The sequence below is a fragment of the Oncorhynchus mykiss genome, chromosome 27 (assembly GCF_057628025.1).
Source record: "Oncorhynchus mykiss isolate SJ-2025 chromosome 27, ASM5762802v1, whole genome shotgun sequence".
NCBI lineage: Eukaryota > Metazoa > Chordata > Actinopteri > Salmoniformes > Salmonidae > Oncorhynchus > Oncorhynchus mykiss.
This window is the reverse complement of record NC_143048.1, coordinates 48,106,372-48,228,267: the sequence shown is the minus strand read 5'-3', so window position 1 is coordinate 48,228,267 and position 121,896 is coordinate 48,106,372. Positions and strand designations below refer to the sequence as shown.

At 44.4% G+C, this 121,896-nt stretch overlaps 6 protein-coding genes across 13 annotated transcripts in view; 1 reads left to right on the top strand and 5 right to left on the bottom strand.

Moving 5' to 3' along the window:
- Positions 1-1,117: 1,117 nt before the first annotated feature.
- Positions 1,118-21,046, bottom strand: rab30 (RAB30, member RAS oncogene family). 2 transcript variants are annotated; one of them, XM_036965304.2, is made up of 5 exons: positions 20,891-21,046; positions 17,422-17,520; positions 10,377-10,460; positions 6,889-7,072; positions 1,118-4,266 (listed from the first exon to the last, which is right to left on the bottom strand). In XM_036965304.2, the coding sequence occupies exons 2-5, from the start codon at positions 17,512-17,514 to the stop codon at positions 4,013-4,015; spliced, it is 615 nt and encodes a 204-aa protein (XP_036821199.1). In that variant the 5' UTR covers positions 17,515-17,520; positions 20,891-21,046; the 3' UTR covers positions 1,118-4,012. The 2 variants fall into 2 exon arrangements, with proteins under 2 accessions (XP_036821199.1, XP_036821200.1); XM_036965305.2 differs by lacking the exon at positions 20,891-21,046 and adding an exon at positions 20,634-20,801.
- Positions 21,047-23,813: 2,767 nt separating this feature from the next.
- Positions 23,814-26,361, top strand: ndufc2 (NADH:ubiquinone oxidoreductase subunit C2). The gene is given in 3 exon segments (NM_001165238.1): positions 23,814-24,060; positions 25,559-25,702; positions 26,174-26,361. Coding segments are annotated over 3 exon segments (330 nt in total). The 5' UTR covers positions 23,814-23,924; the 3' UTR covers positions 26,224-26,361.
- A 546-nt stretch (positions 26,362-26,907) lies between these two features.
- Positions 26,908-29,209, bottom strand: thrsp (thyroid hormone responsive). Its single transcript, XM_021588558.3, has one exon. It carries the CDS (start codon positions 27,510-27,512, stop codon positions 27,060-27,062), a length of 453 nt encoding a protein of 150 aa, XP_021444233.1. The 5' UTR covers positions 27,513-29,209; the 3' UTR covers positions 26,908-27,059.
- A 10,858-nt stretch (positions 29,210-40,067) lies between these two features.
- guca1c (guanylate cyclase activator 1C) lies at positions 40,068-62,390 on the bottom strand. Of its 2 annotated transcripts, none has more exons than XM_036965306.2 (4): positions 62,051-62,390; positions 48,112-48,261; positions 45,389-45,476; positions 40,068-43,592 (listed from the first exon to the last, which is right to left on the bottom strand). In XM_036965306.2, exons 1-4 carry the CDS (start codon positions 62,243-62,245, stop codon positions 43,450-43,452), a joined length of 576 nt encoding a protein of 191 aa, XP_036821201.1. In that variant the 5' UTR covers positions 62,246-62,390; the 3' UTR covers positions 40,068-43,449. The 2 variants fall into 2 exon arrangements, with proteins under 2 accessions (XP_036821201.1, XP_090080167.1); XM_090224041.1 differs by lacking the exon at positions 62,051-62,390 and adding an exon at positions 53,910-54,000.
- A 24,660-nt stretch (positions 62,391-87,050) lies between these two features.
- On the bottom strand, positions 87,051-115,609 carry c15h3orf52 (chromosome 15 C3orf52 homolog). 2 transcript variants are annotated; one of them, XM_036965302.2, is made up of 9 exons: positions 115,045-115,609; positions 108,915-108,992; positions 107,423-107,524; positions 104,169-104,262; positions 101,168-101,328; positions 93,207-93,277; positions 90,383-90,564; positions 89,941-90,008; positions 87,051-87,727 (listed from the first exon to the last, which is right to left on the bottom strand). In XM_036965302.2, the coding sequence occupies exons 1-8, from the start codon at positions 115,120-115,122 to the stop codon at positions 89,962-89,964; spliced, it is 813 nt and encodes a 270-aa protein (XP_036821197.1). In that variant the 5' UTR covers positions 115,123-115,609; the 3' UTR covers positions 87,051-87,727; positions 89,941-89,961. The 2 variants fall into 2 exon arrangements, with proteins under 2 accessions (XP_036821197.1, XP_036821198.2); XM_036965303.2 differs by lacking the exons at positions 108,915-108,992; positions 115,045-115,609 and adding an exon at positions 107,757-107,866.
- Positions 115,610-121,113: 5,504 nt separating this feature from the next.
- Positions 121,114-121,896, bottom strand: part of zgc:153184 (capZ-interacting protein) — an 83,138-nt gene continuing 82,355 nt past the window's right edge. For all 5 annotated transcript variants that reach the window (XM_036965300.2, XM_036965301.2, XM_090224037.1 and 2 more), the window contains one exon: positions 121,114-121,896. This exon is cut by the window's right edge and continues 1,283 nt beyond it. The gene's annotated coding sequence lies outside the window, so the exon portion shown is untranslated.

Below are 121,896 nucleotides of genomic sequence, written 5' to 3'. Positions count from 1 at the left end.
ATTATCTGAAATGAACATCATTCATGAACACTGGTCCATTATCCGAAATGAACATCCATCATTCATGAACACTGGTACATTATCTGAAATGAACATCATTCATGAACACTGGTACATTATCTGAAATGAACATCATTCATGAACACTGGTACATTATCTGAAATGAACATCCATCATTCATGAACACTGGTACATTATCTGAAATGAACATCATTCATGAACACTGGTACATTATCTGAAATGAACATCATTCATGAACACTGGTACATTATCTGAAATGAACATCCATCATTCATGAACACTGGTACATTATCTGAAATGAACATCATTCATGAACACTGGTACATTATCTGAAATGAACATCCACCATCATTCATGAACACTGGTCCATTATCTGAAATGAACATCCATCATTCATGAACACTGGTACATTATCTGAAATGAACATCCATCATTCATGAACACTGGTCCATTATCTGAAATGAACATAATTCATGAACACTGGTACATTATCTGAAATGAACATCATTCATGAACACTGGTCCATTATCTGAAATGAACATCCATCATTCATGAACACTGGTCCATTATCTGAAATGAACATCATTCATGAACACTGGTACATTATCTGAAATGAACATCCATCATTCATGAACACTGGTACATTATCTGAAATGAACATCCACCATCATTCATGAACACTGGTCCATTATCTGAAATGAACATAATTCATGAACACTGGTACATTATCTGAAATGAACACCATTCATGAACACTGGTACATTATCTGAAATGAACATCCATCATTCATGAACACTGGTACATTATCTGAAATGAACATCCATCCATCATTCATAAGACTAAAGCAGACAAAAAACAATACTTCAGCATCGTCCCTATTCTCTATAATAGCACACTACCTTTTGACCAGAGCCCATAGGGGCTCATAGGGCTGTGGTCAAAAGTAGAGAGCACGGACTACATGGAGGATAGCGTGGGATACACACACACACACACACACAACTGCTTTCTTTATCACACCGCTCTGCATTGTATTCAGGCGTGTCAAACTACATACACCATTTGCCACTTGAGTGAATTGAGCCGAGAGACAAAATGACTTGTGCAAATCAATTTTATAATAATGCTAAGGTTTGAAATGAGTAAAAGTCACACTGGGTGTTTGCTACTTGAAGGAATTTTAACTTTAACTTATGAGCTCTCGGACATAAAGTGTACTGATGAGGAATAAACACAAAACCCTTATTGATCACTTCTGGTAAATTGATCTTTTCCATTTCTTTCAATACTTGTAAAAAAAAATAAAAAATGGCCCCAATCAATTACTCAATAACCAATAGGTCAACTGAGGAAGCCTAAATCGGAAGGGTATATAATATCTATATATTACAGTGCCTTGCGAAAGTATTCGGCCCCCTTGAACTTTGCGACCTTTCGCCACATTTCAGGCTTCAAACATAAAGATATAAAACTGTATTTTTTTTGTGAAGAATCAACAACAAGTTGGACACAATCATGAAGTGGAACGACATTTATTGAATAGTTCAAACTTTTTTAACAAATCAAAAACTGAAAAATTGGGCGTGCAAAATTATTCAGCCCCTTTACTTTCAGTGCAGCAAACTCTCTCCAGAAGTTCAGTGAGGATCTCTGAATGATCCAATGTTGACCTAAATGACTAATGATGATAAATACAATCCACCTGTGTGTAATCAAGTCTCCGTATAAATGCACCTGCACTGTGATAGTCTCAGAGGTCCGTTAAAAGCGCAGAGAGCATCATGAAGAACAAGGAACACACCAGGCAGGTCCGAGATACTGTTGTGAAGAAGTTTAAAGCCGGATTTGGATACAAAAAGATTTCCCAAGTTTTAAACATCCCAAGGAGCACTGTGCAAGCGATAATATTGAAATGGAAGGAGTATCAGACCAGTGCAAATCTAACAAGACCTGGCCGTCCCTCTAAACTTTCAGCTCATACAAGGAGAAGACTGATCAGAGATGCAGCCAAGAGGCCCATGATCACTCTGGATGAACTGCAGAGATCTACAGCTGAGGTGGGAGACTCTGTCCATAGGACAACAATCAGTCGTATATTGCACAAATCTGGCCTTTATGGAAGAGTGGCAAGAAGAAAGCCATTTCTTAAAGATATCCATAAAAAGTGTTGTTTAAAGTTTGCCACAAGCCACCTGGGAGACACACCAAACATGTGGAAGAAGGTGCTCTGGTCAGATGAAACCAAAATTGAACTTTTTGGCAACAATGCAAAACGTTATGTTTGGCGTAAAAGCAACACAGCTGAACACATAATCCCCACTGTCAAACATGGTGGTGGCAGCATCATGGTTTGGGCCTGCTTTTCTTCAGCAGGGACAGGGAAGATGGTTAAAATTGATGGGAAGATGGATGGAGCCAAATACAGGACTATTCTGGAAGAAAACCTGATGGAGTCTGCAAAGGACCTGAGACTGGGACGGAGATTTGTCTTCCAACAAGACAATGATCCAAAACATAAAGCAAAATCTACAATGGAATGGTTCAAAAATAAACATATCCAGGTGTTAGAATGGCCAAGTCGAAGTCCAGACCTGAATCCAATCGAGAATCTGTGGAAAGAACTGAAAACTGCTGTTCACAAATGCTCTCCATCCAACCTCACTGAGCTCGAGCTGTTTTGCAAGGAGGAATGGGAAAAAATGTCAGTCTCTCGATGTGCAAAACTGATAGAGACATACCCCAAGCGACTTACAGCTGTAATCGCAGCAAAAGGTGGCGCTACAAAGTATTAACTTAAGGGGGCTGAATAATTTTGCACGCCCAATTTTTCAGTTTTTGATTTGTTAAAAAAGTTTGAAATATCCAATAAATGTCGTTCCACTTCATGATTGTGTCCCACTTGTTGTTGATTCTTCACAAAAAAAGACAGTTTTATATCTTTACGTTTGAAGCCTGAAATGTGGCAAAAGGTCGTAAAGTTCAAGGGGGCCGAATACTTTCGCAAGGCACTGTAAATGTTGTGCATTGTAGAGGTAGGCTACAATAGCTAACTAACAAACCATTTCGTGTAGCATGCGTCAAAATTTAAATGCATAAGTGTTTGAATTGTATTTTTATATATATATATATATATATATATATATATATAAAAAAGTGGTTGGGTGGATTCTCATTCACACACATTAATCTATTCAATCCTATTCAGATCATTTGTTGTTGACAAATTAAAGAACTCGAATTGGGCTGTACATGTGCTGTTTGTGAGGAAATAATTGTGGTGCTTTTGAAAATCAGGTGCTGGTAATAGCTACTCCTGGATTTTCGTGTTTTTAATCTACCCACCAACTCACAGGACAGGAGGCACAACCCCCCTCTCTCCGTTGAATGAATGAATGGTGTATGAATACATTTAACCTCTTAAAACCTTCCTCAGATTTCCTTTGGGGGAAAAAATAAATAAAAATAAATCCCAATATATTACATCAGTTTGCAACAAGGCCTATAGTACAGTCTGTTCAATCCCTTTGCACCAGGGATATAAGGTTATGTACTCCCATCTAGTGGCAGCAACTTGTATTGCATCCTCTCAACATTTCTATTCCCACAGAGGATAAAACAACAAGAGGGTGATTGGACAGATCATACTGTTGAAGGTAAAAAATAAAAAAGGCCATGGGAGGGACTCTCAAAAGAGTGACTGACAAGTGGCACCATGAAGTCTGGGACAAAACAGACAAGAAAGAGGCATCCTGTCATCTCCGATCCTCTGCGTTAGGTCTACGTCGTAGTGCACTCAGCACAGCTGCATGGCCAGAATACAGTACAGGGTGGTGTTCAAAAGGCATTCAACTTGAGAAGAAAAACGTCCCGAAAACAGAGGGTTAGCGGAAGGTACTGAGCTAAATCTGTCCGATAAGAACCCCCCCTGTTGGTGTTGGTGTTGTGCCCTTATGAACAGGAATGAACACGACCCAGCACTCTAGAATCTGACCTAGTTAGTGCTGCAGCAACCTAGGTAGCTGATGGTTTTCCCCTCTCCTGGCATAGCGTTAGCCGTGTCATTGTTGTCCAGCGTGTTCTGTTTGGCATCGCGGATCAGCTCGCAGGCCAGATCCAGAAAGAGCTTCTCCACGTTATCAGACTCCTTCGCGGAGGTCTCCAGATAAAGCATGCTCTGGGAGTTCGCAAACTCTTCAGCTCTCTGCCTCATGACTTCCCTCTTCTCCGCTAGGTCGATCTTATTGCCTGGGGAGTGGGTGAAAGGGAAAAGAGAAGGTCGATCTTATTGCCTGGGAGGGGGGGTGAAAGGAAAAAGAGAAGGTCGATCTTATTGCCTGGGGGGGAGGGGGTGAAAGGAAAAAGAGAAGGTCGATCTTATTGCCTGGGGGGGGGGGGGTGAAAGGAAAAAGAAGGTCGATCTTATTGCCTGGGAGGGGGGGTGAAAGGAAAAAGAGAAGGTCGATCTTATTGCCTGGGGGGGGGGGGGGGGGGGGGTGAAAGGAAAAAGAGAAGGTCGATCTTATTGCCTGGGAGGGGGGGGTGAAAGGAAAAAGAAGGTCGATCTTATTGCCTGGGAGGGGGGGGTGAAAGGAAAAAGAGAAGGTCGATCTTATTGCCTGGGAGGGGGGGGTGAAAGGAAAAAGAAGGTCGATCTTATTGCCTGGGAGGGGGGGTGAAAGGAAAAAGAGAAGGTCGATCTTATTGCCTGGGGGGGGGGTGAAAGGAAAAAGAGAAGGTCGATCTTATTGCCTGGGAGGGGGGGTGAAAGGAAAAAGAGAAGGTCGATCTTATTGCCTGGGGGGGGGGGGGGGGGGGGGGTGAAAGGAAAAAGAGAAGGGAAATATGCGTCTGTGTGACTGTAAACTTCAATGACATTGAATGAAATACACTGGAAGAGAATGGACATGTTCCTCTTTTCATATTGACTGTCAGCCATAGTGTCTAGCGTACAGGTTGATTCTTACGGTGTGACTTTAACCTCTCATCGCTGACATTAAGCATCAACGACACTGTTGGATCTTGTTCACAAGTTCTGTTCTTTGCCCCCAAAAAATAATAACAACGTTCCAAGAAGGGAGTTATCCATTTTCAATATTTTCAATAGCAGATAGGATGGAAAGCGTCCAATTTTAATATATATTTTTATTTAACCTTTATTTAACCTTTATTTAACCTTTATTTAACCTTTATTTAACTAGGCAAGTCAGTTAAGAACAAATGTTTTATTTTACAATGACGGCCAAACCCTCCCCTACCCCTCCCCAAACCCTCCCCTAACCCAACCCTCCCCAAACCCTCCCCTAACCCTCCCCAAACCCTCCCCAAACCCTCCCCTACCCCTCCCCAAACCCTCCTCAAACCCTCCCCTACCCCTCCCCTACCCCTCCCCTAACCCTCCCCAAACCCTCCCCAAACCCTCCTCAAACCCTCCCCAAACCCTCCTCAAACCCTCCCCAAACCCTCCTCAAACCCTCCCCAAACCCTCCCCAAACCCTCCTCAAACCCTCCCCTACCCCTCCCCAAACCCTCCCCTACCCCTCCCCAAACCCTCCCCTAACCCTCCCCAAACCCTCCCCTACCCCTCCCCAAACCCTCCCCTACTCCTGATCACGGCCGGTTGGATACAGCCTGGGGGCCCTATGGGACTCCTGATCACGGCCGGTTGGATACAGCCTGGGGGCCCTATGGGACTCCTGATCACGGCCGGTTGGATACAGCCTGGGGGCCCTATGGGACTCCTGATCACGGCCGGTTGGATACAGCCTGGCGGCCCTATGGGACTCCTGATCACGGCCGGTTGGATACAGCCTGGGGGCCCTATGGGACTCCTGATCACGGCCGGTTGGATACAGCCTGGGGGCCCTATGGGACTCCTGATCACGGCCGGTTGGATACAGCCTGGGGGCCCTATGGGACTCCTGATCACGGCCGGTTGGATACAGCCCGGGGGCCCTATGGGACTCCTGATCACGGCCGGTTGGATACAGCCCGGGGGCCCTATGGGACTCCTGATCACGGCCGGTTGGATACAGCCCGGGGGCCCTATGGGACTCCTGATCACGGCCGGTTGGATACAGCCCGGGGGCCCTATGGGACTCCTGATCACGGCCGGTTGGATACAGCCCGGGGGCCCTATGGGACTCCTGATCACGGCCGGTTGGATACAGCCTGGGGCCCTATGGGACTCCTGATCATGGCCGGTTGGATACAGCCTGGGGCCCTATGGGACTCCTGATCACGGCCGGTTGGATACAGCCCGGGGGCCCTATGGGACTCCTGATCACGGCCGGTTGGATACAGCCCGGGGGCCCTAATGGGACTCCTGATCACGGCCGGTTGGATACAGCCTGGGGCCCTATGGGACTCCTGATCACGGCCGGTTGGATACAGCCCGGGGGCCCAATAACAACATACATTTTCTACATTTTCTATGAAGCTTTTCACTCTGATAAAATCCCTTCCCAAATTCTAGAGTGGAGGCATGGTAACCTAACCCTGTGGAACAATTGCATCTAATATTAGCTTGTTATCCCATTGTCTGATAAAACTACAGAAATGAGTTACCGGTAAGTACGTCTTTAGGACATCTGACCCTACCCTGATAAGCCAATAGCACATTTAAAGATGCCATCTACTTTTAATACCAAATAACTTTTTGATTTCCTACGTTGAGCTAGTCCTTGGACTGATGACCATGGCTTTTGTATGGGCTTGACCTTTAACCAGAGGGACATTGACATCAATGCGATGTGATGCGACACACTGCTTTTGGTCCACAATGAGCTCTGGTCAAACATAGTGCACTTTCTAGGCAATAGGATGTCATTTAGTACACACTTTACTACAGTATGTGGAATGCTATCTCACCGACTAAAATAGTGACCACGGTGGTGTTGGCATACTGCTCAATCTCCCTCAGCCATTCTGGAAGGCACCGGAAGGAGTCCTCACACGTGATGTCATAGGTGAGGATGAGTGCGTTGGCACTCCGGTAGTAACTCTGGGTGATGGAACGGAAACGCTCCTGGCCTGCTGTGTCCCAGATCTGCAGCTGGATGAAAATATTTAAAAAAGTGTTCAAATCACATTATCACAGCTCTTTATCCAGAGCTCCTTAGTCCTTCGTCTAACGTTTGATTCGGACAACCACACGTCACAGACAACGTTTTTTTTTTTTGTTGAATTTTTACCCCTTTTTCTCCCCAATTTCGTGGTATCCAATTGTTGTAGTAGCTACTATCTTGTCTCATCGCTACAACTCCCGTACGGGCTCGGGAGTGACGAAGGTTGAAAGTCATGCGTCCTCCGATACACAACCCAACCAAGCCACACTGCTTCTTAACACAGCGCGCATCCAACCCGGAAGCCAGCCGCACCAATGTGTCGGAGGCTACACCGTGCACCTGGCAACCTTGGCTAGCGTGCACTGCGCCCGGCCCGCCACAGGAGTCACTGGTGCGCGATGAGACAAGGAGATCCCTACCGACCAATCCCTCCCTAACCCGGACGACGCTAGGCCAATTGTGCGTCGCCCCACGGACCTCCCGGTCGTGGCCGGTTACGACAGAGCCTGGGCGCGAACCCAGGGACTCTGATGGCACAGCTGGCGCTGCAGCACAGCGCCCTTAAACCACTGCGCCACCCGGGAGGCCGTCACAGACAACGTTGAGCTAAGGTTTGTTCTTCGATTCTCATGATGAGAGACAAAATCTGGCGTTGGAAAAATAATACGGTCGCACATTAAAACTAACGATAAAGCAGTTACAACGGATTTATAGAGCATTTATTAAGCCTTTATAGACACGACAGAGATGCGTGATAAACCTTTTACAGCCGGGATCGTCAACTAGATTCCTTTACAGCAGGGATCATCAACGAGATTCCTTTACAGCAGGGATCGTCAACTAGATTCCTTTACAGCAGGGATCGTCAACTAGATTCCTTTACAGCAGGGATCGTCAACTAGATTCCTTTACAGCAGGGATCGTCAACTAGATTCCTTCACAGCAGGGATCGTCAACTAGATTCCTTTACAGCAGGGATAGTCAACTAGATTCCTTTACAGCAGGGATAGTCAACTAGATTCCTTTACAGCAGGGATCGTCAACTAGATTCCTTTACAGCAGGGATCGTCAACTAGATTCCTTTTAGAGCAGGGATCGTCAACTAGATTCCTTTACAGCAGGGATCGTCAACTAGATTCCTTTACAGCAGGGATCGTCAACTAGATTCCTTTTAGAGCAGGGATCGTCAACTAGATTCCTTTACATCAGGGATCGTCAACTAGATTCCTTTACAGCAGGGATCGTCAACTAGATTCCTTTACATCAGGGATCGTCAACTAGATTCCTTTTAGAGCAGGGATCGTCAACTAGATTCCTTTACATCAGGGATCGTCAACTAGATTCCTTTTAGAGCAGGGATCGTCAACTAGATTCCTTTTAGAGCAGGGATCGTCAACTAGATTCCTTTACAGCAGGGATCATCAACGAGATTCCTTTACAGCAGGGATCCTCAACTAGATTCAGCCGCAGGCCGATTTCTTCTTGAGTGGATGGTCAGGGGGTCATAACATAATTACAAATAATGTGTAGACTGCAAATTGACTGCAAGAAGCCCGAAACAGATATAATATTTCACTAAAACATGATAATACATGTATATACCATCACACATACAGTGGGGCAAAAAAGTATTTAGTCAGCCACCAATTGTGCAAGTTCTCCCACTTAAAAATATGAGAGGCCTGTAATTTTCAACATAGGTACACTTTAACTATGACAGACAAAATGAGGGAAAAAAATCCAGAAAATCCCATGTAGGATTTTTAATGAATTTATTTGCAAATAATGGTGGAAAATAAGTATTTGGTCAATAACAAAAGTTTCTCAATACTTTGTTATATACCCTTTGTTGGCAATGACAGAGGTCAAACGTTTTCTGTAAGTCTTCACAAGGTTTTCACACACTGTTGCTGGTATTTTGGCCCATTCCTCCATGCAGATCTCCTCTAGAGCAGTGATGTTTTTGGGCTGTTGCTGGGCAACACGGACTTCAACTCCCTCCAAAGATTTTCTATGGGGTTGAGATCTGGAGACTGGCTAGGCCACTCCAGGACCTTGAAATGCTGAAAGACCCAGCCACGTTTCATCTTCAATGCTTTGCTGATGGAAGGAGGTTTTCACTCAAAATCTCACGATACATGGCCCCATTCATTCTTTCCTTTACACGGATCAGTCGTCCGGGTCCCTTTGCAGAAAAACAGCCCCAAAGCATGATGTTTCCACCCCCATGCTTCACAGTAGGTATGGTGTTCTTTGGATGCAACTCAGCATTCTTTGTCCTCCAAACACGACGAGTTGAGTTTTTACCAAAAAGTTCTATTTTGGTTTCATCTGACCATATGACATTCTCCCAATCTTCTTCTGGATCATCCAAATGCTCTCTAGCAAACTTCAGACGGGCCTGGACATGTACTGGCTTAAGCAGGGGGACACGTCTGGCACTGCAGGATTTGAGTCCCTGGCGGTGTGTTACTGATGGTAGGCTTTGTTACTTTGGTCCCAACTCTCTGCAGGTCATTCACTAGGTCCCCCCGTGTGGTTCTGGGATTTTCGTTCTTGTGATCATTTTGACCCCACGGGGTGAGATCTTGCGTGGAGCCCCAGATCGAGGGAGATTATCAGTGGTCTTGTATGTCTTCCATTTCCTAATAATTGCTCCCACAAGCTGCTTACCTATTGCAGATTCAGTCTTCCCAGCCTGGTGCAGGTCTACAATTTTGTTTCTGGTGTCCTTTGACAGCTCTTTGGTCTTGGCCATAGTGGAGTTTGGAGTGTGACTGTTCGAGGTTGTGGACTTGTGGTCTTTTATACTGATAACAAGTTCAAACAGGTGCCATTAATACAGGTAACGAGTGGAGGACAGAGGAGCCTCTTAAAGAAGAAGTTACAGGTCTGTGAGAGCCAGAAATCTTGCTTGTTTGTAGGTGACCAAATACTTATTTTCCACCATAATTTGCAAATAAATTCATAAAAAATTCTACAATGTGATTTTCTGGATTTTTTTCCCCTAATTTTGTCTGTCATAGTGGAAGTGTACCTATGATGAAAATTACAGGCCTCTCTCATCTTTTTAAGTGGGAGAACTTGCACAATTGGTGGCTGACTAAATACTTTTATGCCCCACTGTATCTCTCTATTCTGCATGAGAATATTTTGAAACAGTTTTGCTGAGTTGATGTTGGGGCCAAGTAAAATCACCCGCGGGTCAAATTCGGCCCATGGGACGCCAGTTGGGCAACCCTGCTTTATAGAACTCTAAAGTAATTGTACATGAAGTGTGATTTGACAGACCTTTACTTTTTCCCCTTTGATCTCCACAGTCTTGATCATGAAGTCAACTCCTATGGTAGCCCCTTGTCCAGGGGGGAAAAGGCCCTGGGAAACGGAACGGAAAAATTTACAGAATTTAATATAATTGTTTTTTTCGCAACTCACTGATGAGATTGATGTATGATCACGATACTAACCTGAGTGAACCATCTGACCAGGCAGGTTTGATGTATGATCACGATACTAACCTGAGTGAACCATCTGACCAGGCAGGTTTGGTGTATGATCACGATACTAACCTGAGTGAACCATCTGACCAGGCAGGTTTGATGTATGATCACGATACTAACCTGAGTGAACCATCTGACCAGGCAGGTTTGGTGTATGATCACGATACTAACCTGAGTGAACCATCTGACCAGGCAGGTTTGGTGTATGATTACGATACTAACCTGAGTGAACCATCTGACCAGGCAGGTTTGGTGTATGATTACAATACTAACCTGAGTGAACCATCTGACCAGGCAGGTTTGGTGTATGATCACGATACTAACCTGAGTGAACCATCTGACTAGGCAGGTTTGGTGTATGATCACGATACTAACCTGAGTGAACCATCGGACCAGGCAGGTTTGGTGTATGATTACGATACTAACCTGAGTGAACCATCTGACCAGGCAGGTTTGGTGTATGATCACGATACTAACCTGAGTGAACCATCTGACTAGGCAGGTTTGGTGTATGATTACGATACTAACCTGAGTGAGCCATCTGACCAGGCAGGTTTGGTGTATGATTACGATACTAACCTGAGTGAGCCATCTGACCAGGCAGGTTTGGTGTATGATCACGATACTAACCTGAGTGAACCATCGGACCAGGCAGGTTTGGTGTATGATCACGATACTAACCTGAGTGAACCATCTGACTAGGCAGGTTTGGTGTATGATTACGATACTAACCTGAGTGAACCATATGACCAGGCAGGTTTGGTGTATGATCACGATACTAACCTGAGTGAACCATCTGACTAGGCAGGTTTGGTGTATGATCACGATACTAACCTGAGTGAACCATCGGACCAGGCAGGTTTGGTGTATGATTACGATACTAACCTGAGTGAACCGTCTGAACAGGCAGGTTTGGTGTATGATTACGATACTAACCTGAGTGAACCATCTGACTAGGCAGGTTTGGTGTATGATCACGATACTAACCTGAGTGAACCATCTGACCAGGCAGGTTTGGTGTATGATTACGATACTAACCTGAGTGAACCATCGGACCAGGCAGGTTTGGTGTATGATCACGATACTAACCTGAGTGAACCATCTGACCAGGCAGGTTTGGTGTATGATCACGATACTAACCTGAGTGAACCGTCTGACCAGGCAGGTTTGGTGTATGATCACGATACTAACCTGAGTGAAGTGTCAGACTAGGCAGGTTTGGTGTATGATCACGATACTAACCTGAGTGAACCATCTGACTAGGCAGGTTTGGTGTATGATCACGATACTAACCTGAGTGAACCATCTGACTAGGCAGGTTTGATGTATGATCACGATACTAACCTGAGTGAAGCGTCGGACTAGGCAGGTTTGGTGTATGATTACGATACTAACCTGAGTGAACCATCTGACCAGGCAGGTTTGGTGTATGATCACGATACTAACCTGAGTGAACCATCGGACCAGGCAGGTTTGGTGTATGATTACGATACTAACCTGAGTGAACCATCTGACTAGGCAGGTTTGGTGTATGATCACGATACTAACCTGAGTGAACCATCTGACTTTGGTGTATGATCACGATACTAACCTGAGTGAGCCATCTGACCAGGCAGGTTTGGTGTATGATTACGATACTAACCTGAGTGAGCCATCTGACCAGGCAGGTTTGGTGTATGATCACGATACTAACCTGAGTGAACCATCGGACCAGGCAGGTTTGGTGTATGATCACGATACTAACCTGAGTGAACCATCTGACTAGGCAGGTTTGGTGTATGATTACGATACTAACCTGAGTGAACCATCTGACCAGGCAGGTTTGGTGTATGATCACGATACTAACCTGAGTGAACCATCTGACTAGGCAGGTTTGGTGTATGATCACGATACTAACCTGAGTGAACCATCGGACCAGGCAGGTTTGGTGTATGATTACGATACTAACCTGAGTGAACCGTCTGACCAGGCAGGTTTGGTGTATGATTACGATACTAACCTGAGTGAACCATCTGACTAGGCAGGTTTGGTGTATGATCACGATACTAACCTGAGTGAACCATCTGACCAGGCAGGTTTGGTGTATGATTACGATACTAACCTGAGTGAACCATCGGACCAGGCAGGTTTGGTGTATGATCACGATACTAACCTGAGTGAACCATCTGACCAGGCAGGTTTGGTGTATGATCACGATACTAACCTGAGTGAACCGTCTGACCAGGCAGGTTTGGTGTATGATCACGATACTAACCTGAGTGAAGTGTCAGACTAGGCAGGTTTGGTGTATGATCACGATACTAACCTGAGTGAACCATCTGACTAGGCAGGTTTGGTGTATGATCACGATACTAACCTGAGTGAACCATCTGACTAGGCAGGTTTGATGTATGATCACGATACTAACCTGAGTGAAGCGTCGGACTAGGCAGGTTTGGTGTATGATTACGATACTAACCTGAGTGAACCATCTGACCAGGCAGGTTTGGTATATGATCACGATACTAACCTGAGTGAACCATCGGACCAGGCAGGTTTGGTGTATGATTACGACACTAACCTGAGTGAAACGTCTGACCAGGCAGGTTTGGTGTATGATTACGATACTAACCTGAGTGAACCATCTGACTAGGCAGGTTTGGTGTATGATCACGATACTAACCTGAGTGAACCATCTGACTTTGGTGTATGATCACGATACTAACCTGAGTGAACCATCTGACTAGGCAGGTTTGATGTATGATCACGATACTAACCTGAGTGAAGCGTCGGACTAGGCAGGTTTGGTGTATGATTACGATACTAACCTGAGTGAACCATCTGACCAGGCAGGTTTGGTGTATGATTACGATACTAACCTGAGTGAACCATCTGACCAGGCAGGTTTGGTGTATGATTACGATACTAACCTGAGTGAACCATCTGACCAGGCAGGTTTGGTGTATGATCACGATACTAACCTGAGTGAACCATCTGACTAGGCAGGTTTGGTGTATGATTACGATACTAACCTGAGTGAACCATCTGACCAGGCAGGTTTGATGTATGATCACGATAATAACCTGAGTGAACCATCTGACTACGCAGGTTTGATGTATGATCACGATACTAACCTGAGTGAACCATCTGACCAGGCAGGTTTGGTGTATGATCACGATACTAACCTGAGTGAACCATCTGACCAGGCAGGTTTGGTGTATGATCACGATACTAACCTGAGTGAACCATCTGACCAGGCAGGTTTGGTGTATGATCACGATACTAACCTGAGTGAACCATCTGACTAGGCAGGTTTGGTGTATGATTACGATACTAACCTGAGTGAACCATCGGACCAGGCAGGTTTGGTGTATGATCACGATACTAACCTGAGTGAACCATCTGACTAGGCAGGTTTGGTGTATGATTACGATACTAACCTGAGTGAACCATCTGACCAGGCAGGTTTGGTGTATGATCACGATACTAACCTGAGTGAACCATCTGACTAGGCAGGTTTGGTGTATGATCACGATACTAACCTGAGTGAACCATCTGACTAGGCAGGTTTGGTGTATGATTACGATACTAACCTGAGTGAACCATCGGACCAGGCAGGTTTGGTGTATGATCACGATACTAACCTGAGTGAACCATCTGACCAGGCAGGTTTGGTGTATGATTACGATACTAACCTGAGTGAACCATCTGACCAGGCAGGTTTGGTGTATGATTACGATACTAACCTGAGTGAGCCATCTGACCAGGCAGGTTTGGTGTATGATCACGATACTAACCTGAGTGAACCATCTGACCAGGCAGGTTTGGTGTATGATCACGATACTAACCTGAGTGAACCATCTGACCAGGCAGGTTTGGTGTATGATTACGATACTAACCTGAGTGAACCATCTGACTAGGCAGGTTTGGTGTATGATTACGATACTAACCTGAGTGAACCATCTGACTAGGCAGGTTTGGTGTATGATTACGATACTAACCTGAGTGAACCATCTGACCAGGCAGGTTTGGTGTATGATCACTATACTAACCTGAGTGAACCATCTGACTAGGCAGGTTTGGTGTATGATCACGATACTAACCTGAGTGAACCATCGGACCAGGCAGGTTTGGTGTATGATTACGATACTAACCTGAGTGAACCATCGGACCAGGCAGGTTTGGTGTATGATTACGATACTAACCTGAGTGAACCATCTGACTAGGCAGGTTTGGTGTATGATTACGATACTAACCTGAGTGAACCATCGGACCAGGCAGGTTTGGTGTATGATCACGATACTAACCTGAGTGAACCATCGGACCAGGCAGGTTTGGTGTATGATCACGATACTAACCTGAGTGAACCATCTGACTAGGCAGGTTTGGTGTATGATTACGATACTAACCTGAGTGAACCATCTGACCAGGCAGGTTTGGTGTATGATCACGATACTAACCTGAGTGAACCATCTGACTAGGCAGGTTTGGTGTATGATCACGATACTAACCTGAGTGAGCCATCTGACCAGGCAGGTTTGGTGTATGATCACGATACTAACCTGAGTGAACCATCTGACCAGGCAGGTTTGGTGTATGATCACGATACTAACCTGAGTGAACCATCTGACCAGGCAGGTTTGGTGTATGATTACGATACTAACCTGAGTGAACCATCTGACTAGGCAGGTTTGGTGTATGATTACGATACTAACCTGAGTGAACCATCTGACTAGGCAGGTTTGGTGTATGATTACGATACTAACCTGAGTGAACCATCTGACCAGGCAGGTTTGGTGTATGATCACTATACTAACCTGAGTGAACCATCTGACTAGGCCGGTTTGGTGTATGATCACGATACTAACCTGAGTGAACCATCGGACCAGGCAGGTTTGGTGTATGATTACGATACTAACCTGAGTGAACCATCGGACCAGGCAGGTTTGGTGTATGATTACGATACTAACCTGAGTGAACCATCTGACTAGGCAGGTTTGGTGTATGATTACGATACTAACCTGAGTGAACCATCGGACCAGGCAGGTTTGGTGTATGATTACGATACTAACCTGAGTGAACCATCTGACCAGGCAGGTTTGGTGTATGATTACGATACTAACCTGAGTGAACCATCTGACCAGGCAGGTTTGGTGTATGATTACGATACTAACCTGAGTGAGCCATCTGACCAGGCAGGTTTGGTGTATGATCACGATACTAACCTGAGTGAACCATCTGACCAGGCAGGTTTGGTGTATGATCACGATACTAACCTGAGTGAACCATCTGACTAGGCAGGTTTGGTGTATGATTACGATACTAACCTGAGTGAACCATCTGACTAGGCAGGTTTGGTGTATGATCACGATACTAACCTGAGTGAACCATCTGACCAGGCAGGTTTGGTGTATGATTACGATACTAACCTGAGTGAAGTGTCAGACTAGGCAGGTTTGGTGTATGATCACGATACTAACCTGAGTGAACCATCTGACCAGGCAGGTTTGGTGTATGATCACGATACTAACCTGAGTGAACCATCTGACTAGGCAGGTTTGGTGTATGATCACGATACTAACCTGAGTGAACCATCTGACCAGGCAGGTTTGGTGTATGATCACGATACTAACCTGAGTGAACCATCTGACCAGGCAGGTTTGGTGTATGATTACGATACTAACCTGAGTGAACCATCTGACTAGGCAGGTTTGGTGTATGATTACGATACTAACCTGAGTGAACCATCTGACTAGGCAGGTTTGGTGTATGATTACGATACTAACCTGAGTGAACCATCTGACCAGGCAGGTTTGGTGTATGATCACTATACTAACCTGAGTGAACCATCTGACTAGGCAGGTTTGGTGTATGATCACGATACTAACCTGAGTGAACCATCGGACCAGGCAGGTTTGGTGTATGATTACGATACTAACCTGAGTGAACCATCGGACCAGGCAGGTTTGGTGTATGATTACGATACTAACCTGAGTGAACCATCTGACTAGGCAGGTTTGGTGTATGATTACGATACTAACCTGAGTGAACCATCGGACCAGGCAGGTTTGGTGTATGATTACGATACTAACCTGAGTGAACCATCTGACCAGGCAGGTTTGGTGTATGATTACGATACTAACCTGAGTGAACCATCTGACCAGGCAGGTTTGGTGTATGATTACGATACTAACCTGAGTGAGCCATCTGACCAGGCAGGTTTGGTGTATGATCACGATACTAACCTGAGTGAACCATCTGACCAGGCAGGTTTGGTGTATGATCACGATACTAACCTGAGTGAACCATCTGACCAGGCAGGTTTGGTGTATGATTACGATACTAACCTGAGTGAACCATCTGACTAGGCAGGTTTGGTGTATGATTACGATACTAACCTGAGTGAACCATCTGACTAGGCAGGTTTGGTGTATGATTACGATACTAACCTGAGTGAACCATCTGACCAGGCAGGTTTGGTGTATGATTACGATACTAACCTGAGTGAACCATCTGACCAGGCAGGTTTGGTGTATGATTACGATACTAACCTGAGTGAACCATCTGACTAGGCAGGTTTGGTGTATGATTACGATACTAACCTGAGTGAACCATCTGACTAGGCAGGTTTGGTGTATGATCACGATACTAACCTGAGTGAACCATCTGACCAGGCAGGTTTGGTGTATGATTACGATACTAACCTGAGTGAAGTGTCAGACTAGGCAGGTTTGGTGTATGATCACGATACTAACCTGAGTGAACCATCTGACCAGGCAGGTTTGGTGTATGATCACGATACTAACCTGAGTGAACCATCTGACTAGGCAGGTTTGGTGTATGATTACGATACTAACCTGAGTGAAGCGTCGGACTAGGCAGGTTTTCCCAACACCAGCATTTCCTATTAGTACAATTTTGAACAGGTAGTCATAATCTTCCATGCTCATCCTAAACTGTTGATGAAAAGAGAGAGAAAGAAAGGGTGGGGGGAGAGAGAGAGAGAGGGTGGGTGGGGGGAGAGAGTGAGAAAGGGAGAGAGAGAGAAAGGGTGGGGGGAGAGAGTGAGAGGGTGGGGGGAGAGAGTGAGAAAGGGAGAGAGAGAGAGAGAAAGGGTGGGGGGAGAGGGTGGGGGGAGAGAGTGAGAAAGGGAGAGAGAGAGAGAAAGGATGGGGGGAGAGAGTGAGAAAGGGAGAGAGAGAGAGAGAAAGGGTGGGGGGAGAGAGTGAGAGGGTGGGGGGAGAGAGTGAGAAAGGGAGAGAGAGAGAGAGAAAGGGTGGGGGGAGAGAGTGAGAAAGGGAGAGAGAAAGGGTGGGGGGAGAGAGTGAGAGGGTGGGGGGAGAGAGTGAGAAAGGGAGAGAGAAAGGGTGGGGGGAGAGAGTGAGAGGGTGGGGGAGAGAGTGAGAAAGGGAGAGAGAGAGAGAGAAAGGGTGGGGGGAGAGAGTGAGAAAGAGAGAGAGAGAAAGGGTGGGGGGAGAGAGTGAGAGGAGAGAGTGAGAGAAAGGGTGGGGGGAGAGAGTGAGAGGGTGGGGGGAGAGAGTGAGAAAGGGAGAGAGAGAGAGAAAGTGTGGGGGGAGAGAGTGAGAAAGGGAGAGAGAGAGAGAAAGTGTGGGGGGAGAGAGTGAGAAAGGGAGAGAGAGAGAGAAAGGGTGGGGGGAGAGAGTGAGAGGGTGGGGGGAGAGAGTGAGAAAGGGAGAGAGAGAGAGAGAAAGGGTGGGGGGAGAGAGTGAGAAAGAGTGAGAAAGAGAGAGAAAGGGTGGGGGGAGAGAGTGAGAAAGAGAGAGAGAAAGGGTGGGGGGAGAGAGTGAGAAAGAGAGAGAGAAAGGGTGGGGGGAGAGAGTGAGAAAGAGAGAGAAAGGGTGGGGGGAGAGAGTGAGAAAGAGAGAGAGAAAGGGTGGGGGAGAGAGTGAGAAAGAGAGAGAGAAAGGGTGGGGGAGAGAGTGAGAAAGAGAGAGAGAAAGGGTGGGGGAGAGAGAGAGAGAGAGAGGGGGAGAGAGAGAGAGAGAGAGAGAAAGGGTGGGGAGAGAGAGAGAGAGAGAAAGGGTGGGGGGAGAGAGTGAGAAAGAGAGAGAAAGGGTGGGGGGAGAGAGTGAGAAAGAGAGAGAAAGGGTGGGGGGAGGAGTGAGAAAGAGAGAGAGAAAGGGTGGGGGAGAGAGTGAGAAAGAGAGAGAGAGAAAGGGTGGGGGAGAGAGTGAGAAAGAGAGAGAGAGAAAGGGTGGGGGGAGAGAGTGAGAAAGAGAGAGAGAAAGGGTGGGGGGAGAGAGAGAGAGAGAAAGGGTGGGGGGAGAGAGAGAAAGGGTGGGGGGAGAGAGCGAGAGAGAGAGAGAGAGAGAGAAAGGGTGGGGGGAGAGAGAGAGAGAGAAAGGGTGGGGGAGAGAGAGAGAGAGAGAGAGAGGGTGGGGGAGAGAGAGAGAGGGGGGAGAGAGAGAGAGTGGGGAGAGAGAGAGAGAGGGAGTGGGGGGAGAGAGAGAGAGAGGGTGGGGGGAGAGAGTGAAAGAGAAAGAGAGGGTGGGGGGAGAGAGTGAAAGAGAAAGAGAGAAAGGGTGGGGGGAGAGAGTGAGAGAGAGAGAAAAAGAGAGAGAGAGAGAAAGAGAGAGAGAAAGAGAGAGAGAGAGAGAAAGAGAGAGAGAGAATGAGAGAAAGAGAGAGAGAGAGAAATCAATGGATTGAATAACAGAATATTCTAGGTCATTCTGCAGAGGTAAACAACAACGTGTGGACGCCCTAATACAAATACTGACCTTGCATAAAAATGATTCTTTATAAACCTCCTGTTTGGCTACACTGCCTCTTCCTACCGGTTCCTTGAGCATAGTTTAGATAACGTCACCGATATTTAGCATGGCAACAAGTGCACAATACAGAATTTAAGTAAAGGCCTATTCCCAAAAGGAGGTGTTGAGTAGTTCTGCATTTCATCAACAGCGGCAATAGCTGCTCTTGAAGCTTTTGAGGTTCTACAAGTGAAAGAAAACAACTGTTGACATTTAACCAGCATCTGACAGTAAGTGTTTAGTTCCAAATGCTGCCTTTTATGCATCACATCAAAAGAACCATTGTGTTTCCCTGAAGCACATTCAGTGTTTTTTCCTCTTGAAGGATCCAAGATGTTGCTATGGCAGGGCCTAGTGTGCATGTGTCTTTATGGACTGGTTGCCAGGGGCTAATGGTGTGATGTTGGGAAGACTGCAAGGAGAAGTCCACACACACAGAGAGAGAGAGAGAGAGAGAGAGACAGAGAGAGAGAGAGAGAGAGAAGAGAGAGAGAAGAGAGAGAGAAGAGAGAGAGAGAGACAGAGAGAGAGAGAGAGAGAGAGAGAGACAGAGAGAGAGAGAACGAGAGAGAGAACGAGAGAGAGAGAGAGAAAGAGACAGAGAGACAGAGAGAGAAAGAGAGAACGAGAGAGAGAACAATCAAAGCCAACAACCTCTTTAGCTAGCCACTAGTTACTATCAAATTACAGCCTCGTAACATATGCATTGGAGATAGTACGCTATATTTTATCCTAATACTGTTTTAAATATCATACAGGGGTTTCTGCTTTGAAGTAGGCCTATCATGTGGCAAACCTGGAAAGGAAAAGAGAAATTACATGATGCAGCTAGATTTAAGTGATGGCCTAGTTACTTTCACGGGTTTCAAATGCAATCTCTCGCTAACGTTATTAGCAAGTTACTGATACCAAACCAAATGTATTGACCGTCCATAACCGAAAGAGCCCTGGCTAAGGCCCCCCAGCCACCCCCACCCAATTCACAATTACATGAACAAAACATGTCCTATTACCATTGTTCTAGTCTACCTGTCTATAACATTTATATATTATTAACATTTCATTACAACAACAACAAAATAACAATCCAATCGGTATCGGAGGGCAAAAACAAAGGCTAGCGGCATATTATTTCTCTTAGAATAACAAGACTATCATATTTTTTCCAGGGAGGGTATGCATCCGTGGCTAAAGCTGCAGCATATGTTAACTGGCTGGGTGCATTGATTTAGCTACCTAGCTGGCTAGCTGGTCAGCAACCTCTCTTGTTAATAACTTATTAACATATCGCTCACCTAAACTGGGGGGAAAATGCATCTTTTGTAGTTGTTATCTAGTAGCTACAAACTAAGATCTGATCTATATAATTAAAAAAAAGCAAACAAGCTAATTACATAGCATGCGATGGTTTCCCCTCCCAGAAAACAGCTAACGTACGTCAGCTAGCCTTTTAGCTAGGTACCTAGCTAGTTCAGTCGCTAGCAAAGATGCTTCATGTGCCAATTGGTTAGCTAAATAATCGTGACATTTTAAAAATACTAACTACACTTACCACAAACGTGGGGATATTCCCCCGACTTTTCAAAGTATTTCGATATGCATTCAGTCTGCTTAGCAAAATCTGCAACAGGGCTTTTTCACCAACAGTGTTTGTTCCCTCAGCCTCAGCAACAGCAGTAGGGGTTTTCAGTAGTTACCACAGCCACAAATTAAAAATGGGTAATATCCTAAAACATGTGCTTCATTTAAGGTTAGGGTTAAGCACAAGGTTATCATGGTGGTTAAGGTTAGATTTATAATCACATTTTATGAAGACATTTTGTATTTATTTTGTATATTGCGTATTTGTTTCCTGACCAGCCATTGAAGTAATACACAAAGTACAGGAGGGATATGATGATGATGATGATGATGTAGTAGGGAGTCATCAACCAGGGTAACTACATTATTACAGAATGACCACTGCTGTTCATTGATTATTTATTGCCATTCGTATCTATCGATTTATCCTGCTACTGGTCACTCACTATATTACTCCCCCACACTCTCCACACATACCCTCCTACTGTTTATTATCTATCCTGTTGCCTAGTGAATTTACCCCTGCCTCTATGTACATATCTACTTCAATGACATTTACATTTTTAGTCATTTAGAAAACACTGTTATCCAGAGCGACTTACAGTTGGTGCATTCATCTTAAGACAGCTACAGTAGGTGAGACAACCACATATCACAGGCAAAGTAATTACATTTTTACTTAATAAAGTAGCTATCAGCAAGGTCTGAGCTATTAAAGTCAAGTGTAAATGTTAGTTCACGAGGTGGGTGGAGGGGGGGGGGGGTACTGTGGGATTATTTAAGATACTCCTTGAAGAGGTAGGGGTTTCAGATGTTTTCGAAAGATGGGCAAGGACTCTGCCGTCCTACCTTCAGGGGGAGGCTGGTTCCACCATGGAGGTGCCAGGACAGAGAAGAGCTTGGACTGGGCTGAGCGAGAGCAGGGACCAGGGACCAGGGAATCTTGTTTCTCATGGTCTGAGAGTCCTTTAGGTGCCTTTTGGAAAATTCCAAGCGGGCTGTCAGGTGCCTTTTACTGAGGAGTGGCTTCCGTCTGGCCACTCTACCTTGATGCACTGTCAACTGTGGGACCTTATATAGACAGGTGACAGCCTTTCCAAATGTTTATTTATTTATTTTATTTTATTTCACCTTTATTTAACCAGGTAGGCAAGTTGAGAACAAGTTCTCATTTACAATTGCGACCTGGCCAAGATAAAGCAAAGCAGTTTGACACATACAATGACACAGAGTTACACATGGAGTAAAACAAACATACAGTCAATAATACAGTATAAACAAGTCTATATACGATGTGAGCAAATGAGGTGATATAAGGGAGGTAAAGGCAAAAAAAGGCCATGGTGGCAAAGTAAATACAATATAGCAAGTAAAACACTGGAATGGTAGATTTGCAGTGGAAGAATGTGCAAAGTAGAAATAAAAATAATGGGGTGCAAAGGAGCAAAATAAATAAATAAATAAAATAAATACAGTAGGGAAAGAGGTAGTTGTTTGGGCTAAATTATAGGTGGGCTATGTACAGATGCTGTAATATGTGAGCTGCTCTGACAGTTGGTGCTTAAAGCTAGTGAGGGAGATAAGTGTTTCCAGTTTCAGAGATTTTTGTAGTTCGTTCCAGTCATTGGCAGCAGAGAACTAGAAGGAGAGGCGGCCAAAGAAAGAATTGGTTTTGGGGGTGACCAGAGAGATATACCTGCTGGAGCGCGTGCTACAGGTGGGTGATGCTATGGTGACCAGCGAGCTGAGATTAGGGGGGACTTTACCTAGCAGGGTCTTGTAGATGACATGGAGCCAGTGGGTTTGGCGACGAGTATGAAGTGAGGGCCAGCCAACGAGAGCGTACAGGTCGCAATGGTGGGTAGTATATGGGGCTTTGGTGACAAAACGGATTGCACTGTGATAGACTACATCCAATTTGTTGAGTAGGGTATTGGAGGCTGTTTTGTAAATGACATCGCCGAAGTCGAAGATTGGTAGGATGGTCAGTTTTACAAGGGTATGTTTGGCAGCATGAGTGAAGGATGCTTTGTTACGAAATAGGAAGCCAATTCTAGATTTAACTTTGGATTGGAGATGTTTGATGTGGGTCTGGAAGGAGAGTTTACAGTCTAACCACCAGTCTAACACCTAGGTATTTGTAGTTGTCCACGTATTCTAAGTCAGAGCCGTCCAGAGTAGTGATGTTGGACAGGCGGGCAGGTGCAGGCAGCGATCGGTTGAAGAGCATGCATTTAGTTTTACTTGTATTTAAGAGCAATTGGAGGCAATGGAAGGAGATTTTTTTGGCATTGAAGCTTGCCTGGAGGGTTGTCCAATCAATTGAATTTAACACAAGTGGACTCCAATCAAGTTGTAGATACATCTCAAGGATGATCAATGGGAATAGGATGCACCTGAGCTCAATTTCGAGTCTCATAGCAAAGGGTCTGAATACTTATGTAAATAAGGTAATTCAGTTTTAGAATACGGCTGTAACGTAACAAAATGTGGAAATAGGGAAGGGGTCTGAATACTTTCTGAATGCACTGTATCTATCCAAAAACATGCTTTTTTATTGCAAAATATCCCCAACCATCAACTAGATCAAGTTTTATTCGTCACATGCACAAGTACAAATGTTTAACTTGCAAGAGCTACCCAACAGTGCAGTCCTATAAGAAATAGGACAGGAAGCTGAATACAGTGTCAGGGCCAATTGAAATGTAGTCAACTTTAGAGAGTTGGGACAAAATTATTGAATTAATAAAAATTGTTTTAATTTGATGAAAATAAACCATGCAAATGTGGTTGACTATAATACAAGGAATTTTGTGAACTGAAAAAGAGAATAATCAGATTTTTGGGGCGGAACCAGGTATTTTGGTTCCTTGACGGAGTGGTTTCACGGTTACACTGAACAGCTAAATAATATGCCCTTGGTTTCCTCTGTGAGGTGAAGCGCCAGCAGGCTAGTCAATAAAGTACATTTATAATAATTGTTTGGATCAGTGTATTTTCCCGACATGGGGCTCCCAGATGAGGCGAAGGCCCTTCCACCTCCAGGAATAATCAACCGAAACTCGGTCTGGCTCGGTGTTATCGGCTGGTGCTCTGCGATGCTACAGAATGCCCTCAACCGCAGGCCGCCCATGAAATCAGGTAGAGTCGGCTAGCACACTTTAGCACTAGCCGCTCAACAAGATCACCGTAACTAGCTGTTAGCTCGCTAGTTGGATCTCAACCCAGAGCCAAGTCAAACCATTTTAATGTCATAGGCTAGTTGTTGTTTTAATTATCAAACAAATGTAACGATTTAACGTTAAGTTAGTTAGCTGGCTACAAACACCCTACTGTAACCGGTAGTTAGCTTGACAACTGGCTACAAACACCAGAACACTGCTTGCCAACTTCTATTCTTAACAACAAAAAAAATCACTGTCTTCTGTAAATTAATGTTCAAGAAGGTAACGTTACATTATAATACACTGCAGTATGGAACATATATTTTATAGTCTGCAATAATAACTGGGATCGATTGATCTATGAAATGTGGCCATTTTCAGTTGACTGACAGCATATCAGTCATGGGGTTTGGTATAATTTGTTAAAGGTTCCATCATGAATCTGTATTTCAAAAACTTCACGTAAATAATAAGGTTACCAACAAACAACACATACAAAGTTGTATAGTGTTAGAATAAGATACCGTGTAGGGAGTGGTCTATTTTACAAATGTTTCACTCCCCATGTTTATTCCCGAAAAATTTCCTCATTCTGGTAGTCTATCGACAAAAACATTTTAAGGGAAAGCTACATGGTGAGTTGCTACACTGTTCTGCAGCTAGTTAGCTTGGTGAATTGATCATGTTATTTTGTATGTGTTTGTTTCCAAGTTTTTGGAACAGATTCCTGTTGGAACGTTCCACAAATTATACCCACCCTCAGTCATGTCAGGATGTCTTATAGCGTCGATGCAACCATCTACAAATTTAAAATAGGCTTTATAGGTATTTTAATAATATAGAAATGACACTTTACCAGGCTGATCTAGGCTAACACTAGCTACAGATTGTAACACCAGAATGGGATTTAACCCCCCTAAATTGATATCTATTATATCTATTATATATTTGGGGCGGCAGGTTGGCCTAGTGGTTAGAGCTTTGGACTAGTAACCGGAAGGTTGCGAGTTCAAAACCCCCGAGCTGACAAGGTACAAATCTGTCGTTCTGCCCCCGAACAGGCAGTTAGTTAACCCACTGTTCCTAGGCCGTCATTGAAAATAAGAATTTGTTCTTAACTGACTTGCCTCGTTAAATAAAGGTAAAATAAATTTTAAAAAAATAAAAAATATTGGAAGTTACAGGTCTGCCAAAAATTTTTTTTTAAAAACATCAGGGATTTTTTTTTCAACTAACTGCAGTCTCATAAAATGACTGTGTACAGTTGCAGGAGGTCCAGTTTGAATTTAGAACAATCTCTGTTATTAAAATGTTTTTTTTTGCTCCATGAATTAATCCAACAATGTGTACGCTGCCTTCTTGTCTATTTCAAATATTCTCTCATTGATCTAGACCGGTGAGTGTCATCATGATATGCGACGACAGGTGGACCCACCTGTATCGATCAATGGCCTGTATTTGTCATTGTCTTTCAGGTGTTCACCGGCAAGCCTTGCTGGCATCCATTGGTTGGTTCATTGGTTACCATGTCACCAAACACGAGAACTACACATACGCTAGATTGGACCGAGACATGAACGAATACGTACGACTCCACCCAGAGAACTTTTCAGACAAAGGTAAATGGATTGGACTGATGTCCACATAGAAAGACACAAATGCCTCTGTGTTCAAGACAAGTCAATCACTAGGCTAGATTCTAGCAACAACACCCCCCATAGCTTCATAATGTTCTCATGGACCATCAGAAAAATGACACAGGCCTGTTTCTTCTAGTCACAGGCCTGTTTCTTCTAGTCACAGGCCTGTTTCTTCTAGTCACAGGCCTGTTTCTTTCTAGTCACAAACCAGGCTCTAGCTCTGGCTGTGTCCCCAAAGAAATACCATCCTGCACCAAATGTTACGTCATTGGCACATTTTGATGTTATTGATTTCTTACATTTTATATGGCATTGACATACACAGAGCAATCAACCCAGCTTGTTTCACAAAACTCGGGCAACTAACTGATATGTACATATGTCAGTCATTTTTATTCAATATTTAATCAAGTGTTGTTGTTTTTTTGTGGTGTGTGTTAATCTCCACAGAGAAGAAGACATTTGCTGAGATTGTGGAGCCTTTTCACCCAATTCGCTGAGTGTAGGAGGCTGGCTGAAGGAGAAGAGAACACTTTACCATCTGTCTCTGTCGTCCCTAGTTGGTGTTATTGCAATCACCCCATTATATTATGTAAAACCCTAAAGAGTCTTGTATATAATAAAACAAAATCCTACTCAAATAATGTGTTCTTGTTTACACATAATATCATTCCTCTCCAATAAAGTGTTGTCATTATGTTTCAGATAACAGGGCGTATTATCGCCTGTTGTTCATGGATAGAGAATAGCATTATGTACTCATTCAATGTGACAGTTACCTTGGACGCCCAGGCTTTGATCACCAAGTCGAGCTGAAAGCTTGTGACAGGCTGCAGGCCTGGGCAATTCCAGTCCTCTGGGGAGGGGGGGGGGGGGTCTGATGGGTATAACACTTCTTCTCCCCCCCCCCCTCCCCATCCCTAGTAAACATGTAGCTGATTTAAACTACTTGCACCTTTAACTGAAGATCACGAGGACACAATTCTGAGCTGTTTACAATTCACACATAATTAAATATCAGAATCATTATCTGCTATGTTAGTCTTGATGAATGCATAATGGGGAAGTAGATCATCTAACAAACATATCCTGTAGCTGCTCTATGTTATTTTATTTTACTCCAATCACTAAAGTGTCTTGGACATTTAAAAAAAACAACAAAAAAAACAACAGACATGCAGAAGTCAGTTTCGACAAAAGCACCTTTTATTCAATTTTACACACGACTTGGTGTTGACAGTATATGTAAACAGCTTGACAGTTGTACATCTTATGTTCAAGCCCCAAAATGTATTGCTTGTTTTGTCGATTGGGGGTTAACCTGAGTCTTCTTATTCTAGTTCATTATTCTGATGATGTCCATGTACTTGGTTGTGACACCCTGGGACTTCTTGGTGAGGTTTCCCATGACAGAGAAAAGCCCCCTGAGGTGGAAGTGGAACAAGGCCTCTGGGTCAGCCTCCAGCATGGGCTCCAGGGTCTTATTCTGGGCCAGGTAGGTCTGGTTCTTGGCCTTGCGGTCGTCCAGCGTGACCAGACCACTCTCCACTGTGTTCCTGACAGCCTTCAGCATCAGGTAGTAGTCATACAGGTCTTTACGGGAGCTTTCGGCTGCAGAGTGACAGTCCTGGAAACAGTCGTCGTCAGTGTCGGAGTCTGACTCCACATCTCGGAGGAGGCTAGGGAGGAGGACAGTCTGTTCCATGTTGTGAACTGCGGCGCTGTAGCGCCTCAGAGCCAGGAGCAGGCAACCCCGGTTCAGCTTGGTGTTGGTCTCGGCAGACTGCATGGCAGAGGTTCCAGGTGGATGGATGGTTCTGGTAAAGATGGCTTTTTCCTGGGCTGTTGGTGATCAGGTGGTGGGGATGGGGCTGGAAGCCTGAATGCAGTGCAAGGAGCTGAGGGGGAGTATTGGGGCTTTATAGGCTACGATAAGCCTACCTGAGGTGGGCCGGGCTGGTCGACTGTAGTTATGCAATAGGATGGGGTGATCCTTTGAGGGACATTGTGGCTGTAATGTTGAACCAAGGACAATAGGTCAACTGTAGTTATGCAATAGGATGGGTTAATCCTTTGAGGGACATTGTAACTGTAATGTTGAACCATGGCCAATAAGTCATTGTTTACTTTTCACAAGCTTTATTTTAGGGCTGACCCCATTTAGTTGTCTGGTCGATGGGCTGTTCGTCGACAGACCTTTTAAATGAGCATTGGCAAAAATATATTTTTAAATGTTATGGTACACAAGACACATGTCTGAGTGGACTAATCCATTGTAGAGGCCTGTCTCCGTGGACTAATCCATTGTAGAGGCCTGTCTGAGTGGACTAATCCATTGTAGAGGCCCGTCTGAGTGGACTAATCCATTGTAGAGGCCTGTCTGAGTGGACTAATCCATTGTAGAGGCCTGTCTGAGTGGACTAATCCATTGTAGAGGCCTGTCTGAGTGGACTAATCCATTGTAGAGGCCTGTCTCAGTGGACTATTCCGGAGGCCCGTCTCAGTGGACTAATCCATTGCGGAGGTCTGTCTGAGTGGACTAAACTATTGTGGAGGCCTGTCACAGTGGACTAATCCATTGTAGAGGCCTGTCTCAGTGGACTAATCCATTGTAGAGGCCTGTCTGAGTGGACTAATCTATTGTAGAGGCCTGTCTCCGTGGACTAATCCATTATAGAGGCCTGTCTGAGTGGACTAATCCATTGTGGAGGCCTGTCTGAGTGGACTAATCCATTGTTGAGGCCTGTCTGAGTGGACTAATCCATTGTAGAGGTCTGTCTGAGTGGACTAATCCATTATAGAGTTCTGTCAGAGTGGACTAATCCATTATAGAGTTCTGTCAGAGTGGACTAATCCATTATAGAGTTCTGTCAGAGTGGACTAATCCATTGTAGAGGCCTGTCAGAGTGGACTAATCCATAGGCGACATAATGTCAGAATCTGCTAAGTCAGCAGCAGGGTGAGATGGCTGGCCCAGAACAGGTTTTTGTTTCTTCTTCTGGTTAGGCTATATTGATCTCTGGCTCCCTCTAGTAATTGGTGAGCCTTCATTTTTAATGGCAGTACTTACAGCATCAGACAAGCTCAGTAGCCTACTTATAGTTGATTGTATTCAAACATAGTGGTGTCTATGCATGGAAAAGTATACGTTTTAAAAATGTAGACCACTTTTGGCCAGGAAAAGATGACTCTTGGTCGACCAATATATTATTTATTTTTTTTGTCGGAGACAGCCCTACTTTCTTTTCCTTGGCAGTGGTCCATGGACAGTGCAACACGTTGACCGCGTGTGATGAAGAAATCTTTTTGCCCATTGCGGCATCGGTTATCTCAAGCATAACATCACCTTTTGTAATTCCTTCGTTGAGGCTGTGGTTAAAACCGTGCGATGTCTCAAATCAGCTCATATGCTCTGGTCGTTATTTTTGACTTTAATTTGTCATCCAACAGATATAGATTACTTTCTTTTTTTGTTTACATAGTTTATGAAAACTAATTTAAAGGATTAAAGTGGTGAAAATGTTTCATGTAAACATATAGTCAAGTGTATCGTACAAAACCTCCAAAAATGTACAGTTTGATCAGAATGTGATACCAGTGTTGCTTTATTCAACACATTTCATAGCGAGACCACCTTTTGTTTGGATTGGCAGGGTGCTACCATACAGATGTACTCAGTCCTTATCAGGTTAGCTGTCTCAGCACAAAATCCTAAAATTAGAAAAGTGAAGAGTGATAGAGTAGTACACTACATGACCAAGGAACAAGAAGTACACGACATGGTGCCTAGACACCATACCTCTATACTTACACTACAAAAGTATGTGGACACCTGCTTGTACAACATCTCATTCCAAAATCATGGGCATTAATATGGAGTTGGTCCCCCCCCCCCCCCCCCCTTTGCTGCCGTAACAGCCTCCACTCTTCTGGGAAGGCTTTCCACTAGAGGAGGACTAGAAAGAGCTGTGGTGACAGAACATTCCTGCGGGAACTTGCTTCCATTTGCTGCAAGAGCCTTAGTGAGGTCAGACACTGGTGTTTGGTCGATTAGGCCTGGCTCGCAGTCAGCATTCCAATTCAATCCAAAGGTATTCATGCTGAAACATGCTGAAACAGGAAAGGGCCTGCCCCAAATGGTTTCTACAAAATAGGAAGCATAGAATTGTCTAGAATGTATGCTGTAGCATTAAGATTTCCCTTCACTGGAACTGAGGCCTAGCGCGAACCATGAAAAACAGCTCCAGACCATTATTCCTCCTCCACCAAACTTTACAGTTGGCACTATCTATGCATTTGAGCAGGTAGCATTCTCCTGGCGTCCGCCAAACCATATTCGTCCATCAGACTGCCAAAGACGGCAAGCTTTACACCAATCCAGCCGACATTTAGCAGATCTTAGGCTTGTGTGTGTCTGTTCGGCCAAGGAAACCCATTTCATGAAGCTCCCGACGAACAGTTCTTGTGCTGATGTTGCTTCCAGAGGCAGTTTGGAACTCGGCAGTGCTGCAATCGAGGACTGAGGATTTTTACACTCTACGCGCTTCATCACTCGGCGGTCCCGTTCTGTGAGATTGTGTGGTCTACCACTTCGTGGCTGAGCCGTTGTTGCTCCTAGACGTTTCCACTTCACAATAACAGCTCTTACAGTTGACCGGGGCAGCTCTAGCAGGGCAGACATTTGACAAACTGACTTGTTGGAAAGGTGGCATCCTATGACGGTGCCACGTTGAAAGTCACTGAGCTCTTCAGTACGGGGCCATTCTACTGCCAATGTTTGTCTATGGAGATTGCATGACTGTGTGTTCAATCTTATACACCTGTCAGCAACGGGTGTGGCTGAAATAGCAGAATCGACTAATTTGAAGGGGAATCCACTAATACTTTTGGCCACGTAGTTTATGTATTCTAATATAAATATGTACTTTAGGAGGAAAATGTCCATCATACGTTGAGCAAGGACAACAACTGCTCCCAGACACCGATGACGTGGATGTCGATTAAGGCAGCAACCTACACCTCTCTGATTCAGAAGGGTTGGGTTAAATGCGGAAGACACATTTCAGTTGAATGCATTCAGTTAGGGAACCCCCTTCCTAGGGCTGTTGAAGTGACCATATTACCGCCACACCGGCAGTCACAATTCATGAAGGCTGGTCAAATTCCACTTTACCGTTTAGTCACCATAATTAGACTTCTCTAAGCTCTGATGCTACTGATGGTCATTCGTAGCTTAGCAAACTTGCTAACTGCCTGGTACTCTGCACTCTATTGTCCCTCTAATCACTCTGACATCAATGCAAATGTTATCGATAATCCAATCAAACACTTCATGAGAGCCCATGTTGTGTTTTGTTGTGCAACATTTCTATAGGCTATGTAATTGCGTGAGAAAACAGAGTGATGGCCTCTAATAAAAAGAGGAGAATCCCATTCGCTTTCTATAGGCTAGGCCTACTATATGTATTTCTCAACTTTCCTAATACTAAGCACATTTCTTATCTTTACAACAGGAGTATAGCCTACCTGGCCTACATGAAAATGAACCATGTTAAAGCGTCATCCATTTGGGGTGGCAGGTAGCCTAGTGGTTAGAGCTTTGGACTAGTTGCAAGTTCAAATCCCCAAGCTGACAAGGTACAAATCTGTCGTTCTGCCCCTGAACAAGGCAGCTTTGAGTAAAGCCAGAGTGTCTATGTATGCGGATGACTCAACACTATACATGTCAGCTACTACAGTGACTGAAATGACTGCTACACTCAACAAAGAGCTTTAGTTAGTTTCAGAATGGGTGGCAAGGAATAAGTTAGTCCTAAATATGTCCAAAACTGAAAGCATTGTATTTGGGACAAAACATTCACCCTAAACCTCAACTAAATCTTGCAATGAATAATGTGGAAATTGAGGTGACTAAACTGATTGTAAACTGTCATATTATAAAGCACTGCTCTGCCTTCTTAACAACACTATCAACAAGGCAGGTCCTACAGGCCCTAGTTTCTACCTTCTTAACAACACTATCAACAAGGCAGGTCCTACAGGCTCTAGTTTCTACCTTCTTAACAACACTATCAACAAGGCAGGTCCTACAGGCCCTAGTTTCTACCTTCTTAACAGAACTATAAACAAGGCAGGTCCTACAGGCCCTAGTTTCTACCTTCTTAACAACACTATCAACAAGGCAGGTCCTACAGGCTCTAGTTTCTACCTTCTTAACAACACTATCAACAAGGCAGGTCCAACAGGCTCTAGTTTCTACCTTCTTAACAACACTATCAACAAGGCAGGTCCTACAGGCCCTAGTTTCTACCTTCTTAACAACACTATCAACAAGGCAGGTCCTACAGGTCCTAGTTTCTACCTTCTTAACAACACTATCAACAAGGCAGGTCCTACAGGCCCTAGTTTCTACCTTCTTAACAACACTATCAACAAGGCAGGTCCTACAGGCTCTAGTTTCTACCTTCTTAACAACACTATCAACAAGGCAGGGCCTACAGGCCCTAGTTTTGTCACACCTTGACCTGGTGTCAGGTGCCACAAAGAGGGACTTTGCAATTGGCACAGCTGGCCCTTAAATATATACAGAGAGCTAATATTAATAATATGCATGTCAATCTCTCCTGGTTCAAAGTGGAGGAGAGACTGACTTCCTCACTACTTTTTTAAAAATTATATATTTTTTTATTGAATATTTGAAACATACAATATACTTGCAGTTCAATAACTACATCGTACCAGTCATCCAACAGACTCCCATTCAGAGAGACACACAGAAGCATCCAGGGTCAATGCCCTGCTCAAGGGGGCATGTTGACCGATCTCCCACCAGGCCAAAAAATGTGAACCCGAACCCTCCAAGATCCCCCCCACAGTCCCCCAATAGCTGTCCCTCAACCATTCAAGACTCCTCCCACAGTCTAAAAGCATAGGAAGAAAAATACAATTAATTCCATTCCCCTCCCCCAAGAGGGGAATGGAACCTTGAAAATGAACGAAAGAGAAAAAAAGGAAAAGACAGAAGAAAACAGCAAAAAAATGAAAAATAAAACAAAACAACAACATTTAAAACAAAGGACATCAAGGAACTGAAATCATAACAGCAATGCCAACTGTATAGGTTTGTGTGCATGTCTGGCACTATTACATGTATGTGGGTGTTCTTGTATGTGTTTATTTGAATGAGAGCGTGTGTATAGGCATGTGTACTAACACCTGCACGGCATCAGCCTCAGGCAAACCGGCATTAGTTGTAAAAACACTGCCACTTAGTGTCATTCAAATGTACTTTTATTATGATTTATTTTTATACTTTTATATTTTACCATCTATCTCTCACACAGTAACTCCACTCCCACTTGTCTCCAATTCCACATACCAGCCCTCAGCTTCCCTCAGCCCATCCCAACCCTCAGCCCATCCCATCCCAACCCTCAGCTTCTCTCAGCCCATCGCAACCCCCAGCTTCCCTCAGCCCATCCCAACCCTCAGCTTCCCTCAGACCATCCCATCCCAAACCTCAGCTTCCCTCAGCCCATCCCATCTATCTCTGCTGGCCACCCACTTCGTGTTTCTACGCAACACATATCTTTCAACTATGCTGTGATGTTTAACGTACAATTTCAATCTATCTAATCGAATAGAATCTACAGATTGCGAGTTGAAGATCAATACTTTTACTAAGAGTATTAGTATGTTAGTAATTGACTGACCCGGTCTCTCCAGATCTCCTAACAGTACTATTTCTAGGGTCAATTTTAGATCAATGTTCTGCATTTACAGCTATTCCTGAACCTGAGACCAGAAACAGGCTATCTGAGGGCAATACCAAAATAAATGGTCTATTGATTTTTTATTTATTTCACACTTTATTTAACCAAGTAGGCTAGTTGAGAACAAGTTCTCATTTACAATTGCGACCTGGCCAAGATAAAGCAAAGCAGTTCGACACATACAACAACACAGAGTTACACATGGAGTAAAACAAACATACAGTCAATAATACAGTATAAACAAGTCTATATACGATGTGAGCAAATGAGGTGAGATAAAGGAGGTAAAGGCAAAAAAAGGCCATGGTGGCAAAGTAAATACAATATAGCAAGTAAAACACTGGAATGGTAGTTTTGCAATGGAAGAATGTGCAAAGTAGAAATAAAAATAATGGGGTGCAAAGGAGCAAAATAAATAAATTAATTAAATACAGTTGGGAAAGAGGTAGTTGTTTGGGCTAAATTATAGGTGGGCTATGTACAGGTGCAGTAATCTGTGAGCTGCTCTGACAGTTGGTGCTTAAAGCTAGTGAGGGAGATAAGTGTTTCCAGTTTCAGAGATTTTTGTAGTTCGTTCCAGTCATTGGCAGCAGAGAACTGGAAGGAGAGGCGGCCAAAGAAAGAATTGGTTTTGGGGGTGACCAGAGAGATATACCTGCTGGAGCGCGGGCTACAGGTGGGTGATGCTAGATGTTTGATGTGAGTCTGGAAGGAGAGTTTACAGTCTAACCAGACACCTAGGTATTTGTAGTTGTCCACATATTCTAGGTCGGAACTGTCCAGGGTGGTGATGCTGGTCGGGCGGGTGCGGACAGCGAACGGTTGAAGAGCATGTATTTGGTTTTACTAGCGTTTAAGGAGTTCAGGAAGGAGGAAGGAGTTTAGCCGTAATATTTGTTATATCTTTCCAGGGGGATGAAATTGAAATTGTAGCCAGCTCTGCAATGCTTGTTTGAAGAAGAGAGATACTTTGAAAAAAAATATTATTTTCAATTAATCGAAAATGAGACATGGCAATCTGCGCAAAGGCAAAAAAAAGGTCATTTTTAAACAATGATTGAGCTTTTCTTATTAATCTACTTTTGGGTTCAAATAAAACTTTTGAATGAGTGAAGCTTTTAGAGAGAGGTTTAGTGTTTTTATATTTAATAATCTCAACCCACCCAATTCACATTCATTATATAGACAGGCTCGTTTTATTTTGTCTGGTTTAGCGTCCCAGATAAAGCACAGTATTTTTTCCCTCATGTGATCTGAAAAACGAATCATCAGGAGTAGACAGCGCTATGCATTTCACTAGTATTTTTGCATCACAACATTGAAGTGTAAGGGGCCTCCAGTTTTATAGATAGACTGGGTTTTTATATTCGCCATCTGGGTCTTGTTTTAATAATAGAGAAATCAGACCTTCCTGCTGAGTACCTGACAGACTACCATTTCTATAGGAGTAGATAAAACAAGCTAACAATGGAGCTTTAAGTGTATGAAAAAAATACTTGATATACCTCCACCAGTATCCCATCACAATACCCCATAATGACATCACAATACCCCATAATGACATCACAATACCCCATAATGACATCACCCTGGGGTTTTTCCAGACTGAGAGGATTTAATAGCCTCAAAAAGTTATTCCTCTGTAATTTGGCTTTGGCACTGATCTTTCTGTACATTTGTTAATTTTCCATTTTTTATATTATTTGGAAAAAATTCCTTACCGTGATCTTCATTCAGTGGGAGAGGATGAGACGGAAAAGAGAACATCTGCCTCAAATAATTAGCTTCCTCTTTTAAAATATAATTCGGAGAAGCATAGATGACTCTGTCTTCAGTAACGAGTTTATGCAAATTCCTTTTGTTAGTGTTCCTGCATCGGAGATTCAGGAAGACTTTTGTGCATTTTTCTCCATATTCCATCCAGTTGGCTTTATTTATTTTTTTATAATAGATTACATTAGATCGTTCTTGAATAAGTTCCTCAAGTTCTTTTTGTTTTTCCTCTAACTTATTTTGTATCTCTGTAGTATTGTTTTTATTGCTATCTACCTGTACTATTAGTTCATGGATTTCCGTTGTCAGTCTTGTCTCTTTAGCCAGAAACTGCTTTTTTATTATTGATGAATATTGAATTGAATGACCCCTGAAGGTACATTTTAAAGGTATCCCAAACAATAAGGGGATTTGCTGATCCTATATTATACTGGAACATTTTTGTAATAAATTATTTTGTTTTAGTTAAAAATGAGTTGTCCTCCAGTAAACTTTGATTCAATTTCCAATATCCCCGTCCACATGGAAACTATATGAGCTATGTGAAGGCCAATTAGATGATGATCCGATCACATTCTGTCTCCTATTAAAACTTTTTTAACCTTTAATGCAAGAGAGAAAGAGACAAGAAAGTAGTCAAGACGACTGGCTTGATTAAGTCTCCTCCCATCTCACTAGGTCGGGAATTTTTAGTCTCCAAATATACACTATTTATAATGTGTCCATAATATTTGAGATTTCCTTAAGGGTATGGTGATGATAGTTTGTATAGCGATTACCTTTACGGTCCATTGAGGTTTCTTAACACTGTGTTATAGTCTCCTACCATAATGATTAGATCATTTGTTATCTGTAAGTTCAATAAATTGGTATAAATATTTGAAGAAGTGTGGATCATCCTGATTTGGACCATATAGATTAATGAGCCAAATCTCTTTTTCATCCACTTCTCATCTTCAAAAGGATCCACCTTCCTTGTGAATCATTCCTGCCTATTTGCATTCAGATCGACATTTGTGTTAATTAATATCATCACACTTCATCACTACTGGTATTTATGAGAGGTATTGACAAGCTGAATGCACCGAGCTGTCTGTCTAAACTACTGGCACACAGCTCAGAACACCCATGCGTACCCCACAAGACATGCCACCAGAGGTCACAATCCCCCAAGTCCAGAACAGACTATGGGAGGCTCACAGTACTACATAGAGCCATGACTACATGGAACTCTATTCCACAGTACTACATAGAGCCATGACTACATGGAACTCTATTCCACATCAGGTAATTAATTCAGCAGTAGAATCAGATTTAAAAAATACACCTTATGGAACAGTGGGGACTGTGAAGAGACACACACACAGGTACAGGCATACACACACAATCACTAGCACTCACACTCTACACACGCATACATTGTAATATTATTGTATGGTGGTATTATACATTTTGTATATTAGATATGTAGTGGTGTACTAATGTTATATTATGTACTGTTTTATCTTTTGTTTTATATGTCATGTAATTGCCTTAATGTGTTTGGACCCCAGGAAGTGTAGCTGCTGAGGATCCCCAATAAATTCTGCCGTGTGCACATCGCTGCACTGATAATGTGTAGAAATAGCCTAATAGTTTATCAACATTTTAAGCTAAACATTCCGCTGATCAGCCACATTGTGTAATTATTTATATATATTTTTTACAATCTGTAGATGAATACCAGTTAGTTGTTCATCCGCAGTGTTACTTCTCTAACCTGAAAAGCTCAAACCCCTAAGCAACACCCTACATACAATCCAACAGTACCACAGTTGTGTGCCATTTTGTAGTAAAGCAAAAGTACTTCACAGCAGCAAATGTAAAACTGTTGAATAAATGGTATTTCTGTTGGAAGCAGGCACCAATATGGTTCTGTAGGTCCTCTACTGTTGAATAAATGGTATTTCTGTTGGAAGCAGGCACCATGGTTCCGTAGATCCTCTACTGTTGAATAAATGGTGTTTCTGTTGGAAGCAGGCACCATGGTTCCGTAGGTCCTCTACTGTTGAATAAATGGTATTTCTGTTGGAAGCAGGCACCAATATGGTTCCGTAGATCCTCTACTGTTGAATAAATGGTGTTTCTGTTGGAAGCAGGCACCATGGTTCCGTAGGTCCTCCACTGTTGAATAAATGGTGTTTCTGTTGGAAGCAGGCACCATGGTTCCGTAGGTCCTCCACTGTTGAATAAATGGTGTTTCTGTTGGAAGCAGGCACCATGGTTCCGTAGGTCCTCTACTGTTGAATAAATGGTATTTCTGTTGGAAGCAGGCACCAATATGGTTCCGTAGGTCCTCTACTGTTGAATAAATGGTATTTCTGTTGGAAGCAGGCACCAATATGGTTCTGTAGGTCCTCTACTGTTGAATAAATGGTATTTCTGTTGGAAGCAGGCACCATGGTTCCGTAGATCCTCTACTGTTGAATAAATTGTATTTCTGTTGGAAGCAGGCACCATGGTTCCATAGGTCCTCTACTGTTGAATAAATGGTATTTCTGTTGGAAGCAGGCACCATGGTTCTGTAGGTCCTCTACTGTTGAATAAATTGTACTTCTGTTGGAAGCAGGCACCATGGTTCCGTAGGTCCTCTACTGTTGAATAAATGGTATTTCTGTTGGAAGCAGGCACCAATATGGTTCCGTAGGTCCTCCACTGTTGAATAAATGGTGTTTCTGTTGGAAGCAGGCACCAATATGGTTCCGTAGGTCCTCTACTGTTGAATAAATGGTATTTCTGTTGGAAGCAGGCACCAATATGGTTCCGTAGGTCCTCTACTGTTGAATAAATGGTATTTCTGTTGGAAGCAGGCACCATGGTTCCGTAGATCCTCTACTGTTGAATAAATTGTATTTCTGTTGGAAGCAGGCACCATGGTTCCATAGGTCCTCTACTGTTGAATAAATGGTATTTCTGTTGGAAGCAGGCACCATGGTTCCGTAGATCCTCTACTGTTGAATAAATTGTATTTCTGTTGGAAGCAGGCACCATGGTTCCATAGGTCCTCTACTGTTGAATAAATGGTATTTCTGTTGGAAGCAGGCACCATGGTTCTGTAGGTCCTCTACTGTTGAATAAATGGTATTTCTGTTGGAAGCAGGCACCAATATGGTTCTGTAGGTCCTCTACTGTTGAATAAATGGTATTTCTGTTGGAAGCAGGCACCAATATGGTTCTGTAGGTCCTCTACTGTTGAATAAATGGTATTTCTGTTGGAAGCAGGCACCATGGTTCCGTAGGTCCTCTACTGTTGAATAAATGGTATTTCTGTTGGAAGCAGGCACCATGGTTCCATAGGTCCTCTACTGTTGAATAAATGGTATTTCTGTTGGAAGCAGGCACCATGGTTCCGTATGTCCTCTACTGTTGAATAAATGGTATTTCTGTTGGAAGCAGGCACCATGGTTCCGTAGGTCCTCTACTGTTGAATAAATGGTATTTCTGTTGGAAGCAGGCACCATGGTTCCGTAGGTCCTCTACTGTTGAATAAATTGTATTTCTGTTGGAAGCAGGCACCAATATGTTTCCGTAGGTCCTCTACTGTTGAATAAATGGTATTTCTGTTGGAAGCAGGCACCATGGTTCCATAGGTCCTCTACTGTTGAATAAATGGTATTTCTGTTGGAAGCAGGCACCATGGTTCCATAGGTCCTCTACTAATGAATAAATGGTATTTCTGTTGGAAGCAGGCACCATGGTTCCGTAGGTCCTCTACTGTTGAATAAATGGTATTTCTGTTGGAAGCAGGCACCATGGTTCCGTAGGTCCTCTACTGTTGAATAAATGGTATTTCTGTTGGAAGCAGGCACCATGGTTCCGTAGGTCCTCTACTGTTGAATAAATGGTATTTCTGTTGGAAGCAGGCACCAATATGGTTCCGTAGGTCCTCTACTGTTGAATAAATGGTATTTCTGTTGGAAGCAGGCACCATGGTTCCATAGGTCCTCTACTGTTGAATAAATGGTATTTCTGTTGGAAGCAGGCACCATGGTTCCATAGGTCCTCTACTAATGATTAAATGGTATTTCTGTTGGAAGCAGGCACCATGGTTCCGTAGGTCCTCTACTGTTGAATAAATGGTATTTCTGTTGGAAGCAGGCACCATGGTTCCGTAGGTCCTCTACTGTTGAATAAATGGTATTTCTGTTGGAAGCAGGCACCAATATGGTTCCGTAGGTCCTCTACTGTTGAATAAATGGTATTTCTGTTGGAAGCAGGCACCATGGTTCCATAGGTCCTCTACTGTTGAATAAATGGTATTTCTGTTGGAAGCAGGCACCATGGTTCCATAGGTCCTCTACTAATGAATAAATGGTATTTATGTTGGAAGCAGGCACCATGGTTCCGTAGGTCCTCTACTGTTGAATAAATGGTATTTCTGCTAGAAGCAGGCACCATGGTTCCGTAGGTCCTCTACTGTTGAATAAATGGTATTTCTGCTGGAAGCGGGCACCATGGTTCCGTAGGTCCTCTACTGAGAACTTATTTAGTTGTGCTGATAAATGAAAAAACAGGATTTAAGCTTGTTATAAATAGACTACTGTAGGATTAAATATATGTCAACCAAGTACTCAGTAGGTAAGGATTGTAGCAAGTGCGGGGGATATCTTTCAGTATAAGCAAGCATCCAAATGTATGATTCTGGAAGTTTGTTAGCCATAGAAATCATTGAAGTCAGGGGCGTTTTAAGACGATAAAAAAAACGATATATGGCTAGACGTTTGGATGCCTGCAGTATGTTGTTGAAGAAATTAGTTAAAACCGTTGAACCACTTCCTTTATTTAATCAACAGGAAATCGGTATGTTTATTCAGAATGACTGTATTTGATAAAATTGTTAAGGCAACCCCAAAAAACATGTTTCAAAATTTATTCGGGATCAGTGTCCCCTTCCACGGGACGGTTGAGCTAACGTAGGCTAATCCCAGGACATAGACATATCTGATATTGTCCGAAAGCTTAAATTCTTGTTAATCTAACTTCACTGTCCAATTTACAGTAGCTATTACAGTGAAAGGAGAGGAGAGTGTACAATTTTTAATATAAAATGTTATTCATAAACAAATTAGGCATATTTGGGCAGTCTCGATACAACATTTTGAACAGAAATGCAATGGCTCATTGAATCAGTCTAAAACTTTGCACATACATTGCTGTCATCTAGTGGCCAAAATGCATATTGCACCTGGGCTGAAATATACATTATAGAATTTATCTTGCATTTCAATGATGATGGTACAAAAACAACATAACAGAAGGGTTGGGTTTTCAGAACCCCAAAAGTAGTCTAATGTTGAGATCAGTCCCAACCCAAGGGACACGTGTGCATTTCGAATGTAGGGTCACTTTCAACATCCAGTCTAAAACACACTATGAAACATCTTTAGTGACTCAGAAACCTGGACATTTTTACTTTGTGAAAATATATATTTTTCTCAAACATTTGCTTATGATTATAAATATCTATAACGTTCCATAATTGTTTTGAAAAACAACAAATCCATTCCATTTATTTAGAATAAGAGGATATACAATACATCTATTCAGTTTCTTTAAATATTTTAGCCTGAATACAAATAGGAATGCATAGAATCCTAGTCACCAGCCAGAGAACGCCCCTAAAGTTCAATACCCGTCTGTTTATGGTATAAGGGCTTGCTTCTGACAACAGCACTTATACATCCTCTCTTAAAAGACCTCTAAGAACAATGTATCAGTTGGTGACAAAGTGTGTTTTAAGACCGTTACATAGGAGGATTAGAGAGAGCTGTGGTGACTGTGAGAGCAGGACGAAGACTAGCGAGAGCTGTGGTGACTGTTAGAGGAGGAGCAGGAGGAGGAGGACTAGAGAGAGCTGTGGTGACTGAGAGAGGAGGATCAGGATGAGGACTAGAGAGAGCTGTGGTGACTGTGAGAGCAGGAGGAAGACTAGAGAGAGCTGTGGTGACTGTTAGAGGAGGAGAAGGAGGAGAAGGACTAGAGAGAGCTGTGGTGACTGAGAGAGGAGGATCAGGAGGAGGACTAGAGAGAGCTGTGGTGACTGTGAGAGCAGGAAGAAGACTAGAGAGAGCTGTGGTGACTGTTAGAGGAGGAGGAGGATTAGAGAGAGCTGTGGTAACAGAGAGGAGGATCAGGAGGAGGACTAGAGAGAACTGTGGTGACTGTGAGAGATGGAGGAGGACTAAAGAGAGCTGTGGTGACTGTGAGAGTAGGAGGAGGACTAGAGAGAGCTGTGGTGACTGAGTGCAGGAGGACTAGAGAGAGCTGTGGTGACTGTGAGAGCAGGAGGAGGACTAGAGAGAGCTGTGGTGACTGTGAGAGCAGGAGGAGGACTAGAGAGAGCTGTGGTGACAGTGAGAGCAGGAGGAGGACTAGAGAGAGCTGTGGTGACTGTGAGAGCAGGAGGAGGACTAGAGAGAGCTGTGGTGACTGTGAGAGCAGGAGGAGGACTAGAGAGAGCTGTGGTGGCTGTGAGAGCAGGAGGAGGACTAGAGAGAGCTGTGGTGACTGTGAGAGCAGGAGGAGGACTAGAGAGAGCTGTGGTGACTGTGAGAGGGGGAGTACTAGAGAAAGCTGTGGTGACTGTGAGAGGGGGAGTACTAGAGAAAGCTGTGGTGACTGTGGGAGCAGGAGGAGGACTAAAGAGAGCTGTGGTGACTGTGAGGAGGAGGAGGACTAGAGAGAGCTGTGGTGACTGAGATGAGGAGGACTAGAGAGAGCTGTGGTGACTGTGGGAGCAGGAGGAGGACTAAAGAGAGCTGTGGTGACTGTGAGAGGAGGAGCAGGACTAGATAGAGCTGTGGTGACTGAGATGAGGAGGACTAGAGAGTGCTGTGGTGACTGAGATGAGGAGGACTAGAGAGTGCTGTGGTGACTGTGAGAGCAGGAGGAGGACTAGAGAGAGCTGTGGTGACTGTGAGAGCAGGAGGAGGACTAGAGAGAGCTGTGGTGACTGTGAGGAGGAGGAGGACTAGAGAAAGCTGTGGTGACTGTGAGAGCAGGAGGAGGACTAGAGAGAGCTGTGGTGACTGTGAGAGCAGGAGGAGGACTAGATAGAGCTGTGGTGACTGTTAGAGGAGGAGCAGGAGGAGGAGGACTAGAGAGAGCTGTGGTGACTGAGAGAGGAGGATCAGGAGGAGGACTAGAGAGAGCTGTGGTGACTGTGGGAGCAGGAGGAGGACTAGAGAGAGCTGTGGTGACTGTGAGAGGAGGAGTACTAGAGAAAGCTGTGGTGACTGTGAGAGCAGGAGGAGGACTAGAGAGAGCTGTGGTGACTGTGAGAGCAGGAGGAGGACTAGAGAGAGCTGTGGTGACTGAGATGAGGAGGACTAGAGAGAGCTGTGGTGACTGTGAGAGGAGGAGTACTAGAGAAAGCTGTGGTGACTGTGAGAGCAGGAGGAGGACTAGAGAGAGCTGTGGTGACTGAGATGAGGAGGACTAGAGAGAGCTGTGGTGACTGTGAGAGCAGGAGGAGGATTAGAGAGAGCTGTGGTGACTGTGAGAGCAGGAGGAGGATTAGAGAGAGCTGTGGTGACTGTGAGAGCAGGAGGAGGACCAGAGAGAGCTGTGGTGACTGTGAGACTAGGAGCAGGAGCAGGAGGACTAGAGAGAGCTGTGGTGACAGTGAGAGGAGGAGGATACTCAAGTGATACACACAGAGAGAACATATAGTCTGCATCCCAATTCTCTACACTTGCACTTCCACACTTCCTGTCATTTGATCTCAAAGTATTTAATTGGTGTAATCATTGCCTAGAGGGTTTCCACCGTGGTTAAATCTATGATGGGACTTTGGGAAAAGGGTGAAAAAGACAATCGGGATGTAGAAATAGAGAACATAGAGTAGGTCACATGGCCTCCTGGCATGGTTCCATTGTCCTTACATCAACTCAGTCTTCTTGGTCGATGGAGATTTGGGACATGGCTCCCCTCCCATTCATGTATATTCACCTTCTCATCAAGATGCTCAAGTTCGTCGTTTGTTCTTTTATACATTTCCTCCATATATTATATATTAAACATTCCACTACAATTGCTTTCCGTCCCAAAACAATCCTATTCTTTCTCCACAACCTTTCTGCGTTGCATTCTGTAAATTCTGAGTCCACCAAACAGGAAGTGCAACAGGAAGTGACATCATCCTCATTCGGGTGATTTGACCTGCTTTTTCTGTCCGTTGACAATGATCTTCAGAACGTTGGTGAGGTCCATCATCTTTCCCAACATCTCCATGATGTCTTGGTGGTCCCTGGCTCCTTCGATAAACTCCTCCAGAGTCAACTCACCTGGGAGGTGTGAACAATTCAAAAAATATATGGAACAAGATACACATTGGCTTCCTAGAGGATGGTAATTAAAATCATTAAAAAGCTAACTTAAACTCCACCCTCTAGAATACCTATCTGTACTATGGGCAAGCTCACCCCGTTTCAATAAATGTACAGTGCCTTGCGAAAGTATTCGGCCCCCTTGAACTTTGCGACCTTTTGCCACATTTCAGGCATCAAACATAAAGATATAAAACTGTATTTTTTTGTGAAGAATCAACAACAAGTGGGACACAATCATGAAGTGGAACGACATTTATTGGATAGTTCAAACTTTTTTAACAAATCAAAAACTGAAAAATTGGGCGTGCAAAATTATTCAGCCCCCTTAAGTTAATACTTTGTAGCGCCACCTTTTGCTGCGATTACAGCTGTAAGTCGCTTGGGGTATGTCTCTATCAGTTTTGCACATCGAGAGACTGACATTTTTTCCCATTCCTCCTTGCAAAACAGCTCGAGCTCAGTGAGGTTGGATGGAGAGCATTTGTGAACAGCAGTTTTCAGTTCTTTCCACAGATTCTCGATTGGATTCAGGTCTGGACTTCGACTTGGCCATTCTAACACCTGGATATGTTTATTTTTGAACCATTCCATTGTAGATTTTGCTTTATGTTTTGGATCATTGTCTTGTTGGAAGACAAATCTCCGTCCCAGTCTCAGGTCCTTTGCAGACTCCATCAGGTTTTCTTCCAGAATGGTCCTGTATTTGGCTCCATCCATCTTCCCATCAATTTTAACCATCTTCCCTGTCCCTGCTGAAGAAAAGCAGGCCCAAACCATGATGCTGCCACCACCATGTTTGACAGTGGGGATGGCTGTGTTGCTTTTACGCGAAACATAACGTTTTGCATTGTTGCCAAAAAGTTCAATTATGGTTTCATCTGACCAGAGCACCTTCTTCCACATGTTTGGTGTGTCTCCCAGGTGGCTTGTGGCAAACTTTAAACGACACTTTTTATGGATATCTTTAAGAAATGGCTTTCTTCTTGCCACTCTTCCATAAAGGCCAGATTTGTGCAATATACGACTGATTGTTGTCCTATGGACAGAGTCTCCCACCTCAGCTGTAGATCTCTGCAGTTCATCCAGAGTGATCATGGGCCTCTTGGCTGCATCTCTGATCAGTCTTCTCCTTGTATGAGCTGAAAGTGTAGAGGGACGGCCAGGTCTTGGTAGATTTGCAGTGGTCTGATACTCCTTCCATTTCAATATTATCGCTTGCACAGTGCTCCTTGGGATGTTTAAAGCTTGGGAAATCTTTTTGTATCCAAATCCGGCTTTAAACTTCTTCACAACAGTATCTCGGACCTGCCTGGTGTGTTCCTTGTTCTTCATGATGCTCTCTGCGCTTTTAACGGACCTCTGAGACTATCACAGTGCAGGTGCATTTATACGGAGACTTGATTACACACAGGTGGATTGTAGTTATCATCATTAGTCATTTAGGTCAACATTGGATCATTCAGAGATCCTCACTGAACTTCTGGAGAGAGTTTGCTGCACTGAAAGTAAAGGGGCTGAATAATTTTGCACGCCCAATTTTTCAGTTTTTGATTTGTTAAAAAAGTTTGAAATATCCAATAAATGTTGTTCCACTTCATGATTATGTCCCACTTGTTGTTGATTCTTCACAAAAAAATACAGTTTTATATCTTTATGTTTGAAGCCTGAAATGTGGCAAAAGGTCGCAAAGTTCAAGGGGGCCGAATACTTTCGCAAGGCACTGTACATCTCTAAATGTTGATCGTTCTTACCTTCGTTATTTATGTCAACCTTCTCATAGATGAGGGTCACAATCTCCTCCGTAGGAGGGTCATAACATCTGGTGATGTCCTGGATAGCCTGAAGTAATCAAAACAAAGAACAAAGAGCTGAAGTCACAGAGAATATCATTAGAAATAAGCGTTTTTATACTTTCATGTCATCCTCTGGGGTTCTGTCATCCTCTGGGGTTCTGTCATCCTCTGTCGCCCTGTCATCCTCTGGGGTTCTGTCATCCTGTCATCCTCTGGGGTTCTGTCATCCTCTGTCCCTCTGTCATCCTCTGGGTTCTGTCATCCTCTGGGGTTCTGTCATCCTCTGGGTATCTGTCATCCTGTCATCCTCTGGGGTTCTTTCATCCTCTGGGGATCTGTCATCCTGTCATCCTCTGGGGTTCTGTCATCCTCTGGGGTTCTGTCATTCTCTGGGGTTCTGTCATCCTCTGGGTATCTGTCATCCTGTCATCCTCTGGGGTTCTGTCATCCTCTGGGGTTCTGTCATCCTCTGGGGTTCTGTCATCCCCTGGGGCTCTGTCATCCCCTGGGGTTCTGTCATCCCCTGGGATTCTGTCATCCTGTCATCCTCTGGGGTTCTGTTATCCTCTGGGGATCTGTCACCCTCTGGGGTTCTGTCATCCTGTCATCCTCTGGGGTTCTGTCATCCTCTGGGGTTCTGTCAATCCTCTGTCATCCTGTCATCCTCTGGTGTTCTGTCATCCTCCTGGGGTTCTGTAATCCTCTGGGGTTCTGTAATCCTCTGGGTATCTGTCATCCTGTCATCCTCTGGGGTTCTGTCATCCTCTGGGGATCTGTCATCCTCTGGGGTTCTGTCAATCCTCTGGGGTTCTGTCATCCTCTGGGGTTCTGTAATCCTCTGGGTATCTGTCAGCCTGTCATCCTCTGGGGTTCTTTCATCCTCTGGGGATCTGTCATCCTCTGGGGTTCTGTCATCCTGTCATCCTCTGGGGTTCTGTCATCCCCTGGGGATCTGTCATCCTGTCATCCTCTGGGGTTCTGTCAATCCTCTGGGGTTCTGTCAATCCTCTGGGGTTCTGTCATCCTCTGGGGTTCTGTAATCCTCTGGGTATCTGTCATCCTGTCATCCTCTGGGGTTCTTTCATCCTCTGGGGATCTGTCATCCTCTGGGGTTCTGTCATCCTGTCATCCTCTGGGGTTCTGTCATCCTCTGGGGTTCTGTCAATCCTCTGTCATCCTGTCATCCTCTGGGGTTCTGTCATCCTCTGGGGTTCTGTAATCCTCTGGGTATCTGTCATCCTGTCATCCTCTGGGGTTCTGTCATCCTCTGGGGTTCTGTCATCCTCTGGGATTATGTCATGCCCTGGGGTTCTGTCATCCTTTGGGGTTCTGTAATCCTCTGGGGTTCTGTCATCCTGTCATCCTCTGGGGTTCTTGTCATCCTCTGGGATTCTGTCATCCTCTGGCTATTCTGTCATCCTCTGGCTATTCTGTCATCCTCTGGGGTTCTGTCATCCTCTGGGGTTCTGTCATCCTCTGGGATTCTGTCATGCCCTGGGGTTCTGTCATCCTTTGGGGTTCTGTAATCCTCTGGGGTTCTGTCATCCTGTCATCCTCTGGGGTTCTGTCATCCTCTGGGATTCTGTCATCCTCTGGCTATTCTGTCATCCTCTGGCTATTCTGTCATCCTCTGGCGTTCTGTCATCCTCTGGGATCCTGTCATCCTCTGGGAATCTGTCATCCTCTGGGGTTCTGTCATCCCCTGGGGTTCTGTCATCCTCTGGGATTCTGTCATCCCCTGGGGTTGTGTCATCCTCTGGGATTCTGTCATCCTCTGGGGTTCTGTAATCCTCTGGATATCTGTCTTCCTGTCATCCTCTGGGGTTCTGTCATCCTCTGGGGTTCTGTCATCCTGTCATCCTCTGGGGTTCTCTCATCCTTTGGGGTTCTTATATCCTCTGGGATGAGGACAAGTAATGGGACTTCCCACCATATATATATTTTTTTACCAGTCATTTCCTTTCAATTCAGTGAAAGGAAGTGAACAAATGCACACTTTAGGAGGAACTCCGTTACCCTATAAGAGCTTGAGTAGTCAGTAGCATTGTCCGATTGGTCTACTCTGAGATGTAAAGTGGTAACTCCAGGCCCCAATATATCCTCAGATAGAGTCCGTTGACCGTTTGGACTGTTTGAAGGTATCAAGCCAATCCACAACAGTCAGTTACAGTTCCGTTTTTTTTTTATAGCACTCTACTTTCTTAGTTCACCGATAAGCCTTAAAAAAAAAAACTCTTATAGGAAATGTTTCCTCTAAACAGGATAAGACATCTTTTTGAATGACTGCGTCCTTGTGGTGACTTAAATAGGACCTCTAACAGGATCAATGTAAAAAAATGACTCCAACTCAGAATTCTACAGCATCTTTTTCTGCTACATGATTTCCAGTGTAGCTAGCTAGCAACACAGCAGATTGATCGACAACATACAGTAGTGAGGGATATATTTAGGTTAGGATTAGATTAGCAACCTTTTAGTTGATGTGCACCGTCTAGTTGTCGGCTATTTAAACCTTTCTGATCCCCTTCACAGTTAATCTCTCTGAAGTCTGTATTTCAGTGGCGATATAGAGAGTTTATAATGTTTATAAAGTTTATAAAGGCTCTGAGCCTGATAAAGATGGCTGTATAAAAATCACAGCAACTAAATGACATAAATAATAAATAAATATAGATGCCCACCTTGAATATTGTCCCCATTTCATCTTGGTCAATCTTGCCGTTTCCGTCCTGATCGAACAGTTTGAAGTACCATTTCAGTTTCTGGTTGATTTCTCCTTTCAGCATCAGACTGACTGCCGCTATGTACTCTACGAAGTCTATATATCCATCCTGGAAGAAAGAAAGAAAGAAAGAAAGAAAGAAAGAAAGAAAGAGAGAGAGAGAGAGAGAGAGAGAGAGAGAGAGAGAGAGAGAGAGAGAGAGAGAGAGAGAGAGAGAGAGAGAGAGAGAGAGACAGAGAGAGAGAGTTTTTGAGTTTTTATAAAACCTTTATTTTTTACTCAAATGTTAACATAAAATAATGACACACTGCCTTTTCAGAAATAAAACAACAAATGTAATTCCTAAACAAAAATAAATACATAACATATACATTCAACTTATTTCAGCAGCAAAAAATAATTTCCCCTCCTCTACAAAACAAAGCGCTCCTTCGTAGGCCCACTTCTCCTCAAATAATAGGAGATCTTTTACAGCTGAAAAGAACTCAAAATCTACTTTTATTCTTGCTTTCACTAAACCTTTAAAAACACATCTTACATCCTGCCCATATCCCGTTTCTATCTTATGTTTCCTACTCAGAAAAATTGACATCTTAGCTTGTCCCAAAACAAAATTTAACATTTGACATTTTCTTTTCTGTTGTTTACTATAATGAAACCCCAAAATAAAAACAGTGTTATTGAAAAACTCCCCTACAGCTTTAAACAAAGATTCCAGCATTTCGAATAGAGGTTTTATCCTCTCACACTCCATAAAACAGTGAAAAATGGTTTCTCTTATATTACAAAAAGGACATCCATCTCTAACATCTGAGTTAATAACAGATACAAAAGCATTAACTGCAATGATGCCATGTAAAACCCTCCATTGCATATCACCAGTACCCTTTTGTAACGGTGGTTTGTACAGTGCTCTCCATGCTGGCTTTACCTTGTCATCAATGCCCAATTTTACCCTCCATGGAGTATCTTTTCTATTTTTCAATTTATCTTTATTCAACACCTTGACACACCCTCTATACAATTCCTTCCCATTCACCTCATCCAAACCCACCTCCTCCAACCCTCTCAAATCCAGCAATAACGCCTTTCTTTCTGACTCTGGGATATTTGGTGTAATCCCTAGTTTTGGAAATGAGACGTCTTCATCTTGCACAATCTTCTTGTGGCTACTAAGCATACCCCATTCTTCCGCTGACAGAGCCTTCCTACAGCTCCCCAGCATTTGTCCGACAATCCTTTCCGACCTCATCCCCAAATGTTCTGCCATCCGTCTTCTATCCATTAAGGCGGGCCCAGCCATGGCCATTAACTGTCTTAAGGTGATGATTTTCCCCTTCACCAGAATCTTGGAGAAATGTGGAACAGCTGCAGTTGTACAGTCCAGTCTTGCCCCATACACCAGAGGTTCCTCCAACAGCCAATGCACTGACTCCGCTGAAGTTCTTCTGGACACCTTCATTACGCTCCACACTCTGAGAAGGCCTCTGTAAAACGGAGGTACTCCCTCCCTAGAAATCTGGCTACTATCAACCAGAAATAAAGCCTTCTTTAAACCTAATCCTCCAACCCGCTGTAATATAAGACCTGCCACCCCTCTCCACACCACATTTTCCGGTCCATAAAGCAACCTTTGAATAAACTGAAACCGGAAAGCAGCAGCCCTACTAGCAAGATGTACAAGACCTTGTCCCCCCTCCTCTTTTGACAAATACAAAACACTTTGTGGAACCCAGTGATATTTATCCCAAAAGAAATCCACAATAATTGCCTGTATCTTAGCCAGAAGGCCAGATGGTGGTTCTAAAACTGACAACCGATGCCACAGTGCAGATGCAATCACATTGTTAACTATAATAGTACGCCCCCTATATGACATACGAGATAGTAACCAACGCCATCTCCTCATCCTCCCTTCCACCATTTCAACCACCCCACTCCAATTTTTTTCCATAGTCCCCTCATCTCCTAGGTACACTCCAAGATACTTAAAACCTCCCTTACACCATTCTAGCCCCCCTGGCAAAGCCATGATCCCCCCAGACCATTCTCCAATCTGTAAAGCACAACTCTTTTCCCAATTTACCTTTGCAGAGGATATTCCCCTAAAACGATCAACCATTAGACTCAAACTATCCACCTCCGCTTGATTTTTCACTAGCACAACTACATCATCAGCATAGGCTGAAAGACGAATAGGAGGAATATCCTCTGAAAGGCACACCCCTGCAATACGACTTCTAATGCTATTTAGTAGTGGCTCTATAGCAATAGCATATAACATCCCTGACATAGAACATCCCTGCCTAATACCTCTACACACTTTAAAAGGAGCACTCAAACCACCGTTAACTTTCAATACACTTTCAATGTCACCATATATCACCTTTATCATGGCAATAAAACCAGAGCTGAACCCAAACGCTTCAAACGTGTGCCATAAATATTGATGTTCAACTCGGTCAAATGCCTTTTCCTGATCAATTGAAATTAGACCAGCATCCAACCCAATAGCCCTAGAGACGTCCAAAAAATCACGAATCAGAGAAATGTTATCCCCTATCTGCCTGCCAGGAACACAGTAGGACTGATCCGTATGTATGATTTGCCCCATCACCTCCCTCAGCCTGTTGGACAAAGCCTTTGACAATATTTTATAATCAGTACACAATAAAGCCACCGGCCTCCAGTTCTTCACCTCCCTCGGGTCACCCTTTTTAGGCAGTAGGGTGAGGACAGCCCTTCTGCAGCTTATTGGTAGTAACCCTCCGGTTAAACTATCATTAGCTACTTCTAACCAATCCTCTCCCAACATAGCCCAAAAAGACTTAAAAAAGTCAACGGGAAGCCCATCAATGCCTGGTGCCCTTCCATTTTCCATTCCTTTTAATGCAGTGTATAAATCCTGCAAAGACAATGGTTGCTCAAGCTCAACCTGAGCTTCTGCAGGCACCTTTGGGAGCCCATCAAAGAACTGCTGTGTCACTGTTTTGTCCTCTTTGTACTCACACTTGTAGAGCTCAGCATAGAACTCTACTGCCCTCTTTCTAATTTCACTAGGGCTAGTGAGCTCTTGTCCAACAGCTGATTTGAGACAATGAATAATTTTTCTTTGTCCATTCTTTTTCTCTAAACCAAAGAAAAATTTGGATGAGGCATCCATTTCAGATATGCCCTGAAATTTACTTCTCACCAATGCCCCCTGTGCTCTGATACCCAGCAGATCTGCCAATGCAGCTTTTCTCCTCTTGAGGGCCTGAGTATGGCCTCGATCTCCTGTGGTCTCAACCAACGTCATGAGTTCCACTATTTCAATCTCTAGGGCTTTCATTGATCTGGTGATATCCTTGGTGACATTCCTCGTGTATTGATTACAAAATTGTTGAATCTGGATTTTCCCTATATCCCACCATTGTTGAAGGGATACAAAACTGGCCTTTTGAGACCTCCACCTCTCCCAAAAAAAACTGAAACAATTCCTGAAGTGAGCATCACTCAATAAAGTTATATTAAAATGCCAGTATGCGCTTTTAGGTTTTACATCGTTAATGAACACCACCTCTGTTATTAAACAATGATCAGAAAATCCCACTGGAGTTATCACACTTGATTTACAGACCTGAGATTGATGCTCAAAAACATAAAACCTATCTAACCTGGCCATAGAGATGATGTTCTCTCTCACATGCGCCCAGGTGTACTGCCTTGTTCCTCCATGTTGACTCCTCCAAATATCACACAGTTCATTTGTTACAATAAGGCGTTTTAAAAACGTCCTTGAGGCTATATGAGGTTCTTGGTGATTTCTATCTAAATCACTAACTGTGCAGTTAAAATCCCCAGCAATAAACAAATAATCTTCTTTGTTACATTTCTCAATGGTATTTGATAATGTCTCTAAAAAACATACCCTCTCAACTGTCACCACTGGGGCATATACATTTATCAGACACATATTGATGTTTTCATACCTTGCTCTAACTTTTAATAACCTCCCCTCAACTACCTCTTCAACCTCATATGACAAAGGCAAAAACCCTTTTGAGAACAAGATAACCACACCCCCACTTTTTGAGTTTTTATGACTACACACCACTGTCCCCCCCCACTCCTGTTGCCACATAACTTCATTTTCCAAATTACTATGCGTTTCTTGTAGAAAAATTATGTCACTTCCCTTTCCCCTCATTAACTCATACACCATGGCTCTTTTTTTAACATCTCTTGCCCCATTTACGTTTAAAGAAGAGATCTTAAAACTGCTCATGGATAAGAAAAAAATACAGAGGAAGATACAGCCACCACATCTCTTTACAGAGTTAAAACTGCAACTGAACTCTTTCATTTTCTTTAGAATTTGCATCACTTATTACTCTCGTGACCACTTTCTTGAGTCTAGCAATTTCAGGGCTTTTCAAACCTCCCCCTGTAATTTTTGACATCAGAAACTTTGCTGATTCAATAAACAATTCACGTTCAGGGAAAAAATCAGTTACATTGTAATCCTGCATATATTTCTTCCCTTTTGTCAACTTCAGAAATTGACGTATCTTCTCAATCCCATACCTCCCTTCCACCCCATCTATCTCACTATATTGTTGTGACGCGTCAGATGACTCACTCTCGCTATCCTCCCCAGAAGAAAACCCCATCTCTACAACCTGTTCATCTTCACCTGATTTATCCATCTCTACCTTTCTCTTAGAATTAGACCCTTCACCACCCCTTAAATTCTTCCTTTTACTCCTCGGTATTTTGAAAACATCCGCTTCCTTTTCCGTTATTTCAATCTCCTCTTGACCTCCAATTTCATTTTCCAGCACCACCTCAGCGACAGCAGTCGCAATCTCACCTAGTGTTTCCCCTCCCTCTTTGTTCTGATCTACCACAATTGCCCCCGTATCCACAATGCCTTCCTCTCCTACTTTTCCAACCACATCTGCCCACCTTCTCTCTTCCCCTACACCTGTAGTATTTTCATCCCTTCGCTGTGGTACGTTAGTTGCACCCGCACTAAAGCTACTACCAGGCTCAGCGCGTTCATTCTCGGGACAATTACGCACCAAATGCCCCTCTCTTCCACATCCAAAACATTTCATTGATTCAGTAGATGCATAGAAGACATAATCAAATCCATCAATCTTAAAACTAAACGCTAAATTCAGTTCATCTCCTTCCTTTTTTAAAATCATATGCACTTGTCTCCTATGAGACACGACATGTTTCAACAACGGAGATTTGCATCCAAAAAGAACCTTCTTTATTGTAGATACGATTTGACCATGACGAGATAACTCTCGCTCTAACACTTCATCTCTAACAAATGGTGGCACGTTAGAAAGCATAACTTTCTTCGCCGGATTCATAAGCGGAAATACCGGCGTCTGTGTCTCCCGCAACACAACACCCCTCTCAACTATCTTATTCACCTTTTCAATTGAATCTAAGAATATCACTACAGCGCTATTCATCCTTGAGGCTGATTTGATGCTATCATACCCAATGATAGCACCCACAGCCAAGCTACATTCTTCCACTGAACACCCAGCCGCAGCAGGAATTTTACTCCATGCCTCAGACTAAGTTTTTCAAACTCTACATTTCCGCGAGTGGCCATTGCAACCAGCCCCACCCGCTGGTTGTGCCCTCGCGAAAAACCAACCTCAAAGATCCCACCACCCCTATACGTGCTTAGTGATAGTTAAACAATATACCCTTAAAACAACTAAACTAATCAATATATATATATGTACATACCAAAACCCAATAGAGTGAAAAGAAAATTCATTCGCGCTCACAAACACTCTGCTTGACGACTCACTCCCAGCATGCACTCCGACAGAGAGAGAGAGAGAGAGAGAGAGAGAGAGAGAGAGAGAGAGACAGAGAGAGAGAGAGAGAGAGAGAGAGAGACAGAGAGAGAGAGAGACAGAGAGAGAGAGAGAGAGAGAGAGACAGAGAGAGAGAGAGAGAGAGAGAGAGAGACAGAGAGAGAGAGAGAGAGAGAGAGAGAGAGAGAGAGAGAGAGAGAGAGAGAGAGAGAGAGAGAGAGAGAGAGAGAGAGAGAGAGAGAGAGAGAGAAGAGAGAGAGAGAGAGAGAGAGAGAGAGAGAGAGAGACAGAGAGAGAGAAGGAGAGAGAGAGAGAGAGAGAGAGAGAGAGAGAGAGAGAGAGAGAGAGAGAGAGACAGAGAGAGAGAGAGAGAGAGAGAGAGAGAGAGAGAGAGAGAGAAGAGAGAGAGAGAAGAGAGAGAGAGAGAGAGAGAGAGAGAGAGAAGAGAGAGAGAGAGAGGAGAGAGAGAGAGAGAGAGAAGAGGAGAGAGAGAGAGAGAGAGAGAGAGAGAGACAGAGAGAGAGAGAGAGAGAGAGAGAGAGAGAGAGAGAGAGAGAGAGACAGAGAGAGAGAGAGAGAGAGAGAGGAGAGAGAGAGAGAGAGAGAGAGAGAGAGAGAGAGAGAGAGAGAGAGAGAGAGAGAGAGAGAGAGAGAGAGAGAGAGAGAGAGAGAGAGAGAGAAGAGAGAGAGAGAGAGAGAGAGAGAGAGAGAGAGAAGAGAGACAGAGAGAGAGAAAGGTAGAGAGAGAGAGAGAGAGACAGAGAGAGAGAGAGACAGAGAGAGAGAGAGAGAGAGAGAGAGAGAGAGAGAGAGAGAGAGAGAGAGAGAGAGAGAAGAGAGAGAGAGATAAATATGATTGTTAGACACTACAAAAAGAGAATAGATACTATAACTTTCTGGTTAACACCACACCTAATGTAATTATAATATCCCAGTAAGTTGTCTCTCAAGGATGCCTCACGTGCCTCTCAAGTTGTCTCTCACGGATGCCTTTCACGGATGCCTCTCACGGATGCCTCTCAAAGTTGTCTCTCACGGATGCCTCTCACGGATGCCTCTCACGGATGCTCTCACGGATGCCTCTCAAGGATGCCTCTCAAGGATGCCTCTCACGGATGCCTCTCAAAGTTGTCTCTCACGGATGCCTCTCACGGATGCCTCTCACGGATGCCTCTCAAGGATGCCTCTCAAGGATGCCTCTCACGGATGCCTCTCACGGATGCCTCTCACGGATGCCTCTCAAAGTTTCCCTCTCAAGGATGCCTCTCAAAGTTGCCTCTCAAGGATGCCTCTCAAAGATGCCTCTCAAAGTTGCCTCTCACAATGGTCTATGTCAGGTTTACCCAGAGTGCTGAGGGTACGCCAAATTTCCAGCGGGGCTATATATATGGGTGAGTTTTTTTCTCACTGCCAAAAAATAAAATTAAACCATCTAGTGTTCAGTGAAATAACAACACAATGTCAAATACAGGTACCCTAGTCAAATAATTAACATCCAATCACATTAACCGAGAGGCTCTTGGGTACACTACAGCATCCACCGAGAGGCTCTTGCTGCCAAGGGAATGCCTGACAGCTTGAAAGACGTTTTGGACACTACAGTGAAAATTGTTAACTTTGTTAAAGCAAGGCCCCTGAACTCTTGTGTATATTCTGCACTATGCAATGATATGGGCAGCGACCATGTAACGCTTTTACAACATACAGAAATGCGCTGGTTAACAAGGGACAAAGTATTGACATGTTTTTTCAAACTGAGAGACGAGCTTGAAGTTTTCTTTACTGACCATAATGTTCACATGTCTGACCGCTTGATGATGACGAGTTTCTCATACGACTGGCCTGTCTGGGTGATGTTTTTTATCGTCTGAATGATCTGAATCTAGGATTACAGGAACTCTCCGCAACTATATTCAATGTGCGGGACAAAATTGAGGCTATAATTAAGAAGTTGGAGCTCATCTCTGTCTACATTAACAAGGACAACACAAAGGTCTTTCCATCATTGTATGACTTTTTGTGTGCAAATTAAGGACAATGTCAAATGTGATATAGCGACGAACCTGAGTGAGTTGGGTTCGCAATTACGGATGACACAAACAACTGGATTTGTTATCCCTTTCATGCCCTGCCTCCAGTCCACTTACTGATATCTGAACAAGAGAGCCTCATTGAAATTGCAACAAGTGGTTCTGTGAAAATCAAATTGAATCAGAAGCCACTGACAGATTTTTGGATTGGGCTGCGCTCAGAGTATCCTGCCTTGGCAAATCGAGCTGTTAAGACACTGATGCAACCACAGTTGGAGTCAGACGTTTACATACACCTCAGCCAAATACATTTAAACTCAGTTTTTCACAATTCCTGACATTTAATCAGAGTAAAAATTCCCTGTCTTAGGTCAGTTAGGATCACCACTTTATTTTAAGAATGTGAAATGTCAGAATAATACTAGAGATAATTATTTATTTCAGCTTTTATTTCTTTCATCACATTCCCAGTGGGTCAGAAGTTTACATACATTCAATTAGTATTTGGTAGCATTGCATTTCAATTGTTCAACTTGGGTCAATCGTTTCGGGTAGCCTTCCACAAGCTTCCCACAACAAGTTGGGTGAGTTTTGTCCCATTCCTCCTGACAGAGCTGGTGTAACTGAGTCAGGTTTGTAGGCCTCCTTGCTCGCACACCCTTTTTCAGTTCTGCCCACAAATTGTCTATAGGATTGAGGTCAGAGCTTTGTGATGGCCACTCCAATACCTTGACTTTGTTGTCCTTAAGCCATTTTGCCACAACTTCGGAAGTATTCTTGGGGTCATTGTCCATTTGGAAGACCCATTTGCGACCAAGCTTTAACTTCCTGACTGATGTCTTGAGATGTTGCCTCAATATATCCACATAATTTACCTACCTCATGATGCCATCTATTTTGTGAAGTGCACCAATCACTCCTGCAGCAAAGCACCCCCACAACATGATGCTGCCACCCCCGTGCTTCACGGTTGGGATGGTGTTCTTCTTGCAAGCCTCCCCCTTTTTCCTCCAAACATAACAATTGTCATTATGGCCAAACAGTTATATTTTTGTTTCATCAGCCATTTCTCCAAAAGTACAATCTTTGTCTCCATGTGCAGTTGCAAACTGTAGTCTGGCTTTTTTATGGAGGTTTTGGAGCAGTGGCTCGCTGAGCGGCCTTTCAGGTTATGTCGATATAGCACTCGTTTTACTGTGTATATACAGTACAGTGGGGATAACAAGTATTTGATACACTGACGATTTTGCAGGTTTTCCTACTTACAAAGCATGTAGAGGTCTGTAATTTTTATCATAGGTACACTTCAACTGTGAGAGACGGAATCTAAAACAAAAATCCAGAAAATCACATTGTATGATTTTTAACCCCAAACACCAATCAATTCAGGTATTGAAGCACGTTGGCTAGGAAAAACTCCCTAGAAAGGCCAACACCTAGGAAGAAACCTAGAGAGGAACCAGGCTATGAGGGGTGGCCAGTCCTCTTCTGGCTGTGCCGGGTGGAGATTATAACAGAACATGGCCAAGATGTTCAAATGTTCATAAATGACCAGCATGGTAAAAAAATAGGTCTGGGACAGGTAGCACGTCCGGTGAACAGGTCAGGATTCCATAGCCGCAGGCAAAACAGTTGAAACTGGAGCAGCAGCACGGCCAGGTGGACTGGGGACAGCAAGGAGTCATCATGCCAGGTAATCCTGAGGCATGGTCCTACGGCTCAGGTCCTCCGAGAGAGAGAAAGAAAGACCTGCACAAGGCTGGGATGGGCTACAGGACAATAGGCAAGCAGCTTGGTTAGAAGGCAACAATTGTTGGCGCAATTGTTAGAAAATGGTCTGGGGCTCCATGCAAGATCTCACCTCGTGGGGCATCAATGATCATGAGGAAGGTGAGGGATCAGCCCAGAACTACACGGCAATGACCTGAAGAGAGCTGGGACCACAGTCTCAAAGAAAACCATTAGTAACACACTACGCCGTCATGGATTAAAATCCTGCAGCACACGCAAGGTCCCCCTGCTCAAGCCAGCGCATGTCCAGGCCCGTCTGAAGTTTGCCAATGACCATCTGGATGATCCAGAGGAGGAATGGGAGAAGGTCATGTGGTCTGATGAGACAAAAATAGAGCTTTTTGGTCTAAACTCCGCTCGCCATGTTTGGAAGAAGAAGAAGGATGAGTACAACCCCAAGAACACCATCCCAACCTTGCAGCATGGAGATGGAAACATCATTCTTTGGGAATGCTTTTCTGCAAAGGGGACAGGACGACTGCACTGTATTGAGGGGAGGATAGATGGGGCCATGTATCGCGAGATCTTGGCAAACAACCTCCTTCCCTCAGTAAGAGCATTGAAAATAGGTCGTGGCTGGGTCTTCCAGCATGACAACGACCCAAAACACACAGCCAGGGCAACTAAGGAGTGGCTCCGTAAGAAGCATCTCAAGGTCCTGGAGTGGCCTAGCCAGTCTCCAGACCTGAACCCAATAGATAATCTATGGAGCGAGCTGAAAGTCCGTATTGCCCAGCGGAAGGTCTGGGTCAACAATAAGACAGGATGGTCTGGGTCAACAGTAAGACAGGATGGTCTGGGTCAACAGTAAGACAGGAAGGTCTGGGTCAACAATAAGACAGGATGGTCTGGGTTAACAGTCAGACAGGATGGTCTGGGTCAACAATAAGACAGGTGTAACGGTTTTCTTGAAGTGAAGGAGAGGTGGACCAAAACGCAGCGTGGTGGTTATTCATGGTTCTTTAATATAGACACTATACATGAATAAACTAACAAAACAAGAAATGTGAAAAAAACAAAACAGCCCTATCTGGTGCAAACACAGAGACAGGAACAATCACCCACCAACACACAGTGAAACCCAGGCTACCTAAGTATGATTCTCAATCAGAGACAACTAATGACACCTGCCTCTGATTGAGAACCATACTAGGCCGAAACATAGAAATACCCAATTCATAGAAAAACAAACATAGACTGCCCACCCCAACTCACGCCCTGACCATACTAAATAATGACAAAACAAAGGAAATAAAGGTCAGAACGTGACAACAGGATGGTCTGGGTCAACAATAAGACAGGAAGGTCTGGGTCAACAGTAAGACAGGATGGTCTGGGTCAACAGTAAGACAGGATGGTCTGGGTCAACAGTAAGACAGGAAGGTCTGGGTCAACAGTAAGACAGGATGGTCTGGGTCAACAATAAGACAGGATGGTCTGGGTCAACAGTAAGACAGGATGGTCTGGGTCAACAATAAGACAGGAAGGTCTGGGTCAACAGTAAGACATGATGGTCTGGGTCAACAGTAAGACAGGATGGTCTGGGTCAACAATAAGACAGGAAGGTCTGGGTCAACAGTAAGACAGGATGGTCTGGGTCAACAATAAGACAGGAAGGTCTGGGTTAACAATAAGACAGGAAGGTATGGGTTAACAATAAGACAGGAAGGTCTGGGTCAACAGGGTTCATAACTGAGTTATATGAAGATGAGCCATATGTCATATTAGTGAAGTGTTTCAACCTGAGCTACAGGATTAGAAAGTTCAAGGGGGGCACAGTGGAGGATGGCATTCTGTGGTGAGCTGATGTGTGGTTAGCTGATGTGTGGTGAGCTGGTTAGCTGATGTGTGGTGAGCTGGTTAGCTGATGTGTGGTGAGCTGGTTAGCTGACGTGTGGTGAGCTGGTTAGCTGATGTGTGGTGAGCTTGTTAGCTGATGTGTGGTGAGCTGGTTAGCTGATGTGTGTTTAGCTGGTTAGCTGATGTGTGGTTAGCTGATGTGTGGTGAGCTGGTTAGCTGATGTGTGGTTAGCTGGTTAGCTGATGTGTGGTTAGCTGATGTGTGGTGAGCTGATGTGTGGTGAGCTGGTTAGCTGATGTGTGGTGAGCTGGTTAGCTGATGTGTGGTTAGCTGATGTGTGGTGAGCTGGTTAGCTGATGTATGATGAGCTGGTTAGCTGATGTGTGGTGAGCTGGTTAGCTGATGTGTGGTGAGCTGATTTGTGGTGAGCTGATGTGTGGTGAGCTGGTTAGCTGATGTGTGGTGAGCTGATGTGTGGTTAGCTGGTTAGCTGATGTGTGGTGAGCTGATGTGTGGTGAGCTGGTTAGCTGATGTATGGTGAGCTGGTTAGCTGATGTGTGGTGAGCTGATGTGTGGTGAGCTGGTTAGCATTCTGTGTTTAGCTGATGTGTGGTGAGCTGGTTAGCTGATGTGTGGTGAGCTGGTTAGCTGATGTGTGGTGAGCTGATGTGTGGTGAGCTGGTTAGCTGATGTGTGGTGAGCTGGTTAGCTGATGTGTGGTGAGCTGGTTAGCTGATGTGTGGTGAGCTGATTTGTGGTGAGCTGATGTGTGGTGAGCTGGTTAGCTGATGTGTGGTGAGCTTATGTGTGGTTAGCTGATGTGTGGTGAGCTGGTTAGCTGATGTGTGTTTAGCTGGTTAGCTGATGTGTGGTGAGCTGGTTAGCATTCTGTGTTTAGCTGATGTGTGGTGAGCTGGTTAGCTGATGTGTGGTTAGCTGGTTAGCTGATGTGTGGTGAGCTGGTTAGCTGATGTGTGGTGAGCTGACGTGTGGTGAGCTGGTTAGCTGATGTGTGGTGAGCTGGTTAGCTGATGTGTGTTTAGCTGGTTAGCTGATGTGTGGTGAGCTGGTTAGCTGATGTGTGGTGAGCTGACGTGTGGTGAGCTGATGTGTGGTGAGCTGGTTAGCTGATGTGTGGTGAGCTGGTTAGCTGATGTGTGGTGAACTGGTTAGCTGATGTGTGGTGAGCTGGTTAGCTGATGTGTGGTGAGCTCATGTGTGGGGAGCTGGTTAGCTGATGTGTGGTGAGCTGATGTGTGGTGAGCTGGTTAGCTGATGTGTGGTGAGCTGATGTGTGGTGAGCATTAATTAAGGCACATATTGGTGGTGAATGAGGTGAGTTTCTCTCCTTACAATGTAAGTGCTGTGAGCATCTTGAACAGGGCTATATTTAAGCGATAAGGCCTGAGGAGGTGTGATATATGACCAATATACCACGGCTAAGGGCTGTTCTTACACACAACGCAACGTGGAGTACAGCCTGGACACAGCCCTTAGCCGTGGTATATTGACCATATACCACAACCCCCCTGAGATGCCTTATTGCTGTTATAAACTGGTTACCAACGTAATCAGAGCAGTAAAAATACATGTTCTGTCATACCTGTGGTATACAGTCTGATATACCACGGCTGTCAGCCAATCAGCATTCAGGGCTCGACCCCACCCAGTTTATAATAATACATGAATCAAATCAATTCACACTTCTTTGCTTAAGGGGTGGATCAGCTTAATATTGCGGAAAGATTGTTACTTCCATCAATGTAAGTGTCTGCATCATTACCAATCTCCCATTTATTTTGGGGGGTAAATATATATATCCACATACATACACGCATGCATTCATATACACATATAGACATACACATACCTATATAGACATACCTTTAAAATAATATACCTTTATTATTATTCCCCACAAACCCTACCACCGATCCCCCAATTGGAGTAAACTAATTAACACTTAGTCTTCTACCTTCAGTTTATACACATTTTACAGACACAATCTATTTTACAATTAGTTATTTTTTGTTTGTTTTTAGTCCTTCCTCTATTTCGGATGTCCATCCAGTTTGATTTCTATTTGTAACTGTGCTACTTCACAACATTTCTGAACCTTTATACATTTTACTGTATGTTTTACATTGGTTATCTTGTTGTTATTAGTCCTACCCTTCAGCTCCATTCAACCACTCCCATCTATCTCTGAAGACCATCCAGTCCCTTCAGCTCCATTCAACCCCTCCCATCTATCTCTTAACACCATCCATATTGGATTTCTATTTGCCATATATATTTCGACTTAATTAATTCATCTTTCTATCCCTGGTGGAACCGTGTCTTCGAAGAGAGAGAGAGAGAGAGAGAGAGAGAGAGAGAGAGAGAGAGAAAGAGAGAGAAGTAGAGAGAGAGAGAGAGAGAGAGAGAGAACGGAATCTTCTTACCCCGTCCATGTCGAAGGTAAAGAAGACCTGGTCCACGTAGCTGCTAGCTTCTTCTGTCATCCCCTGCATCTCCAACATCGTCTTCAGCTCAAACAACGTGATGAGTCCCGAAGGAGACTCTTTCATAAACTTGTTGTACCAGTGGTGCATGTCCTCTGCCAGGATATCATCCAGGTTAGACTCGTAGGCGCCCATACTTTCTTACTCCTACAGACACGTTCTGCTTCTGCCTAGGAGAGAGGTGTGGTGTGGGCCTTGGGGTCTGGGGCCTGCCTGCAGAGAGAGGAGCCGGAGGGAGGTGAGGCGTAGTGGAGAACAACACTGCAACTGGCTGACTCTTGCTGCATTGACTCTGTCTTAATCTACTTGAGTTAATTCCCCCCCCCCCCCCCCCCCCCCCCCACAGACACACACACTCCCCCACACCCTTCCCCGGCTACTAAAAAAAGAGGTAACCCTATAATGGGATAACTGGATGGACAGCTCTACCAAGAACCTGGGGACATCTAGGCTTCGCCGGTGTAAAGTGAGGCGCCCCATGATTGGCTCGTTGGACAGAGACGTCCCACCCAGAGAACCGTGAGGGGGAAGAACATTGGCTGAAGACCCTGGCACTACAGCTCTGGATTAGCATTTCTAAGGAATCTCTGAGCCCACAAGGTCAAGTGTAGTCACGGAGCCCAAGTCACTTTGGCCAGACCTAATTTAGCTGCCGATGGACACAAGAACCCTCCCCGCCCATCTTGGTTGTGTAGTAACGGATCACATCCCACTGGGCACACACTAGTTTGAATCAACGTTGTTGCCACACATTTCACACATACACAGATTTTCCCAATTGTCAAAACACATTTGCTGAAACCACAACGTAGGTATTCAAAACACTAAACAGATGGTGGTCCGGCCGCAGGTCTTCATCAACATCACAGGCGATATTCTCCTTGGCCAGACAGCAAAGGGGAAATAACTTCTGTCATGACACATCCTCCCCCTGACAGGACTCTGACAGGAACGTCACCACAGGCCTCCTACACCAAGGACAAGGGTCAAACGTTCATTGGGGTTTGTGATCGTACGGATCACCTGGTGTCTCTCTGCTCAGGGTCACCTGGCGTCTCTCTGCTCAGGGTCACCTGGCGTCTCTCTGCTCAGGGTTACCTGGTGTCTCTCTGCTCAGGATCACCTGGTGTCTCTCTCCTCAGGGTCACCTGGTGTCTCTCTGCTCAGGATCACCTGGTGTCTCTCTGCTCAGGGTCACCTGGTGTCTCTCTGCTCAGGATCACCTGGTGTCTCTCTGCTCAGGGTCACCTGGCGTCTCTCTGCTCAGGATCACCTGGTGTCTCTCTGCTCAGGATCACCTGGCGTCTCTCTCCTCAGGGTCACCTGGTGTCTCTCTCCTCAGGGTCACCTGGTGTCTCTCTGCTCAGGATCACCTGGTGTCTCTCTCCTCAGGGTCACCTGGTGTCTCTCTGCTCAGGATCACCTGGTGTCTCTCTGCTCAGGATCACCTGGTGTCTCTCTGCTCAGGGTCACCTGGTGTCTCTCTGCTCAGGATCACCTGGTGTCTCTCTCCTCAGGGTCACCTGGTGTCTCTCTACTCAGGGTCACCTGGTGTCTCTCTACTCAGGGTCACCTGGTGTCTCTCTGCTCAGGATCACCTGGTGTCTCCCTGCTCAGGATCACCTGGTGTCTCTCTGCATTGTCGGAACTAGAAGCACAAGCATTTCGCTACACTCGCATTAACATCTGCTAACCATGTGTATGTGACAAATAAGTTTGATTTGATTTGATTTGCTCCGGGTCACCTGGTGTCTCTCTGCTCAGGGTCACCTGGTGTCTCTCTGCTCAGGGTCACCTGGTGTCTCTCTGCTCAGGGTCACCTGGTGTCTCTCTGCTCAGGATCACCTGGTGTCTCTCTGCTCAGGATCACCTGGTGTGTCTCTGCTCAGGGTCACCTGGTGTCTCTCTGCTCAGGGTCACCTGGTGTCTCTCTGCTCAGGGTCACCTGGTGTCTCTCTGCTCAGGGTCACCTGGTATCTCTCTGTTCAGGGTCACCTGGTGTCTCTCTGCTCAGGGTCACCTGGTGTCTCTCTGCTCAGGATCACCTGGTGTCTCTCTGCTCAGGATCACCTGGTGTCTCTCTGCTCTGGCTGAAAACGATTGTCATGTAAAGGTATTCAGGAAATGAAGGATATGGGCAGTGTTGTATGGTCCAACAGTAGCATGACAGTGGAGAGGCACATTGTGGCTCATAGTTGCTCATATGGTGACATTTCTCCCCCGCGTTGGTCAGGTACCTCAGCGATGGCGCGTTGACCAATGATGTTCCTTCCTCTCCTCCTCGTCTTCGCTAAATTGAATCCAGCCTCATCTAGGTATATGAGTTCCTGGGAGAATGGGACTTGTATTCAACTCAATGATTCTCTGAAATGACAGTTAATACTGTAATTGCTGTGTGGTAAAGTTCACTGTCAACATCAATGAGTCTCTAATGTTTCAAGAGAGCAATACTAATACATTACCTACTTGCACATATTCCATACCGTTTATCCTTCACTCTTTGGGAATTCCTTTCAAACGGGACTCTGTAGATGTGCTTCATCCGGAGATGGTGTTACTTAAGAATGTGGGTTACGGTTGATAAGCTCACTCTGATGTTATGGAAGGTTTTTTATTTTTTTTATTTTTAATCATCTGTAGTTGGATTTCCCTGTAGTCTTATGGCATTATTTCCAACTACCGTTGGCACAATGGCAGCTTCCTGTTGGTCTGTAAACAGACGCGTTCTACCGCCATTGTGGTCTTCGTTTGGTCATCGTCTTTCAGTTCTAACAAAAACAAAATGGCGTGCATTACAGTAAACACTACACAATACAAACATGTTACAGAGTAGTATCGCTCCCAGTTTCATATACATACAGTAAGACATGAAACAACCCTTACAGTACGTATTGGAATCTACAGTATTTACTGTGCTTTATGTTTGTACTACTGTCAAGTAGTAAAAGTAGTAGAGAGGTCCAATGTCTGCAGTACAAACCTCTTCTCATTGTGGAACGTCCAGATGATGGACACTACGGTGAAGCGGCTCAGATTGGGCTGCACTCTCTGCCCAGCCTCTCTCAAGGTCAAACCATGGTCTGCCCAGCCTCTCTCAAGGTCAAACCATGGTTGACCAAACTCTCTCAAGGTCAAACCATGGTCTGCCCAGCCTCTCTCAAGGTCAAACCATGGTCTGCCCAGCCTCTCTCAAGGTCAAACCATGGTCTGCCCAGCCTCTCTCAAGGTCAAACCATGGTTGACCACATGGTCTGCCCAGCCTCTCTCAAGGTCAAACCATGGTCTGCCCAGCCTCTCTCAAGGTCAAACCATGGTCTGCCCAGCCTCTCTCAAGGTCAAACCATGGTTGACCACATGGTCTGCCCAGCCTCTCTCAAGGTCAAACCATGGTCTGCCCAGCCTCTCTCAAGGTGGTCAAACCATGGTCTGCCCAGCCTCTCTCAAGGTCAAACCATGGTCTGCCCAGCCTCTCTCAAGGTCAAACCATGGTTGACCACATGGTCTGCCCAGCCTCTCTCTCAAGGTCAAACCATGGTTGACCACATGGTCTGCCCAGCCTCTCTCAAGGTCAAACCATGGTCTACCCAGCCACTCTCAAGGTCAAACCATGGTTGACTACATGGTCTGCCCAGCCTCTTTCTCAAGGTCAAACCTTGGTTGACCACATGGTCTGCCCAGCCTCTCTCTCAAGGTCAAACCACGGTTGACCACATGGTCTGCCCAGCCTCTCTCAAGGTCAAACCATGGTCTGCCCAGCCACTCTCAAGGTCAAACCATGGTCTGCCAAGCCACTCTCTCAAAGTCAAACCATGGTTGACCACATGGTCTGCCCAGCCTCTCTCAAGGTCAAACCTTGGTTGACCACATGGTCTGCCCAGCCTCTCTCTCAAGGTCAAACCATGGTTGACCACATGGTCTGCCCAGCCACTCTCAAGGTCAAACCACGGTTGACCACATGGTCTGCCCCCTCTCTCTCAAGGTCAAACCATGGTTGACCACATGGTCTGCCCAGCCACTCTCAAGGTCAAACCACGGTTGACCACATGGTCTGCCCAGCCACTCTCAAGGTCAAACCATGGTTGACCACATGGTCTGCCCAGCCTCTCTCAAGGTCAAACCATGGTCTACCCAGCCTCTCTCAAGGTCAAACCTTGGTTGACCACATGGTCTGCCCAGCCTCTCTCTCAAGGTCAAACCATGGTTGACCACATGGTCTGCCCAGCCACTCTCAAGGTCAAACCACGGTTGACCACATGGTCTGCCCAGCCACTCTCAAGGTCAAACCACGGTTGACCACATGGTCTGCCCAGCCACTCTCAAGGTCAAACCACGGTCAACCACATGGTCTGCCCAGCTACTCTCAAGGTCAAACCACGGTTGACCACATGGTCTGCCCAGCCACTCTCAAGGTCAAACCACGGTTGACCACATGGTCTGCCCAGCCACTCTCAAGGTCAAACCACGGTTGACCACATGGTCTGCCCAGCCTCTCTCAAGGTCAAACCATGGTCTGCCCAGCCACTCTCAAGGTCAAACCATGGTCTGCCCAGCTACTCTCAAGGTCAAACCACGGTTGACCACATGGTCTGCCCAGCCACTCTCAAGGTCAAACCACGGTTGACCACATGGTCTGCCCAGCCACTCTCAAGGTCAAACCACGGTTGACCACATGGTCTGCCCAGCCACTCTCAAGGTCAAACCACGGTTGACCACATGGTCTGCCCAGCCACTCTCAAGGTCAAACCACGGTTGACCACATGGTCTGCCCAGCCTCTCTCAAGGTCAAACCATGGTCTGCCCAGCTACTCTCAAGGTCAAACCACGGTTGACCACATGGTCTGCCCAGCCACTCTCAAGGTCAAACCACGGTTGACCACATGGTCTGCCCAGCCACTCTCAAGGTCAAACCACGGTTGACCACATGGTCTGCCCAGCCACTCTCAAGGTCAAACCACGGTTGACCACATGGTCTGCCCAGCCACTCTCAAGGTCAAACCACGGTTGACCACATGGTCTGCCCAGCCACTCTCAAGGTCAAACCACGGTTGACCACATGGTCTGCCCAGCCACTCTCAAGGTCAAACCACGGTTGACCACATGGTCTGCCCAGCCACTCTCAAGGTCAAACCACGGTTGACCACATGGTCTGCCCAGCCTCTCTCTCAAGGTCAAACCATGGTTGACCACATGGTCTGCCCAGCCTCTCTCAAGGTCAAACCATGGTCTACCCAGCCACTCTCAATGTCAAACCATGGTTGACCACATGGTCTGCCCAGCCTCTTTCTCAAGGTCAAACCTTGGTTGACCACATGGTCTGCCCAGCCTCTCTCTCAAGGTCAAACCACGGTTTACCACATGGTCTGCCCAGCCTCTCTCAAGGTCAAACCATGGTCTGCCCAGCCACTCTCAAGGTCAAACCATGGTCTGCCCAGCCACTCTCTCAAGGTCAAACCATGGTTGACCACATGGTCTGCCCAGCCTCTCTCAAGGTCAAACCTTGGTTGACCACATGGTCTGCCCAGCCTCTCTCTCAAGGTCAAACCATGGTTGACCACATGGTCTGCCCAGCCACTCTCAAGGTCAAACCACGGTTGACCACATGGTCTGCCCAGCCTCTCTCTCAAGGTCAAACCATGGTTGACCACATGGTCTGCCCAGCCACTCTCAAGGTCAAACCACGGTTGACCACATGGTCTGCCCAGCCACTCTCAAGGTCAAACCACGGTTGACCACATGGTCTGCCCAGCCACTCTCAAGGTCAAACCACGGTTGACCACATGGTCTGCCCAGCCACTCTCAAGGTCAAACCACGGTTGACCACATGGTCTGCCCAGCCTCTCTCAAGGTCAAACCATGGTCTGCCCAGCCACTCTCAAGGTCAAACCATGGTCTGCCCAGCTACTCTCAAGGTCAAACCACGGTTGACCACATGGTCTGCCCAGCCACTCTCAAGGTCAAACCACGGTTGACCACATGGTCTGCCCAGCCACTCTCAAAGTCAAACCACGGTTGACCACATGGTCTGCCCAGCCACTCTCAAGGTCAAACCACGGTTGACCACATGGTCTGCCCAGCCACTCTCAAGGTCAAACCACGGTTGACCACATGGTCTGCCCAGCCTCTCTCAAGGTCAAACCATGGTCTGCCCAGCTACTCTCAAGGTCAAACCACGGTTGACCACATGGTCTGCCCAGCCACTCTCAAGGTCAAACCACGGTTGACCACATGGTCTGCCCAGCCACTCTCAAGGTCAAACCACGGTTGACCACATGGTCTGCCCAGCCACTCTCAAGGTCAAACCACGGTTGACCACATGGTCTGCCCAGCCACTCTCAAGGTCAAACCACGGTTGACCACATGGTCTGCCCAGCCACTCTCAAGGTCAAACCACGGTTGACCACATGGTCTGCCCAGCCACTCTCAAGGTCAAACCACGGTTGACCACATGGTCTGCCCAGCCACTCTCAAGGTCAAACCACGGTTGACCACATGGTCTGCCCAGCCTCTCTCTCAAGGTCAAACCATGGTTGACCACATGGTCTGCCCAGCCTCTCTCAAGGTCAAACCATGGTCTACCCAGCCACTCTCAATGTCAAACCATGGTTGACCACATGGTCTGCCCAGCCTCTTTCTCAAGGTCAAACCTTGGTTGACCACATGGTCTGCCCAGCCTCTCTCTCAAGGTCAAACCACGGTTTACCACATGGTCTGCCCAGCCTCTCTCAAGGTCAAACCATGGTCTGCCCAGCCACTCTCAAGGTCAAACCATGGTCTGCCCAGCCACTCTCTCAAGGTCAAACCATGGTTGACCACATGGTCTGCCCAGCCTCTCTCAAGGTCAAACCTTGGTTGACCACATGGTCTGCCCAGCCTCTCTCTCAAGGTCAAACCATGGTTGACCACATGGTCTGCCCAGCCACTCTCAAGGTCAAACCACGGTTGACCACATGGTCTGCCCAGCCTCTCTCTCAAGGTCAAACCATGGTTGACCACATGGTCTGCCCAGCCACTCTCAAGGTCAAACCACGGTTGACCACATGGTCTGCCCAGCCACTCTCAAGGTCAAACCACGGTTGACCACATGGTCTGCCCAGCCACTCTCAAGGTCAAACCACGGTTGACCACATGGTCTGCCCAGCCACTCTCAAGGTCAAACCACGGTTGACCACATGGTCTGCCCAGCCACTCTCAAGGTCAAACCACGGTTGACCACATGGTCTGCCCAGCCACTCTCAAGGTCAAACCACGGTTGACCACATGGTCTGCCCAGCCACTCTCAAGGTCAAACCACGGTTGACCACATGGTCTGCCCAGCCTCTCTCAAGGTCAAACCATGGTCTGCCCAGCTACTCTCAAGGTCAAACCACGGTTGACCACATGGTCTGCCCAGCCACTCTCAAGGTCAAACCACGGTTGACCACATGGTCTGCCCAGCCACTCTCAAGGTCAAACCACGGTTGACCACATGGTCTGCCCAGCCACTCTCAAGGTCAAACCACGGTTGACCACATGGTCTGCCCAGCCACTCTCAAGGTCAAACCACGGTTGACCACATGGTCTGCCCAGCCACTCTCAAGGTCAAACCACGGTTGACCACATGGTCTGCCCAGCCACTCTCAAGGTCAAACCACGGTTGACCACATGGTCTGCCCAGCCTCTCTCTCAAGGTCAAACCATGGTTGACCACATGGTCTGCCCAGCCTCTCTCAAGGTCAAACCATGGTCTACCCAGCCACTCTCAATGTTAAACCATGGTTGACCACATGGTCTGCCCAGCCTCTTTCTCAAGGTCAAACCTTGGTTGACCACATGGTCTGCCCAGCCTCTCTCTCAAGGTCAAACCACGGTTTACCACATGGTCTGCCCAGCCTCTCTCAAGGTCAAACCATGGTCTGCCCAGCCACTCTCAAGGTCAAACCATGGTCTGCCCAGCCACTCTCTCAAGGTCAAACCATGGTTGACCACATGGTCTGCCCAGCCTCTCTCAAGGTCAAACCTTGGTTGACCACATGGTCTGCCCAGCCTCTCTCTCAAGGTCAAACCATGGTTGACCACATGGTCTGCCCAGCCACTCTCAAGGTCAAACCACGGTTGACCACATGGTCTGCCCAGCCTCTCTCTCAAGGTCAAACCATGGTTGACCACATGGTCTGCCCAGCCACTCTCAAGGTCAAACCACGGTTGACCACATGGTCTGCCCAGCCACTCTCAAGGTCAAACCACGGTTGACCACATGGTCTGCCCAGCCTCTCTCAAGGTCAAACCATGGTCTGCCCAGCTACTCTCAAGGTCAAACCACGGTTGACCACATGGTCTGCCCAGCCACTCTCAAGGTCAAACCACGGTTGACCACATGGTCTGCCCAGCCACTCTCAAGGTCAAACCACGGTTGACCACATGGTCTGCCCAGCCACTCTCAAGGTCAAACCACGGTTGACCACATGGTCTGCCCAGCCACTCTCAAGGTCAAACCACGGTTGACCACATGGTCTGCCCAGCCACTCTCAAGGTCAAACCACGGTTGACCACATGGTCTGCCCAGCCACTCTCAAGGTCAAACCACGGTTGACCACATGGTCTGCCCAGCCTCTCTCTCAAGGTCAAACCATGGTTGACCACATGGTCTGCCCAGCCTCTCTCAAGGTCAAACCATGGTCTACCCAGCCACTCTCAAGGTCAAACCATGGTTGACCACATGGTCTGCCCAGCCTCTCTCAAGGTCAAACCATGGTCTACCCAGCCACTCTCAAGGTCAAACCATGGTTGACCACATGGTCTGCCCAGCCTCTCTCTCAAGGTCAAACCATGGTTGACCACATGGTCTGCCCAGCCACTCTCAAGGTCAAACCACGGTTGACCACATGGTCTGCCCAGCCTCTCTCTCAAGGTCAAACCATGGTTGACCACATGGTCTGCCCAGCCACTCTCAAGGTCAAACCACGGTTGACCACATGGTCTGCCCAGCCACTCTCAAGGTCAAACCACGGTTGACCACATGGTCTGCCCAGCCACTCTCAAGGTCAAACCACGGTTGACCACATGGTCTGCCCAGCCTCTCTCAAGGTCAAACCATGGTCTGCCCAGCCACTCTCAAGGTCAAACCATGGTCTGCCCAGCTACTCTCAAGGTCAAACCACGGTTGACCACATGGTCTGCCCAGCCACTCTCAAGGTCAAACCACGGTTGACCACATGGTCTGCCCAGCCACTCTCAAGGTCAAACCACGGTTGACCACATGGTCTGCCCAGCCACTCTCAAGGTCAAACCACGGTTGACCACATGGTCTGCCCAGCCACTCTCAAGGTCAAACCACGGTTGACCACATGGTCTGCCCAGCCACTCTCAAGGTCAAACCACGGTTGACCACATGGTCTGCCCAGCCACTTTCAAGGTCAAACCACGGTTGACCACATGGTCTGCCCAGCCACTCTCAAGGTCAAACCACGGTTGACCACATGGTCTGCCCAGCCACCATGGTGTTTATAATGATGGAAAAAAAAAAATATTTGAGTATTTTAAATGAAATTATGGGCAGAAAGACAAATTCAACTCCATCTTTCATCCAATCAGATGGCTTATTCATCACAAAACTATTTGATGTTGCCAATTATTTTAATGATTTACTTCATTGGCAAAGTGGGCAAACTTGGGCAGGAAGTGCCAACAACATCATATTCATGGGCAGGAAGTGTCAACAATATCATATTCATGGGCAGGAAGTGTCAACAACATCATATTCATGGGCAGGAAGTGTCAACAACATCATATTCATGGGCAGGAAGTGTCAACAACATCATATTCATGGGCAGGAAGTGTCAACAACATCATATTCATGGGCAGGAAGTGTCAACAACATCATATTCATGGGCAGGAAGTGTCAACAACATCATATTCATGGGCAGGAAGTGTCAACAATATCATATTAATGGGCAGGAAGTGTCAACAACATCATATTCATGAGCAGGAAGTGTCAACAACATCATATTCATGGGCAGGAAGTGTCAACAACATCATATTCATGGGCAGGAAGTGTCAACAACATCATATTCATGGGCAGGAAGTGTCAACAACATCATATTCATGGGCAGGAAGTGTCAACAACATCATATTCATGGGCAGGAAGTGTCAACAATATCATATTCACGGGCAGGAAGTGTCAACAACATCATATTCATGGGCAGGAAGTGTCAACAACATCATATTCATGGGCAGGAAGTGTCAACAACATCATATTCATGGGCAGGAAGTGTCAACAGCATCATATTCATGGGCAGGAAGTGTCAACAACATCATATTCATGGGCAGGATATGTCAACAACATCATATTCATGGGCAGGAAGTGTCAACAACATCATATTCATGGGCAGGAAGTGTCAACAATATCATATTCACGGGCAGGAAGTGTCAACAACATCATATTCATGGGCAGGAAGTGTCAACAACATCATATTCATGGGCAGGAAGTGTCAACAACATCATATTCATGGGCAGGAAGTGTCAACAGCATCATATTCATGGGCAGGAAGTGTCAATAACATCATATTCATGGGCAGGAAGTGTCAACAACATCATATTCATGGGCAGGAAGTGTCAACAACATCATATTCATGGGCAGGAAGTGTCAACAATATCATATTCACGGGCAGGAAGTGTCAACAACATCATATTCATGGGCAGGAAGTGTCAACAACATCATATTCATGGGCAGGAAGTGTCAACAACATCATATTCATGGGCAGGAAGTGTCAACAACATCATATTCATGGGCAGGAAGTGTCAACAACATCATATTCACGGGCAGGAAGTGTCAACAACATCATATTCATGCATAAAAAAACAAATAATGAAAGAAAAGCTTTGCAAGCTTGAATTTTGTAACGATAGTGTGGGAGAGGTGGAAAAATATTGATATTAATCAATAATGACAAACCCCCTGGCATTGACAACTTAGATGGAAAGCTACTGAGGATGGTAGCTGACTCTATAGCCACTCCTATCTGTCATATCTTTAATCTGAGTCTAGAGGAAAGTGTTTGTCCTCAGGCCTGGAGGGAAGCCAAAGTCATTCCGCTACCCAAGAGTGGTAAAGAGGCTTTTACTGGCTCTAACAGCAGACCAATCAGCTTGCTGCCAGCTCTGAACATACTGTTGGAAAAAATGGTATATGACCAAATACAATGCTATTTCTCTGTAAACAAATGAACAACAGACTTTCGGCATGCTTATAGAGAAGAGGACGCAACATGTACTGCACTGACACAAATGACCGATGACTGGTTGAAATAAATTGAAAATAAGAAGATCATGAGAGCTGCACTATAGATTTCAGTGCTACCTTTGGTATTATTGACCATAACCTGTTCGTGCCGTGGGGGGGGAGATCTTCGTGGGCTATACTCGGCCTTGTCTCGGGACAGGCAAAGTGGGTCTCCTGTCTTATCCGGATTCCTGTGTGAATCTAAGTACTACGTTTCTTTCTAGGTTCCTGCCTTTCTAGGGAGGTTTTTCCTAGCCGCCGTGCTTCTACACTGGCATTTTAGGCTGGGTTTCTGTACAGCACTTTGTGATATCAGCTGATGTACAAAGAGCTTTATCAATACATTTGATTGATTGATTGAAAATACATACACTACCGTTCAAAAGTTTGGGGTCACTTAGAAATGTCCTTGTTTTTGAAAGAAAAGCACATTTTTTTTGCCCATTACAATCATGTCAAATGGATCAGAAATACAGTGTCGTCATTGTTAATGTTGTAAATGACTATTGTAGCTGGAAACGGCAGATTTTTTAAATGGAATATCTACATAGGCATACAGAGGCCCATTATCAGCAACCATCACCCCTGTGTTCCAACGGCACGTTGTGTTAGATAATCCAAGTTTATCATTTTAAAAGGATAATTGATCATTAGAAAACCCTTTTGCAATTATGTTAGCACAGCTGAAAACCGTTGTTCTGATTAAAGAAGCAATAAAACTGTCCTTCTTTAGACTAGTTGAGTATCTGAAGCATCAGCATTTATGGGTTCGATTACAGGCTCAAAATGGCCAGAAAAAAAGACCTTTCTTTTGAAACTCGTCAGTCTATTCTTGTTCTGAGAAAAGAAGGCTATTCCATGCGAGACATTGCCAAGAAACTGAAGATCTCGTACAACGCTGTGTACTACTCCCTTCGCAGAACAGAGCAAACTGGCTCTAACCAGAATAGAAAGAGGAGTGGGAGGCCCCGGTGCACAACTGAGCAAGAGGACAAGTACATTAGAGTGTCTAGTTTGAGAAACAGACACCTCACAAGTCCTCAACTGGCAGCTTCATTAAATAGTACCCGCAAAACACCAGTCTCAAGTTCCTCTGTCCAGTGTCTGTGTTCTTTTGCCCATCTTAATCTTTTATTTTTATTGGCCAGTCTAAGATATGGCTTTTTCTTTGCAACTCTGCCTAGAAGGTCAGCATCCCGGAGTCGCCTCTTCACTGTTGACGTTGAGACTGGTGTTTTGTGGGTACATTTTTTTTTTAAAGGTGCCAGTTGAAGTTTTTTCCCGCCTAAACGAGTCTGACCACTAATCAGCGACCACTATGATGACACACCAAATGCGTTTGATGGATCGCAGGAAAAGAGAAGGAATAGGCTTTTGTAAGCTACAGACCTAGCTATGTCTTCCAATGGTGCGACTGCAGTCGGCATCAAAACATCATCCAATTTCAATGAATGCTTAGAGGTAAGGACGACAGCAGCAGTGTAGCTTACGGGTGATACGGATACAATCCTACAGTTTTTTGTGTCACCTCTATTAAAATTGTTACGGTGCGTGAATGAGGACCCAAAAGCGAATAAACGTAAACAGAGCTTCTTTAATAACAAAACAAACGTAGGCTCAGATGGACCGGCAGATTCCGACAGGACAGGACAAGGTTGCAGCAAACATGACGATAGTCTGGTTCAGGCATGAATAACACAAACAAGAATCCGACAAAGACAGAAACAAAAACAGAGAGAGATATAGAGGACTAATCAGAGGGAAAAAGGGAACAGGTGGGAAAAGGGGTGACGAGGTAGTTAGGAGGAGACAAGGAACAGCTGGGGGAAAGAGGGGGAGAAAAGGTAACCTAATAACGACCAGCAGAGGGAGACAGGGTGAAGGGAAAGGACAGAAACAAGACACAACATGACACTACATGACAGTACCCCCCCACTCACCGAGCGCCTCCTGGCGCACTCGAGGAGGAAACCTGGCGGCAACGGAGGAAATCCTCGATCAGCGCACGGTCCAGCACGTCCCGAGAGGGAACCCAACTCCTCTCCTCAGGACCGTACCCCTCCCAATCTACTAGGTACTGATGACCACGGCCCCGAGGACGCATGTCCAAAATCCTACGGACCCTGTAGATGGGTGCGCCCTCGACAAGGATGGGGGGGGGGGGGAAGACGAGCGGGGGCGCGAAGAACGGGCTTGACACAGGAGACATGGAAGACCGGGTGGACGCGACGAAGATATCGCGGAAGAAGAAGTCGAACTGCGACAGGATTAATGATCTGAGAAATACGGAACGGACCAATGAACCGCGGGGTCAACTTGCGAGAAGCGGTCTTAAGGGGAAGGTTCTGAGTGGAGAGCCAAACTCTCTGACCGCGACAATATCTAGGACTCTTAGTTCTACGCTTATTAGCAGCCCTCACAGTCTGCGCCCTATAACGGCAAAGTGCAGACCTGACCCTCTTCCAGGTGCGCTCGCAACGTTGGACAAAAGCCTGAGCGGAGGGGACGCTGGACTCGGCGAACTGAGATGAGAACAGCGGAGGCTGGTACCCGAGGCTACTCTGAAAAGGAGATAGCCCGGTCGCAGACGAAGGAAGCGAGTTGTGGGCGTATTCTGCCCAGGGGAGCTGTTCTGACCAAGACGCAGGGTTGCGAAAAGAAAGACTGCGTAAGATGCGACCAATAGTCTGATTGGCCCGTTCTGCTTGACCGTTAGACTGGGGGTGAAAGCCGGAAGAGAGACTGACGGAAGCCCCAATCAAACGGCAAAACTCCCTCCAAAATTGAGACGTGAATTGCGGACCTCTGTCCGAAACGACGTCTGACGGAAGGCCATGAATTCTGAAAACATTCTCGATGATGATTTGTGCCGTCTCCTTAGCAGAAGGAAGCTTAGCAAGGGGAATAAAATGAGCCGCCTTAGAGAACCTGTCGACAACCGTAAGAATAACAGTCTTCCCCGCTGACGAAGGCAGTCCGGTGACAAAATCTAAGGCGATGTGAGACCACGGTCGAGAGGGAATGGGAAGCGGCCTGAGACGGCCGGCAGGAGGGGAGTTACCGGACTTAGTCTGCGCGCAGACCGAACAAGCAGCCACGAAGCGACGCGTGTCATGCTCCCGGGTGGGCCACCAAAAACGCTGGCGAATGGAAGCAAGCGTACCCCGAACGCCAGGGTGGCCGGCTAACTTGGCAGAGTGAGCCCACTGAAGAACGGCCAGACGAGTAGGAACGGGAACGAAAAGAAGGTTCCTAGGACAAGCGCGCGGCGACGGAGTTTGAGTGAGTGCTAGCTTTACCTGCCTCTCAATTCCCCAGACAGTCAACCCGACAACACGCCCCTCAGGGAGAATCCCCTCGGGGTCAGTGGAGGCTACTGAAGAACTGAAGAGACGAGATAAAGCATCAGGCTTGGTGTTCTTAGAGCCCGGACGATAAGAAATCACGAACTCGAAACGAGCGAAAAACAGCGCCCAGCGCGCCTGACGCGCATTAAGTCGTTTGGCAGAACGGATGTACTCAAGGTTCCTATGGTCAGTCCAAACGACAAAAGGAACGGTCGCCCCCTCCAACCACTTTCGCCATTCGCCTAGGGCTAAGCGGATGGCGAGCAGTTCGCGGTTTCCCACATCATAGTTACGTTCCGACGGCGACAGGCGATGAGAAAAATACGCGCAAAGGTAGACCTTGTCGTCAGAGAGGGAGCGCTGAGAAAGAATGGCTCCCACGCCCACCTCTGACGCGTCAACCTCGACAACGAACTGTCTAGTGACGTCAGGTGTAACAAGGATAGGTGCGGATGTAAAACGATTCTTGAGGAGATCAAAAGCTCCCTGGGCGGAAACGGACCACTTAAAGCACGTCTTGACAGAAGTAAGGGCTGTGAGAGGAGCTGCCACCTGACCGAAATTACGGATGAAACGACGATAGAAGTTCCCGAAGCCGAGAAAGCGCTGCAGCTCGACGCGTGACTTAGGGACGGGCCAATCAATGACAGCTTGGACCTTAGCGGGATCCATCTTAATGCCTTCAGCGGAAATAACAGAACCGAGAAATGTGACGGAGGAGGCATGAAAAGAGCACTTCTCAGCCTTCACAAAAAGACAATTCTCTAAAAGGCGCTGGAGGACACGTCGAACGTGCTGAACATGAATCTGGAGTGACGGTGAAAAAATCAGGATATCGTCAAGGTAAACGAAAACAAAGATGTTCAGCATGTCTCTCAGGACATCATTGACTAATGCCTGAAAGACAGCTGGAGCGTTAGCGAGGCCGAAAGGAAGAACCCAGTATTCAAAGTGCCCTAACGGAGTGTTAAACGCCGTCTTCCACTCGTCCCCCTCCCTGATGCGCACGAGATGGTAAGCGTTACGAAGGTCCAACTTAGTGAAAAACCTGGCTCCCTGCAGGATCTCGAAGGCTGAAGACATAAGAGGAAGCGGATAACGATTCTTCACTGTTATGTCATTCAGCCCTCGATAATCTATGCAGGGGCGCAGGGACCCGTCCTTCTTCTTAACAAAAAAAAACCCCGCTCCGGCGGGAGATGAGGAGGGGACTATGGTACCGGCGGCAAGAGCTACAGACAAATAATCTTCGAGAGCCTTACGTTCGGGAGCCGACAGAGAGTATAGTCTACCCCGGGGGGGAGTGGTTCCCGGAAGGAGATCAATACTACAATCATACGACCGGTGTGGAGGAAGAGAGGTGGCCCTGGACCGACTGAACACCGTGCGCAGATCGTGATATTCCTCCGGCACCCCTGTCAAATCACCAGGCTCCTCCTGTGAAGAAGAGACAGAGGAAACAGGAGGGATAGCAGACATTAAACATTTCACATGACAAGAGACGTTCCAGGAGAGGATAGAATTACTAGACCAATTAATGGAAGGATTATGACAAACTAGCCAGGGATGGCCCAAAACAACAGGTGTAAAAGGTGAACGAAAAATTAAAAAAGAAATGGTTTCGCTATGATTACCAGAAACAGTGAGGGTTAAAGGTAGCGTCTCACGCTGAATCCTGGGGAGAGGACTACCATCCAGGGCGAACAAGGCCGTGGACTCCCTTAACTGTCTGAGAGGAATGTCATGTCCCCGAGCCCAGGTCTCGTCCATAACCCAGCCCCAGAGTCTATTAAGGCACTGCAGGAAGCTGACGAACCGGTCCAGCGTAGATGGACCGACAAGGTAGTGCAGGATCTTGAAGGAGAGACAGGAGTAGTAGCGCTCACCAGTAGCCCTCCGCTTACTGATGAGCTCTGGCTTTTACTGGACATGAAGTGACAAAATGACCAGCAGAACCGCAATAGAGACAGAGGCGGTTGGTGATTCTCCGTTCCCTCTCCTTAGTCGAGATGCGGATACCTCCCAGCTGCATAGGCTCAGCACCCGAGCCGGCAGAGGAAGATGGTAGTGATGCGGAGAGGGGGGCAACGGAGAACGCGAGCTCCTTTCCACGAGCTCGGTGACGAAGATCAACCCGTCGCTCAATGCGAATAGCGAGTTCAATCAAGGAATCCACGCTGGAAGGAACCTCCCGGGAGAGAATCTCATCCTTTACCTCTGCGCGGAGACCCTCCAGAAAACGAGCGAGCAAAGCCGGCTCGTTCCAGCCACTGGAGGCAGCAAGAGTGCGAAACTCAATAGAGTAGTCTGTTATGGATCGATTACCTTGACATAGGGAAGACAGGACCCTGGAAGCCTCCTCCCCAAAAACAGATCGATCAAAAACCCGTATCATCTCCTCCTTAAAGTCCTGATACTGGTTAGTACACTCAGCCCTTGCCTCCCAGATTGCCGTGCCCCACTCACGAGCCCGTCCAATAAGGAGATATATGACGTAGGCGACACGAGCAGTGCTCCTGGAGTAAGTGTTGGGCTGGAGAGAAAACACAATATCACACTGGGTGAGGAACGAGCGGCATTCAGTGGGCTCCCCAGAGTAACACGGCGGGTTATTGATTCTGGGCTCCGGAGATTCGAAAGCCCTGGAAGTGGCCGGTGGATCGAGGCGGAGATGGTGAACCTGTTCTGTGAGGTTGGAGACTTGGGTGGCCAGGGTCTCAACGGCATGTCGAGCAGCAGACAATTCCTGCTCGTGTCTGCCTAGCATCGCTCCCTGGATCTCGACGGCTGAGTGGAGAGGATCCGAAGTCGCTGGGTCCATTCTTGGTCGGATTCTTCTGTTACGGTGCGTGAATGAGGACCCAAAAGCGAATAAACGTAAACAGAGCTTCTTTAATAACAAAACAAACGTAGGCTCAGATGGACCGGCAGATTCCGACAGGACAGGATAAGGTTGCAGCAAACATGACGATAGTCTGGTTCAGGCATGAATAACACAAACAAGAATCCGACAAAGACAGAAACAAAAACAGAGAGAGATATAGAGGACTAATCAGAGGGAAAAAGGGAACAGGTGGGAAAAGGGGTGACGAGGTAGTTAGGAGGAGACAAGGAACAGCTGGGGGAAAGAGGGGGAGAAAAGGTAACCTAATAACGACCAGCAGAGGGAGACAGGGTGAAGGGAAAGGACAGAAACAAGACACAACATGACACTACATGACAAAAATCCTATTAGAATCCTATTCAAATCCTATTGGACTCCTATTAGAATCCTATTAGAATCCTATTGGACTCCTATTAGAAACCTATTAGAATCCTATTGGACTCCGATCAGAATCATATCCGAATCCCGTTAGAATCCTATTGGACTCCTATTAGAATCCTATTGGACTCCTATTAGAATCCTATTAGAATCCTATTGGACTCCGATGGGAATCGTATTGGGATCCCATTAGAATCCTATTGGACTCCTATCAGAATCCCATTAGAATCCTATTGGACTCCGATCAGAATCCTATCTGAATCGCATTAGAATCCTATTGGACTCCTATCAGAATCCCATTAGAATCATATTGGACTCCTATTAGAATCCTATTGGACTCCGATCGGAATCCTATCGGAATCCCATTAGAATCCTATTGGACTCCTATCAGAATCCTATTAGAGTCCTGTCGGAATCCTATTAGAATCCTATCGGAATCCTATTAGAATCCTATCGGAATCCCGTTAGAATCCTATTGGACTCCTATCAGAATCCCATTAGAATCCTGTTGGACTCCTATCAGAATCCCATTAGAATCCTATTGGACTCCTATCAGAATCCTATTGGACTCCTATTAGAATCCTATTATTATCCCATTAGAATCCTATTGGACTCCAATTAGAATCCTTTTAGAATCCCATTAGAATCCTATTGGACTCCTATCAGAATCCTATTAGAATCCTATTGGACTCCTATTAGAATCCCATTAGAATCCTATTGGACTCCTTTCAGAATCATAGTAGAATCCTATTGGACTCCGATCAAAATCCTATTAGAATCCTATTGGACTCCTATCAGAATCCTATCGGACTCCTATTAGAATCCTATTGGACTCCTATTAGAATCCTAGTAGAATCCTATTGGACTCCGATCAGAATCCTATCGGAATCCCATTAGAATCCTATTGGACTCCTATTAGAATCCTATTGGACTCCTATTAGAATCCTATTAGAATCCCATTAGAATACTATTGGACTCCTATCAGAATCCCATTAGAATCCTATTGGACTACTTTCAGAATCCTATTATAATCCTATTGAACTCCGATCAAAATCCTATTAGAATCCTATTGGACTGCTATTAGGTCAGGTGTATAATAGTACTGTTCTCAGTTCAGGTGTATATTAGTACTGGTCTCAGGTCATTAATTGGTAAATCAGGCATCTATCTCTCCTGTTATAGCAAATCAGGCATCTATCTCTCCTGTTATAGTAAATCAGGCATCTATCTCTCCTGTTGTAGTAAATCAGGCATCTATCTCTCCTGTTATAGTAAATCAGGCATCTATCTCTCATGTTATAGTAAATCAGGCATCTATCTCTCCTGTTATAGTAAATCAGGCATCTATCGCTCCTGTTATAGTAAATCAGGCATCTATCTCTCCTGTTATAGTAAATCAGGCATCTATCTCTCCTGTTATAGTAAATCAGGCATCTATCTCTCCTGTTATAGTAAATCAGGCATCTATCGCTCCTGTTATAGTAAATCAGGCATCTATCTCTCCTGTTATAGTAAATCAGGCATCTATCTCTCCTGTTATAGTAAATCAGGCATCTATCTCTCCTGTTATAGTAAATCAGGCATCTATCTCTCCTGTTGTAGTAAATCAGGCATCTATCTCTCCTGTTATAGTAAATCAGGCATCTATCACTCCTGTTGTAGTAAATCAGGCATCTATCTCTCCTGTTGTAGTAAATCGGGCATCCAGCATCCCTGTTATAGTAAATCAGGCATCTATCTCTCCTGTTATAGTAAATAAGGCATCCACACCCCTGTTATAGTAAATCTGCCTTTAGAAGATCAGTCCTGTTGAAAACATGATTAAGAGGAAGGCAGGCAGGAAGGCACACCAGGCCAGCCAACATGCCAGGCCAGCCGACACAGACAAACGATTCTGACAGCCAATGTCTATGAGCTCTTGGCATGGAGTAATACTAGGAATTAGGCTTACTACCAGGGGATCCTTCGCTCTCACAGCATGGGATAATTATTACAAATATTTTTTATTTAACTAGGCTAGTCAGTTAAGAACAAATTCTTATTCACAATGACGGCCCAACCGGGGAACAGTGGGTTAACCGCCTTGTTCAGGGGGCGGAACGAAAGATTGTTTCCTTGTCAGCTTGGGGGATTCGATCCAGCAAACCTTTCAGTTACTGGTCCAACGCTCTAACCGCTAGGCTACCTGCCTCCTCTAACCACTAGGCTACCTGCCTCCTCTAACCACTAGGCTACCTGCCTCCTCTAACCCCTAGGCTACCTGCCTCCTCTAACCACTAGACTACCTGCCTCCTCTAACCCCTAGGCTACCTGCCTATGAATTAACAGTCGATTCTATAATATCTTGGTCTTTCTTCCTCTTTGACCTGAAACCAGTTTCTACAGTATTCCATCTGTATGATCAGTATTCTCAATCTCCTCCAATCCAGTCGGAGCATTCAGCATCAGCTTGACCTGGAAACATCCGGATGTAGCCTCAAATATAATATAAAGGCCCGGTGGATGAAAAACTGGGATTGTCCTGTGTTTTATACATAGATTTCCACACTATGAGGTTGTAATAATACTGTGAAATTGTGAAAATTATGATAATACCCTTTTAGTGTAAGAGCTGTTTCAGCCTGTTTCGGTGGGGCGGAGTTTTGGCCCGCCTCGTGACATAACCAGGCGGTAAATTAGTTAATAGACCAATGAGAAAGAGAGTTCTAAACCTCTCAGCCAATAACAGCTAGTTTCCAGTTTTCCCCGCCCCTCTCAGACCACTCCCAGACAGTCCGAGCAAAATTCCTTCTTGAGAAATTGCTCTTTGCTAAGAAGAGATTTTTGTTTATTTTCGACCATTTTTTTTTATTGAAAACATTGACAGTAGGTACTTGTTAACTACAAATGATTTGATATTGATATTAAAAAAATCAAAACCTACGCTGGACCTTTAATAAAATCTTCTAGAAGAATCTACATCCATTTATAGTCTGCTGAGACATATAAACCTATTATACTCATCTAATCCCAGGATCCAGTCCTCTGGTGGCAGATTTAGCCCGTGGGAACACAGCCAGGTGAGCTCCAAATAGCACTTTATTTTAAGGTACTGTTTCCAGTATTTTACCTGGTATTTATAAATTGTGGTAAAAAAAAAAAGAAATGGGGTACCGTTCTGGTATTTAGGCTACTTAAAATAGTTGAACACAATTGAACAGGCAATACACAAGTTACTATTGTGTAATAACCATTTGGCCTTTCGAAGGAGATACCTGATCATCTCTGAACCCGGTGTTTAATACCTATTACAGATAAAGAATATTTTTCACAAGTTTACTTTTCCGTTAGGCAACACTTTTCCAACTCTTCTGCTTGTGCGTCAAACTCAGATTTTACTAGACATTTTTAATTACAAAAAAAAAATTAAAAAGTCTTACTAAGAAATAATTTCGTTTTCCATTATCTGCCGTCCATCCTTAACGGTCTTAAACACTTGTTGTTGGATCCACATTAACCTTTAAACTCTGGTGACATGTAATTGTCCGTAACTGTGGCAACAAATGTCAATCAATTACAAAGTCAGATGTCAACTGGCTCAGGCTTAAACAGAGGATCTGGACGTTTCCTGGAGCTACGAACACACCACTGCTTAATGACCGGGAGGAGGAGGAGGAGGAAGAGGAGGAGGAAATTAACCATTAGCCTCTTCAGGGCATATACAAGCACACTGATGACATCATTGATGTTGCAGGTACTATATCCCAAAAAACACAATTATAATGGAGTTAAGTAGCGCATTACTTTTGAGTATTAGTGCAGTTATTTGGAAAGTACTGTCTGAAATTACAGTACACCCTCCCTATTGGTTCAGAGAGCAGAGTAGAGACAGTAGTGGTACAGAGACACATGGAACAACAGGAGACAGTAGAGACAGTAGAGACCGTAGGGACAGGAGAGACCGTAGGGACAGTAGAGACAGGAGAGACCGTAGAGACCATAGGGACAGTAGAGACAGTAGAGACAGTAGAGACCGTAGGGACAGTAGAGGCAGTAGAGACAGTAGTGGTACAGAGACACATGGAACAACAGGAGACAGTAGAGACAGTAGAGGCTGTAGGGACAGTAGAGACAGGAGAGACCGTAGAGACCATAGGGACAGTAGAGACAGTAGAGACCGTAGGGACAGTAGAGACAGTAGAGACCATAGGGACAGTAGAGACAGTAGGGACAGTAGAGACAGTAGGGACAGTAGAGACAGTAGTGATACAGAGACACATGGGACATCAAGAGACAGAGACAGTAGTGGTACAGAGACACATGGGACATCAGGAGACAGTAAGGACAGTAGAGACAGTTGAGACAGTAGTGGTACAGAGACACATGGAACAACAGGAGACAGTAGAGACAGTAGAGACAGTTGAGACAGTTGAGACCGTAGGGACAGTAGAGACCGTAGGGACAGTAGAGACAGTAGAGACCATAGGGACAGTAGAGACAGTAGGGACAGTAGACAGTAGAGACAGTAGGGACAGTAGAGACAGTAGTGATACAGAGACACATGGGACATCAGGAGACAGAGACAGAGACAGTAGTGGTACAGAGACACATGGGACATCAGGAGACAGTAGGGACAGTAGAGACAGTTGAGACAGTAGTGGTACAGAGACACATGGAACAACAGGAGACAGTAGAGACAGTTGAGACCGTAGGGACAGTAGAGACAGTAGAGACCATAGAGACAGTAGAGACCATAGGGACAGTAGAGACCGTAGGGACAGTAGAGACCGTTGGGACATTAGAGACAGTAGGGACAGTAGAGACAGTAGAGACAGTAGGGACAGTAGGGACAGTAGTGGTACAGAGACACATGGGACATCAAGAGACAGTAGGGACAGTAGAGACAGTAGAGACAGTAGGGACATTAGAGACAGTAGTGGTAGAGAGACACATGGGACATCAGGAGACAGAGACAGTAGAGACAGTAGAGACAGTAGTGGTACAGAGACACATCAGGAGACAGTAGAGACAGTAAGGACAGTAGAGACAGTAGGGACAGTAGAGACAGTAGTGGTACAGAGACACATGGGACATCAGGAGACAGTAGAGAAGGTAGGGACAGTAGAGACAGTAGAGACTGTCTGGCGCCCCCCCCCCCCCTTGGGTTGTGCCGTGGCCGAGATCTTTGTGGGCTATACTCAGCCTTGTCTCAGGATGGTGAGTTGGTGGTTGAAGATATCCCTCTAGTGGTGTGGGGGCTGTGCTTTGGCAAAGTGGGTGGGGTTATATCCTTCTTGTTTGGCCCTCTCCGGGGTATCATCGGATGGGGCCACAGTGTCTCCTGACCCCTCTTGTCTCAGCCTCCAGTATTTATACTGCAGTAGTTTATGTGTCGGGGGGCTAGGGTCAGTTTGTTATATCTGGAGTACTTCTCCTGTCTTATCCGGTGTCCTGTGTGAATTTAAGTGTGCTCTCTCTAATTCTCTCTTTCTTTCTCTCTCTCAGAGGACCTGAGCCCTAGGACCATGCCTCAGGACTACCGGGCATGATGACTCCTTGCTGTCCCCAGTCCACCTGGCCGTGCTGCTGCTCCAGTTTCAACTGTTCTGCCTGTGATTATTATTATTTGACCATGTTGGTCATTTATGAACATTTGAACATCTTGGCCATGTTCTGTTATAATCTCCACCCGGCACAGCCAGAAGAGGACTGGCCACCCCTCATAGCCTGGTTCCTCTCTAGGTTTCTTCCTAGGTTTTGGCCTTTCTAGGGAGTTTTTTCTAGCCACAGTGCTTCTACACCTGCATTGCTTGCTGTTTGGGGTTTTAGGCTGGGTTTCTGTACAGCACTTTGAGATATCAGCTGATGTACGAAGGGCTATATAAATACATTTGATTTGATTTGAGACAGTAGGGACAGTATAGACAGAAGAGACACTAGGGACATTAGAGACAGTAGTGGTACAGAGACACATGGAACATCAGGAGACAGTAGAGATAGTAGAGACAGTAGGGACAGTAGAGACAGTAGGGACAGTAGAGACAGTAGGGACAATAGAGACAGTAGTGGTACAGAGACACATGGGACATCAGGAGACAGTAGAGACAGTAGGGACAGTAGAGACAGTAGAGACAGTAGGGACAGAAGGGACAGTAGAGACAGTAGTGGTACAGAGATACATGAGACATCAGGAGACAGTAGAGACAGTAGGTACAGTAGAGACAGTAGGGACAGTAGAGACAATATGGACAGTAGGGACAGTAGAGACAGTAGAGACAGTAGGGACAGTAGAGACAGTAGGGACATTAGAGACAGTAGTGGTACAGAGACACATGGGGCATCAGGAGACAGAGACAGTAGAGACAGTAGTGGTACAGAGACACATGGGACAGTAGAGACAGTAGAGACAGTAGGGACAGTAGGGACAGTAGAGACAGTAGGGACAGTAGAGAAAGTAGAGACAGTAGAGACAGTAGAGACAGTAGGGCACAGTAGGGACAGTAGAGACAGTAGAGACAGTAGGGACAGTAGAGACAGTAGAGACGGTAGGGACAGTAGAGACAGTAGGGACAGTAGAGACAGTAGAGACGGTAGGGACAGTAGGGACAGTAGAGACAGTAGAGACAGTAGGGACAGTAGAGGTACAGAGACACATTATCACCACCTAGTGATCAGAAATGTGGATCACAGACAACTTCTGTACTTGTAAACAACAACAACTTATTTACAGGAAAACAACAAAAATGCAACTTCCTGCAGGTGAATATCGTGGTCACTCAACTAGGACAACCCCGTTGCTAACTAGGACAACCCCGTTGCTAACTAGGACAACCCCGTTGCTAACTAGGACAACCCCGTTGCTAACTAGGACAACCCCGTTGCTAACTAGGACAACCCCGTTGCTAACTAGGACAACCCCGTTGCTAACTAGGACAACCCCGTTGCTAACTAGGACAACCCCGTTGCTAACTAGGACAACCCCGTTGCTAACTAGGACAACCCTGTTGCTAACTAGGACAACCCTGTTGCTAACTAGAACAACCCCGTTGCTAACTAGGACAACCCCGTCGCTAACTAGGACAACTCCTTGCAGAGTACAATAAAAAACAAAACATTTATTTCACAAAATTACAAAATACAGTTTCCAATCAATTCATGTAAAATGTAAAATGTGAAAGAATATAGAGATTGAAGCAATGCCTCAAATTGGAATAGTTAGTTCTCTCAGACATGATATATAGACTATAGAGTAAGTATCAGGAAGTCATATTACAACCGATAAATGATCTTGGATAAAAAAGATCTTGGATAAAAAAAAGATCTTGGATAAAAAACATCTTGGATAAAAAACATCTTGGATAAAAACATCTTGGATAAAAACATCTTGGATAAAAACATCTGGCTTGGCCACAGACGTTGTTAATCCACTTTGACACTTAACATGCAAACAAAATAATTCACCGTCAGACAAACACTTAATGTCAACACCCCATTATCCTCATTCCAAAAGTACACTTAGGCCTTTCCATTCTCTTGGCTACTTGAGATAGTTGGAATGATTGGAATGTGCAGAAAAGTCTCATCAATGTCTATTTGTCATACAGTCTGTCAGGTTGTACATGCCACTGACACAGCAGTAGTGATCCAGTTTCACAGGGTTTCATTGTGTGTGTGTGTGTCTGGGTTGGTCCATGGGTTCTACGTAGCAGTCAGATATTCCACTCAATCAGATGGGTCTCTTGGATCTGCTCAAATCTCTTTGCTGGGAAACTCTTAAAATATAGAAACACATTTTTGTATTTACAACACTAGAACGTAAACATACAGTGCCTTGCGAAAGTATTCGGCCCCCTTGAACTTTGCGACCTTTTGCCACATTTCAGGCTTCAAACATAAAGATATAAAACTGTATTTTTTTGTGAAGAATCAACAACAAGTGGGACACAATAATGAAGTGGAACGACATTTATTGGATATTTCAAACTTATTTAACAAATCAAAAACTGAAAAATTGGGCGTGCAAAATTATTCAGCCCCTTTACTTTCAGTGCAGCAAACTCTCTCCAGAAGTTCAGTGAGGATCTCTGAATGATCCAATGTTGACCTAAATGACTAATGATGATAAATACAATCCACCTGTGTGTAATCAAGTCTCCGTATAAATGCACCTGCACTGTGATAGTCTCAGAGGTCTGTTAAAAGCGCAGAGAGCATCATGAAGAACAAGGAACACACCAGGCAGGTCCGAGATACTGTTGTGAAGAAGTTTAAAGCCGGATTTGGATACAAAAAGATTTCCCAAGCTTTAAACATCCCAAGGAGCACTGTGCAAGCGATAATATTGAAATGGAAGGAGTATTAGACCACTGCAAATCTACCAAGACCTGGCCGTCCCTCTAAAATTTCAGCTCATACAAGGAGAAGACTGATCAGAGATGCAGCCAAGAGGCCCATGATCACTCTGGATGAACTGCAGAGATCTACAGCTGAGGTGGGAGACTCTGTCCATAGGACAACAATCAGTCGTATATTGCACAAATCTGGCCTTTATGGAAGAGTAGCAAAAAGAAAGCCATTTCTTAAAGATATCCATAAAAAGTGTTGTTTAAAGTTTGCCACAAGCCACCTGGGAGACACACCAAACATGTGGAAGAAGGTGCTCTGGTCAGATGAAACCAAAATTGAACTTTTTGGCAACAATGCAAAACGTTATGTTTGGCGTAAAAGCAACACAGCTGAACACACCATCCCCATTGTCAAACATGGTGGTGGCAGCATCATGGTTTGGGCCTTCTTTTCTTCAGCAGGGACAGGGAAGATGGTTAAAATTGATGGGAAGATAGATGGAGCCAAATACAGGACCATTCTGGAAGAAAACCTGATGGTGTCTGCAAAAGACCTGAGACTGGGACGGAGATTTGTCTTCCAACAAGACAATGATCCAAAACATAAAGCAAAATCTACAATGGAATGGTTCAAAAATAAACATATCCAGGTGTTAGAATGGCCAAGTCAAAGTCCAGACCTGAATCCAATCGAGAATCTGTGGAAAGAACTGAAAACTGCTGTTCACAAATGCTCTCCATCCAACCTCACTGAGCTCGAGCTGTTTTGCAAGGAGGAATGGGAAAAAATGTCAGTCTCTCGATGTGCAAAACTGATAGAGACATACCCCAAGCGACTTACAGCTGTAATCGCAGCAAAAGGTGGCGCTACAAAGTATTAACTTAAGGGGGCTGAATAATTTTGCACGCCCAATTTTTCAGTTTTTGATTTGTTAAAAAAGTTTGAAATATCCAATAAATGTCGTTCCACTTCATGATTGTGTCCCACTTGTTGTTGATTCTTCACAAAAAAATACAGTTTTATATCTTTATGTTTGAAGCCTGAAATGTGGCAAAAGGTTGCAAAGTTCAAGGTGGCTGTGGCCTCTTCCTCATGTCACTTCCTCATCCTCATGCCACTTCCTCATCCTCATGTCACTTCCTCATCCTCATGCCACTTTCTCATCCTCATGCCACTTCCTCATCCTCATGCCACTTCCTCATCCTCATGCCACTTCCTCATCCTCATGTCACTTCCTCATGTCACTTTCTCATCCTCATGTCACTTCCTCATCCTCATGCCACTTCCTCATCCTCATGCCACATCCTCACCCTCATGCCACTTCCTCATCCTCATGCCACTTCCTCACCCTCATGCCACTTCCTCATCCTCATGCCACTTCCTCATCCTCATGCCACTTCCTCATCCTCATGCCACTTCCTCATCCTCATGGCACTTCCTCATCCTCATGTCACTTCCTCATCCTCATGTCACTTCCTCATCCTCATGCCACTTCCTCATCCTCATGCCACTTCCTCATCCTCATGCCACTTCCTCATCCTCGTGTCACTTCCTCTGAGATATGGCTTGATGCATCATCATGACAGCAAAAACATCACAACAATACAGACAGTCAGACTGTTTCATGATAATGACCTACCCCCAGAGTATTGCGTAGTCGTCACCAATACAGCACGCCACTTCTGCTCTCACTAGTCACTGAGCCAACTGCAAAGGACAAGGAATAAAGAGATGGCGCTAAGAATAACATCACAGGGACATTTCAGAATTTAAATTCATTTGTTTATATTTACGCAACAGATAATATTGTTATATTGTGAGGGTAAGTGCTCGCATGTGTGCCACTCTCACCCTGCATGTCCAGTGTGTGTGTCTCACTCTGCATGCCCAGTGTGTGTGTGTCTCATCCTGCATGTCCAGTGTGTGTGTGTGTGTATCTCACCCTGCATGTCCAGTGTGTGTGTTTGTATCTCACCCTGCATGTCCAGTATGTGTGTGTGTGTGTGTGTGTCTCACCCTGCATGTCCAGTGTGTGTGTTGTGTCTCACCCTGCATGTCCAGTGTGTGTGTATGTGTCTCACCCTGCATGTCCAGTGAAGCCGGGTGTATATACAGTGGGTGGTTGAGCTCAGGGTCTTGGTCATAGAGAGACTGTCTGAAGACATTATACACCATCTCTCTGCTCAGAGTGAACTGCTCCAACTCAGTATTATTCCGGGGCATCAGGAACCTCAGCCGGTAGTCAGCTTGCACAGAGCCGTTTCTGAGAGGAAGATCAGACCAGACAGTCAATCATACAGGGGTCTCAAATAAAACTGTGAAGGACCTCGGCGTTACTCTGGACCCTGATCTCTCTTTTGACGAACATATCAAGACTGTTTCAAGGACAGCTTTTTTTTCCCCATCTACGTAACATTACACAAAGAAAAAATCTGACATTTTCTGTCCAAAGAATGTGGCAGAAAAATGAACCCATGCTTTTGTTACTTCTAGGTTAGACTACTGCAATGATTTACTCTCAATGCGCTACCCGGATAAATCATTAAATAAACTTCAGTTAGTGCTGAATACGGCTGCTAGAATCCTGACTAGAACCAACAAATGTGATCATATTACTCCAGTGCTAGCCTCTCTACACTGGCTTCCTGTTAAGGCAAGGGCTGATTTCAAGGTTTTACTGCTAACCTACAAAGCATTACATGGGCTTGCTCCTACCTATCTATCTGATTTGGTCCTGCCGTACATACCTACACGTACGCTACGGTCACAAGACGCAGGCCTCCTAATTGTCCCTAGAATTTCTAAGCAAACAGCTGGAGGCAGGGCCTTCTCCTATAGAGCTCCATGTTTATGGAATGGTCTGCCTACCCATGTGAGAGACGCAGACTCGGTCTCAACCTTTAAGTCTTTATTGAAGACTCATCTCTTCCGTAGGTCCTATTGAGTGTAGTCTGGCCCAGGAGTGTGAAGGTGAACGGAAAGGCTCTGGAGCAACGAACCGCCCTTGCTGTCTCTGCCTGGCCGGTTCCCCTCTTTCCACTGGGATTCTCTGCCTCTAACCCTATTACAGGGGCTGAGTCACTGGCTTACTGGTGCTCTTCCATGCCGTCCCTAGGAGGGGTGCGTCACCTGAGTGGGCTGAGTCACTGATGTGATCTCCCTGTCTGGGTTGGCGCCCCCCCTTGGGTTGTGCCGTGGCGGAGATCTTTGTGGGCTATACTCGGCCTTGTCTCAGGATGTTAAGTTGGTGGTTGAAGAGATCCCTCTAGTGGTTTGGGGGCTGTGCTTTGGCAAAGTAGGTGGGGTTATATCCTGCCTGTTTGGCCCTGTCCGGGGGTATCATTGGATGGGGTCACAGTGTCTCCTGACCCCTCCTGTCTCAGCCTTCAGTATTTATGCTGCAGTAGTTTATGTGTCGGGGGGCTAGGGTCAGTTTGTTTCTCTTTCTGTCTCTCGGGGGACCTGAGCCCTAGGACCATGCCCCAGGACTACCAGGCTTGCTTGTCCCCAGTCCACCTGGCCGTGCTGCTGATCCAGTTTCAACTGTTCTGCCTGCGGCTATGGAACCCTGACCTGTTCACCGGACGTGCTACTGTGGGAGAAAGATGTACATATAGGGAGAAATGTAATACTGTACCACAAGAGAAAGATACACTTAGAGTGCATTTGCCATTCTGGTAAAATGCATTGTCTATTGTATAGGACAGGAAGCCAAAGTAAGGCCATGAAAGCATAGGACAGCTGGACAAACCAAGGTCAGAGGGACATACAAAGGAGGGGGTCAGCCAAATGACCAACTGATGGACTATAGACATAGGACATATATTTTTAGGACATGAAGAGAAGAGACACATAGTCTACTAGTCCTAATAAGGACAGACATACCAAAGACCACACCAAGCTGAACATAAGGGGGTCCATAGGATAAGATGGGCATATATTATTTTTGGGACATGAAGAGGTCCTGTCACCATTATAACTTGACTGAAAGCAGATATGGGCGTTATTGGGCGTGAACAAGCAGGAAGCACAGATTGAAAGATAATGGTGGCAGATGGACTGAGGGAAGTAACTTCATTTGCATGTGGGATGGACTCATATGTTGTATGTGTATAAAAACAGAGCCAGTGCTCTGGAAAAGGGTGTGTTCCACGGACCATCTAGGCTTCTGATGTGTTTGTATTAAAAGCCTATATTGAATTCACAAGTTCTTGTAAGTGTTAAATTTTGTTACGATTCTCCACGACACTCCCTGTCCCAGACCTGCTGTTTTCAACTCTCCAGAGACAGCAGGAGCGGTAGAGATACTCTGAATCGGTTATGAAAAGCCAACTGACATTTACTCCTGAGGTGCTGACCTGTTGCACCCTCAACAACTACTGTGATTATTATTATTTCACCCTGCTGGTCATTTATGAACATTTGAACATCTTGGCCATGTTCTGTTATAATCTCCACCCGGCACAGCCAGAAGAGGACTGGCCACCCCTCATAGCTTGGTTCCTCTCTAGGTTTCTTCCTAGGTTTTGGCCTTTCTAGGGAGTTTTTCCTAGCCACCGTGCTTCTACACCTGCATTGCTTGCTGTTTGGGGTTTTAGGCTGGGTTTATGTACAGCACTTTGAGATATCAGCTGATGTACGAAGGGCTATATAAATAAATTTGATTTGATTTGATTTGAATCACCATGTCCTCACTAGGACCAAGAGTTTTCCCAGAAGACTTGACCAAGAAAAATAGGCTTCACTGTAATTATATATGATTGCAATGAACCATGGGAAATAAATATAAGATTTCCATCTGGTTGTCATTAAATGCAGAGTGGAAAGGACTGCACCGTACTGGAAATAGACAGCCTTTCAATGAACACAGTAAAAATATGTGTTCATTGATTTACTATGTGTTACCTGAAGTCAGAGATTTCAACACTGGAGAAGTAGCGACCCAGGGCCGGAGATGAACTGTAGAGGTCAGACAACTGAGTGGAGGGAGGGAGGGAGGGAGGGAGGGAGAGAGAGAGAGAGAGAGAGGGAGGGAGGGAGGGAGGGAGGGAGGGAGGGAGAGAGAGAGAGAGAGAGAGAGAGAGAGAGAGAGAGAGAGAGGGAGGGAGGGAGGGAGGGAGGGAGAGAGGGAGGGAGAAAAAAAGAGTAAGAATGAGAGTGTGAATGTCTTTCCTTGGAACTCAACTACCTCTCACTACTATGGAAGTTCCCTTGTTCCAGTTAAACCCTCCTCTTTCAGATTCCTTCCACATTCTAACTTAAACTGACAACACCAGAATACGCTAGGCAAGTGTGGCAGAACAATAAATAAACAGAAACAGATGGTGGCACTTGAATTATTATGTTTTGCATGATAGTACTGTTTAACAAAATGAGTGGTAATATTTTGAGAATAAACTCAACATTAAATTTTGAGAATAAAGTCAACATTTTGAGAATAAAGTCGCAGTTTACTTCAAGATTAATGTAAGAGATTTGGTTATTAAGTGCGTGACTCCCTGGCAACACCGTTGAAATGCCTGAGATAAATGACCTGTGGAAACTATATATCCTTGCTCTTTTATAAAACAATAATATATAATATTATAAGTATCAGGACCTAGAGAAGGTTGTGAAACTTATTATTTTCAGAAGGAGGAACCGCGGAAAGGTAGAGATGGGCGGGGTGTGTGTGTGTGTGTGTGTGTGTGTGTGTGTGTGTGTGTGTGGGCAGTAAAAAGTAGGGGCAACAACAAACAGCCATCAACCTAGTGATCTAATAACCTCGTTCACTCAATCTACAGATCATATTTATTTACACATTTTATTACTTAACCCTTATTTAACTAGGCAAGTTAGTTAAGAACATATTCTTATTTCCAATGAAGGCCTACTGAGAACAGTGTGTTAACTGCCTTGTACAGGGGCAGAACGACAGGTTTATATACACTAGGCTACCTGCCTCCTCTAACCACTAGGCTACCTGCCTCCTTTAACCACTAGGCTACCTGCCTCCTCTAACCACTAGACTACCTGCCTCCTCTAACCACTAGGCTACCTTTCCTCTAACCACTAGGCTACCTGTCTCCTCTAACCACTAGGCTACCTGCCTCCTCTAACCACTAGGCTACCTGTCTCCTCTAACCACTAGGCTACCTGCCTCCTCTAACCACTAGGCTAGGCTACCTGTCTCCTCTAACCACTAGGCTAGGCTACCTGCCTCCTCTAACCACTAGGCTAGGCTACCTGTCTCCTCTAACCACTAGGCTAGGCTACCTGCCTCCTCTAACCACTAGGCTAGGCTACCTGTCTCCTCTAACCACTAGGCTAGGCTACCTGTCTCCTCTAACCACTAGGTTAGGCTACCTGTCTCCTCTAACCACTAGGCTACCTGTCTCCTCTAACCACTAGGCTACCTGCCTCCACTAACCGCTAGGCTACCTGCCTCCACTAACCGCTAGGCTACCTGCCTCCACTATCCGCTAGACTACCTGCCTCCACTAACCACTAGGCTACCTGCCTCCTATAACCACTAGGCTAGGCTACCTGTCTCCTCTAACCGCTAGGCTAGGCTACCTGCCGCCCCAAATCTAATAACCTGCACGTACACACCATGTTTCCCCGTGGCAATTTCAGACTATAGGCATAAACTCTTCTAACCGGCCGGTGCATTATGAGCACAAACAAAACACTTTATTGGCTGTGTTACTGACTGAAGAGAACTGGGGCTGAGTTCCTGTCTGTCACTGATTGAAGAGAACTGGGGCTGAGTCCCTGTCTGTCACTGACTGAAGAGAACTGGGGCTGAGTCCCTGTCTGTCACTGACTGAAGAGAACTGGGGCTGAGTCCCTGTCTGTCACTGACTGAAGAGAACTGGGGCTGAGTCCCTGTCTGTCACTGACTGAAGAGAACTGGGGCTGAGTGCCTGTCAGTCTGACATCCGAATTCGCTACAACATTATGCCGCGTAGCCTAGGCGAACACAAAAATACATGAATATTGGCAGCTATTAACGACCTTATCCGGGATGCTTACCTAACAGTAGTATTTCCCCCTATTGGCAACTATCCTAACAGCTATAGGTTAGTAGTCTACGTGAAACAAGCGAAATGTCAGTATAGAGACAAAGTGGAGTAATTTTTGCCTAATGTTAGCTAGCTAGCTAACATTGAAACTGGTTGGTTAGCTACCAGCAGATTCATGAAGCGTAGTAACATTATGAGTTGGGATCATGTTTAATTGTTTGCTAGCTAGCTACATGTCTAAACAAAAAGACTCCACTCTGCCAGTAACCATTTCACTGTGCCGTTTACACCTTCTGTATCCTGTGCAGGTGACAAATAAACGTTGATTTTATTTGATATAGTATGTGTTTACCAGAGACGGTAATGTGAAGAACAACATGACCTGCATCAAAGTCATATTAGGATATAGCATTAGGCCAACGAGACAGTGTCCAAGTTCTAAAATTATCCCGGTAGAATATATATATATGTATATATAATAACAAAAACAAATTAGCTAAAGTGAAGATATTGTAAGCTATATGATATGGTCATTGTTTGAACTGGCTAGCCAGCTAACTTAACATTAGCTAGCCAGTTAACTTAACACGAGCTAGCTAGCTAACGTAACATTAGCTAGCTAACTTAACATTAGCTAGCTAGCTAACTTAACATTAGCTAGCTAGCTAACTTAACATTAGCTAGCTAGCTAACTTAAAATTAGCTAGCTAGCTAACTTAACATTAGCTAGCTAACTTAACATTAGCTAGCCAGCTAACTTAACATTAGCTAGCTAGCTAACTTAACATTAGCTAGCCAGCTAACTTAACATTAGCTAGCTAACAAGCTAGAAATGATCCATAACATTTTTTTTTTAAAGTTGCTTTTAGTTGCCTGGTTTGCTAGATTGACCTAAATGAATAATGAATAATAATGAATAAATAAATAACATTTACTGAATTCATTTTAAAACTGATGGGTTTATTTATACACCAGTTATGCTACTTTGGACCACCAGGCTGCTGATGTCATGCAGCCTATCGGTTTTTATGTTTATACTTTTCATAAAGACAATGACGAGTTTGATGTCTAATGGCAGAATGTTCTGTGACAACTGTCTACAGATATAGTATAAATCATCCTTTAATCTTGAAATCTCTGATTTTTGTACCCAGCATACTCACTCTGTTTAGCACATGGCCTCACATGTGAGGAGAAAGAGATGGGCGGGGCTCAGGCTTAAGAGGGTGTGAACGATGCTGAACGGGTGTAGACAAAGAAGAGCTCTCCAGTAGGTGTACTTTACCAAAACATTCAAAGGCCATTTTCTCCAAAGTGGGGTTACAGGTTTATCAACTTTCAAAGCAGAATTACTTTCCCATTGTTCCTCAACTGTAGTGTGTGAAATACAAAGGGTGGGTCTAATTCTGAAAGATGATTGGTTAAAACCGCATTCCAGCTGGTGTCTATTCCACAAGTTACCACCGGCTAAATCTATGATGTTAAAATGCCTATTTACTCTGTTCCATTTGACTGCTGCAATCCACTGTCTCATCAGCCCAGCCAGGCAATTTATAAACTTGATCTCCACTATAAAAAGCATCTAGACATTATCTCACATTTTTTTTAGACTTACATTTAGTTTTCAACAGCAGAGATTTGCTTTAAACCTTGCTGTCTGTCTCTCTGACATTTACAACATTGTTTCAATATTCAAATTCGATCTTCAGCTGTCCCATGGTAATGAACGTGTCGGTTGTCGGGACGAGACAGGCAGGCAGTGTTACTCAGCCAGTCAAAATCATGAATCAGCTGGCTTTTATCAGCTTTTATGGATAAACTGGAAAAAGGTCAAAACGAAATGAAAATCAGCTAGTTTGCAGTGGATGTATCCCAATAAATGTCACTAGAAAACATCGTAAACAAATGCTAATGCTGCTACTTTGTTGTTATTGTGTTTGACGTGACTGTAAATTAGCCGTAGTTGGCCAGCTAGCAAACAAGGGATAAGAACGTTGCCAGCCAGTATGGATAATTTAAAACAACATTTCAAGTGACTGGGTCGCGTCCATAGATTGGCTTCTCGGGCATTATCACTTTTAAATACACAGTTAGTCTAGCTCTGAATCAATTGTAGTCCTGTCCAACGGCCGCGGGAGGACTGAACAATGAAGCTGGAGTTTTACACAAGTTTCCGCGGGAGGACTGAACAATGAATGCTGGAGTTTTACACAAGTTTCCGCGGGAGGACTGAACAAAGAAGCTGGAGTTTTACACAAGTTTCCGCGGGAGGACTGAACAATGAATGCTGGAGTTTTACACAAGTTTCCGCGGGAGGACTGAACAATGAAGCTGGAGTTTTACACAAGTTTCCGCGGGAGGACTGAACAATGAAGCTGGAGTTTTACACAAGTTTCCGCGGGAGGAGCGGCAACTCAAGGACCACTCCTGCATTTCCAATACCAGCTAATCCGTTTGAATAATTAGTCCTCTAAATATATGAATATTAGATCAATTATGATAGACTATATAGGCAGGCTATATATAACATGTATTGGGTGTTAGCCTAGCATCATATCTCCTTTCACTATCGATCTATCGGTCAAGGATGGGAGGATACATCGGTTATCCCAAAACAGGGGCATTGTCTCCATTCTAGGCTATTTGTCTCTAACTGAGACTAGCACTGGTTCACGTTATAGAGTCTAGACCGGATAATAGACTAGTCTAAACAGGCTAGTTTGCTGTTAGTCATTTTAAGTTCCATTAAGTCCCCCCCCCCCCCCCCCGCCCCCCCCCCGCTCCGTGTCTATGCAAGGTCCATGACAGGGGCAGCCCTCGCAATCCTTCTCCACGCCAATTCGTGACCTACATTCACAAGATAATAAGTCTCCCCAGGGGGCAGTGTTGACACTGATACTAGGGACTGGTACTGTTCCCTTATTTTGGCCCCATAGTGTGGCCCCTGGGGTGGTTAGTAGGTGGATGATAATACACACTCACTCACGCTACTGCAGTCCCTCTTTGTTCTGTCTCTCTCTTTTTTGCTCCCTCTCTCTAGTTCTCTCTCTCAAGCTCTCTCTCTTTCTCTAGTTCTCTCTCTCTCTCTCTCTAGTTCTCTCTCTCTAGTTCTCTCTCTCACTCATTCATGTTCTATTCCTGGTTCTCTCTCCCTAGTTCTATCTCTCCCTAGTTCTACCTCTCCCTAGTTCTCTTTATCTCTAGTTCTCTCACTCGTTCTCTCTCCCGTTCTCTCTAGTTCTCTCTAGTTCTCTCTCTCTAGTTCTCTCTCTCTCTAGTTCTCTCTAGTTCTCTCTCTCTAGGTCTCTCTCTCTAGTTCTCTCTCTCTAGTTCTCTCTCTCTAGTTCTCTCGTTCATGTTCTCGTTCTCTCTCTAGTTCTCTCTCTCCCCTCAATCTGTGACCTACATTCACAAGATAATAAGCATAGACCTATGAGTCTACTTCATTGGAGGTGTAGCATACACTAGGTCAAAGGTTTTAGAACACCTTCTCATTCAAGGGTTTCTCTTTATTGTAGAATAATAATGAAGACATCAAAACTATGAAATAACACATATGGAATCGTGTAGTAACCAAAAAAGTGTACTAACCAAAAATAGCCACCCTTTGCATTGATGACAGCTTTGCACACTCTTAGCATTCTCTCAACCAGCTTCACCTGGAATGCTTTTCCAACAGTCTTGAAGGACTTCCGACATATGTGGACCACTTGCTGGCTGCTTTTCCTTCACTCTGCGGTCCGACTCATCCCAAACCATCTCAATTGGGTTGAGGTCGGGTGATTGTGGAGGCCAGGTCACCTGATGCAGCACCCCATCACTCTCCTTCTTGGTCAAATAGCCCTTACACAGCCTGGAGGTGTGATGTGTCATTGTCCTGTTGAAAAACAGGACCACTAAAACATATAGCCTCAAAATGATGAAAACGCTATGAAGAAAATTACTGTTTAAATGATATTGTACGTAGTTTTCAACTCAATCATATCAGAGACGTGAAATATACAACTCCAGGAGAAGTGTGAAGTATATAAGCCCAAACCAGATGGGATGGCGTATCGCTGCAGAATGCTGTTGTAGCCATGCTGGTTAAGTGTGCCTTGAATTCTAAATAAATCAAAAGACAGTGTCACCAGCAAAGCACCCCCACACCATAACACCTCCTCCTCCATGCTTCACGGTGGGAACCACACATGCAGAGATCATCTGTTCAACCACACGGTTGGAAACAAAAATCTCTCATTTGGACTCCAAACCGAAGGACACATTTCCACCGCTCTACTTGTGTTTCTTGGCCCAAGCAAGTCTCTGAAGGACACCTCCTATTGGTGTCCTTCAGTAGTGGTTTCTTTGCAGCAATTCGACCATGAAGACCTGATTCACACAGTCTCCTATGAACAGTTGATGTTGAGTTGTGTCTTGTTACTTGAACTCTGAAGCATTTATTTGAGCTGAAATTTCTGATGCTGGTAACTCCAACGAAATGCAGCAGAGGTAACTCTTGGTCTTCCTTTCCTGTGGCGGTCCTTATGAGACCCAGTTTCATCACAGCGCTTGATGGTTTTTGCGACTGCACTTGAAGAAACTTTCAAAGTTCTTGAAATGTTCCATATTGACTGACCTTCATGTCTTAAAGTAATGATGGACTGTCGTTTCTCTTTGCTTATTTCAGCTATTCTTGCCGTAATATGGACTTGGTATTTTACCAAATAGGGTTATCTTCTGTATAACCCACACCTTGTCACAACACAACTGATTGGCTCAAACACATTAAGGAGGAAAGAAATTCCACACATTAACTAAAGCGTTAGTTCTAGTAGCTATGTTGACCATGACGTGACAACAATGTAGGCTGTGTGTAGCGGTTATGATATGAAGGTTTTGCTTATAACGTTTTTTTGTTGTTGCCTGGTCGCAGACAGCTAAATGTGTTGTGAACTGAAGTCCACAGGAGGGAGAGAGCGAAGTAGATAGATGCGTGAAGGAATGATATATACGACGAGCTGTTTTGTGTGTGGCTGCTATGAAAGTGAACTGTGTTTGCATTTGATCGGCGGGTGTGCCTATTCTATGGGGAAAAACTAGTCTAAAAACGGAAGCAAACGGGGATGATACCTAGTTGAATGTATTCAACTGAAATGTGTCTTTCACATACCTCATCCGACTCTGTGCGGTTCCTCATTCTGAAATGAATCTGTGGCGTAACCCTCTTTCAGGTCCTACTTTCAGTAATATGGTTATTATGTGCTAAGAGAGCAAGGATTTCCTTGCTACTAAATCCAATTCTAAAGTATAGTTTCACCAGGTCATCTAACTCAGGCATTTCAACAGTGGCGTGCAACAGGGAACCAGGGAGATATGTTGAAATAGGCTGTAACTGTGACTTGATTTAAAACATTTTGACACTTTATTCTCAAAATTGTAAAAAAATAAAATAATAAACCAAGTACCACCACGTTAGCCTTTTCCCCCTCTTCATTAGGCCCCAATCCTCTTCCGTAGAATCGGGGCGGCAGGGTAGCCTAGTGGTTAGAGCGTTGGACTAGGAAGGTTGCAAGTTCAAACCCCCGAGCTGACAAGGTACAAATCTGTCGTTCTGCCCCTGAACAGGCAGTTAACCCACTGTTCCTAGGCCGTCATTGAAAATAAGAATTTGTTCTTAACTGACTTGCCTAGTTAAATAAAGGTAAAAAATGTAAATGTTAAAATGTAAAATAAAACATTCACAGCCAGATGATATGTTGTAGTAACTCACTTGTTATGAAACAAACACGCTTCAAACATGCATTCCTGATGCGTTGAAGGTCATAAATAGATTTACAGTGAGATTTTGAAACATTCCTGAAAGTCATAAATGCGAGGTACCTTCTCTTGCAGTTGGCTGGACAGGGTCTTACTCTGATTGGACGCTGGGGATAGCAGATCTGGTATGAATATCTGATTGGTCAGTCTGAAGCTTCCGTTGAAACATCGCGGCAGCTCAAACAGCGCTGGATCGTACTTCTCGTCTATGTCATCATGGATTCCTGTTCAACCAGAGAGAAGAAGAGCCAGACAGTGTCATGGATTCCTGTTCAACCAGAGAGAAGAAGAGCCAGACAGTGTTATGAATCACTGTTCAACCAGAGAGAAGAAGAGCCAGACAGTGTCATGGATCACTGTTCAACCAGAGAGAAGAAGAGCCAGATAGTGTCATGAATCACTGTTCAACCAGAGAGAAGAAGAACCAGACAGTGTCATGGATCACTGTTCAACCAGAGAGAAGAAGAGCCAGACAGTGTCATGGATCCCTGTTCAACCAGAGAGAAGAAGAGCCAGACAGTGTCATGGATCACTGTTCAACCAGAGAGAAGAAGAGCCAGACAGTGTCATGGATTCCTGTTCAACCAGAGAGAAGAAGAGCCAGACAGTGTTATGGATCCCTGTTCAACCAGAGAGAAGAAGAGCCAGACAGTGTTATGGATCCCTGTTCAACCAGAGAGAAGAAGAGCCAGACAGTGTTATGAATCACTGTTCAACCAGAGAGAAGAAGAGCCAGACAGTGTCATGGATCACTGTTCAACCAGAGAGAAGAAGAGCCAGACAGTGTCATGGATTCCTGTTCAACCAGAGAGAAGAGCCAGACAGTGTTATGAATCACTGTTCAACCAGAGAGAAGAAGAGCCAGACAGTGTCATGGATCACTGTTCAACCAGAGAGAAGAAGAGCCAGACAGTGTCATGGATTCCTGTTCAACCAGAGAGAAGAAGAGCCAGACAGTGTCATGGATCACTGTTCAACCAGAGAGAAGAAGAGCCAGACAGTGTTATGAATCACTGTTCAACCAGAGAGAAGAAGAGCCAGACAGTGTCATGGATCACTGTTCAACCAGAGAGAAGAAGAGCCAGACAGTGTCATGGATTCCTGTTCAACCAGAGAGAAGAAGAGCCAGACAGTGTCATGGATTCCTGTTCAACCAGAGAGAAGAAGAGCCAGACAGTGTCATGGATTCCTGTTCAACCAGAGAGAAGAAGAGCCAGACAGTGTCATGGATTCCTGTTCAACCAGAGAGAAGAAGAGCCAGACAGTGTTATGAATCACTGTTCAACCAGAGAGAAGAAGAGCCAGACAGTGTCATGGATCCCTGTTCAACCAGAGAGAAGAAGAGCCAGACAGTGTTATGAATCACTGTTCAACCAGAGAGAAGAAGAGCCAGACAGTGTTATGAATCACTGTTCAACCAGAGAGAAGAAGAGCCAGACAGTGTCATGGATTCCTGTTCAACCAGAGAGAAGAAGAGCCAGACAGTGTTATGAATCACTGTTCAACCAGAGAGAAGAAGAGCCAGACAGTGTCATGGATTCCTGTTCAACCAGAGAGAAGAAGAGCCAGACAGTGTCATGGATCCCTGTTCAACCAGAGAGAAGAAGAGCCAGACAGTGTCATGGATTCCTGTTCAACCAGAGAGAAGAAGAGCCAGACAGTGTCATGGATCCCTGTTCAACCAGAGAGAAGAAGAGCCAGACAGTGTCATGGATTCCTGTTCAACCAGAGAGAAGAAGAGCCAGACAGTGTCATGGATCACTGTTCAACCAGAGAGAAGAAGAGCCAGACAGTGTTATGAATCACTGTTCAACCAGAGAGAAGAAGAGCCAGACAGTGTCATGGATCACTGTTCAACCAGAGAGAAGAAGAGCCAGACAGTGTCATGGATTCCTGTTCAACCAGAGAGAAGAAGAGCCAGACAGTGTCATGGATTCCTGTTCAACCAGAGAGAAGAAGAGCCAGACAGTGTTATGAATCACTGTTCAACCAGAGAGAAGAAGAGCCAGACAGTGTCATGGATCACTGTTCAACCAGAGAGAAGAAGAGCCAGACAGTGTTATGAATCACTGTTCAACCAGAGAGAAGAAGAGCCAGACAGTGTTATGAATCACTGTTCAACCAGAGAGAAGAAGAGCCAGACAGTGTCATGGATTCCTGTTCAACCAGAGAGAAGAAGAGCCAGACAGTGTCATGGATCCCTGTTCAACCAGAGAGAAGAAGAGCCAGAAAGTGTTATGGATCCCTGTTCAACCAGAGAGAAGAGCCAGACAGATAACACACGATCTACAACTGCTATTTTTAGTCACATGCATTATATATGAAGCAAGTTTTAAGGCACATGTCCACAATCTATTTTAATGTCTCCAATTCTATTTTTGTCTATTCCATTCTGCTCTATTCCACTCTGCTCTATTCTGCTCTATTCCACTCTATTCCATTCTGCTCTATTCCACTCTATTCAACTCTGCTCTATTCCACTCTGCTCTATTCCACTCTATGCCATTCTGCTCTATTCCACTCTATTCTACTCTGCTCTATTCCACTCTATTCCATTCTGCTCTATTCCACTCTATTCTACTCTGCTCTATTCCACTCTATTCCATTCTGTTCTATTCCACTCTATTCCATTCTGTTCTATTCCACTCTATTCTACTCTGCTCTATTCCACTCTGTTCTATTCCACTCTATTCTACTCTGCTCTATTCCACTCTATTCCATTCTGCTCTATTTCCGCTCTATGCCATTCTGCTCTATTCCATTCTGCTCTATTCCACTCTATTCTACTCTATTCCATTCCACTCTATTCCACTCTGCTCTATTCCACTCTGCTCTATTCCATTCTGCTCTATTCCACTCTATTCCACTCTATTCCACTCTATTCCATTCTGCTCTATTCCACTCTGCTCGATTCCACTCTATTCCACTCTGCTCTATTCCACTCTGCTCTATTCCATTCTGCTCTATTCCACTCTATTCCATTCTATTGTGGTAAAGACACGGATGAAATATGGTAAGGACAACCAGAGCATTAACAATAGAAGCGGAAACAGAAACGCTGTACCTAAACACACAGCGAAGGAGACTCCAATCACCAGCAGGATGAGGAAGATGAGGAAGATGAGGATCATCCACCGTCTTCTGTGCACCATGCAGGTCTACAAACAACACAATACACTTTACACTACACACAGCAAACCATTTTACATTTTGGTCATTTAGCAGACAAACAGAACAACACGACTCAAATCTACAGACAAACAGGTAGCAACACACAACAGTCAACAACACAATTCTGTCCATTGGAATGCAATTCAATTCAACTGATTGCAATGGAGAGTACAGGACTTACAGGCCTACTGTAAATTGATTTGAATGAATGAGTGGTTTGTTTGTCGTAGCCCCATGATGAATTTGCATGTAAAGTCTGAAGTCAAATACCAAAACTGCTGTCACAGAGCCAGACCGTTCTGCAGGCGTTGTGAGATCTGGTAACGGTGCTACCCAACTATTAGCTGACACCTAACTCACCTGTTACCTGTTACCCAACTATTACCTGACACCTAACTCACCTGTTACCTGTTACCCAACTATTACCTGATACCTAACTCACCTGTTACCTGTTACCCAACTATTACCTGATACTTAACTCACCTGTTACCTGTTACCCAACTATTACCTGATACCTAACTCACCTGTTACCTGTTACCCAACTATTACCTGATACTTAACTCACCTGTTACCTGTTACCCAACTATTACCTGATACCTAACTCACCTGTTACCTGTTACCCAACTATTACCTGATACCTAACTCACCTGTTACCTGTTACCTAACTGTTACCTGTTACCTAACTGTTACCTGTTACCTAACTGTTACCTTCTACCTAACTGTTACCTTCTACCTAACTGTTACCTGTTACCTAACTGTTACCTAACTGTTACATTCTACCTAAATGTTACCTGTTACCTAACTGTTACCTTCTACCTAACTGTTACCTGTTACCTAACTGTTACCTTCTACCTAAATGTTACCTGTTAGCTAACTGTTACCTAACTGTTACCTTCTACCTAAATGTTACCTAACTGTTACCTGTTACCTAACTGCTACCTGTTACCTAACTGTTACCTTCTACCTAACTGTTACCTGTTACCTGTTACCTAACTGTTACCTGTTACCTAACTGTTACCTGTTACCTAACTGTTACCTGTTACCTAACTGTTACCTGTTACCTAACTGTTGCCTTCTACTGTTACCTTCTTACTGTTACCTTCTACCTAACGGTTACCTGCAACCTAACTGTTACCTAACTATTACCCATTACCCAACTGTTACCTGCTACCTAACTGTTTTCTGTTACCTGCTACCTAACTGTTTTCTGTTACCTGCTACCTAACTGTTTTATGTTACCTGTTACCTAACTGTTATCTGATACCTAACTGTTACCTTCTACATATTTTTTTTGCCTGTCACCTAACTGTTACTTGTTATATAACTGTTACTTGCTACCGAACTGTTAACTGTTACCAATTCTTACCTAATTGTTCCATAATTGTTACCTGCTACCAAAATGTCACCTGCTACTGAACTGTTAACCAACTGTTACCTAACTGTTACCTGTTACCTGTTACCTAACTGTTACCTGTTACCTAAATGTTACCTGTTACCTAACTGTTACCTTCTACCTAACTGTTACCTGTTACCTAACTGTTACCTTCTACCTAACTGTTACCATCTACCTAACTGTAACCTGTTACCTAACTGTTACCTGTTACCTAACTGTTACCTAACTGTTTCCTGTTACCTAACTGTTACCTGTTACCTAACTGTTACCTGTTACCTAACTGTTAACTTCTACCTAACTGTTACATGTTACTGTTATCGTCTACTTGACTGTTACCTGTTAGCTAACTGTTATCTAACTGTCACATTTTACCTAACTGTTACCTGATACCTAACTGTTACCTAACTTTTACCTGTTACATAACTGTTACATGTTCCCTAACTGTTACATGTTACCTAACTGTTATCTTCTACTTGACTGTTACCTGTTAGCTAACTGTTATCTAACTGTCACATTTTACCTAACTGCTAGCTGTTACCTGATACCTAACTGTTACCTGATACCTGACTGTTTCCTGATACCTGACTGTTTCCTGATACCTGACTGTTTCCTGATAGCTAACTGTTACCTGTTACCTGACTGTTTCCTGATAGCTAACTGTTACCTGTTACCTGACTGTTTCCTGATACATAACTGTTACCTGTTAGGTGACATTTAGGTAGCAGGTAACATTTAGGTAGCAGGTAACATTTAGGTAGCATGTAACATTTAGGTAGCAGGTAACATTTAGGTAGCAGGTAACATTTAGGTAGCAGGTAACATTTAGGTAGCAGGTAACATTTAGGTAACATGTAGGTAACAGGTAACAGTGAGACAGTAGTTACCTGTTACCTAAATGTTACCTGATACCTAAATGTTACCTTCTGCCTAACTGTTACCTGTTACCTAACTGTTACCCGTTACCTAACTACTGTCTCACTGTTACCTGTTACCTACATGTTACATGTTACCTAAATGTTACCTGCTACCTAAATGTTACCTGCTACCTAAATGTTACCTGCTACCTAAATGTTACCTGCTGTTAACTTCTACTTAACTGTTACCCGTTACCTAAATGTTACCTGTTACCTAAATGTTACCTGTTACCTAAATGTTACATGTTACCTAAATGTTACCTGCTACCTAAATGTTACCTGCTACCTAAATGTTACCTGTTACCTAAATGTTACCTGTTACCTAAATGTTACCTGTTACCTAAATGTTACCTGTTACCTAACTGTTACATGTTACCTAAATGTTACCTGCTACCTAAATGTTACCTGCTACCTAAATGTTACCTGCTACCTAAATGTTACCTGCTACCTAAATGTTACCTGTTACCTAAATGTTACCTGTTACCTAAATGTTACCTGTCACCTAAATGTTACCTGCTGTTAACTTGTTCCTAACTGTGTTAAAGACAGGATGGAAGCCAACCACAGTCTGGTGAAGAACAGATACGACCACGCATGCTGAGGATTCTGTGACTAGAATTCTTTACAGACACATCTATATATGTATTTCACCACTTCCTTAGCACTGCAAAGAAGTGGCTTGGTGATGTGAACATTTCTCAGAGTTACACCATCTGCATGGTCACCCACCAACAACAACAATGAGATGTTATCATTTTTCAATTTGATTCAAAGATCCTGGATTCAATCATGACCAAGGGGTTGTTGAGAGAGACATGAAAAGCTGTGACACCTAGGTACCATTTCTTTGTTGGCGATGCTGTTCTGTACGTTGAGAGAGATCGACTCTTGGTTGACCTCTTGTCCATCAACCCAATGATGCCCGCCATTATCGACAGGAACCTGAGAACACACACCACGCACGTCAGTTTCCACCACAACACTAAACAATGATGTGGAGACAGGGTTATTGTCTTACCCTGAATGTTATATCATGATATCATGATGTTGTAGCTAGAAAACCCAGCCTAACGCTGAATGAGAAACCTGACCTGCTCCTTGTTCAACTTTGAAACCTAGTTCCTTCACATTGACACTTCAGATATTATAATGTGTATCACTACTAATCACTCACCTTCATCAGAGTGGTCTGTCCGTCTCTGTCTGTCTGTGTGTCTGTCTGTCATGCACACTGAAAACATTCATTTTCACTTTCTGTTTCTCATCAAAGTCAGATGTTCCTTTAGTCATGTGCCACTTCCCTGACACCACACTCCCTTGGCTGTTTACATACTGCACCGTCACAATGACACCATACCCCCTTGGCTGTTTACATACTGCACCATCCCCGCTACAATGACACCATACCCCCTTGGCTGTTTACATACTGCACCACTACAATGACACCATACCCCCTTGGCTGTTTACATACTGCACCATCACAATGACACCATACCCCCTTGGCTGTTTACATACTGCACCATCACAATGACACCATACCCCCTTGGCTGTTTACATACTGCACCATCACAATGACACCATACCCCCTTGGCTGTTTACATACTGCACCATCACCACTACAATGACACCATACCCCCTTGGCTGTTTACATACCGCACCATCCCCGCTACAATGACACCATACCCCCTTGGCTGTTTACATACTGCACCACTACAATGACACCATACCCCCTTGGCTGTTTACATACTGCACCATCACAATGACACCATACCCCCTTGGCTGTTTACATACTGCACCATCACAATGACACCATACCCCCTTGGCTGTTTACATACTGCACCACTACAATGACACCATACCCCCTTGGCTGTTTACATACTGCACCATCCCCGCTACAATGACACCATACCCCCTTGGCTGTTTACATACTGCACCACTACAATGACACCATACCCCCTTGGCTGTTTACATACTGCACCATCACAATGACACCATACCCCCTTGGCTGTTTACATACTGTACCACTACAATGACACCATACCCCCTTGGCTGTTTACATACTGCACCATCCCCGCTACAATGACACCATACCCCCTTGGCTGTTTACATACTGCACCACTACAATGACACCATACCCCCTTGGCTGTTTACATACTGCACCATCACTGCTACAATGACACTTTTGACAGTGAGGATGTGGTTGTGGTTACAATTAGACAGTAGTCCTTCCAACAGTAGGCTAGACATATTTTTCCCTGTGCTGTATACAAAAAGGCCACTGTGTTGCTGAGGGAGAAAGTACTTCAGCCACCAAATGGCAGTGATGACCCACCTGTTCAGGAGAAAGCAGGGGGTTTCCTTCCTCTGCTGCGTCATTGGTGGTCAGCATAGGTCTATTACCTGAAGTCATCTGCAATATGGAATATGGAATTATACAAACATTCTAATGGACATTCTAATGTTCTAATGGACATTCTAATGTTCTAATGGACATTCTAATGTTCTAATGAACATTCTAATGGACATTCTAATGAATATTCTAATGGACATTCTAATGGACATTCTAATGTTCTAATGGACATTCTAATATTCTAATGGACATTCTAATGTTCTAATGGACATTCTAATGGACATTCTAATGTTCTAATGAACATTCTAATGGACATTCTAATAAATATTCTAATGGACATTCTAATGTTCTAATGGACATTCTAATATTCTAATGGACATTCTAATGTTCTAATGGACATTCTAATATTCTAATGGACATTCTAATGTTCTAATGGACATTCTAATGAATATTCTAATGGACATTCTAATGGACATTCTAATGTTCTAATGGACATTCTAATATTCTAATGGACATTCTAATGTTCTAATGGACATTCTAATTGAATACTTGTTCAATCAGTATTCTATTAGCTGTTCTGCCTAAATAAAAAGGTACTTATGAGCTGAATGTCTTTGAAAAGGATATGTGAGAGGATGTTTACAGAAGCCAAGTTTTTATTACACTCCCTGAATGATATGCAGAAGCCAAATCAAATGTTTGTCCACCTGGCTGCATGTTCCAACTGAAACACATGTACGTTTCTGCAAGAATGTCCTCTGGTCATGGACAAATGTATGACTCTGGATTGCAAGACAAGTGAATGTTGCCAAAACAATGTCTAGCACTTCTGTGGCAACAATCAATGACATTATGAAACTATGGAGCAATCAATGTGAGCAGAAAGAAACAACCTTGGGTTGTTACTGGGCAAAATACAGTGATTATGTAGTGGGAGTTCAGATGCATTGCCTGTCCTGACATGACATCCTCTCTCTTAATGCTGCGAACCAGACAAGTCCTTGTTCAATGGTATAGAGGCTCTCAAGTTACATCTCATTCACAGCAGGCTGGTTTGTTTTCACCAATCAGGAACCGCTGGGTAAAACTATACATCAATACAATACACATTACTATTAATCTGATCATGTTTATCCTTCAATAAATCCTTGGGTGATAGAAGGTTTCAACAAAACAGAGACCAGGCTGTGTTGTTTTGAGTTAGTTCATTTGATGAAGATGATAACTCTGAACTCATGCCTTGTCAATCAATGTTAACCGTATGAGTCCCGAGACCCCAGCCCCCCGAAGTAATCGGCTTTTCATTTATCTGCATTTGCAGCCCTTATATTTAGCTCCTCTATGAATGTGTTTGTACCATTTTCCTTTTAGGACAAGCAGGGCCTCATGTAGATCAGAACACAAAACTATTAAAAACAAAGACCTGTTAAAAACCTGTTAAAAATGTTGCTACCAATGGATTCAGAAAACAATAGACGAATTCAAACCTGTAGCTCCAACACTGTTTAGAAGGGGTTTATGAGTCCAAATCGTGCCGGCATCGCGGTGAGACTGATTGGGTTCATGTTTGAACCACGCACGTCATGGTGGTGTCCCCAGAGTAGTGGGTTTTCAGCTACCGTTCTTACGGTCTTTCCACCCTGGTTGTGGAGATCAGTAACTATAATCTCATTCAGACTAGGAGACATCAGTAACTGTAATCTCATTCAGACTAGGAGACATCAGTAACTATAATCTCATTCAGACTAGGAGACATCAGTAACTGTAATCTCATTCAGACTAGGAGACATCAGTAACTATAATCTCATTCAGACTAGGAGACATCAGTAACTGTAATCTCATTCAGACTAGGAGACATCAGTAACTATAATCTCATTCAGACTAGGTGACATCAGTAACTATAATCTCATTCAGACTAGGAGACATCAGTAACTGTAATCTCATTCAGACTAGGAGACATCAGTAACTATAATCTCATTCAGACTAGGTGACATCAGTAACTATAATCTCATTCAGACTAGGTGACATCAGTAACTATAATCTCATTCAGACTAGGAGACATCAGTAACTATAATCTCATTCAGACTAGGAGACATCAGTAACTATAATCTCATTCAGACTAGGAGACATCAGTAACTATAATCTCATTCAGACTAGGAGACATCAGTAACTATAATCTCATTCAGACTAGGAGACATCAGTAACTATAATCTCATTCAGACTAGGAGACATCAGTAACTATAATCTCATTCAGACTAGGAGACATCAGTAACTATAATCTCATTCAGACTAGGAGACATCAGTAACTATAATCTCATTCAGACTAGGAGACATCAGTAACTATAATCTCATTCAGACTAGGAGACATCAGGAACTATAATCTCATTCAGACTAGGAGACATCAGTAACTATAATCTCATTCAGACTAGGTGACATCAGTAACTATAATCTCATTCAGACTAGGTGACATCGTTAACCACAATCTCTTTTAGACTAGGAGACATCGTTAACTAAAATCTATTTTAGACTAGGTGACATCGTTAACTAAAATCTATTTTAGACTAGGAGACATCGTTAACTATAATCTCATTCAGACTAGGAGACATCAGGAACTATAATCTCATTCAGACTAGGTGACATCAGGAACTATAATCTCATTCAGACTAGGATACATTGTTAACTAAAATCTATTTTAGACTAGGTGACATCGTTAACTAAAATCTATTTTAGACTAGGAGACATCGTTAACTATAATCTCATTCAGACTAGGAGACATCGTTAACTATAATGTCTCATTCTTACCTCTTATCTACATACCTGTGGAAGATGAGTTAAAACATATCTTTTCAAGGTAAATGAATCCTTGATAAACCCCATCATAAGGCCTGTATGGCTGCATCAGAAACCATTGGTGAACAAATACAATCTTCCATAACGGGGTGACAAATAGACGTATCATTAGGGACCCAATGCAACAAGTCAACAATGTAGACTAACGGTATTGCTGTTTCATAATATGACAGATTGGACTCCAAATGTTTCTAAGAGGTGTTGTTTAATTGTTCTTATCTCTAATTACACTAATTTAGCAGGAGATATTTAAGGAAGGTCAGACAGTCACTCAGGACTACAAGGTTTTGGTAAACACTCTAAATCCCTCATTTGGAAAAGTTCCGGAAAGTAAATGTTCCTTAATTTCACAAAATCCGGTAATGAAATGTGACATTTTAGTTTTTTTTTATATATATATATTTTTTTAACTTAGAACTATATAGGACATTATACAATTCAATGATCGATACGTGGCAGGTAACTAGGATTTTCAGGTTCAAAATGTTCACCCAATATTTCCCGACCTCGGCATTGCAGCCTGTCTTATTTAGGCCCCATGTTCACCGTCTTTGGAGAAGGGTGTAATGGCCGTTTCTTGATGTGAAATGACATGCATTGATGCTCGCTATTTGGTCTGTGGCCGTTTCTTGATGTGAAATGACATGCATTGATGCTCGCTATTTGGTCTGTGGCCGTTTCTTGATGTGAAATGACATGCATTGATGCTCGCTATTGGTCTGTGGCCGTTTCTTGATGTGAAATGACATGCATTGATGCTCGCTATTTGGTCTGTGGCCGTTTCTTTTGCGTCGTGGACAACAGTTGATGGACAACTGTAGCATTTATAGCTTAGCCTAACCCTCTCCCTTTTCCTAACCTTAACCTCTTTTCATCTAACCTGCCATGCAAATTCACCTAATCTGCCATGCTAATTCACCTAACCTGCCATGCTAATTCACCTAACCTGCCATGCTAATTCACCTAACCTGCCATGCTAATTCACCTAACCTGCCATGCTAATTCACCTAACCTGCCATGCTAATTCACCTAACCTGCCATGCTAATTCACCTAACCTGCCATGCTAATTCACCTAACCTGCCACTTTAATCATTCTAACCTGCCACTTTAATCATTCTAACCTGCCACTTTAATCATTCTAACCTGCCACTTTAATCATTCTAACCTGCCACTTTAATCATTCTAACCTGCTATGTAATCAAATCATCTGTGTCGAGAAACTATTAGTCTCATAACACTGATGGTTTGTTAACGTGGCAGGTTAGGAGAACTAACGTAGCAGGTAAGGAGAACTAACGTAGCAGGTTAGGAGAATTAACGTAGCAGGTTAGGAGAATTAACGTAGCAGGTTAGCAGAATTAACGTAGCAGGTTAGGAGAATTAACGTAGCAGGTTAGGAGAGTTAACGTGGCAGGTTAGGAGAATTAACGTAGCAGGTTAGGAGAATTAACGTAGCAGGTTAGGAGAACTAACGTAGCAGGTTAGGAGAACTAACGTAGCAGGTTAGGAGAATTAACGTGGCAGGTTAGGAGAATTAACGTAGCAGGTTAGGAGAACTAACGTAGCAGGTTAGGAGAACTAATGTGGCAGGTTAGGGGAACTAACGTAGCAGGTTAGGAGAACTAACGTAGCAGGTTAGGAGAACTAACGTAGCAGGTTAGGAGAACTAACGTGGCAGGTTAGGGGAACTAACGTAGCAGGTTAGGAGAACTAACGTAGCAGGTTAGGAGAACTAACGTGGCAGGTTAGGAGAACTAACGTAGCAGGTTAGGAGAACTAACGTGGCAGGTTAGGGGAACTAACGTAGCAGGTTAGGAGAACTAACGTAGCAGGTTAGGAGAACTAACGTGGCAGGTTAGGAGAACTAACGTGGCAGGTTAGGAGAACTAACGTAGCAGGTTAGGAGAACTAACGTGGCAGGTTAGGGGAACTAACGTAGCAGGTTAGGAGAACTAACGTAGCAGGTTAGGAGAACTAACGTGGCAGGTTAGGAGAACTAACGTAGCAGGTTAGGAGAACTAACGTAGCAGGTTAGGAGAACTAACGTAGCAGGTTAGGAGAACTAACGTGGCAGGTTAGGAGAACTAACGTAGCAGGTTAGGAGAACTAACATAGCAGGTTAGGAGAATTAACGTAGCAGGTTAGGAGAACTAACGTGGCAGGTTAGGAAAACTAACGTAGCAGGTTAGGAGAACTAACGTGGCAGGTTAGGAGAACTAACGTAGCAGGTTAGGAGAATTAACGTGGCAGGTTAGGAGAACTAACGTAGCAGGTTAGGAGAACTAACGTAGAAGGTTAGGAGAACTAACGTAGCAGGTTAGGAGAATTAACGTGGCAGGTTAGGGGAACTAACGTAGCAGGTTAGGAGAACTAACGTGGCAGGTTAGGAGAACTAACGTAGCAGGTTAGGAGAACTAAAGTGGCAGGTTAGGGGAACTAACGTAGCAGGTTAGGAGAACTAACGTGGCAGGTTAGGATAACTAACGTGGCAGGTTAGGAGAACTAATGTAGCAGGTTAGGAGAACTAATGTTGCAGGTTAGGAGAATTAACGTAGCAGGTTAGGAGAACTAACGTAGCAGGTTAGGAGAAGTAACGTGGCAGGTTAGGAGAACTAATGTAGCAGGTTAGGAGAATTAACGTGGCAGGTTAGGAGAACAAACGTAGCAGGTTAGGAGAACTAATGTAGCAGGTTAGGAGAGTTAACGTGGCAGGTTAGGAGAACTAACGTGGCAGGTTAGGAGAACTAATGTAGCAGGTAAGGAGAATTAACATGGCAGGTTAGGAGAACTAACGTGGTAGGTTAGGAGAACTAATGTGGCAGGTTAGGAGAACTAACGTGGCAGGTTAGGAGACTGAGGTTAAGGTTAAGAAAAGGGTTAGGTTTAGCAACAATGCTACTGTTGTCAACAACTGTTATCCCATATGCGACAACTAGATATAGCTGTAATTGTAGCCACAATGGTACAAACCATCAGTAACATAAAACCTGAACTGGCCAACCAACGGCAGGTATCAATGAACTGAACAATGGCATGCACTAATGGGCGTTTCCTGACATCAAGGAACGCCCAATTCAAGAAACGCGCCGAATGTCGGTCTGCAATACACCATATTGGACTTTTGTGCATTTGAAAAGCTGCGTTGTGTTCTCAAGGTTGACGTAGCCTACAACTGAACCGAAACGTATCGACTTTCAATAACAGCCTACCTTTTTCTTTCTATTTATGAATATGGCATTAATCGATTCGATTTAAACTCACCTGTTGCTTAGAGGTATTTTCAGCATGGTGATTGTTGTTGTCAAGGCTTTGAACCGGCTGTAACTCGATGCTGTCCATGTTTCTCAAGTTATTACAATACTCGGGAATAATTTCCACAAACCCGGAACTATGAGACGATTTGACCCTTTATCAGTCTCAAGACAGTAGGCTATATTCAATAACGAAGATTTAATCAATACTGACATACATGATAAGTTATGAAAATATTGTTGTAGTCTAATCAGCGTTGTGATACGACTTCCATTAGACTATTCCTTTCTGCCCTGCCCAGCTGGGTTGTCCCAGGTGACTTTTCCTTGTCAAGTTTCGATGGAGACAGAAGAAGGCGTTGTCTTTACTCAGAGCGAGAAAGAATAAAAGAAAAGAGAGTTCCCAAATGTGTCAAATAGAAGACCAACGGAAGCAGCTTTCCCTGTCAATAATGTCTGTTCCCATACAACGTTTAGATTTCATTCCATAGGCATTTTCCAGGACTTTTGACGCTTGTTGAGTAGGCTAGAATGTGTTACTTCGGTCCTGTAGGAATGTGCCCTAATATTGACATGTAGTCAATATTGATAAACCATGGAATAGAACGGAGTAGAGTAGAATGGAATAGAGTAGAATGGAATATAATTTATTACAATATAATATAATTTATTAGAATGGAATATAATGTATTAGAATAGAATGGAATATAATTTATTAGAATAAAATATAATTTATTAGAATGGAAAAGAATGTATTAGAATTGAATAGAATTGAATAGAATGTATTAGAATTGAATAGAATGTATTAGAATTGAATAGAATGTATTAGAATTGAATAGAATGTATTAGAATAGAAAGGAATAGGCAGGTATAGAAGGGAAGGTTTTGCTGTTAAAAAAAAGTTAAATGAAATAAAAATAGTTGGGAGTATTCCACCCCCATGTGTAAGAAGTGAGTACTGCGGGAAAGCACGGAGTACTGACCTCTGTTCTGTCAATATTGACATTACAATAAACATTTAATTTTCTATTCTCCTTTTTTTTCAAATCCAAAAAGTATAAGCATACACAGCCACATTAGAATAAAACAATGCCTTGTATGACTACTGTCTATACAGGCAAGAAATACTGTCGTCCTACCAGTGGAGGCTCCTCAGAGGAGGAAGGGGAGGACCATGCTACTCAGTGTTTCATTTTATACATTTTTTTTATAGTGAAACACTAAAAATGTTACCTTTTTTAGATAAATCTCGAATAAATATATTCACTTCACCAAATAACTGATTAAAACACACTGCTTTGCAATTAAGGTCTACAGTAGCCTCAACAACACCCTCTAGGGTAGCACCATGGTTTAGCCGGAGGACAGCTACGTTCCGTCCTCCTCTGGGTACATTGACTTCAATACAAAACCTAGGAGGATCATGGTTCTCACCCCCTTTCATGAACCCAAACAGTAATTATGACAACTTCCGGAGGACGTCCTCCAACCTATCAGAGCTCTTGCAGCATGAACTGACATGCTGTCCACGAAATTAAAGGATCAGAGAATGAATCTAGTACTGAAAGCACAAGCTACAGCTAACTAGCACTGCAGTGTATAAAATGTGGTGAGTAGTTGACTCAAAGAGAGAGAAAAACAATAGTTGAACAGTTTGAACAAATTAATCAGAAGCAGCAGAGAGAGAGAGAGAGCTAGCTATATTTCATTGTACTATTTCTTCTTCTTAGTTTATCTTTCACATGCTTAGCTAATGCAGCTAATTTAGCCTCCTCAACAACCTGAGTCAAACTGAGAGGAATGGTATTTATGTTAGCTAGCTGGCTAAGGCTATCCAACACTGCAAGACTTCCAAGTCAAGGTAAGCGTTCAGTTTTATTAATTTTTATTGCCAACAAGGCCCGTAGGTGTTACTGCTAAACTGCTTGCTGTACACTGCACTGCGTGATTGTACACATGGATTGGTGTCACGCGTGCAACTTCTCCGGCCTCCGGTTACCAGGCTGCTCGTTATGGTGCACACCTGTCAGCATCGTTACGAGCGTCGTCAGACTAACTTTTGGACTCCATCACTTCCCTGATTACCTTCCCTATATATGTCACTCCCTTTGGTTCCTTCCCTATATATGTCACTCCCTTTGGTTCCTTCCCTATATATGTCACTCCCTTTGGTTCCTTCCCTATATATGTCACTCCCTTTGGTTCCTTCCCTATATATGTCACTCCCTTTGGTTCCTTCCCTATATATGTCACTCCCTTTGGTTCCTTCCCTATATATGTCTCTCCCTTTGGTTCCTTCCCTATATATGTCACTCCCTTTGGTTCCTTCTCTATATATGTCACCCCCTTTGGTTCCTTCCCTATATATGTCACTCCCTTTGGTTCCTTCCCCAGGTGTCATTGTTTCCGTTTCATGTCTGTGCGTTGTTCATGTTTCTTGTTTTTGTATTATGTTGTGTTTATTTATTAAAACACTCACTCCCTGAACTTGCTTCCCGACTCTCAGCGCACTCGTTACAATTGGATCGTGGGTTTACTAACGCGTTAGTTCTAGTTTGGTGACTATAACGTTAATATGGTGACAGCAATGTAAGTTGTGTAGCGGTTAGCGGTTATGATATGAAGGTTTGGCTTAGAGAGGTGTTTGCGCCTGGTCACAGACAGCTGTTATGTTGTGCACTGAAGTCCACAAGCGAAAGGAAAAGGAGAGAGGAGGAGGAGAGAATGAATTTTCAACAATCAAAGTGATGATGCTGTATGTGGCTGCCATGAAAGTGAACTGTGAGTGCAGATGATCAGGGGTGTGTTCATTCTGCCAATTCTGTAGCAAAACGTTTCTTAAATGGAAGCAAGGCGGAACGAAACAGGGAAGGGACCTTACCTGAATTTGTCCAACAGAAACTCTCGTTACACAGCAGATCAGCTAGATGCCGGTAAGAGTGTGCAAGTCGCTATTGAAAATGTCACCACCGTATGTCACCTTGATTACTCCAACGTGCCTCTCGGCCTGTGTGCACCTACATTGTAAACTTTCAGTCATAGGCTAGGTTGTATCAACCTCATGATGGGTACAGGGGAACATTTGAGTATCATTTAGTAGCCTAAACCTGTCGCTGTTACATTGAACTGGGTGAATGTGAATGACAGTAACCTAAACCTATCGCTGTTACATTGAACTGGGTGAATGGAATGTGAATGACAATCATCCAGTATGCTGTAATAGAAATAAGGCCATGCTCATGAAAAAATGAATAATAATTGTCCTCCCTTAACTTAAATGGCACCAACCGCCACTGAGTCCCACAGTAGTGGCTTTAAAACCATCCTCATCACTCTTCCAACTATAATTTACCTGCCACGTTAGTTATCCAACCCTTTAAAACCACGTTAGTTATCTAACCCTAACCTTATAAAACCACGTTAGTTATCCAACCCTTTAAAACCACGTTAGTTATCCAACCCTTTAAAACCACGTTAGTTATCTAACCCTAACCCTTTAAAACCACGTTAGTTATCCAACCCTTTAAAACCACGTTAGTTATCCAACCCTTTAAAACCACGTTAGTTATCCAACCCTAACCCTTTAAAACCACGTTAGTTATCCAACCCTAACCCTTTAAAACCACATTAGTTATCCAACCCTTTAAAGCCACGTTAGTTATCCAACCCTTTAAAACCACGTTAGTTATCCAACCCTTTAAAACCACGTTAGTTATCCAACCCTTTAAAACCACGTTAGTTATCCAACCCTTTAAAACCACGTTAGTTATCTAACCCTAACCTTTTAAAACCACGTTAGTTATTCAACCCTTTAAAACCACGTTAGTTATCTAACCCTAACCCTTTAAAACCACGTTAGTTATCCAACCCTTTAAAACCACGTTAGTTATCCAACCCTTTAAAACCACGTTAGTTATCCAACCCTTTAAAACCACGTTAGTTATCCAACCCTTTAAAACCACGTTAGTTATCCAACCCTTTAAAACCACGTTAGTTATCCAACCCTAACCCTTTAAAACCACGTTAGTTATCCAACCCTAACCCTTTAAAACCACGTTAGTTATCCAACCCTTTAAAACCACGTTAGTTATCCAACCCTTTAAAACCATCCTCATCACCACTAACTCTGGAAGTACAATAATAAACATCAGGCTCTTCATTCAATTTTTATTTATATGCTACGGACCAGAGCCATAGATTCAGGCTATACAATATAAGTCTATATATCTGTCACTCGCCTGTGCCAAATAAACACTAGCATTGTAATTTTACAGTGTTGAAAAGCAACAAAAAAAACCTGTCTAAACTTGAATCTACACAACGATTGATAAACAGAATCAGTAAGTAAAACCTCCCAAAAAAACACCTTGAGAAATTACAAAAAAAAGGGGGAAAAAGTTACAAATATAATTTGATGACTGAGGACGAAAGAACGTTTGTAAACTATTCTCATTTAGCTTGTCAGATGGTTTGTGTGGTTGGCTGTTAGCTCCTTATACCATTGTATTTACAGGTTTGCGTACCAAATGGCACCCTAATTCCCCTATATAGTGCACTACTTTTAACCAGAGACCTATGGGTCCTGGTCTAAATGTAGTGCACTATCTAGGGGGATTAGGGTGCCATTTGGGACGTAGAGCCTTAGTATTCATCACCTCCACTATCCTCTGTCCCTCTGAACACTATCGTTGCGGTGATGTTATGACCAGGGGAACGCAGTGTTTCACAGGATGTTAACTGTTTCCAGATCTTTCTATTGGTTTTTTACATTCCATTCATCAGAACAGAAAAGGAGTCCAGACATTAAGACTAGCTAAAACCAGAGGCCCTTTTCCTTTATCTTTCTCTCTTTCTTCCTCTCTTTCTTTCTTTCTCTCTTTCTTTCTTTCTCTTTCTCTCTTTCTTTCTTTCTCTCTCTCTTTCTTTCTTTCTCTCTTTCTTTCTTTCTCTTTCTCTCTTTCTTTCTTTCTCTCTTTCTTTCTCTCTATCTTTCTTTCTCTTTCTCTCTCTCTTTCTTTCTCTCTTTCTTTCTCTCTTTCTCTCTTTCTTTCTTTCTTTCTTTCTCTCTTACTTTCTTTCTTTCTCTCTCTTTCTTTCTTTCTTTCTTTCTCTCTTACTTTCTTTCTTTCTCTCTTTCTTTCTTTCTTTCTCTCTTTCTTTCTCTCTTTCTTTCATTCTTTCTTTCTCTCTTTCTTTCTCTCTTTCTTTCTCTCTCTCTTTCTTTCTTTCTCTCTTTCTCTCTATCTTTCTTTCTCTCTTTCTCTTTCTTTCTCTCTTTCTCTCTTTCTTTCTCTCTTTCTTTCTCTCTTTCTTTCTCTCTTTCTCTCTTTCTTTCTTTCTCTCTCTCTTTCTTTCTCTCTCTCTCTCTCTTTCTTTCTTTCTCTCTTACTTTCTTTCTTTCTCTCTTTCTTTCTTTCTTTCTCTCTTTCTTTCTCTCTTTCTTTCTTTCTTTCTCTCTTTCTTTCTCTCTTTCTCTCTTTCTTTCTTTCTCTTTCTCTCTTTCTCTCTTTCTTTCTTTCTTTCTTTCTTTCTCTCTCTTTCTTTCTTTCTCTCTCTTTCTTTCTTTCTCTCTTTCTCTTTCTCTCTCTTTCTTTCTTTCTTTCTCTCTTTCTCTCTTTCTTTCTTTCTTTCTCTCTTTCTCTCTTTCTCTCTCTCTTTCTTTCTCTCTTTCTTTCTTTCTCTTTCTTTCTTTCTTTCTTTCTCTCTTTCTTTCTTTCTCTTTCTCTCTTTCTTTCTCTCTTTCTTTCTTTCTTTCTTTCTCTCTTTCTCTCTCTTTCTTTCTTTCTCTCTTTCTCTCTTTCTTTCTTTCTCTCTCTTTCTTTCTTTCTCTCTTTCTTTCTTTCTCTCTCTTTCTTTCTTTCTCTCTTTCTTTCTCTCTTTCTCTCTTTCTTTCTTTCTCTCTTTCTTTCTTACTTACTTTTCTTTAAAATGTTTATTTTTCTTCCAACCAGAGTGTTGCGTATTGACTTGCGGCTGGTCTGTATGATCATTGCCATGTAAAGACAACAGCTGTTTCTGTGGAAACCAGGAAACGCTCTAATGTCATGTAAAGGTAAAAAAAAAGAAAGAAAGAAAGAAAAAAAGTATGACATTTTAATATGGCATGAACACAACTATCTGATTGTCAAACAAATCACTTTAAAAGAGTAGGCTACCTGCAGGCTGCGCACATGGAAAGAGACATCTGTGTATTCATGGAAGCCAAATGAAGCCATGCTTCCCCAAAAAGGTGAACAATAAAAAATAAAATCAAATTAAATGATGTTTCATAGTTGTCCTTCGAATAAATGTCCTACTCTTTTTCCTCTGACAGCAGCCTCAGATAGATAGGTGACTGTCTCCACTGAGGTTGATGTGTCTCGCTGTCGGGAGAGAGTCTCAGTCAAAGGATCAATATTATCAATAATTCACACTCTGCTCTAGTGTCATAGAGCTTGACAAGCTGCCTGGTCCTCCGGTGAGAGAGATGACCAGGAGAGGTGACCAGGAGAGGTGACCAGGAGAGGTGACCAGGAGAGGTGACCAGCAGAGGTGACCAGGAGAGGTGACAGGTGACCAGGAGAGGTGACCAGGAGAGGTGACCAGGAGAGGTGACCAGGAGAGATGACAGGTGACCAGGAGAGGTGACCAGGAGAGGTGACCAGGAGAAGTGACCAGGAGAGGTGACCAGGAGAGGTGAGAGGTGATCAGGAGAGGTGACCAGGAGAGGTGACAGGTGACCAGGAGAGTTGAGAGGTGACCAGGAGAGGTGACAGGTGACCGGGAGAGGTGACAGGTGACCAGGAGAGATGAGAGGTGACCAGGAGAGATGAGAGGTAACCAGGAGAGGTGAGAGGTAACCAGGAGAGATGAGAGGTAACCA

What these genes read in the sequence shown, in the direction of transcription:
- rab30 (XM_036965304.2), bottom strand. Translation starts at nt 17,514, where the DNA reads ATGAGCATGGAAGATTATGACTACCTGTTCAAAATTGTACTAATAGGA. An exon ending in TCAAAGGGGAAAAAGTAAAG is followed by an intron (nt 7,073 to 10,376) that starts GTCTGTCAAATC and finishes ATTTTCATCCAG; the next exon opens with CTGCAGATCTGGGACACAGC. An exon ending in CGTGGTCACTATTTTAGTCG is followed by an intron (nt 4,267 to 6,888) that starts GTGAGATAGCAT and finishes CCCACTCCCCAG; the next exon opens with GCAATAAGATCGACCTAGCG.
- thrsp (XM_021588558.3), bottom strand. Translation starts at nt 27,512, where the DNA reads ATGCAGTCTGCCGAGACCAACACCAAGCTGAACCGGGGTTGCCTGCTC.
- guca1c (XM_036965306.2), bottom strand. Translation starts at nt 62,245, where the DNA reads ATGGGCGCCTACGAGTCTAACCTGGATGATATCCTGGCAGAGGACATG. An exon ending in AAATGGGGACAATATTCAAG is followed by an intron (nt 45,477 to 48,111) that starts GTGGGCATCTAT and finishes TGATTACTTCAG; the next exon opens with GCTATCCAGGACATCACCAG. An exon ending in GGTTGACATAAATAACGAAG is followed by an intron (nt 43,593 to 45,388) that starts GTAAGAACGATC and finishes CACACCTCCCAG; the next exon opens with GTGAGTTGACTCTGGAGGAG.
- c15h3orf52 (XM_036965302.2), bottom strand. Translation starts at nt 115,122, where the DNA reads ATGGACAGCATCGAGTTACAGCCGGTTCAAAGCCTTGACAACAACAAT. An exon ending in AAAATACCTCTAAGCAACAG is followed by an intron (nt 108,993 to 115,044) that starts GTGAGTTTAAAT and finishes TCCATATTGCAG; the next exon opens with ATGACTTCAGGTAATAGACC. An exon ending in GCATCGCCAACAAAGAAATG is followed by an intron (nt 104,263 to 107,422) that starts GTACCTAGGTGT and finishes TGTTGTTTGTAG; the next exon opens with ACCTGCATGGTGCACAGAAG.